The sequence below is a fragment of the Astyanax mexicanus genome, chromosome 25 (genome assembly GCF_023375975.1).
Source record: "Astyanax mexicanus isolate ESR-SI-001 chromosome 25, AstMex3_surface, whole genome shotgun sequence".
NCBI classification, from domain to species: domain Eukaryota; kingdom Metazoa; phylum Chordata; class Actinopteri; order Characiformes; family Acestrorhamphidae; genus Astyanax; species Astyanax mexicanus.
In genome coordinates, this window is record NC_064432.1 from 26,993,263 (window position 1) to 27,115,158 (window position 121,896).

Genomic DNA, 121,896 nt, shown 5'->3' on the forward strand with positions numbered 1-121,896 from the left:
ATTGTTAAAGTGTTTAATCCAGTAACAGTAATGAGAGCATGGTAACGGAGCTGACAGCACTTTCTATATAACACAAATAACAACCAGAGGAACAGGAAACTTCTCTACAATTAAAGGTGAGGCTGTTAAAGCTTATCCATCCATGGAAAATCAATTCCCTGCCCTTTAATTTGTTGTTGTAATGTTAGGGAGGAAATCCATTAATGACCTGGAGAAGATATATTACCTGTTCTACAGGACAAAGACCTGCTCATCACCTCCACCAGGTATCTGCAGTTACCCGGGGAACTGAGGGAACTGAGGAGCTTCATTAGTCTGATTACAGAGCGAGAGTCCGGACACTCTCCTCACTTTAACATCACTTTATTACACAGTTTACACAATAAAACACCGTCCTGCATTCCCAGAGCGGCCAATCAGAGCCCAGGAGCTAAATCACACACATCGACCGGCAGCACTGATAGGATGAAGGACGGGGGAGGAGAGGAACAAACTGCAGCAGATAACTGAATGTAAACACTCCCTTTGCTGCATTTCAACTGTCAATCTATCAATCTATCAATCTATCAATCTGTCTGTCTGTCTGTCTGTCTGTCTGTCTGTCTGTCTGTCTGTCTGTCTGTCTGTCTGTCTGTCTGTCTGTCTGTCTATCTGTCTATCTGTCTATCTGTCTTTTTGTCTGTCTATCTACCTATTTATCTATCTATAATGTAAACACTCCCTTTGCTGCTTTTAGATGCGACATTTCAGCTGCCTATCTATTTATCTTTTCATTTATCTATCTATCCATCAATTTATCTGTCTATCTATCTGTCTGTATACCTATTTATCTATTTACAACGTACACTCCCTTTGCTGCTTTTAGATGTGACACTTAAGCTGTCTATCTGTCTGTCTGTCAATCAGTCAGTGTCTGTCTGTCTGTCCATCTACCTGTCTATCCATCCATTTGTCTATCTGTGATGTAAACACTCCCTTTACAGTTATGCAAATCTGTGTGAAGCTGTGTAAATCTTTGTAAATATGTGTAAAGCTGTGTTAAGCTGTGAAAAGCTGTGCAAAGCTGTGCAAATCTGTGTAAAGCTGTGTGAAGCTGTGTAAGGCCGTGTAAGGCTGTGTAAAGCTGTGTAAAGCTGTGTAAAGCTGTGCAAATCTGTGCAAATCTGTGTAAAGCTGTGTGAAGCTGTGTGAAGCTGTGTGAAGCCGTGTAAGGCTGTGTAAAGCTGTGCAAATCTGTGTAAAGCTGTGTGAAGCTGTGTGAAGCTGTGTACAGCTGTGTACAGCTGTGTACAGCTGTGTAAGGTTGTGTGAAGCTGTGTAAGGCTGTGTGAAGCTGTGTAAAGCTGTGTAAATCTGTGTGAAGCTGTGTAAATCTGTGTGAAGCTGTGTAAATCTGTGTAAATCTGTGTAAATCTGTGTAAATCTGTGTGAAGCTGTGTAAAGCTGTGTAAGGCTGTGTAAATCTGTGTAAATCTGTGTAAAGCTGTGTAAAGCTGTGTAAATCTGTGTGAAGCTGTGTAAATCTGTGTGAAGCTGTGTAAATCTGTGTAAATCTGTGTAAATCTGTGTGAAGCTGTGTAAAGCTGTGTAAGGCTGTGTAAATCTGTGTAAATCTGTGTGAAGCTGTGTAAAGCTGTGTAAATCTGTGTGAAGCTGTGTAAATCTGTGTGAAGCTGTGTAAATCTGTGTAAATCTGTGTAAATCTGTGTGAAGCTGTGTAAATCTGTGTAAATCTGTGTAAAGCTGTGTGAAGCTGTGTGAAGCTGTGTGAAGCCGTGTAAGGCTGTGTAAAGCTGTGCAAATCTGTGTAAAGCTGTGTGAAGCTGTGTGAAGCTGTGTACAGCTGTGTACAGCTGTGTACAGCTGTGTAAGGTTGTGTGAAGCTGTGTAAGGCTGTGTGAAGCTGTGTAAAGCTGTGTAAATCTGTGTGAAGCTGTGTAAATCTGTGTGAAGCTGTGTAAATCTGTGTAAATCTGTGTAAATCTGTGTAAATCTGTGTGAAGCTGTGTAAAGCTGTGTAAGGCTGTGTAAATCTGTGTAAATCTGTGTAAAGCTGTGTAAAGCTGTGTAAATCTGTGTGAAGCTGTGTAAATCTGTGTGAAGCTGTGTAAATCTGTGTAAATCTGTGTAAATCTGTGTGAAGCTGTGTAAAGCTGTGTAAGGCTGTGTAAATCTGTGTAAATCTGTGTGAAGCTGTGTAAAGCTGTGTAAATCTGTGTGAAGCTGTGTAAATCTGTGTGAAGCTGTGTAAATCTGTGTAAATCTGTGTAAATCTGTGTGAAGCTGTGTAAATCTGTGTAAATCTGTGTAAAGCTGTGTAAAGCTGTGTAAGGCTGTGTAAATCTGTGTAAGGCTGTGTGAAGCTGTGTAAAGCTGTATAAAGCTGTGTGAAGCTGTGTAAAGCTGTGTAAAGCTGTGTAAATCTTGTGTAAAGCTATGTAAGTGTAAAGCTGTGTAAAGCTATATAAATCTTGTGTAAAGCTGTGTAAATCTGTGTAAGGCTGTGTGAAGCTGTGTAAAGCTGTGTAAAGCTGTGTAAAGCTGTGTAAAGCTGTGTAAATCTTGTGTAAAGCTGTGTAAAGCTGTGTAAAGCTGTGTAAAGCTGTGTAAATCTTGTGTAAAGCTATGTAAAGCTGTGTAAGGCTGTGTGAAGCTGTGTAAAGCTGTATAAAGCTATATAAATCTTGTGTAAAGCTGTATAAAGCTATATAAATCTTGTGTAAAGCTGTATAAAGCTATAAATCTGTGTAAAGTTGAGGAAGAGGAGAATTCTCGGGAGATTCAGTTCATCTCTACACGACACAACCGATCCAGCAGCTCTATTCCAGCCCTCATTAGGACTCGTCGTATCGAACAGGAAGCAGTTTGTCCTCAGACGACTCAGACAGAGCAGAACCGGAGGACCGACCCGGCGAGGCGGAGTTACAGATGTAATTGGATGGTTTTATATCTGAGGGAAATCGTCTCTCCAGGGCTTTTCTCCTGTGTTTTTTGGGGTGGGGAGGATTTTCATGCTCTTTACTTCAACACAGCAATTTAATTCACCATCCAAAATCATTATCTGAGCCCTTAACCTCAACCAAACCCCCCAAACCCCCCCAAACCCCCCCCAGATTTACAGATCAGCTCAGAACCGCGAACTCCACCGACCAGAACAGCACCAATAATCTGCTCCCTCGATAAAGGTCAGAAACAGAGAGAATAAAGGCCTGTTTAAACTGAAAGATGATGAATAAACGAATGGAAAACTGATTTAAAAATACCTCATTACAAGAACACAGTTACAGAAACTAAACCTCAGATCAGCCTAAACATTACAACCACCTCCTGCTATAATATAACTATATACTGCATTCATTTATTTATCTATTCCTTGTGTACTGTAATGATGCTGCTGGAAACTGTCTGTCTGTCTATCTGTCTGTCTGTGTATCTATCTATCTATCTCTTGTCTGTATCCATTTCTGTCTGTATATCTATATATCAGTCAACCTATTGGTCTGTATATCTGTCTGTCTGTCAATGTATATATATATATATATCAGTTTATCTATCTATCTATTTATCTATCAATGTATCTGTCTGTCTTCTTGTTGATCTGATTGATCTTTTAAGAGCTTTTGAAGTTATTCATTGTTTGAACTGTTGCACCAGACTCTACACTAATATTCAAATATTGAATAAACTGGTATTAGTGTTATTGATTAGTGTGATTGATTAGTGTGATTGATTAGTGTGATAGATTAGTGTGATAGATTAGTGTGATTGATTAGTGTGATTGATTAGTGTGATTGATTAGTGTGATTGATTAGTGTGATTGATTAGTGTGATAGATTAGTGTGATAGATTAGTGTGATAGATTAGTGTGATAGATTAGTGTGATTGATTAGTGTGATTGATTAGTGTGATTGATTAGTGTGATTGATCAGTGTGATTGATTAGTGTGATTGATTAGTGTGATTGTGTGAATATAGAGTAAGCCAGGGGTCACTAATAGGCGGAGCGCGGTTCGGGTTTGGACCAAAATCATTAAACTACTGCTTACCTGCTTTATTGTGGCGCAGTAAAAACTCACTGACCAATCACGTGTGCTGATCACCAAATGCTGTCCTCAGCCAATCAGATCTGTGCAGATGCAGGAGGGCGGAGCCACACAGGAGAAGCAGGAAGTGAGAAGCTGTAGTAGGAGAATAAAGTGTGAAAGGCTAGTTTAGATGGTGCGCACCAGAAAAAGAGTTTAAAATACTACATTTACAAAACATACTAACAGTACTAATGTTTTTAAACAAAGCTCATATTCTGGCCAAGTTCAGCAAACATTTCTCCATATATTGTTCTGTTTAATTTATCATTCATGTAATTGTTATCATGACAGGCTGAATAATATGAGAATTTGTTTTTCAGTCTTTTAGTTGATGATGACATTAATTAAACACTAATATAACTACTATAGGCTTCTTCAGTAAAAAGTATATAATACTGAATCATAACACAAGTTAAAAATGATGACTGTCCAGATCTTAGCCTGAATTCTAATTAAATTCTAAATCCTAAATAAATTCAAAGAACTGGCTGTATTAATTTTTATTTTTAAGGTGGAATGGAATACTGTAACTGTTTATTCTACAGCTTTCAGCTTTATGCCACCTTAAATGACGCAGAAGTTTTGTTCAGGCACCTGTAACTGAAAAAGACCTGCCTGATCTTCAAAACATCCGGCAGGTATTGTTCTGTAGTGGTCAGTACTCACCGAAAGTCTTCAAAAGTCTCCAAAACATGTGAACCGGAACCAGAATTACGGGTTCTCTTTTCGATGGAGTCTCCAAACATCTAAAAAAAAGCTAAAAAAACAAAAAATCTCAAAGTCTTGCTGTCTTACAGTAATAAAGATATCTAACCAAATCTCCATGGCAACAACATGTCTTAACGTTGCCAAGATACCAACAAAAACAACAAAGTTATTGATATATATATATATATACGCATTTAGCAAAAAAAGTGGCAACACTTCACAAAGACCAACTGAAAACTAAAAGAAACCTAACAGGTCTGTGCACACAAGCACAAACAAGCAGCAGGTGATAGCAATCAGTACTCTGGAGGAGATGATTACCAGGAGAACAGCAGTTTCTGATTGGAGGGTTGTGAATTGGTGACCCAGACTGGGTCTGACAAAGTCTGTGACCACAATTTTTAAGTATTTTAAGTATTATAAACATCTATTATTTTCTCATTAAAATCAGTCCTACACACAGTACTGTCCAATTTTCTGTGGTGTTTGGATGCACAGTAATAATTACAACTAATAATTAATAATACAAATATATATATATATAAATTAAATTATTAATGATACATCATTATTAACTGGGATCACTACAAACTTAGGACAGTTAAATAAAAGTAAAATAGTTAACAATGATAAAAAAAAAGTTAAATCTTAACACTTGTCAATTGCAGGGCTGTGCAAAAATCAGAATTTCATAATTGTATTAAATTCTATGAATGAACTTTAATTTTTATTTTAATTATAATTTTAACTGAATCCTACCCTACAGGAAGTGCAATTTAATTTTAATTAAAATTACAGTTAAAGTGGAATTAAATTCACTGCATATCATAGAATTTCATTCTTACCACATATTAATGAAAATATGACACTTTTAACATACATTTTACATTTTAACATTTAAGCAAACATTCTCTTAATGTTGAATAACTAAAAATATCTTTATTTCAAAGTAATCAAATTCCGTAAATGCAATTATCATTTATTAAAGCACTTTACATGGTAACATTGTTGCATCTAATAGTCAACAGTTCCCTACTGTACTCTTGCTTTCTCTCTCAGACTCTGGCTGCTGATGCTAATAGAGAAGCAGCATAACTTACTGTACTCTCTCTCTCTCTCTCTCTGACTCTGGCTGCTGATGCTGATGCTGATGGAGAAACAGCATGACCTACTGTACTCTCTCTCTCTCTCTCTCTCTCTCTCTCTCTTGGACTCCGGCCGCTGATGCTGAAGCAGAATGACCTACATTTCCTGCATGTTTCAGATCTCCTCACGCTCTTCTTCTCCATGTTTGTCTCCTGTAGTTCAGTATTTGTGGAGTCTGAGCTCAGAGCTGGCGTCTCTTTGCAGGTTCTGAACGCTCGGTTAACCGTATCCGAGGCCCCGGTGGCTCGCCTGGCTCGGGTCGGCAGCACCGCGGAGAGGAGTGACGGATCTGTGGCAGATAAAAGCAGGAGGAACTCGGCTTTCTTCATTTATTTATTTATTACATTCAGAACCACGGCAACACCTCTCACTGAACACCAGCGTGAGACGAGTAGAGCTCCTCTACTCTAAACACTACTAAACAATAATATCTTCTGTCATAATGAGCTAAAAATAGAACATTTCCTGATTTAAATGTTAAAAACAGTGTTGCTAGTCTGTTTCTAGGGTATTTTTATGCTCTAAATGTGGGTTGCTATCTTATGTAGGGTAGGTAAGGTGTTACAATATGTTTATTTGGTGTTGCTGTGTTACAGATGTTTGTATCTAAGGTGTTGCTAAGCTGTGGCTAAGCTGTTGATGGGTGTTGCTGTGGTATAGATGTTAGATTCTACAGTGTATCTAGGATGATGATAGCTTCTGATAGGTGTTGCTGTGGTATTGTTTTTAGTTTTTGTGGTGTTGATAGGCTGTTGATAGGTATTGCTGTGGTATAGATGTTAGTTTTTTAAGGTGTTGCAAAGCTGTGGCTAAGCTGTTGATAGGTGTTGCTGTGGTATATCTTTTAGTTTCTAACGTGTTGCCAAGCTGGACATAGGTGTTGCTGTGGTATAGCTGTTAGTTTATAAGATGCTGCTAGGCTGTGGGTAAGCTGTTGATAGGTGGTGTTGTGGTATAGCGGCTATTTTTAAGGTGTTGCTAGACTGTTGCTAGGGGTTGCTGTGGTATTGATGTTAGTTTCTAATGTGTTACTAAGCTGTTGATAGGTGTTGCTGTGGTATAAATGTTCATTTCTAAGATGTTGCTGCTGTTGATAGGTGTTGCTGTGATGTTCTTTTCTAAGGTGTTGCCATGAAAAGCACCCTCTCTCGGCAGTGCGTATGCACTGTCTTCCTGATAAAAGCGCTTTAACTTTACTTAGAAATACGCTCCGAGAGGCGGTGATTTTCCTGGCGGGGGTGCTGAATTCGGCACAACACCAGAATGAAATCGAGGAGTAACGAGGCTATTTTTAAAATGTAAGGAGTAGAAAGTTCAGATAATTGTGTGAAAATTTTAAATAATTACATATCTACATTCATTCTGTTGTTTCTCTCCTTTCCTCTGAGGAAACCCATCGTTCTTTTCCTTCTTTTAAAGACGAGCAGCTCTTCCTGTTTCTGAGAAAGGGAAGAGTTTAATCACAGCATCTGCTCCTGTTATTAACTAAGGATATAAATATCATTAATCAGGAGAGGACGTTCTCCCCCCAACACTTTCCCTTCATTTACCTGCAGAAACGCAGCGATTCTCACGTCCCGGAGAATCAGACGCCCGACAACGTCCCACGTCTAATGACTCTCTGTAGACAGACCATTAAACTCTCACTCACACTCTCACAAACACTCGCGCATACACACTCACACACACACATGTAATTCCACTGATTAAAACGAGTTAATCTACTGCAGCAGACTGGATGTGGATGTGGGAGTGTTCATGCACTACTAATATACAGCTTTACAGAGTGCACTTTATATTACATTTATATTCAGCATCTTTTCACCTTTATTTAAGCATGCATTTATTACAGATTTCCTTTATAATAAAAGAAATCAGCACCTTTTTTGTATCTTTAATCTTTAAACAAAAGTAAAACAAAACCCAAAAGTAAAATGCAAGGTATCTATCCATCCATGCATCCATCGGTTAGTGAACGTACAAATGTGTGCTGCATAACGATTACTTTTTTATAAATAAATTAAACCAATTAAATAGGTTTTTATCAGCCTGAAAAAATAGAATCAAACTGTTTGCGATATAGGTTAAATAAGATATAAAGGTTTAAAGGTGTGTAAGATAGCAATGAGCATCATAACACACCTAATGTACGACATGATTGCAGATAGATTGGGACGAAACACCTCATCTCTTATTTTATTTTTTTTTTTACTTTTTAAAGTGCTGTATTTATTTGGTTTTTCAGGACTATAAAACTCTTTCTGGACTATTTCCGGCTCTTGGAGATCCATCCAGTCGACTGGCTCTGAGTTTATTACTGAGGTTTTTTCTTTAGATAACCCAAAATAACCCATTTTGGCTCCTCTTGTTTAGAAGTCCATTCAATCTCTTCTCAATCATTTCATCTCTCCCCTCGTCTCGTTCCGTCCCCCATCCTTTCTCTTTCTCTTTCCCATTATTTTGTCTTCATCAGGCCCTGCGAGTCTTCCCCCGCGCGATCGATACGCTCAGACCGTAGCTTAGCCACCATAAAAATGATGAACGGATTGAAAACAAAGCCCCGCGGCTCCGTTAATGCCCCCGCTGTTTACGGGCCCTCCCGCCCACGCCGGGGAAACGGCCTGAAGACTTGTTGCCTTTCCTTTTATTTATCCCTCTCTCATTCTTCAGAAAAAAGGCTTTAAACTCGCTCCCCTGCCGACCGTCAGCCGGTACGGGGAGATTCCTCGGTCTGGGCGTTTCAGGAATTAGTCTGAGAAATGATCCGAGACGTCTCGTCCTTCAGTCCGGAGGAGAGATCGACCTTTATGGTGTCAATTGATGTTTCCGGCTCGCGGTCGAGACGAAGCGAAGCGGCATCAGAAAGTGTGGAAATGAAAGAATGAAGTGAAGAGCTGAGCTGTGGGATAGAGTTCAAATAATGGAGTTTGGAATGGACCTTAAATAATCTAAAAAATAAATAAATAAATGGGGAAATGGGGTAAAAAAAAAAAAAAAAAAAAGATCTACTGAGGGATATCTACTGCAAGAACTGGGAAACCCCTCTAATGAGTTTAAACAGCAGCAGATCTTCTGAATATATCTACACTGATGGGCGTGGTGTTCTGGAAATGAGGTGTGTTCAGGTACATTTCTGGAGTTTTATCTTGTTTATCTTGGTAACAGAAAACACAGGAGCTCCACTGACTGAATACAACCTAGACAGACGCCAACAGTCAGACGTTCATCGCTATCTCGGTAACACAGGCGCTGTGCCGAGCCGAGCGTACGCCCCCACTTATTACACACACATGAACACACAGCAGCACAAACCCAACTTTTACATCAACAATAAACAGAATAGTAAATAAAATAACATTGCTGTTCCCGTAAATGAGCTGCTGGAGCTCCTTCACAGCGTCAACCAGCAGCTCAGTTTCCTCTGCTGAGAAGAGTTTGTTGAACACGTCCAGGTAGCTGCACCGTTACAATAGCAATCCACCAAAGACAGAGCTCACCTGATCTACTCTTAAAGAGAATGATGAGCAAGAGACACTCTGATTGTTTTATTATTTCACGTTACGCCCAAAACATTATTAACACACCAATGATCAATTAAGAGAATTAGTACATCCCACTGATCCAGGATCAGTGATGCTGGAGAAAATGAAAACGAAACTTTATGTGAAGCTCTGCTGCTTCAGCTGTTCAGGTGAATGTTAAAAAATAAAGAGATCACTTAAAAATGATGAGTTTCTTTGATTTTACCAAATTATAAACCTCTGGAATATAATCAAGAGGAAGATGGATGATCACAAACCATCAAACCACCAAACTGAACTGCTTGAATTTTTACACCAGGAGTAAAGCAGCATAAAGTTATCCAAAATAAAATTTCAGTCATTTCTCATTTTCTGTAAATAAATGCTCTAAATGAGAATATTTTTATTTGGAATTTGGGAGAAATGTTGTCTGTAGTTTATAGAATAAAACAACAATGTTCATTTTACTCAAACATAAACCTATAAATAGCAAAATCAGAGAAACTCATTCAGAAACGACTGAATTTCCAGATGAAAGATAAACGACAGTCATTATCCAGGTTTTTATCCAGCCGTCAAATTATATTCAAGCACAAAACAATCAGTATGCAAATGAGGCTGAGCTTCCATGAGAAACTCTACATCACATCCATAAAAACTCTCAGAAATACAGATCTGTGTTTACACAGCCGTATTTAATTCTGAGCATCGTCTCTATGCTGCTGTTCTACAGTTTTATAGCTGTAATTTATCCTGTATAAACAAACACTAAACACAACGACTCCAGACCAAGAAAGTCTGAAAATAAGTATAAGAAATAAGTATGGGAAAGTATTAGGAAAGAAAAAGTGTAGAAAACAAAAACAGAAAAAAGAAAGTACTAAAGAAGTATCAAAGTACAAACGAATTAAGAATAAAAAAAGAAAAAGTAAGAAAAAAAGTACAAAAGACAGAAACAGAAAAGAACAGCAAAAAAAGTAAAAAGTATCAAAGTGGGAAAGAAAGATGAAGAAACAAAAAAGAAAGATAGACGGAGAAAAGGACAAAAGAATGTAAAAGAATGGTGTGTAGTGCATAATGTACAGCAAATGGTGTATGGAGTATAGTGTATAGTGTATAGCGTACAGTGTATAGTGCATGGCGTATAGTGTATGGTGTATAGTTTGATGGTAAACAATGCAATTGTGAACAGTGCGATAGTGAACAGTGCGATAGTGAACAGTGCGATGGTGAACAGCGCGATGGTGAACAGATGTTTGATGGTGAAAAGTGCGATGGTGAACAGATGTTTGATGGTGAACAGTGCGATAGTGAACAGCGCGATGGTGAACAGTGAGATAGTGAACAGATGTTTGATGGTGAACAGTGCGATAGTGAACAGCGCGATAGTGAACAGCGCGATAGTGAACAGCGCCAGGGGCGTAGCAGCAAATTCTGGGCCCTGTACACCCTCTATGTTAATGGGCCCCTATCCATGCCAGTAAACAAAGGAAAGTGAGCGAAAAAAAAATCAGGATTTTCATGGGCCCCTCTCCCTACTCGGGCCCTGGGTAGTCAGGTCCACTTTTCCCCCCACTACCACGCCCATGAACAGCGCGATAGTGAACAGATGTTTGATGGTGAACAGTGCGATAGTGAACAGCGCGATAGTGAACAGCGCGATAGTGAACAGCGCGATAGTGAACAGCGCGATAGTGAACAGATGTTTGATGGTGAACAGTGCGATAGTGAACAGTGCGATAGTGAACAGTGCGATAGTGAACAGCGCGATAGTGAACAGCGCGATAGTGAACAGCGCGATAGTGAACAGATGTTTGGTGGTGAGGAGACCTGACTGCAGTAAAGTGTATTTCACTGCTGGTGTTTTAAACGGTCCCGGAGGATCTTCTCTAAACGACGACAGCGTGATCAGAATTCCCACAATCCTCTGGGAAATTACAGCCCGGCTCCAAAACATCCCAACCAATCCAGAGGAGCTCCCTGCAGGCTCCTCCCCCGGGACTTCCTCCTCCACAATCCAATTAGAGGCCGGGTTTCGGGCACGGCGGCGTAATCCCGGGCTTTAGGTTCTGTGTTCGGGAGCGGCGGAGTGAAACGGTGGATAGAGTAGTGGATAAACACGCCTCAGTACGACACTGCCTCTAACACCGTTTATACACGACGCTACAGATGAACCTACCATACGCCCAAATAACACGACGTACGAAAACTCCGTCAAACATTACGATAAATTAGTTTCAGCTGGTTTGGCTGCACTCTTTTTTCCCCAAAATAAGAAGTATCATGGTGTGAGCATCAACTGTGCACCTCTACCTCACTCTACCCACTATTCCTCTCTCTACCTCAATCTACCTCACTTTACCTCACTCTGTCTTGCTTTACAGCTTTATACCAAACCCTGCCTCACTTTACTTTGCTCTACGTCACTGTCCTACAATACCTCGCTCTACTTCGATCTTTACCTCACTCTGAGTCACTCTATGCTCTGCCTCACTTTAATATCATTCTACTTTACTAGTTCTTACTGTGCCTCACTCTACCTCCCTCTATCTTACTTTACCCCAGTCTGCCTCACTCTATTTTTCTCTACCTCACTCTACCTCCCTCTATCTTACTTTACCCCAGTCTGCCTCACTCTATTTTTCTCTACCTCACTCTGCCTCCCTCCATCATACTTTTCCCTTTGTCTGCCTCACTCTACCTCTTTTCATCTTCCTTTAACCCAGTCTGAATCACTCTACTGCTCTTTACCTCACTCTACCCTCCCTGAGTTCCTCTAATTCACTCTACCTTGCTCTATCTTTCTCTGCCTCACTCTACCTCAATCTGAGGCACTCTTACTAATTTTATCTCATTGTTTTATGTTTTATGTTATTCACAACATTAATCTTTACTAGCTCTTCCAATGAGTTTATCATGATATCATATTGCAAAATAAATATATCATTTTTTTTTTCAGATACGAAAGGTAAACAAAATATCTGAATATACGGTTTATCTGGTCTCTGTAGAGATGTGTTTCCAAAATATATATTCACATATTCAGTTAGTATGAATTTAGCATTAATGTGAACATTCAGTTCAGATTTAATGTCCTCATGTCTTTATAAATGTGTCGTCATTTGTAATGTTGCTGAATGCATTCAAACAGTTACTCAAAAAAAAACAAAAAACAAGATAAACCGATATTAAAATGATCAAAGCGCAAAAGAAAGAACCAAGAAGTACGGAAAGAAAAAGAAATAAAGAAAGAAAAAGCAGAAACGACTGTACAAAAAAAAAGTAAGCAAAAAAGGAAAGAATAAAAATAATGTATCTTGAATCTATAAAAGGATAATAAAAAGGATCAAATAAAAAAAAGGAAAATAGAAAAATATTTTAAAGTATGAAAAAATGAAAAAATCTATTTTTCTTTGATTTCAGAAGAAATAATGAACGAGCAGGCGTCCCAACACTTTTGTCCTATAGTTCTGAAGCACGTTTCTGCTCCAGGGGAAAAAAAAACAATAATCAGGAATTATAAATAAATACGTTTCAGTCCAGCTGTTTCTCTCCATATAATGATCATGTGACCTGCAGAGCAGAACGTGGCTGTCGGGGTACCCATGTGTGTTTATAAGGTCTATTTCACGCCGGCCGCAGCAGATGACATCTGGAGAAAACACATCAGAAAGAACAAGAAAAAAACATGAGAAAAGCGTCGCCTGTGGGCAAAACGTACTGTAGATCCTGAACTTCCATTATATACTGATAATCTAAAGACCTGTATACTTATTTTTCTCTTATACGTTCTCCCCTCGGGTCTAAATACGACGTTTCTGGGTCTTTATCCCATAAATCACTGTACATAACAGTTTCCTACCTTTCTTCAGGCTGTTTAAAATAAAAAATGTTCTTTTACTGTACCTTCCAGAATAAATATATATATATATTTATACAGTGCAGAAAATATTATTATTCTTTATCCCTGATTTGATCTGATGATTTTATATGTTTATATGTGATTTTACCCCCTTTAAAAATCTATAATATTTTAACAGAGACAGAATATTGATAAAAAAGGAAAAGAAAGCTTTTAAAAGCATTTATTTCACTAAATAAAGGTTATAATGTCATGTTATTAATGTCATCTTTATAAGATCGATTCTATAAATCATACCCATAATAGATTATAATGCATTTATAAGGCATTATATACATGATTATACAAATTTATAAAAATGTATGACCCTTCATAGCCATGTTTATTATGCGTTAGGAATAGTGATCATAATGTCAAAATTAATAACTGTGTTTATAACATGTTATACATCAAAACCAAGAAACTAAAATTAAAATTACCGGAGGAGCACGGAGTTCAGAGAAAAACAGTAGATAATTCAGCCTGTAATTTTCTCAGAGGACGTCTGAGAAAAACACCTACATGATCGTTCTGGACGGGAATAAAATAACAGAGGATATAAAAAAAAACATTAAATAGAAAAAAGAACATTACCCGAGAACCCCCTGAAAAACTAATCTTGTTGCCCTGGCTGTATGTTTCAGGTCATTGTCATGCTGGAAGACCCATCCACTACCTATTTTTTTTTTTTTTTTTTGTGTTCTGGCCTCTTCTAGCAAACTTCCGAACAAATCGTAATTCATTATGGTAAACTGTGTTACTAATGGCTTTATCGGTGACTTTCTGCTTTCTGTGCTCCCAGCTACCTTGAGATCATTAACAATCTATTCCATCCCTTTGCAGAAGGTGTGTAGGTGTCAGAATGGTATATGTTTATATTTCTCATCCAACCACAATCAGATTCACTCTATCTGGATGGAAAGATTTATCTGGATAGGGGTTTTATTAAAACATCGAGAATCCGAATAAAAACGAGCTGAAATGCAATATTTTTAAAATGTAAGAAGAAGAAAGTTCAGATAATTGTGTAAAAAAATGTTTTAATGAAACGAAACCAAGTATTTGTACTGTTGTCTCTGAAGTGGTTTAACCAGCAAATCTCCTCATGTTTGGGAGTATAAATAAAAAACAATGACATTTCAATTTCGCATTATCTCAGTCTGCCCTGCGTGTCAGCAGTTCGAGCAGTTTGTCAAAAAGAAAAAACTTTAAGACGTTTGAGACGTACGAAAAACAACGTATAATCACAACGGCAGCCGAGGTCACGCAAGTAGGGCAGCCGTGTGCCGTCCGGGGGGGGGGTTAGCATAACTCTAGCTGGCAGAAATTCTACCACTAAAAACGCTGATTTATCTTTATTTAATACGACGTGAATATTTCATGTTGCAAAGCAGGAGTAATTCTGTCTCGCACGAGGTGGTGAAAACACACATTTTCCTTTTTCCTCCAGACGTAGGGAGAAACGAGTGCAATCAAACGTTTCCTCTCTTCTGAAGCCGGTAGACGAGCGTTTCTCCGACGGCGTTACCCTGGAATAATTAATGGAGTTATGATTCTGATAAGCGGGTATTTGTTTGGCTGAAAGGTGATAAGCTCTGAGCGAATCCCGTTATGTGTAAACCTCATTAGAGCTGACTTCATTTTTATAAAAATAGCCTGGAGACCCGGAACGACTCTGTGCAGAAGAAAAAAGAAGAAGAAAAGGCATGAAATATGCATGACCAATCCAACTTCTACTACTAGGTTTTAAGTAAGTTCACTGGTGGGACTGACTTAGGAAACTTTCTGATTCCTGTATTGTTGCTGTTCTTTAATTTAAGATGCAATTATCAGCAACCATAATAATAAAATAAATAAAAAAATAAAATTAACTCAGACAATTTAGCATGAGTTCAGTCTTCCACATATAAAAGTGTAGTGCGCATCAATAAAAAAAAACACTTGAGGTTTGTGCTATTAAGAAGTTAAGTTCTTTGCCATGAGGTGGCACGTTGAATATCCAGTGACAAGTATAAGGAAAAGGAAAGGACGCCATTGTAACAGTTCCTTTGATGTGCTGCATCTTATTCTGTTATTCTGTAATTTGTTGAAGTTAAAACTTCCTAAACATTGCTATTGCTGAGAGTTCTTTGCCATGAGGTGGCATGAAGCAACCCTGGCCACTGTATTCTTATAGCCTAAGCTATAGGACATCTTCGACAAAAATAAAGTTAAATCAACTTTCCCTTTAGTTGTAATTGCTTGGTGTTCTAAGTTATGGTAACTTAATTGTTCATTACCACTCACTTAACTTTTTTAAGGCAACCGGTTTCCTCTATTTTTTTTAAAGTAAATTCAGGTTATCCGGGCTTGCAGTGTGCCTTTTCCGACCAAATTTTACTTTCATTAACTACTAGACACATTCTAAATATGCTTATGCTAATGCTAACGAGATTAGCTGTCCGTCAGGTTCCTCGTGATGTTGAAAATGAGCCTGAAGTTTCTGAATTTGACTCAGATCCTCAGATCTCCTGTACAGCAGATCCAAACAGGCTGTTTATTGGACGGATGACAGCGCTATCAAGGCATGCGAAAGCGTAAGCAGACAGCTTTATTAGCGGCTAGCGCTCCATTTACATATTCAGAGAGCTTCCTCTCTCCGCTGACGAGCAGCTGCTGCATCAACGTCTCAAAGTCTTTGTTCTTAATAAGCTGTCACCCTCATCACCATCACCAGCCGTAAACACCGAGACGGTTAGCATAGCAGCAAACAAACCACAAATCCCATTAAACCCAAATCTAAAGCTCCGTCCTCATTAAAGAAGATGCAGAACGGACAGGTACAGGTGGAGGAAACAGGACGAGGGTAACGTCACTTTCATTATCTCTCAGAGGTTCGAAAGGTGCACTCTGAATACGTAGAAACGTAAAAAGTTCAACATCTGCTGCTCATTATCCTAATTAGAATAGGAAAAGGACATGTTGACAGTTCCTCTGATAGGCTGTCTCTAAACCCGTAATCATGCAATTTGAAGGTAAAACATCCAAACAATTTCTATTTCTAGCATTTCTAACATTGCCTGTTTTAAGATATCCAAGATGTTTCACGACAAGTGTTAAACTTGGACTCAACTTCTTTGGTGAAGCTGGAAAACATCTTTATACAGAGCAACAATTGTGTTTCTCACATCGTCAGAGAGTTCTTTGCCATGAGGTGACATGGTCGTATCCAGTGGCCAGTATGAGACAATGGTAAGGATTTTATATGCTGTATATTACTCTGTAATTCTGTAAAACTTCATAAATATTCTGCAATATTGCCTGTATTAGAGAGTTCTTTGCCATGAGGTGCCATGAGGTAACATTGGACAAAGTGTTATAGCTCTGTTTTAGGGTGTTAAAAACCTTTGCATAGCCTAGGCCATTTTTGTGGAGAGCAACAACCTCAGAGAGTTCTTTGCCATGAGGTGACATATTCAATATCTAGTGGCCACTATAAGAAAATGGTAAGGACGCCACTGTAACAGTTCCTTTGATGTGCTTTATCTTATTCTGTAATTTGAAAATAAAACTTCCCAAACATATTTATTGCTGAGAGTTCTTCGCCATGAGGTGGCATGTTAATTATCCAGTGGTCAGTATGAGACGACTGGTCTCAAAGTCTTGTAAATTTGTTCTTTAGTTGGCAGAAGTGACAAATATGGCAGTAAAAACGTACTACTAATAGTTAAAATTAACTTTAGACTTACTAACATCACGGCAGAACCAGAAACTGGGCCACAGAGAAACAAAGGAATAAAGAAACAACACACACCTCCCTGTGATCAAAGCCTGAGACATGGTGTGTGTGCTGGTGTGTGCTGGTGTGTGTGTGTGCTGGTGTGTGTGTTGTGTAGAAGATATGATGTAAGGTTGCAGGAAATAAGCAGCTCAAAAACAAACACTAGTATATTAATCTGCATTTTGTATATTTATATTCAATAAAATTAATGTTGTAAATTTTAATAAACTAGAAATAAATGGCAAAACTTCACTTGGATGGTTCGTTGTTGATGCTTCACACATGTTGAATTAACATTAAAATAAAATGTTTAATAAATGCAACCAAATTAATAGTTGAATGAAACCCTACACCAACTCTATACCCAATTTTCTCACTTTAACCTTTAAGAGTGTAAAAATGCAAGTTTTAGGCTAAGATTAATGTTAGCACTTGGTTTTAGAGTTGTTTTAGGTTTTAGGTTAATGTTAGCATTCAGTTTTAGGATTGATTTAGGTTTTAGGTTTGAGTTTTAGGTTAATGTTAGTGTTTAGTTTTAGGATTGATTTAGGTTTTAGGGAATCGGAATTTGATATGCTTTAATTTAAGTTACTTGACTTTTACCTTGAAATGTTTAAATGCCTTATTTATAAATTTGAGATGGTGCACTTAACTGTTCTACATATTTTTTAAAATAAAAATTTTAATGGGCACTAAACCCTAAACCTATATATATATATATATATATATAATTATTTTTTCCTAACCATTAAAAAATACATTTAATACAGTAATTTCCACCTCTGCTTCGTCCTCTCAGATTAAACATTCAGTAAAAGTATGATTTTATCAAAAAAGCACAGCCAAATAAAGTATATTTTATGAAATTACACTAAAGAAGACATTAAGCAGGTAAAAATAACTTTTTCACAAGGGATGTCTGATCTTCAGTGCATCACTGATACACAAGTGTCTGACTGTGTATAAAAATATATATAAAATATAACCACACTGCCCACCTGTGGTTAAATCCGGCACTGCAACCGTCAGAAAGCTCCTGAAAAAACAACACATCAAATCACGCACACATCAGAGCCAAGGGCAATGAACTCAATTAATAACGTGATGCAAAAAATCCATTAAAATCGTGCATCAAAAAGCCATTTCTGAGTCACGAGACGTGAAGAGAAAAGCATTAATATTCAATGAAAGGGGGGAACTTTGGTAATCTAATGTCAAAAGCAAGAAAGATGAAATATTATTAGACATTGAGGATAATTTTGTTGCAATGCTTCTAAAATATTGAATATGAAGCGTGTACCTGCATCAGTAGACGTTAAAAGATTGTGTGTTCTTATACTAAAGAATTTCTGAACTCTTCTGAACTCTTAAATCTTTATGAATATGAACTTGTTTTCTTGTTTTGTTTAGTAAATAATTCAATGTTTTTTTTATCATAATTTGGATGAGTTTAGTATTAATCTACAATGAACATTTTTAAAATAATAAAAACACTGAATTTAAGGTGTGTACAAACTCTTGACTTGTACTGTATTTAAAATACTTCTTGTAAAGTTGGGAAACACTGCCATCTGCAGCCCAAAAACTGAGCTGCAAGAAAACACATTTCACGTGTATATATGAAGACTAATATACAAATATATATTTATATTATAAATATATATAAATATATAAATTATATTTTGGGGAAAAAATATGTTGCATTATAGGCTGATGCTGTAATACAACATTTTCATGTACAAAAAAAATATAAATTAATAGGTTCAGCACACAAAACAATAAAAGACACTTTTGCTGAAAAGTTCACTAGCACCCAGCCTTACCCAAATAAACAGTTTTCAGGAGATAAATCTGTGCAGATTAGACACGGTAGTGGTGAGATCTGCTGAATTAGAAGGAAAACATGGCAACACCCCTGTTCCTTACTAGTGTTGCATAATAGGCCTTATAATCCAATGCGCTTTATAGTGCAAAAAATACAGTATATGTATTAATGTGTGTACATCTAGGCATATAATACTGGACACTGGATTTAGACTTGACTTGATTTAGACTCTAAAAAAAAAAAAAAAAACATTGTACATCCTCCTTTTACGTTTCTGTTTCCTTCACCATCTCGAAATTAAAGTTACAATAAGTCAAACAACGATCATGAACAAGTTGGTAGGAATGGGAAACAAATCCATGATATTATATTGACTATTTTAATATATCCTGTTGTAATTTTATAGATGGAAAGACAATGAAAGCCTCTTGACTTAAAACAAAATATCATTGTAAGGCTGTTGGTAGTATCGACTAAAAGTGCTGTATTTGAGACTTTTCTACAAAAATTAGTACTCATTTTCATGTTTCACTAAAACCCAAGTCCATCTCACACTGGATTTCTCTTTTAAGTGAAAAAAAAAAAACGACAAAACAGGAAAAGAGAAAGCTTAAGAACAGCCTATCAAAAAAATAATAATAAACGGACGAAAAAAAACAAGAAGACACAAAGCGTAGTGTGTAAAAGGGTTTATGATTGAGTGGCGTTACATATCACAACATAGAGACGCGAAAAACTTGCTTTCAATGTGGCGTACGCTGCGAATATTACACTGTGAAAATGTGAAGATATGCTAAAAACAGTCATTATGTTTAAACAAGAGAAAAAGGATTTCAGAAAAATCGTATCACCTAATTTTTTTTTTTATCACTTTCATCATCAATGACCCAAAACACTTTCGTACAGAGCAACTCTTAAAATGCGTTTCATTTACCTCACAGGTCAAATATCAGAAAATTAAGTGGAGCTTTCAGATAACTCTGTTTTTATTTTAAATCATCCAAAAAGAAGTTGGACAGTAGTGTTTTTACAACTGATTTAATGAAAGACTAATAGATAAAACTGATAAACTCTATATTAATACTGATTTTACTGTTTTACTGTTGATGTGCAAATGGGGTGGTGAATCCTGCTTTTAGAAACAGCTTTCCAGCTGAGATTTCCTACTTAGATCTTAGAAATTTCGACATTTGATCACAAATGGAACACAGCATTTAAACTAATGATTTGCACAGCAGCCATATTGGACTTTTTAATTCTCTATTTTCCAACTTTCCAAGTAGAAAGTCCAACTTGTAGGAGCGTTCCAGGTCAAATCTTATACCTGGATGAAGGATTTACCACAGCATTTCACTACTGATGTGTGTGGCAGCCATATTGGATTTTTAATTTTTTTTACCTCAGAATTGGTAACCCTCTCTTTTCTAAGTTTCCAAATAGAAAATCCTACTTGTAGGAGCGTTCTGGTTCTGATTTCCCATTTGAAGCTAGGAATTTCCAACATTAAAGTTAAAATGGAACTCAGAATTTGAAATAATCATGTGCAGCCATTTTGGTAAATTGGAACGCATTAGACTTTTGATGTTGGGGCAGCCATATTGGATTTCAGAACTCTGAAATTTCGATCTGTAGGAGCTTTCCAGCTGAAATTTCCTACTTAGAACGTGGAAATTTTGACATTCGAGCTCAAATGGACCCCAACATCTAAACTATTGATATATGCAGCAGCCATATTGGATTTTTGAATTTTGAACTCTATATTAGATTGGCGAGCATCTTGTTTTAGGTGTTCCGAATACGAAATGCAATCTTTTAGGGCACTCCAGTTGACATTTCCTACTCGAAATTTCAAAATCTTGAGATTTGAGTTAAAACGGAAAGCATCTTTACGTAAAAGGATATGAACTTGGGTGTTCTCCACGCTGGTAAAGTTGAAGGAGACGCACCTGAATCAGGTGATCCACTGGTTCAGGTGTTTCTTTGATCTGCAGCATTAAAGGAACTATTAACAACAGTGATTTACAGGCAAACAAATACTGACCGAAGGTAACAGCAGACCACAGCGCCGATTATCAACTCTACAGTGGAAATACGTGACTTAAGGATTGAGTTTTAGATGGAGCACCACCAAAAAGCTCTGGTAGGAAGATCTGAGCTTGAATTTTAAGCATTTTAACCAATTACTACAGCTTTAAAACTCTCATTTTTATCTTTTGTCCATAGATACCTCTTTTCCACTGCAGAGATAAACAGTTTTAAGTGTTCACATCGTACCGTTTAATAGAAAGTGTAAGAAAATATTGATATATATCGAACCAGATTGCGATATTTTGCTTCGCAAAACTGTTTCAATTCTTAAAAATATGATTAATCTCTGAATTTAACAATCGTTAAATTCTGCAGTAGAAAAGGAGAAATTGTGTGGAATGTGATGCACTTGAAGATGTTACCGATGAAGATGCGATCTTCTTAAGATTGTCCTAATCTTAAAGGAGAACTCCGGTGTAAAATTTACTTTTAATGTAGTAAAACATGATAAAAAGTACTTTTACTTTGTTGAATAGCTCACCTCCGCGCTCCTGCAGCTTTCTGAGACCCAGCAATTTTGTGCTTTTTGCCCAGAACTTTTTATCTTTTTTTTGTTGCACCAAAAAAAAAAATCACTTTTTACATCGTTATCTAGACTCAAAGAAGCTCAACACCTCATTGGTAGAATTCGGAGAGCCGTGAGTTAAAAACAAGGCATTAAAAACTTAAAAATGACCAATAAAACGGTAACTAAAAACAATAAACTTAAACATCAGCACTAATCATTAATTCATTCAGTATTTATTTTGATTATTATCAGTGAGGGCTGCCAGAGTGCTGCTAAGGAGTTGCTAGTTGCTTGCTATGGGATACCAGGTGGTTACCAGGATGTTGCCAAGTGGTTGCTACCTGGCTGCCAAGGCACTGCTAGGTGGTTGCTGTGGTACGCAGGGGGGTTTGGTAGGATAATATAGGTTAATATGTGGTTGCTATGATGGTTGCAGGTGATCACAAAGGCTATCTGCTAGCTGGTCGCTGTGGTATTCCAGGTGATTATCATGGCGTTGCTAAATGTTAAAAGTGTTTAAAGTTTAAAAGTTTTTATCTGTTGCTAAAAAGGCATTGCCAGCTGGATGCTATTGCTTTTGTTTCCAAGGTGGTTGCTATGGGGTTACTAAGTGATGCCTAAGGTGTTGCGGAAAGTAACTTTAAAAACTTTAAAAGTTCACAAGAAGCTTATTAAAAAACACTGTTTACATCACATAATGCTACTAGCTTTTAGCTCCAAGCGCCGCCATCCCTGTATTGATCATGACAGACATAGACATATATACATAGACTCCACATAGACTGCCTCCTAGTGTAGCAGCTGTCTATGTCACTGAAAGCTAGCATTTTTAAAGTTATTAATGCCTTGTTTTAAATGTCACAGCTTTCCAGATTCTACCAATGAGGTGTGGAGCTACTTTTTGTCTGGAAAACAATGTAAAAAGTAATTTATTGAAGCAAAGAAGAGTAAAGAGTTTTGGGCAAAAAGCACAAAATTACAGGATCTCAGAAAGCTGCAGGAGAGCGGAGATGAGCTATTTTTAACAAAGGTAAGTACTTATCATCACATTTTACTACACTAAAATCAATTTTACACTGGAATTTTCCTTTAAAAAACAGTACAGCTTAATTACGCAGCCCAAATCTAATCTCACAGTGTGATAAAACAAAAATGTGATAATTAACAGTTAATGTTAAAGCACAGGATATGAGGATATGGTACTATAAAAGTCCTAGTTATAAAAAACCCACCCAAAGAGAATCGAAGCCAAAAAGACACAGAATTACGTATTCCAGATTTACGCCGTTATATTCAGTTCTGTTCTCGACGCAGACAAAGTGAGGAAAAACGTGTAAATCCGACGTAAAATTAGAAAAGTGCCTCAGATGAGCCGAAACGGTCAGTGGTCCAAAACCCATCCGCAGTGTTCAGTTCCGTTATTACTGTTATTAATAATAATGATGATAAAAAATCCTTCATGTTTTGGTCTCTTCGTCCAATCAGAGGTCCTCCAGGATTGGTCTAAAGATACTGAGTGTTTCACTTCCTCTGTGAAGGATATGGAGAAAAAAAGTCCTACAGCATCACATTTCATCCATCCGTCCATCCATCCATCCATCTGTCCATCCGTCTGTAGAACGGTCTAGGCCAGGCTCCTCTGCCGTGGTTTTATTCTTGGGTAAAGCTGTTAAGAAAAGAAACAGGAAAAATCTGTATTTAGTGAACGTATCTGAGTATAATAGATAATTTAATGATACCACTTTAAAATAAGACTACCTTTATAAAGGGTTTAGTTTATTAATGGTCACTAATTAGGGTGTAAATGCCTTAAAAATCATTAATAATCAATTATAACACATACGCATACACGTAGAAAGGGCAACAATGACCTGTTGTTTGCCAAACAGTGAACTATATTACACAGCCATCTATACTGTTGCCCTTTCTAATTATGTGTTATAACTGATTATTAATGAGTTTAAAAGCATTTACAACCTAATTAGTAACCATTAATAAACTAATTGTAAACCATTTATAAACCCTAAAAGTCTTATTTTAAAGTGGTACCAATTTAATAAGGATTATTTATAAGGAAACTGTGTGGTAATATACATAAATATGTGCAGAATAAATCAGAAGTATATATATATATATATATATTAGGGGTGTCACGATCTCGATATTTTATCGAAATCGAATCGAAATGAGGTCATGGTCTCGAGTATCGAAGTCAAAAAGAGGATCGACGATCCCTCCCGCGCGCGCTACGCAAATAGCGCAGCGCGCTACGCAAATGGCGCGGCACCAACACAGCGCATCCTATTCATTTAAATAGAGAGCCGCTGCATGAGCGCAGCCCCGCCCTCTAACGGAGGGGTGGGTGCGCGCAGGTGAGAGCGTGTGAACTCGCTGAAATGCGTGTGTCAGTGTGACTTGAGAACACTGACTATAGATCACAGTGAGGTGGATTAAAAATCTTAAACTTATAATTGACTACACCTGTTGCTTTCCATTGAATTAAAAAAACATCTTTCTCTCAGATAAAGTAAACACAAGTGTGTTTCTGACTAAAATAAAAGCTTTTCAGGAGAGATATAAGTTATGTGTAAATATTTATAAGACAATACCTGACAAAATCTGTTTTAATGACGTTAATAAACATCACTGTGACAGCGCTAGTCACAGTTTCACCACATCACTTATCTAACCAGCCTGTACTGATTTCTGCCCCCCAATAATGCTTTCAATAACCTCTAATAGCCTTTAATAGTCTTCAGTAGCCTTTAAAAGACTTACCTGGCGGCCGTGGTGTGTCCACTAAACTCCGTAGTTATAAACATCCTGAGGTTAGCAGCGCGCAAACTGACCTGTTTATAATGTAATCCGAGCAGTGACTCCGTGTCGGCTGTTCTAACCTGCTGCTGTTAGCTGCTTGGGCTGAAAGATGAACTGTAGTGAGCTGTATTATCCGGTTAGTGGGGTTAAAACCTTTATTTGTTTACAGAAACAGTAAAAACGGACTGGCTGAGCTCTGTAGCCCGTGGCTGGGCTGTACTGAAGTAGTGACTGAGTGAAGAGAGCGGGGCTTGTGCTGCTGCAGCTCCGACTAGTGGTTTGATGAAGAACTGCAGTTTCACCAGCCATCCACACACAGCTCTGATAAACTGCTTGTTTTAATAGTGCACACTGTTGCTACCAAAAAAAGTCACTAGATGGCATTACCATATATATCTTAATAAATAATAATAATAATATTTATAATATTTATAATAATAATAATAATAATAAATATATTATTTAAATTTTATGAGGCATAAAATAACAAGAAAAAAAAACAAGAAAATCGAGAATCGAATCGAATCGTGACCCTCAAATCGAAAATGAAATCGAATCGAGGATTTAGAGAATCGTGACACCCCTAATATATATATATATATAGAGAGAGAGAGAGAGAGAGAGAGACGGACGATATATCTGAAATCTAAAATCTTAAATCTAAAGGTAACAATAAATTTGAATGAAAAAACAGCAAATATATACATATATAAAAATATACATATACAAATATAAATATATACAGTTCAGTATAAACTCCACAGTTCGGTACAAATTGAAAACCTCTGGAATATAATCAAGAGGAAGATGGATGATCACAAACCATCAAACCACCAAACTGAACTGCTTGAATTTTTACACCAGGAGTAAAGCAGCATAAAGTTATCCAAAAGCAGTGTGTAAGACTGGTGGAGGAGAACATGATGCCAAGATACATGAAATTAAATCTGTGATTAGTTAAACTCACCCCGAGCAGGTTCCTGGGGATATACCCCTCCCTGTCGCTCATCCTCGCCCACCACCACTCCACCTCATCTTCATCCTCCCTCCTCACCACCGTCATACAGTCCCCCTCTCTGAACTGCAGCTCGTCCCCCTCCTCCCTCTCATAATCCCACAGAGCGTAAACCACGCCCCTGTTCATGATGCCCATCTTCTCCTGCACGCCTGCACAAAACACACAAACAACACCGTCAAAAATATATTTATCACATATATAAATATATATCAGACGTGTTAGACGTACAAGATAAATCTAAACAAGTTAAATCTAATACTAACATTAAATTTTTAAGACAATTTACAGTAAATTTTACAAGGAAAAGAATATTATATATAAACTGCAAATAAAAATATATACAACATCTGCCAAAGGGGTGTAACGGTACATACAATTCAGGGTTTGATTCACAACTCAGTATAAAACCCAGAGTTCAGTAAAATTTTGGTATGGTAGGTGTAGAGAATAAAAGGCGGGTCACCCAATAGCAGTGTGTAAGACTGGTGGAGGAAAGCATGATGCCAAAATGCATGAAAGCTGTAATTAAAAATCAGGGTAATTCTACAAAATATTGATTTATGAATTTGAAAAAATGAAAATTAATTCCGCATACGGTTTAGAGAGCCATGTCTGTCATCTGCTGGTGTTGATCCACTGTGTTTTATTATCAAGTCTAAAGTCAGTGCAGTTTTGTTTTCCCACAAAATCTTACAGCACTTCATATCTTACAGCTTCCCTCTGCTGATAACAACTTTTATAGAGATGCAGATTTCATTTTCCAGCAGGACTTGGCACACTGCCCACACTGCTTACCAAAAGTACCAATTGGTCTTGTAATACAATAATCTAATTTTCTGAAATACAGATTTTTGGGTTTACACTGGCTTAAAATAGATCACTCTGTGTGTAATACATCTATGTAATATATAAGATAATATATTGAACTAATGGATGAGTACAGTGGGTATACGCACCGTAGAGGAACTGTGAGCACTGGGTGTATCCCTCCTCCATCTCCTCACACTTATCTGCAGCCGTCTGCATGTCGCTGTAGGTGGTGGCGAACACGGCGGCTCCAGACTCCACCAGAAACTTACACACCTGTACGTTATTACAGGAGGCGGCGCAGTGCAGCGGGGTCCTATCATCATAAATAATACATTTAAATCATAAAGAACACATTTAATAACATATATAACGTACACACTGGTCTATTTAACACAATCCTTTCTGAGAAACCGTTCTCCTGAACTCAATACCACATTTTAATGTTCCTAATCTAAAAGAACCCATTGTGATATATTTATCACAAATCCGTTAAAAGCTGTATGAAGTTCTTACAGCACTTTCTCAGATATTTTAACTCATTTTAAGTCTCTAATTGACATATACTGATCCTCCTGGGGGCATCACTACAGGACAGTGAGTGTAAATCAGTGTTTGTTTCTCTGCACTAGGGCTGCAACTAATTCATTCATGAACAATTATGTTGGTAGTCAATTAATCTGACGATTATTTATTCAAATTAGTCAATAAAACGATTATTTTGGTAGTCAAGTTGACTTATCTGATAGTTATTTATTCTGATTAGTACATTGTTCAATCGACTTATCGGAATAAATAATCGTCATATTAGTTATATAATATTTTTTCAATTATTTCGGTAGTTGACTACACTGACGATTATTTACTCCAATTAGTTGATAAAACAACTATTTTGGTAGTCAAGTTGACTAATCTGATAATTATTCTAATTAGTCGATTGAACAATTATTTTGGTAGTCGACTAATCTGAAGATGATTTATTCCGATTAGTCGATGAAACAACTATTTTGGTAGTCGAGTTGACTAATCTGACAATTATTTAATCTGATTAGTTGATTAAACAATTATTTTGATAGTTGACTAACCTGATAATTATTTAATTTCATTAGTCGATTGAACAATTATTTTGGAAGTCGACTAATCTGACAATTATTCGTTTCGATTAGTTTATTAGGCAAATGAAGGCCATTGTGTTTCTGACTGCAGTGCTTTGTGTAGTGTTACTAATTAATGATTAATCGACAATAAACATTGGAGATTATCCTGTCTAATCTTTTTAGCACTAATCTATAATTTTATAAACTGTACTAAATATGAATGTGCAGGTGACAAAAAACATTAATATGATTAATTTAATAACTGAACTCACCAGCCGTCACTATCGGCTGCGTTCACATTGACTCCAAACTGCACCAGGAATTTAACGATCTCTGTGTGACCGGCACAGACAGCGTTGTGTAGAGCTGTGATTCCCTCATCGTTGGGTTGACTTGGGTCTTCAACCTGTGGAAAATGTGATGTATTTTATTTAAAATCAACAGAAATATTAAATCCTAACAATGAAAAACCTTTTGGAGGCTCAATTCAGCCAAGTTTTATAACTTAAACAAATCAGCAGACACCAAATACACCACAAAAAAAATCAGATAAACATTAACAATATAACTTTAAACCTTTACTGTTTACGCTTGTGTTGCACTTATCAGTGTTTACTAAATGCAATTTCCCCACTTACCATGTACTGCACAATCTGTTTACTGTCACTATTATATATAACAATTTAAGAAATGTGAGTCATCAAAGCATTTCACCTTTAGTTGTACTATGTATTAATGCGCAGGTGATAAACTTTAATATGATAAATTTAATAAAAAGTGCACTATACACTAAAAAAAACAAACATATTGTTTTTGAACCTGCAGATTGTGGCTTTTTTATTTGTATTAGTTTTAAATTTAAGATTTTAAAGTTGTATAAAGTTATAAATGTGCATCTCTACTTCCCAAGAGTTACTACAGTAAAATTACAGAAAATAATAAAGTAATCCCACCTCATAGATGATCCTCTGCACCAGATCATACTCCCCCTCCAGAGACGAGTCCAGAAGAAGAGCCAGGGGGTTAAACTTCACCCTCATGCTGTGATCGATTCTCTCAGATCCAACCTTCCTCAGGTTCGTCCTCTTACCCTGAGAAAAGCAGGGCCTTCATTAAAATCTGAGATACACCAGAACTTATAAAAAAAAGTTTAGAAGCAGCAGATTCTTCAGAAACATCTGTATATTTTATTGTTTTTTTATGGAAATCCACAAGAACCTGAAGCTCTCCTGCATCTGGAGGAAAGATCTGCATGAACTACATGATCTGCATTGGAGGAAAATGACGCTTGAATGAAAGTAGCGGAAGGCTCTAAAGGTAGCTTGCTGGATTAGCATTGGTGCCAATAAATTAGCGCCTATAAACGTCGCAAGCGACCACAAATGGACATATAAGAGACAAATGTAGCAGTCTAGGAGGTCAGAATTCGTAGATGTCGGCTTTGGTTTGGTTGGTCTGAAGTCGATTAGGTTAATTAATACTGTTCTTACAAAGGAAAGAGCCTCACGTGAAGTGAAATAATAAGAAACCCCACAGGTACTTACAGGTGGTAGAGGAACCTGTCCTGTGACCTCAGGCGGCTTCATGTTGAAGGTATCTTCTCCCAGAGCCTCCTGCTCTGCACCGCTGGGGTAGGGTGGAGGAGGGTACGGAGGGAACTCCTCCATGTAGCTCTCAGATGGCGGCAGAATCCCGAGCGACGGTTCCTCGGGTGCAGGGGGAGGGGGTGGCGGTAGGAGGGACTCGTCGGGGCGGGGGGCCGGATGCGGAGGCGGTGGAGGGGGGATGAAGTCTTCGCCGTCGATCTTCAGCACGGTCGTAGGTGCTGACGGGGGGTCGACGCGTGGTTGTTCGGGTACCTCAGGTGGAGGCGTTTCCGGGAGGAGGGATTTGGATTGGGGTTCGGACGCCGGTGCGCTCTCCTCCTCCGCAGGACTCGGGGAGTTCACGGTGGTCTCCATCGCCGCCAGCGTGGTCTTCTGGTAGAGGAGCTTCTGGATGTTGGGGCCAGCAGGTCCCTCAGGTTCGGTAATGGAGCTGCGCTTCTTTAAAGGTCTGGGAGCGTTGTAGAGCTTCTTCCGCAGAGCTTCCAGGTCTACGTCGCTCTGGTTGCGGTAGGGGTTGGAAATGAAGGGGAGGAGCTTGGTGGGGCTCAGTGGTCTTGGGATTCGCTCCGTCTCCTGGTTCTCTGGAGCCGGGCTGCCGCTCGTGGCGTGGTCGGGTTCGGTCTCCGAGCCGACTGCCCGATCCAGGTAGGGGTTCTCTATGTGCTGGGATGGGGATTGTTGACCTGCTGGGATCACTGGTTTGCCGTAAACTGCACGGACAGATACAACTATTAATGAATTGAACAATTAGAACAAACAAAAAGTGTAATTTTCCTAAACCCATACATCACCCAATGCCGTGAACGAACTACTCTTCTCCTCCCAGTTTGTAGCATATTTTAAATTTAAAATCAGGAATTTTATTTATTCTTTTAGACTCACCGCTGATGAAGTTGTTGCGGGGCTGGGAGCGGTTGTGCGCCCCCTGCACCATCTGCGGGTAGGGCTTGCCGGGCGTGGGCTGTTTGGTGTACATGGAGTAGATGGAGCTGCCCGCCAGCGTCTGGGGCTTCTGGAAGGAATGACCGGCGGCAGCGTCCTTAGCCCCGGGGGGCTCGGGGGTGAAAGGTCGCACCGTGGCGGCGGGCGGCGCCTCCTGTTTGGAGGGCAGGGGGAGGGTGTTGCTCTGGACGGGGGGCAGGGGTACGCGGGCGTGGGGGGCACCAGGCTGCTGCTGATTGGCCGGTTTGCTCTTGCCGGGGAAGGTTCCGGTGTTGAGGCCGGTCTTGCTGTAGCCGATTTGAGCACCTGAGGGCAGGTTTACCTGTCTGGGTTTGCTCGGAACTGGAGGAGGAATCTTCACTGTGTTTTTAACCGCAGTCTGGAATAAAGCAGAATGTGAGGAACTTTTATTAAATTAAATTTCCCAAGGGGCAACATGACAAATTGGAACATTTTAGAGAGAACTGCCCAATACATATGTAGGGCTGCAACTAATGATTCATTTGGTAGTCGACTAATCTGATGATCATTTTTTTGATTAGTCAGTGATTATTTCTGCATGTCCTCCACCTCTAAATACAACAGAAAAACAGCTAAACATGAGATTTAAAGGCATTTTATTGTTCACATGTAGTTTAAACATGAAGAGTACTGATATTTTGTGAATAATTATATAATCTGTTGTGTTTGGGCTCTTCTGTCCCCATCACTTTGTGTAATGTGGTACTGTTACAAATTAACGATTAGTCAACAATGAAATTTGTAGTTGACAAATTTAAATAATCGACATTATCGATTATATTGACTAATCGTTGGGAGCCCTACATATATAATGTAGGCCAGGGGTCCCCAGCGTTTTAGAAACTGGGAGCTACTTCTTGGGTACCAATTAATGCCAAGGGCTACTAGGTTGATACACACTTGTAAAATTACAAAATTGTTTAATTTAATTTTAATTATATATTATTATTAATAATTAATGATATTCATCTATGTGAAGCCACAGATAAATATCAATGTGCAACACTATTTTAAGTATTATAAAAACTAAGTTTGCTCTAAAAGGTGATCTGCTACCTGGGCGTCCCTCACGAGGTCCTCGCTGCTCTGGTTCTTGCGTAGGGACGCCGCCGGCTGCTCGGTGGGCTCGAACATGGAGACGGGACGCGTCCTCCGGTCCTGCTGACCACGTTTCAGGACTTCTGCGTCATCTGGAGCCGCGGGGGAAGAGGAGACAGGAGGACAGGGATTAGTATTCAGGACACAGTGAGACGCTGCAGCGCGGGGGAAAGGTTACAGCGGCGGTGGTTTACTGGGTGTAATCAAATCCAGGCTGGGTGCAGTGTGTTTAGGGTCACCTTGCTCTGCCAGGGCCTGGCTGGGCATCCGAGGGAGGGTGGAGGAGGAGGTGGAGGAGACGTGGAGGGTGCTGGAATCTGCAGGAACTGAGCTCCTGTCCGACACCTTCCCTGGATGGAGCCCTGGAGGAGGAAGAAGCAGAAGGAGGTTTGATTAATTAGGATTAGATTAGAGAACTGATCAAATTGCTCAATGCGTTTTGTAAAAACGCTGCATGGAATTAACTAGTGGTGTAACGATACATACAACGATAAACCTCCCAGTTCCGTACGTTAAATACTGAAACCAGGGTTCTCTCCTACAGTCATCAGCATTCCTTTACCTGATTAAACTACAAATATTTATTTCTTAAAATAAAAGAGAGACAGATGGCGTGAGCAAAAAGAAAAAGGAAGACAGACAGACGGCACGAGCAAAAGAGAGAGACAGACGGTGCGAATGAAATAGAGAAAGAGAGACAGACAGACGGCTCGAGCGAAAGAGAGAGAGAGCGAGAGAGACAGTACGAGCGCCTAACCCTGAATTCACACTGGAAAGCAACAGGTGAGCATTAGTTTCCTATGGCAGTGCAGCGACGTTTGTGGACATTTTGAATCAACTGCGAACCGAACCGTGACACATACAGTTACACCACTATACTTAACTCTCTCCAAGATATAGTCCCAGGAACTTGAGTAGTGCTGGGCGGTATACCGTTACACAGTGCTAGTGGCGCTAAATGAGGAGCTCCTGCAGCTGTTCCTTATTGTATGAGTGTTTTTTCCCAGTAAAATAGAAAAACAACAGCAAAGGGCAATTACTCACCCAAAAAAAGAGAAATGGAATTGCACAATCAATCCACAGTCAGTTTCTGAATCAGTTTCTCTGATTTTGCTATTTATAGGTTTATATTTGAGTAAAATGAACATTGTTGTTTTATTTTATAAACTACAGACAACATTTCTCCCAAATTCTAAATACAAATAGTTCAGAAATCCATATTTGGTGGAATAATCCTGGTTTTTAATCACAGTTTTTTTCATGCATCTTGGCATCATGTTCTCCTCCACCAGTCTTACACACTGCTTTTGGATAACTTTATGCTGCTTTACTCCTGGTGTAAAAATTCAAGCAGTTCAGTTTGGTGGTTTGATGGTTTGTGAAATGGTTTGTAAAATCAAAGAAACTTCATTTTTTAACGAATAGAGCTGTATTGTGTAATTTTGTGGAACAAAAATACATCATAGAGTAAGGCACAAAACTATATTAAAACCCAGTCTTCAAACTAAAAAATGTAAAAAAAAAAAATATATATATATATATATATATAGTAATGTATATTTTTGGTTTTATCGCCCAGCACTAACAGAGAATTATCTAAATAAAAGCCTACAGAAGGTTTAGTTAAGCAGTCACTGCACTCCAGAAGATAAAATGTGGAGGAAAAGCAGGAAGATATAATAGAATCAGATGGTCAGAAAGCACACAGTAAACTCTGCTTAGCATAAGAGAAGCACAGCGTTTCCAGCTGACCCATTTCTGCACATAAATGTGCAAAAAAACAGATAAATTAAGTGGAATAAAGCTGGAAAACAGCTCAGCTTTGTGAAGACTTGCTTTATTCCACACTCTCACAAACTGAAAAGAGCTAAACATAGAGTTTAATCAAATTAATAATAAAAAAAATCTAATAATTGAATGCATTGTTTATTGTGTATTGTTTTGATGATTTTCTTTAAAAAACTAAGAATTAAGGTTAGTTAAGAGCTTATGAACGATAGATATTATATTTTATATCAGGGTACTCCTTTTTTACTTTATTTTTATTTTATATATATATTTTTTTTTTCCTGAAAAAAAAAAAAAAAAAAAAAAAAAAATCACACTGTTCTCATTTCCCAATACACCCATTATCAAACCATATCTGTTTTATTACTGATTTTTTTTGGCCTTTTACCTTTATACTTAATTTATCTTGTCCTTTTATTTTTTACATACTTTCTTAACTTCTTATTATTGGGGTTTTTTTATTTATATTAGTTCCATCAATTACCTGCTTTTCATAATTTCTGTGTTATTTTAGTCCTCTATTTCTTAATTGTCTTTATATTAACTCTGCTAACCATAGTTTTCTCCCCAGTAATGTAGGTAACTTGCTTCTAAAGTTAGAATGTTAGCTAGCTCTCTGATAATGTTAGCTAGCTCTCCGCTAACCCTAGTTTTCTCCTCTGTAATAGAGCTAACTCACCTCTAATGTTAGTATGTTAGCTAGCTCTCCGCTAATGTTAGCTAGCTCTACGCTAGCCTTAGTTTTCTCCCCAGTAACATTAGCTAGCTCGAGGCTAATGTTAGCTAGCTTTTTGCTACCCTTAGATCTCCCCCAGTTATCGTTAGCTAGCTTTTTGCTAACATTATTTCTCTCCACAGTAAGTCACTGCTAATGTTAGCATGTTTTTTAAACACACCATCTAAAAATGTAATACCTACAGCAAATTTACAGTAAACTTAAGACAATTTAAGACCTTAATTATCCAGATTTTAATATAAGACATTTTACGACTTTATTATTTCAGTGTTTTCTCCAAGTAAACTAACTGGAAGACATAAAAATCAACTACAGGTGTAAAAAAATGCCTTAAGTGTTGCTGAAATATTGAAAACATTTTACAAAATCATATATCACCATTATTAAAACAATTTTTAATTTTGCAATATATATTTATATCGGCTCATTGTTCGGCCCTACTAACACAGCAACAAATGAAATAAAAAACAAGGGAAAAACACAAGTCTAGACAGTTTTAAGTCCCAAAAAATTGGAGAACAATAATGAAAAACGAAGCACAAAGCAAGAGTACACAGCCAGTCAATCAACAACTCAAATCACACGCCAAAACCACACGTCAACAGCAAACAAAACATCTACCAGAAGAAAGAAATCAGCCTGTTTAGGACAAAAAAAAGATCCGTGTACCTTTTCTTTTGGCCCGCAGCTCTTTCAGAGGCTTAAGCAAGAACATTGCTTCTATAAAAAATAAATCAAAAAACGCAAAGAAGAGACAAATCTGAGCACAGAGAAACACTGAATATCCCATCAAACAAAGAGAAAAGAAAGGAAATACAAGCATAAAGAGAGTAGAACAATAAATAAACAATAAAGCCAGGAGTGAAAATCTGAACAGGATAAACTGGGTTAAAAACAGGGCAGGATACGAGACGGCAGCTCTCCGGACAGGACTTTATCCTGATCTGCTGAATCTCTCCTCTCCAACATCCTCTCCTTCTTTCTCACTGAATATCGGCTCATCATGCGGAACAGATTCAACGCAACATCGCGGCAGACTTCAGAAAACCTGTTACATTTAACTGCTGCCTTTCCTTAATCTGACGCAGAAAAATAATAATAATAATAATAATAATAAACCACTATATCAGGGGTACTTAAAGGCACACTAGATAGGATTTCCTTAATTATTGATCTTTTTAAAGCAGTAAAATTACAGCTTGAAACTCACTGCAGCGCTGCATTGAGGTGGAATAGGAGGAATAGCAGTCCTTTCATGTCTGTGCCCGACCTGTAGTTCTGACAGTTTTACAAAGACTACAAAAACACGACCAACGCTCGTGAGAACTGCTGCACCTCTTTCCAGAACTGCGACTTGCTTTCAGACCTGTAGTTCTAACAGTTCTACAAGGACTACAGAAACCCGACCAACGCTCTCGAGAACTGCGCCTCTTTAATAAAGCACGTTTACCGTAAAGACAATAAAAGTCCCACCGATTTAAATGACACACTATCAAAATTAAATCCTTCTCAATAGTTTATCTTTCGTTGGGTACCTCAAGCTGGCTCATCACAATGTGGCTGCCGTGGTTGGGTTCTTTAAATGTACTAAACACAGGCCGACTGTTGATTAGTCAGTGCTGCCCTTTAATAGAAGGAGGACTCCGGCCACAGGCCGCTGCTGAAAGCCTTAGTCAGGGCTTTGCTTTGACAGGAAGCTGCTGCCACCGACCTGCTAATGAATCCCACTGCTCCCAATTCACAGCGTACCTGAGGAGACACTGCCAGCAGCGCTACGCTTCAACCAGGGGTCACGACCACAGAAATATAGTCATAAATATATACATATATCTTTAAATATAACCAGACTTACGTTTCTATTATGTAGCAGAGAAGTTAAAAGTAGAAATTTGAAATTTTAACATTAAACAGTTGGGTTCATCACTGTGGCCCATGGATCACTGGTTCAAATCCTGGGCCATCAGCAGCCAGAGTCAGAGAGAGCACAATTTTTTTTTGGCCACACTGACTCATACAGTCTTACGTTAGCCTCCCATTCTTTTTTTCGGGTTCTAGAACGTATTTTTTTTTAAGGAATTAAGCTCTAAAACTAAAATAACTGGTGTTTTTCTGCGATCCAGCCAGTTTTAGTGGAACCAATGATACATCACCAAATACGTGATCAACAGAGGAAGTTTTACACATCACCTTTCAGTTTGTGCTAAAGAACCTATTATTCTTTATATACATATATATATATATATATATATATATATATATATATATATATATATACAGATTTATTTTTTTCCCAAACCTATTGTAGAAAATCAGTAAAGAAGAAACACTCAATAAAAGAATAAAAGATGGGACACTGCACCACAGCAAACCACACACCCATGGTTAGCTTAGCTACCTTCAGAGCTGAGTGTTACATCAAAGCCATGCTCCAGCCAATCTAAAGGAGATGCAGAAGAAAGCTCCTCCCCTGGATGTGGATGCAGATCATCACTCAAATTCACCATCAATTAGTGAATAAAACCTAATTACTAACTTTTAATATGAGCTTTTTAGAGCCTAGCACCCAGATAACATGTGGGGTTCTGTATATGAAACCCAATAGGGACCAAAAAATATTGGATATTTGAGCTGTACGATCCATAATCCATATTACAAAATCAAATTTTTTAATAAGCAACCAAAAAATATTGAGCCATCTATATGTATATATGGTTTGAGCTCTATTATTAATTTTACAACAAGTGCCAAAAATGTCTCAAACTCTCTTAAACTGTATTCAAATGGCCCCAAATCTCACAATAGCCAAAAACCTCAGCGTATAGCAGATAAACCTCTTTAAATTACCCAACATTTTATAATCGTACCTTATTTTATTCGTTCTTTTTGCAGTTTTACACTGCGTTACTAAATTACCTTTTGTTTTTTATTAATTCATCTTAATTTATCATTTACAAATGTATTTATTATTTTGAATAGGGGTCGGCAATAGGCTGTGAGGTTGTTTAAACTATAATGAACGATAATGAACAATAAAATAAAAAATAAAAAGCTTCTCTTATGAGCTTTTGTTTACATTCCTCCCCCTGTCTCTCTTCGTCGCTCGGCGTGACTTTAGTTTCTGCCCGTTCCTGAGCTGCTTTGAGATCAACTGTTCTGCAACTGGGTTCAACAACCCTCTGGGCTGGAGAGCTACTAGTCTGTAGCAGCACTCCATCCCTTTACACTACATTACACTTCATTTTACAATGCTTCTGTAGATGATAGAGTGTAATATTAAATGTAATTTATAAGTTTTTTACTATCGCAATACAAAATATGTCAACAAATACAGTCCCTGCCCACTCAGAGCCCTGGTCTAGTCTGTTCTCCCCATATAAGCTAGAGCCCCATATAATCATATTATCTGTGAATGCTCTGAGTACAGGTGTACAGGTTACCTGGGCCAGGTTTGCCGTGGGCGAGGGCAGCACTCCTCTCCTGGGTGGGCAGCGTGGCGGTGCCGTCGGGGTAGGTGGGCTTCACCAGCAGGGTCTCGTGTCTCACTTGGCCGCGAGGCATGGTGGATGACTGGATATACGGCCCAACCGCAGCCACCCGAGACGGACCCACCTGCTGCAGGGCCTGACCTTCAGACGGCACCTGCAGACACACAACACAGTTGAGACAGAAGGAACAGGTGAGATATTAATACACGCTATTAACTGCAAAAAGACCACAAATAAGGAAAATAACTATATGAAATAACATGCTTTGTGTAATGAATTATTGCAAAATGTTTAGTATTTTATTAAACTATAAAAAACTAAAATAAAGGACAGGTGCTCTGATTTGTACACCTGCTGAGATTCTCCAACTGCTTTAAAAACGTGCACAAAAAAACTTACAATTAAAAATGAAACAACAAAAACATGAAAGAATAAAAAAGAAATCAAAATCAACCAACAAATAAAAGAAACCTAAAAGTTTACACATTTTTTGTTCCCCCTTTTCCACAAAAAATAAAACAAAAACAACAATCCACTGATAAATCATCATCATGATCTGCGTGGATGAAGCGATTAAAAGTCCAGTGCTGCAGTTTTACCTTAGGATGGGGGTCTTTTGAAGCCTTCTCCTTAACGGGGAAGCCATTCTTAAGAAAAACAAGAAGAAAGAAACTTCAGCACATTAAAAAGAGACGAGTAAAAACTCGACCTAAAGTCTCGTCTTCTGTTCAACACGGGAGACGACCGCCTTCATCCAGACACCAGAGTGAGAGAGAGAGAGTTAGCCTGGTGTAAAAAGCCAGAATTAAAAGTAAAAAATCATACAGAGAGCCCGAGCTCCGGCTGGAACCAGCATGCAGCGTCGCTCCTGCGGCGTCGGTCTTTGGCAGCGACGAAAGAAAGAAAAACGTAATCTCTTTTGAGTTAGTCTGAAAAAGCCAATTCATTAAGATTCCACGCAGAGACGACACTGAAAGAGATTCTCACCGACACAACAAACCCACCTCCACCACAGTTCACCGGTTTTAGCTCACGCAGGAGAAGAAAAGCTTTCCGAAAGACGGAAAAACTAAGAAAAAAAAAAGTGTTTTAGTTTTAATTCGCCACCGAAAGAGAGTGAGGAGTGATGATCAATAAACAAACAAAGGAGATTTCACTTCTTTACAACAATCAAAACAACCAGAACTCTCTAAACCATTCATTTAAAGTGATAAAACATACCAGTCCTGCTTAAAACGTTAAAAAAATATATTTTATTGCTGTTATTTCCACCTCTGTAGCGCCCTCTCAGGTTTAACTGTGCTATAGGAGAGTTTGTGTTCTTTGGTAGGCAGACATCACAATACGCAAATCAGTCAATCAATCAATAATCCCGCCCCCTGCTGATGTCCAATCATCTGCATCACACCGCTATTAGAGGCACACTGCTCAGCCCAATCAGCTCTCCCTTCTGCTCCGCCCCTAAACCCATACATCACCCAGTGCTTTAACCAAATTACTTAAAATTTGAGGGTGGAGTCAGCTAAAATCAGGGGGTTCAGTTACCTTTTAAATTACTTAACGCATGTTAAAAGTGGGAACTTCGCTTTTCCCGCTTTTTGGAGATAAAAATGTATCTGCTTGGAACTTTATGCCCCTACCCTAAACCCATACATCACAATCAGGGGGTTTAGTTACCTTTTAAGTTTAAGAAAATTGACTTTTCTACTTTCTATTATTCAGATTCAAGTGCATATTTAATTTATTAAAAAAACAGAAAGAACGGGGATTACTGATATCCAACCACCAGAACTAGAATTAAAAGTAGTATCAATTCAATTACAAAACAATTAAAAGAAAAACAACTAACAAACAAAGATTTCTGTTCATTCGTAAAATGACTAACAAATCAACTAAGCAGGAGTTTCAGTAATGACGAATGATTTTCCCTAAACAATCAAACAAACCTTATTTCATCATTATTTAGTGCAAAAGTGATTTGTTAATTGAAACTGGACCAGTTAATTAAGTTGAGTAAGTTGAGTTAATTGAGTTAAAGTGCGTCAGGATCGCCCAGTCGATCATTTAGACCAATAGAAAGAAGATTTATATGCATAATAAAAACGGTTTTAATTTGTTAATCACCCAGATAGTGTAGAAACCCAAGTATTAAGGGGAAAACATACGTAAAAAACTCTTACTTTTATCTGTGCAGATTCTAAGACGTTCGGAATCTGGGGCTTATAAAACAAAACAAGCTTAGCTTAGCATCGACTAAAGAGCGCTGCTTTTATAGGGTGTTTTTATACTTGTAGCTTTCTTCTATTAGTTCAAGTAATTCAGACATAAAATTATAAATTGTATTTTAAGACTTGTTAATCAAAATGACAGTAAAAAAGATTATATTTATTTTAGAAGGAGGCAAGTAAAGGTCTTCATAAGGCACAAAAACTTGTTTATTATTCTTTTTTTTTTTTTTTTTTTTTTTTACAGTGGGTGTATCCAAACTTAAACACGTCTCTACTTTATAGTGTGTCTTATTAGCTGGGTTCCATTCTGAAGGCAACATTTTCAGGCAGTATTTTTAGGCTCCCGAGAAAAGGACTGTGCCATTCTGAACGTAGCATTCTTATTTTACCCCGATTCTGAAGGCAGGTTGAGATGTCTCAGACTCAGACTCATTTTACTCCAGAAGACATATGGCTGCTCAAAAATATATATGTTTTTTTTTTTTACTTTTTACTTATTTTTGAATGTATAGACTTTAAATATATTCACACCTAAGATATCTTTTCAAAAATTTAGACTAGAGTGTTTATTAGTTATAAGAAATCGTAATATTATTGATGATTTGAGTTCATTACATGGATTATTAATTATTACTTTAATAAAATACATGGAGAAACAGCATCAGGCGGATTTATTTTATTTTTCTTGATAATCAATAATCACACCTCTAGGATACATGTAGAAACTAAAAACCTGATACTCAGAGCAGCCTATACCTTTCAGTATTTTAATCAGGACACACAAAAAAAACATATATATATACAAAAATGTAAACTTTTTTTTTTTCTAAATAATTAAAAATGGAGTTTAGTGCAAAATAACTACTTATATAAATATAAATAAATATACAAATAAATATAAATACCTAGCTTTAGTTTGAGTAGAGCAGGTGGTTTCACACTTTTGAGTCTTTATTTACTGATATTATTTGGTTTGAAACATCATATAAATATGTTTGAAGCACTAAAGGTAAATAATATTGGTTGGGGAAGGAGATTTTTTACATTTTTAGGTGTTTTTCTCTCAATGGGTTTCTTGTAGATTTAACTTTACCGCACTGGGATGTGATCACTGTTTTTAGAAAGAGTAAGCTCCGCCCTTTCTAACCATATATGGATTATGTTTACGTGTGAAGAGATTCCTGAGTAATTAAGCTGAGAACACAAGGAGAGATTTTGGATGTAAAATCTCAATTTGAAATGCTGCCGTACGAGATTCAGAATGGAGCACAGCTATAGTGTTAATTTGTTGCGGTTTGGAAGCTGCTGAGCACAAATCCAGGTATCCTACGCCACCTGTGACAGGTGAGGAAGTCGGCCATGTTGCAGGTACTCACAGGTAGGTTCTCCTTCTGCTGTAACGCCGCCTTCTTCTTCCACAGCCGATCCCTCAGCTCACTGACTCTCTTATCCATCACCGCCACCTCCTGATTCTTCTTATTCAGGTTCTCCCTCTGCTGCTGCAGCTTAGCGTTCTGCTCCTGGTTCATATTGTTCCTCAGCTGCTCACAAGAGATCACCATCAGTGCACTTTCACTAACAGAGGTCACTACAGGCCAGAGGTCACAGTGAACGCATCACTAATGACTCATCTGTGCTCTATTTACAAAATACTCCAGGTTACTGAACAGGGGATAGAATGATCTCACCCCTGTTCACCATAACGTATACAAATCATTGTGTAGAGAAAACATGAGGATATGGTTGCATTTCAACCCGACCGATCAAGTAGAAAAATGATGCACCCCAAAACTCTTTCTAAAATAAGCATAATAAATACATTGAATAAAGAAATATACCCTATAACTCTACCTGTAGCTCCCTGTAGAGCCGGTCCAGCTCAGCTACAGAGCTCTGGTTGTCGTTTAGAGCGTCCACCTTTCCATTCTTCAGCATCTCCAGCTGCCGGCTCAGCTCCTCCACTTTAGATACGGCCACCACCAGCTCCCTCTGCTTCTGCTGGAACAGATTATTCATCTGCTCGATCTCCTCCACTGCAAAGCAAGTGAAACAGAAAGAGAAAGAGTTTATAGAAACATGGTATGATCCAATCTTCTCAAATATCTCGAGTTCACAAGCGTGGGAACTCGTGCATTGTTTTGTTAGAAGCCACTACTCTCGGACCTACTTCATCGTACAGGACCAGTGTTTTTACAGTTGACATTAATATTAACTTTAGTTTATAAAATGATAAACATATTTATTATTAATTTTAACAAATTTTTGTTGTATTAATCTTATCTTCTTTTGACCTTAATTTTTTTATTAATTAAACCAAGATTTATTATAATTATGATTATTTTTATTATTATTTTATTCTAATTCTATTTTTATTTTTGATCAATTTTTATATTTTATGTACTGTTTTTTTTAATAATTACATAATAATAATTATTTTCTGCTATGTCAATCGATGTATTTGTAAACGCTCGTCTACACTGCCCTCAGTGTATTTCCGAGACAAATTAAAGTTTTATTGATTGACTGACTGATAGTACTGTCATGTTATCATGATAAGATGTGTATTTTTTGACAGCAAGAAAAGTCTGTAAAAACTAAGGCTATATAGCTTTGGTTTATACTCACCCAGTTTCCCGTTGCTGAGACGCTTCTGCTCCACCTGCCCCTTCAGAGCTCGTACTTTCTTCAGCCTGGCCTCCTGCTTCTCCACGTTCTCCCTCAGACGCTGGAGCTTCTCTTGCTCGGAGTCCTGCTGCTGCTGCCTCTGCTCCTGCTGCTTCAGGTACCGCAGCCGCTGCTCCTTCATCACACAGAGAACACACAATACGTTAACTTTTAGGGAGATAGCGAGAGCTTCAATGGTACTAACAATAATAAGGCAAGGCAATTTTTATATATTATTAGTTTTTATAGCAGCTTTCACACACAATGGTCATTCAATGTGCTTTACAAATCCGAAAATACAAAAAGAAGTAAAATTACAAAAAAATAAAAATTTAAATTAAATAATAAAACGAGAATAAAGCATGGGTAAAACATGATTATAATGATGTAAATGAATAATTGTAATTCAACAAAATATTTTAAGAACAATGTTAAAAGAAAACGAAAGAAGAAAAGAAAATACAAGACATTATAATTAAAATAATATACAAGTAATGAAATAAATAACATAAATAGAAACTAGGGATGGAGGAAATGTTTGATTCTGTTCTATTCCAAATCTCGATTTAGACAAATGACAATTAAGGCAATATATTGGACAATTCAAAACCTAATGATTTCAATGTTCTAGTGGAAGTGTATAAAGAGACTTTATCTTAACTGCTTTTACTAAAACTACACTATCTGCTATCTCAATTTTATTTAATTGCACATTTTCTAAACTTTGTTTCAATAAATGTCAAACAAAAAATGCTTATTATTGTTATTCTTGCGGTAATATTATTTTTAAGGGAAATTATTCCAATTTACTTGCACTTTATCAGTTAATCCACCCTGGGAACCCATTTCTGTGTGTATATAATTTCGCATTATTGTGTAATTTTCTATTATATACGTTGCATTATCCTAACCATCACCCTGACAACATTTATCCTGAATTCTGTATTAACAATTTGATTAATCGAAAAGTTTAGTAGAGCACAAAAGTGTAAAAAAGCATATAAAATAACAGGATTTATTGTGAATCATTACAGATACTTTAGTTTAAAATGACCAAGTAGTCATAAAACGAGGAAAAAGAAATTATGAATTCTATTCAGATACTGCATAGTTATACTTGATATTGTGTAATACTGTGTAATATCAAAACAGTGATAAATAGCAGATAAATAGCAGTCTGGATAGTTATTCATTCATTTATTCACTCCTACTCTAAATCTCCATTGAATTGTACACTATTAAAAACCTTAAAATCCAAAATGTGACGAAAAATCAAAAACCGAAAACAACTAAACAATAAAACTTCATATTTTACAGCTCTCTGTTTTACCTTGGAGGCCAGAAGCTGCTGCTGAGCATCGATCTGCTGCTGCTGCCGCGCTGCCATCTCCTGCAGCTCCGCCAACGTCATGTCCATCCGCGGAGCAGCTACCTGCAAAACCAGCAACACCACATTAACCCCTCGTCATCCGCCCGAGCGTACCGTATATACACCTCTCTCACAGAGCTCGGGTTTCACAGCGCCGTTCTCAGGAGACTCAGGGCTCTGTGAAGTTCCTGTAAACAGTCCTGCACTTCCTGTGAGCTCACAGGGCATTCCTTTCCCTGCATCTCCGGCGAGAGCAGCTCCTCTCGCTTCCTTTACCTGAACAGCTCTCTCTCAGCGCGACAGCACAGAGCATATATATATTATATATAATATTCAGCAGCCAAAACCAATATAACTTGAAAACGGCATTTACAGTACAATAAATTAACCTTTAACTTAAACGTGACCTAAAACACTCCAGCAAACAGGAGATTTAATTTATAGGGTAGCTTGTTGTCTGCTGGAATATTAAAGGTTTGACTCACCCCGTTCTCCATCCGTCTATCTGACGGTCCCTTTACACCATTCCTCTTCTGCTCCATCCCTCTGGCATTCCCTGTAAAATAAGCAAAAACCTTCAGTCAAAATAAAAACTAAATATCATTTACTTGCAAGATAAGCAAGACTATGCTGGTAAAAGTTCATCCCCAATTCATCCCCAATGTATCCTTAACTCATTCCCAGATCATGCCCAATTTATCCCCAGATTATCTTTCACTTCTCCCCAGATTACACATCCCCAATTCATCTCCAATTCATCCCTATAAGATCCCCAACTTATCCTCAACCCATCCCCAGAATATCCCCAACTCATCCCCAGATTATCTCGAAATCATCCCCAATTGTTGCCCAATTTACCCCCACTTTATCCCCACCACATGCCTAAATTATCCTCAGATTTCCCCCAACTCATCCCCAACGTATCCCCAACTCATTCCCAATTTATCCCCTATTCATCCTAAACTCATCCTCACCTCATACCCAATTTATCCCCACATTATCCCTAACTCATCCATTCCAAAAGTATTGGCCACTAATTTTTGAACTTCTAATAACACCATGTCATTGGGTTGCAGAACGAACTTTTCGGAAAAAAACGCCAACTAACCCAACTGTTCAGATCTGTAACATCAACTCAACAAAGCAACCACAGCAACAGTGCACCAGCTAACCCTGAGCAGAGCAATAATGCACCCTCCCACATCACAATTACACCGTCCTGAACTCCCAGCCACCAATTTCAGATTGACATTAATTCACTAATGACGTGTCATTTGACCTGATACACTATAATTAGTCCCAAACTGTATTTGGACGACCAACACAGAGCACAAGCCCACAATTACCACAGGAAAAACACTGAGGCTGATTAAACCGGGGCTGAGTTGGAGGGTTCGGGGGGGTTTAGGAGGGGGTGGTTGGTTGGTCTATCTCTGGTTTCAAAAGAAGTATTTATACAGAGGGGATCAGGGGTCAGACGCAGGTTAGGAAAACACAGACTGCTCTAAATTAGCAGCGAGCCTCGACAGAGCAGAACAAAGCGTACAGTGTAGCCCTGAGACCGAGCCTGATCACAGATTTAACACGCTTCTCTGAACAGGAACCTGAAAAAAAAACATTTCATAGAGGAACAGAACGATGTCACAGGGCCAGTAAGCCCAATCACAATGTCTGGATAAAAGCCAAACCCGGCGTTTACATAATGAGAATGAGCTACTTTTAACGATTGCTGCAGTTTAAAGAGGTTAAAGCAGGAATCAGTGCAGAGCTTTTAGGAAAGATCTCATACAGACTCGGAGCTTCAGCCTCTGGCTCAGAGCTTCAGGTTCACCAGATTCCAGACTCTGTAGCTCCAGCTCCAGCTTCAGACTCGGGAGCTTCAGCTTCAGACTCGGAGCTTCAGACTCGGGAGCTCCAGCTTCAGACTCGGGAGCTCCAGCTTCAGACTCGGGAGCTCCAGCTTCAGACTCGGAGCTTCAGACTCGGGAGCTTCAGCTTCAGACTCGGGAGCTCCAGCTTCAGACTCGGGAGCTCCAGCTTCAGACTCGGGAGCTCCAGCTTCAGACTCGGGAGCTCCAGCTTCAGACTCGGGAGCTCCAGCTTCAGACTCGGAGCTTCAGACTCGGGAGCTTCAGCTTCAGACTCGGGAGCTCCAGCTTCAGACTCGGAGCTTCAGACTCGGGAGCTTCAGCTTCAGACTCGGAGCTTCAGACTCGGAGCTTCAGACTCGGGAGCTTCAGCTTCAGACTCGGGAGCTCCAGCTTCAGACTCGGGAGCTCCAGCTTCAGACTCGGGAGCTCCAGCTTCAGACTCGGGAGCTCCAGCTTCAGACTCGGGAGCTCCAGCTTCAGACTCGGGAGCTCCAGCTTCAGACTTTTACTTCTTTTGAGCTTCTTTACACCAGTATAATTAATCCAGTTACAAAAAAGAATGCATTTTCTTTAATTAACATCTACAGACCACCAGGGCCCTATTTAGAATTTTTAAAAGAATTTAGTGATTTTGTCACAGACTTAGCAGTAAGTAATGATAAAGTGATTATAGTTGGAGACTTCAACATTCATTTCGAAAAATTGGATGATCCATTAAAAAAGGCATTCACATCGATTTTAGACTCAGTTGGTATTATTCAAAATATAACAGGACCTACTCATTACTGTAATCATACTCTGGATTTAGTTTTGACCCTGGGTGTGAGCATAGATAACCCGAATATTCGTTCTCAAACCTCCGCAATTTCAGATCATTACCTTATTTCATTTAAATTACATCTTAGTCATAATATACGTACATCCCCTAGCTACTCTGTAAAACGTTCAATTACGCCTTTTACAGCCCAACAATTTACAGATAAGCTTCCAGACTTATCAACTCTAATGTACTCTCCTGTAGACCCAGTAGAACTAGACAAACTAACCGAAGGTTTAGAAAATACCTTTCGCTCTACCTTAGATGTTGTAGCACCCCTTAAACACAAAATAGAGAGACAGAAAAAGCTCGCACCGTGGTACAATGATCAAACTCGTACCTTAAAGCAGTTAGTACGAAATTTAGAGCGTAAATATCGATCAACTAAACTGGAAGTGTTTTACTCTGCGTGGAAAGACAGTCTTGTTAAATATAGAAAAGAACTTAATAAAGCCCGCTCAGCATATCTGGCCTCACAGATCGAGATAAATAAAAATAATCCTAGAGTTCTCTTTAGTGTTATTTCCAAATTAACTAAAAACCAGGCAGGTACTGAACCTCAGATTCCAGCCATTTACACCAGCAACGATTTTATGGACTTCTTCAATAGTAAAATTGAAAACATTCGGGATAAAATTAAACAGATAAATATTACATCCTCTCTGTCATCTGGTCTGGCTGATCTAGAACAAAACTCTGTTACTGAAGTTAGGTTGGAAGTCTTTAACCCACTTCCACAGCTAGAACTAGAGAAAATTATCTCCTCTTCAAACAGCACAACCTGCACACTTGATGCTGTTCCCACAAAATTATTAAAACAGGTACTGCCAGATATAATTAAACCTCTGTTAATGATAGTAAACTCATCGCTCGCCCTGGGTCATGTACCCAAAGCCTTTAAAACAGCTGTAATTAAACCTCTGATCAAGAAACCAAATCTTGATCCTAGTGTACTGTCTAACTATAGACCTATTTCAAACTTACCGTTTATTTCTAAGATTTTAGAAAAAGCTGTAGCCCAACAACTTTGCTCTTACCTGCAAAGAAACCAGATCTATGAAAAATTTCAATCTGGATTTAGGCCTTATCATAGCACTGAGACAGCTTTAGTTAGAATAACAAACGATCTACTTATAGCCGCCGACCAAGGCTGTGTTTCCTTACTCGTACTTCTCGATCTGAGCGCAGCCTTTGATACAATAGATCATACTATCCTTTTAGAAAGACTAGAGGACATGGTCGGTGTAACCGGAACTGCCTTAGCATGGTTTAAATCGTACTTAACCGATCGCTATCAGTTTGTGAGGATAAATGATATGTCTTCCAGTTATACCAAGGTAAGATATGGAATTCCACAAGGCTCTATATTAGGACCGTTATTATTTACATTATATATGCTCCCACTGGGCAAAGTTATTAGAAAACACAATGTGAATTTTCATTGTTATGCGGATGACACGCAGCTCTTCATATCAGCCAAACCTGATGACAGAGTGAGATTAAAGAAAATCGAGGATTGTGTAGAAGATGTAAAATCATGGATGTCGCACAACTTCCTCCTATTAAATAGTGATAAAACAGAAGTTCTCCTATTAGGCCCCAAAGCTGCTAGAAACAAATTATCAGACTTAATGCTAAATCTGGCTGACTTCTCAGCCACCCCTGGTTCAGCAGCTAAAAACCTTGGAGTTATCATAGATTCAGATCTAGCATTCGATAAACACATATCTAATGTTACTAGAACAGCTTTTCTACACCTCCGTAACATCGCCAAGCTAAGAAATGCCCTATCACTGCATGACGCAGAAAAATTAGTACATGCCTTTATTACCTCAAGGCTAGATTATTGTAATGCGCTACTGTCTGGATGTTCCGGCAGTAACTTAAATAAACTTCAGCTAGTTCAAAATGCTGCAGCCAGGGTCCTTACTAAAACTAGAAAATTTGAGCATATTAGTCCAGTACTATCAGCACTGCACTGGCTTCCAGTCAAATTCCGCATAGACTATAAAATTCTCCTGTTAACGTATAAAGCCCTACACGGGCTCGCTCCTGAGTATTTACAAGACCTCATCTCCTGTTATGAACCACCGCGATTACTCAGATCTCAGGGTGCTGGTTTATTAGTAGTGCCTAAAATTCAGAGGAGCTCTGCAGGAGGAAGAGCTTTCTCTTATAAAGCGCCTCAACTCTGGAATAATCTCCCCGAATATGTTCGGGACTCAGACACAGTCTCAATCTTTAAGTCTAGACTGAAAACTTACTTGTTTAGTTTAGCTTTTGGTAATTAATGTTTTTCCCTTTAGATAAGGCTGCAGATTCAGGGGTTCATGGACAGAGGAAATTGTGGTAAACTGAGATGCTCGTGCTGTTGTTCTCCCACTGCACACGGTCACTCAGGTTTGTGGACGGTGGAGTGGGTGGATGCTGGTGTTTCAGGGTGCCTCCATGTCTATGTTACCTTCTGGCTCTCTGCCTTTAGTTAGGCTGTTTTATTCAGTTCTGCCGGAGTCATTTGCCACACTCTGATAATGTTTTAATATTCTCAGTTTTGCATAAATCCAGTCAAAACTAATTCCATCTCTCTGCCTTCCTCCGAGTTACTGACTGCCCACCTGTCTGACCCGATACCGATGTTGGACCCTCAGGCTCTCGCGTCTCCTGTCCGGCCAGACTGATGGAAGTTTCTGAAGTCAGCTCTTCTCCACCACCACCACAGATCAGCTGCTCATCATCCATCTTACTCTCCACTACAGATTACATCCAAGCCATTAGTGGCGCTATTACACTCCTGAGTACATAAAACCTATATGGATGTATAAAAGACTTTTTAAATTTTAATTTAAAAGCCGTTTGACCAGTGGTAGGATGGTCCCCCCTTTAATGTGAGTCTTGGTCCTCCCAAGGTTTCTTCCTCCTCCTGCAGCTCTGAGGGAGTTTTTCCTTGCCTCCGCGCTCACTGGGGGTTCTGTATTCTGTATTTTCTATGTGTAATGTTTTGCCTGATTCTTTGTCCTGTAATCATGTTTCTGTAAAGCTGCTTTGTGCCAACACCTGTTGTAAAAAGCGCTATACAAATAAATTTGATTTGATTTGATTTGATTTGACTCGGAGCTTCAGACTCGGGAGCTTCAGCTTTAGGAGATTCAAGCAAGGAGGCTTTGGCTCTGTGCATCAGGCAAGGGAATTCAGAAACAGATCAGCGCAGATCTTAGGACAAAACTCTTGTACTTCTACTAGGAGCTTCAAGCAAAGATTATTGCAAAGCTGTGTAGATTTAGGAAAAGATCTTCTACTAAAATTAGTTTTAAAATAAGCAGATTGGAGGTAATAATGTTGGGGCAATGACCAGTACAGATCTTAATAAAAGATCTTGTACCCCCTTGTACTAGGAGTTAACAGCAAGTAGGTTCAGACCTCTTTAATCAGTGTAGAAATCTGATCTTGAGGAACAATCTTGTAATGTAATGCATTATAAGATTGAGGAAACAAAATTTAGGCATTAAAGTTGAGTAAACTATCGGTGCAGATCTTAATAAAATACATTTTCCCCCTACTAGACTAGATCAGAGCAGATTTGAGACTTCTTTTCTAAAGATGTGCACTGATCCTGGCTTCATCCTCCGACTGAAACAACTGCAGAACAACAGGATGATCCGGATGATCACACAGCTAAGCTAATACACTGGCACTAATCCCAGTCATTGGTTCTCCAAAGCAATTCCAATCAAGGGCCTGATGATGAACAGAACGAGCATGAGCGCCTCCAAGGTTAAAAAAAAGGGGGAAAAAGAAAAAGCGTTTTAGGAACAGAACCAACAATGCAGATCCTGAATCTATCTGGGCATTCAACCGTGTTCCTGGCAAAGAAAGTTATTGAGAGCTTCCTGCCAAGCTCCTTCAGCCTTGCTCGTTCTCGAGCTCTGTGATCAAAGCAGGGGTGAAACGATTTCTCGAGTAAATCGAGTTACTCGATTAAAAGAATTGAGTGATTATTTTTTTTTGTGCCTCGAGTAATTGTTTATTTTTTCGCCACTTTTATTGTTCAGCGTACTGTATTAGTGTATTACTGTATTATTAGTCTTAGTGATGTAATTAGACCCAAGTAGTCCAAAATGTAAATAAGCAAAAAAAGCCCTTTTTTTAAACCCTTTTTTTTTATTGTTACATGCTCTTTAACCAAGCAAAAAATGTTTTATCCGATCACTCACCTGCGTCGCGGCCGGGCGCTCGGTTGTGTCGAAGGAAGAAGCGAACTTCGGCCCGGTGTGATCCCCAGCGCTGCAACAGCTCCAGCATCTTCTCCCCCTCTCCCACCACTCTCTCTGCACACAAACACACAACCACAGATCAGATCCTGACCCTAACCTCTCACCTGAGGGCTGAGGGACTGCTGACACATCCTGCAGGTACAAGGTGTGGCCAAAACTGCTGACCAGAGGCTTCAGTTAGCATAATACTCTCAATTATAGAGTGACATCGTAGAGTTTAGTTCATATTCATAAAGTAGTTTTAAGAGTTCAGAAATCAATATTTGGTGGAATAACCCTGATGGTTTTTAATCACAGTTTTAATTAATGCATCTTGGCATCATGTTCTCCTCCTTCACATGTATCGGAGGAGGTGTGTGCTGGTCTTCTTAACCCTCCTGGTGTTAGGCCATCACTAGTGATAGGGGGGATATACAGCTGAGTAGCAGCTGATTGGGTGGAAATATTGAAAAATAATTAGAAACAAAAAAAAACTAGAAGGGAAGAGAAAAACATTAAAATGAACTTGCAGATGAAAACGGACGAATTATTAAAAGATTCAAGCACTACAGCCTTGCTCATTTCTGTTTTAAATGACAGAAAATGGTAAAAGCTTTCATCTTCTACTTTTTTAGAATATGCTAAAGGCCTGAAATGCAGAAATGGATAAAGTCAATAGAAATGAAACAAACATGGCAGTTTTTTTAACTTGCATTTTTTATACTGTTGAATACTGTTTAAAATATTAACACTAGAAATGTAGGTCAAAAACTTTAGTTCAGTATTTTAAATGTATAAAAAATCCCCCTACTCCCCTATATCATAAATTCCTGAGGTTGATATGAGCCAGGACAAAAGATCTGAGCATTTTAATGTTCATTTATTTCTCTTCAGACAAAGCCTGACCTAAATCAGCTCAGGATTTGGTGTCAGTGAACTCTCTGCTGCTGCATTAGAGACACAGAGCAGCTCAGTCTGGATTAGGTTTACAGTAAACATTAGTTCTACTCCAGTTTCAGAGCAGCGTACTGTACCTGCTCACTCTCTCAGAGCACTGAATAATGCTAATAATGTTGCAGAACTGCTTCTGCCTGACTGACCGGTGTTCAGCACGGCTCAGCTTCAGGCCTGACTTACAAATCTCCATTGCACCAGAATCAATTATCTAACATTTCACCATATTCATACTGCAAATGCATATGTTTCATAACAATGTATATAGTGAAAATGTCTCAGAAATAGGGGTGAGCGATATGGCTGTAAAATATTTTTGCAATAACTATAATCTTGGCGATATGCAAAATTAATACCAGTAAAAGCAGTAAGGAGTATATGAAGGAGTATAATAATAAAAGTATGCAGAGAACATAGAGAGTAGAGAGTAGGAATAAGGATGTGGTCATAATGTTATGCTTTTATCTGTGTATATAAATGCACCTATTAACACTCTTTACTGTTTTAAAACCTATTCTTTATTCTGAGCCGCCGCCGCTGGGCTGCGTTTACAATTACACGCTCAGGTTCTTCCTGTCAGGAACGTCAGCTGGAGCAATAAATACTCCAGCGGCTTCAAGGCCTTTCCACACACTCCGGCTGAAAAGCTGAAAGAAGCGTAACCATGGAAACGAGCCAAAGCAACATCATCATCTCAGGCACTCGAAGGGTCTGAGGGTACTTGAGGTTTGCGGCTGCGGGAGAAGACAAAGCACCGTGGCTCCAACCACAATTCTCAAACAGGTTTCTATAGAGATGGTTACAGATAAACCGCAGCAGCAATCACAATCCTGCAGCCTGAAGAGCACCTAGACACCGGCTCGATACATTAAATAATCATAATACATTAAATAAAGAGCTCTCCTCAGTTTGTTTAAATAACTACTAAAATATAGAAACATCAAATGTTCATCAGATAACGTGGCCAAACAAGTGAAAAGACCAAATACCGTATTTTTTAAAGAGCATTTTATGCGACAGAAACAGGTGTGTCGCCATGTTTTCCTTCTAATTCAGCAGGTCTGTAAACCTGTAAAGCTAAGCTAAGTAAACAAAACTCTTAATGTGGCTAGCGCCTATTGCAGTGTATAATTCAGTGTCTAAGGAGAGCTCTGTGTCAACTCTAAGTTTCCCTGTGGCTGTGTTTATATTCACACCAGGTCAAAGCCTCATATCAACACATGGGGCATGAACAATGTTTAGAATCATTGATTCTAACCTGCACTCGATTCCTGATCCGATTCACTCAATGAGCAGAAACGATTGCACGCTCAACCCATCATAAGTGTATTGTGACAGCACGATAAGCCTTATCTGGTATAGTATCTGTTCAGCAGTTTTTAAAACATGTTGCTTCTGTCTGTTGTCTATATTTTAACACATTGTGACATATATATATTTATATTGATATTTACCTGAGCCTCTCCACATCTCAGCCAGGTGACAGTCCGCCTCTCCAGGCTCTTTGCAGAGATCCACAACATCCCGGCACACTGTCTCTGGAGTGATGGGCACCTCCGTAAAATGCTGGTCGTTGTTACTGAGGTACACGGTCAAGAACATCTGCCAAAAACAATGAGGAGATAACAGATCAGAATTATTTTTTTAATCTGCTTTTATTGTTGTGATGTGTGTTGTTTTTTGTGTATTTGTGTGATTGTTATAATTATTGTAAATCCAATAAATTGTTTTTTCACAAAAAAAAAAGATCTTAACAAAAGCTCTGTAACTTAAATATGAACCAAAATGCCTCAATATAATGTCCTGTTCATTTTGCTCTTATCTTTCCCCTTTTCTTTTTATTTGCTTCTGCCTTTGGCTGGAACCAGAGCAGCTTGTTCACCATTCAACCGTAGCGAGAGAACTGCTCCTGCAATTTTTACTACCAACAGACTGAGGGTCTAAGATCTGCAGCTTTCTCAGCATCTTCTCTGAGTAAATGATGCAGTCTGTGGGGTTGATGGCAATCTGTCTGGCTGTAAACTTCATTAAGCCATTGGGTTTTCATCCATATGCAGATATAAAACATTTTATTTTCTGTAATAAAAAAAAAAGTTTTGAGACATTCCACTCAGTTTGCTTTGTATCACATTAAAGTGTAACTAAACCCCCAGACTCAAAAAATAAAAAAATAAATAAAATAATGGGAGGAGTAGTTTGGGAGGGGCATTGGGTGATGTATGGGTTTCGGGCCGGGACAGGAGGGAGAGCTGATTGGGCTAAGAAGGTTCCTCTGATAGGGGACGGGAAGCAAATAGATGGACGTCACCAGGGGGGCGGAGTTATAGATTGTCATATCTAAATATTATACTAAAGTGTATATATACTTCACCAAAGCACCTATCCAACATGGAGGAGCACTCTCTTCAGTAAAAGCTGCCAAATGGTCTCAGTAATCGTAAGCCCCTTTTCTGCCCCCATATGGTTCCATCGTAAAGTATTCACCGTGTGGCATTAATACCGAGAATTCAGCATGCTACGAACCTGGCAGATAAAACAGCTCAGGAACAAAATAAGAGGATTTAAATGGATCCGATTTAGATCAGATAATCTAATAATCTACTCTTCACCGTGTGAAGAGTGCTGCACAAAACAAACACACTGCAAATCCTGCTGTTACTGAAGTTACTCATTCATTACTCTGTAGGTTGAAGTACAGATACTACAGTTTAAAATACTTCTGTAGAAGTTGAAAAAGTATCAACTCAAGATTTTTAAACTTTAAGTAAAAGAGTACAAGTACTGGTTTCAAAACTACTTAAAGTATAAAAGTAAGTCGGTAGTTAGGTCAGTAGGTAGATAGGTAAGTAGGTAGGTCAGTAGGTTGGTAGGTCGGTTAATTGATTGATTGATTGACGCACAACGCTTCGGCCATAAATACAAATAAAACACACAACCCTCTGAGAGTGTGGACGACCCCCCTGGCTAGATTAAAGCTGTCCAACACAGCTGGACCTCCGAGCGACAGGATCAGCCTCTTTGAGAGAGCAGAGCGAAAGAGAGAGAGAGAGCGCGAGAGCGTAATTACAGTAGATTGAGGCCATGCAGCGCCATTCACTCAGCACTAAACTTAATGATCCACGAACTGCCCATCCAGGACTCTGAAAGCCTGAGCTGGATGAGTTGGCAGTTTGTGGTGGATGCATGTGACCTTCATCCTGATCCAACTGCATGAAATATCGCCTGAAAAGCCTGCAAGCAAGGAGAGCGATGAAACAACAGAGGAGAAAGAGGCAGAGGAATAAAATACATTCATTTTATGGGCTTCAACTTCAACTGAATGCATTACTGAGTGCATGTCCATAATAACAATCTTCCTTTGATTTTACCTAATGAAGCCATCAAACCAAACTGAACTGCTTGAATTTTTGCACCAGGAGTAAAGCAGAATAAAGTTATCCAAAAGCAGTGTGTAAGACTGGTGGAGGAGAACATGATGCCAAGATGCATGAAAAAACTCTGATTAAAAAACAGGGTTATTCCACCAAATACTGATTTCTGAACTCTTAAAACTTTATAAATATGAACTTGTTTTCTTTGCATTATTTATTATCACTATTTATATATAAGTATTTATATATCACTTAGCAAATAAATCTCTAATTGTCTGCAAATAAATGCTCTAAATTACAATATTTTTATTTGGATTACCCAAACAAAAGCATGATAAACTATGTCTATTAAACTCTTTTAATAGCATCAATTCATTTAGAACAACACTTCCTTTGGTACAAAGCATTAAAGAACTACAGAGATGTTGAGAGACGTGTAAATTAGGGATATATAAACTCTTAACCGGAGTATTCTGGGATTTCTCAGTCTGTGCATAAGTGAAATCAGACTACGGTAGTGGAAATAAGTATCGAATAAGAATACTGCAACTATTGCGACAGACCTCTCCTGATCTCAGCGTGATGCGCTCTATTAAACTCTTTTAATAGCCTTAATTCATTCAGAACAAATAATAACTGAGCAGTTTTCCCACCACGTCTGTTCTTTTCCTTTGGTTACAAAGCATTAAAGAACCACAGAGACGCTGAGAGAAGAGTACAAGCAGTCCTGAGTGAAATGAGGATAAACTGGAGCACCACAATAACAACCTAACTGAGTCACAGTGGCAAACGATGCCTTGTTTTCTATTAAATATGCATGAGCACAACTGGCTGTGAAAAGACCTGACAGCCCCGACTGTTCAACAAGCTCCTTCCCTGCACCCAACAGCCTGCCTGCCTTATGCTTCACAAGTTACTGCTACAAGCACTGCATCACTTTCTAGCAAAGCATCCTCTGTCTCAGAGATAGAGGATGTTCTAAGAGTCGTGCAGGTAGATCAGTCATTTCCACAGGTGTGTGCACCTGCCCGCTATGTCTAGACTGGGCTTCACTGATGAAAGCTCGAGCTGGGACTCTCAGCACGCAGTTCAAAAAGAGGCCACAGATGAGGCCAGCGAGTGTTCCTGGTGTACCTTACTAATGCACACGGCATCATGTGTTTTAAAGGGGACATACTGTACCTGCTCCGAGTTAGAACAAAATTTTACCGTCTCTAAAAACAAGTTCATGAAGTTCTTTACACATAAAGAGAACTTAAAAGCTCTATTCTTAATCGTTTCAGTCCTTTTCACAAAGAGATGTTTAAGGGCTCTGTTACTTTTTTTTTTTTTTGCAAATAAGCAATAAGCGTTTACCACACCTTTTAAGGTTTTAACAAGCTCGTTCATGTTTAACTATAATATAAATACAAAACTCTCATTCGAAAGTATTTGAATGTTCTTACATCTCACTCATCTGCTGACTTGCCACAGACAGTAGGTACAGATCCCTCCCTCAGAAGAAGTCTGCTGGCTAATAATGCTGTGTATTGTCCACTTTCGTTGCATCCCACTTGCCGTGGAATGTTTTAGTACACTTTCTAGATCACAATTAACTTGTCTACACTGTAGACTCTAATGGCTCATGTTATGTAAACATAATAACTAAGCAGTTTGATTTTGTTAAATATTTCTCTGAGCCACAATCCGTAGCCCCGTTTGGCCAATTCATTAGAAACACCATGTGGCTGCAACACAAGCCTTCTAATATTATTATTATTTTAAATTTTTTCCACCAATGAAGCCCTTATTCATTGCTGCTGTTCTATTTTCTCTGCTACTCGCGCTCACTTTCTGCTTCACTCGCTTGCCTTTTTTCCTTCTGTTTGGCGCAAAAGTCGCATGAATTCGGATCTGGCACAAATCACATATGTAATTGATTTCAAAAGCCTTCTAATATTAGCCTATGGTGCAGTACAGTTCCTTGAGTTTGTTTAAAAGAATTCAATATTTCATCACAGTACCAACCTTGTCTCTTTACTCTCTTAAAAAAAAAAACGATTTAACACATCCATTAAATCACCTGTAAACTGTCTAAATTATTAAGAACCAATTTTTCATCTCTATATACTCACATACAGCAACACAAAAATCAGAATTCTTCAATCTAAAAACAACCACTAACGAGCTAATCTGGCCTTGCTGGATTGGTTCCCACCAATCCTGTGGAGCTGTGCTGGGTTCAGAGACGCATAAACACAAAAGGGTCGATTGCAGGAAGAGGCAATGTTTTGAGTCCCTCCCACAGATTAAACAGACAACAGAGATAACGAGACGAGAGAAGAATGCAAAAGGAACACTCGCTGAAGAGCACTGGCCTCAGGCAACCGGACTCGGGAAAAACAGTCACTTTAAGTGGAAAAGAGTCTTGGGGAGGAACTTGTTCAACTCAATTTACGGATAATTATCCTGGGAAATAAAAAGGCTTTCAGAAAGTGTTCCAGTGCTGAAGCGAGGGACAAACAAAACAATATATTAGGACATTCTGCAGGTCTGCTTTCGGGAAGAATTATAGATCGAAAAGCTGTTGTTTATGAGAGTTTAATCTCAGGCCAACACAACAAAAGCAGAGCTTATTACCTTCATTAATGACTTATTCACAATGAATTCACACGATTTCATATTCTATTACACTACATCTATCAGAGAAACATTATATTCTCCCTGTATTGTTACCTGTGTATCCAGTAATTATTGGATACACAGATTAAGACATTAACATGATAACATGCTGGACTGTGCTGAACATCACTATCTGAGTTTTACCTAATACATATATTGATATATCCTATCAATACCATACTTTTTTTTAAAGAATATCATGTATATAATAAAAGAACTTAAAGAACTCTGGCCCAACTGTACATTTGACTACAAATAACAAAATTATACCTGATTAAATGGATGAATTTCAGTACAAGTCAAATATAAAATTCACTGTACTCAGTTTGTAATGGCATTTAAACAGTTTTTTTGATAAAGTATACAAAGTGCTATTTCTAGCAATTGCACAAATAACGACTGATCAAGGCACAATATTGTTAGAATAAAACTGCAAAAACACTTTTTGTAAACCTTCCAGACCAACATCACCAACAAGGATGTTTGTTACAAACAAAGAAACTAAAGCGAACATTGAACAATACATCCATCATGGCGGATATCTGACAGGGCCACTGTATAGTCCGTCACAGTCAATCTCACTTTGCTGTTCTCGTAGAAACTCAATTTGTGTTTGATCAAATCAACACAGAAAGCTGACCTGGCAAGCCTGGAGTGAAAAGAGAGACAGACAGATAGGCAAGGAAGTGAAGCATGAATGTGACATTGCAGCAATGCCCAAATAAAGGTTAGTGCAACACAATAATGCCAATAATGTCAAATCACTGATGGACGCAAAACCAGACGATGGACGTCAATGAAGCTGCGACGGCCTAATCAGCCTTATAGTTTAAGATTAAAATGTTCCAAGAATTCAAAACCAATACAGACAACATAAATAACACACTAAATAACAATAAACTAAGTGCTTAACCTACCTTTGGCCCAGAGTTGAACCGTTGTTATTAAAGCAGGGTGAAGAACACAGTGTGAGGAGGGCAGTGAGGCGTCTAAAACCGAACCCAGCAGAGCCGCAAGCCCTGGGGACTGAACTAAGCAACACAGCCGGGAAAACAGAGGTCATCCACAGGCGGGAGAGCCAAAGTGGCAAAGCACTGCATCCTTGACCACGCCTAAAAGGCATGGCAAGGTTCAGCGAATGAGGGCTCTCAATATTATCCATCAAGAGTGGGCTGTATTAACAAAGTTCCAAAGTAAAATTCACAACGTATCCCCAACTATATAATAACCTAAGCAATATTTGAGACCACGTTTACACCTGGAATTAACTTGTTTCCAAACGATGGTACAATGGTGATCCAATCATTAACGGCGAGCACAAAGTACAAGTGTCAAAAAAAATAAGTGATATTCAACATATATAATATCTAGTGTGGGTTGGCGATATTATTGCGTACAATACAATATGGCACCCCTATTTTGAGATATTACCAAGAATACAGGTATCTCCTCTCAAAAACACCCTGAAATACTTGTGATATTACTTTGGGGCAATATCAATATCCCACCCCTACCCTTAAACTTATGATTGACTAAAGAACACATACAAACTTTGTCAATAGACTTCAAATGCAGAATATATAGGTTATTTTTAAATGTTTAGTTAGTTGTTGGTTTTTACTGACCATAAATTATTCTAAAGACAAACCTAATGTCCAAAACTAACCACAGAGCTTAAGGCTAATCATCCTAAAAACACTGTCCAATCATCCCATAACGACACTCTGTTTACTGAGGCTAATTACTGAAGAGAAGACTTGTGTGCTATAGAGAGTGAAGGATTACAAACAAGCTCTGTCAGCCTGTTTCACTGGAATCAGCCTCGTAAAAAGACAGCATCTCTTATCAGAGTTCAGCAGCAGTCTATACACAATACACTCTCTCTCACACACTGCGCAATAAAAGAACCTTGCTGCTATTGTGTTCAGACACGAACAATCCCTTTTCAGGAGCTCTACCATTCTGCAACTGTAAAAAACTGTGCTTAGACCCCCCCTAAAAAGCCTACAGTGAAATCTGTCACCCGATAAAACACCTATAAATCAGCATAAAGATTTGTTGCGTTGATTGTAGTTGGCTGAACATGGGAAATTTGCCAATTCTTAATGTAATATGAGTGCAGGTGAGGTGTCTGAAGGCTTTATATAAGCCATCCAGGTCAATGACATGATGCTCTGGTTTCAATGGCAACTGTTAAAGGTGGATATATTAGGCAGTATTGTCCCTGGAAGCAGGAAATATGGGCAGCTTAAGGAGCTTAAGATTCTGAGACATCAACAGGCATGAGGTGGTCAACATTAATTAATCGGCATTAATCGGCATTTTACAATTTGTTGACAATGAATTGTATTATTTTATTCATTTTGAACTGTTTGCAATTAAGGCTTTTAAGCGGCATTGACAAACGTAAAAGTAGAAGAAAACAATTATTTTAACCCTTAACTATCAAAAGAAAAAGTGAAAAACAAGCAATCAAAAAGCCAATAACTAATGTGAGAAACAACCATAACCCAGAATTCGTAAATGGGTAATAGGCTAGGTCAAATCTGATCAAAACCACATTTAGAAGTATTATAAAATGCAATTACAATCTAATTTGAACAGATATGTCTTAGTTTGGATGCTTTGGGCATTTAAAATAGGTTAAGATGCGTCTTTTGCGTCAATTACAGCGTAACACAACACAACAAACCTCCTCAAATACTACAGAGTGACAGAAAAGCATTGGGTTAAGGAGGCCACAAAATTAACCAAAGGTTATTTACTGATGCTGACCTCGTTACCACAGAAACCAATGCATATATCTGTGTTCAGACAGGCAAATCCGATCTGATCACTTCCAATTAACAGTCCAGACAGAAATATTTAAAAAAATAATAATTCTCAATATTCTTCAAATATATATATGTGATTTTCGATTACAACTTTGATTTTTCTTTTGTTTCTACATAACTAATAACCGCATAACTGCTTTTTACATGCAAAACAAAGCAAACATAACGTCCTTGCATTTTAGCTTTTTTTAGATTTCCTCTTTAGCTTCTACATGTAAAGATGTACAATCTCCTTACTTATCCATTTTGAAAAACACATTAAAACAGTAATTCTATTAATTAACTCAAGTCCTGAAGTCAAAAGCATTTAAAAGCAAAACACAACTTCTATACTGATGCTTCTATTCAATACAATGCATCTCAGACTGCAGCAGAAGACAGGAAGGCATACCTTTCTCTTCCTCTCTCTCTCTCTCTCTCTCTCTCTCTCTCTCTCTCTTTCCCTTTATCTCTCTCTCAGGAACAACCCTGGCTCTTCTCCAAGCTTTCTCCTCACCTCTCTTCATCTCCCGAAACTCAATAATTCTGCTGTTTATCTCCACCACAGGACATTTCCCTCGCTGCAGTTTCCACCCAGCCTGTTTGGTTATGAATGAGATTGCTGGAGAGTTGAGTCATAAGATAACTTTGTCAGATTAGGTTTCGGTCTTTCCTGACATAATGAACACAATGGTGTGGAAAAACATCAATAAAAGGACAATTTATAATCATTTTATACACATCTACATCGGCAAATTATGCCTATGTGCAAAGACAGACACTGTGCTTTGGTTTAAAAAGAGATAAATTAAGTAAAACTGGTGTTAATTAGCATTAATCATGAGTTTTTCTGGTTTGTTCTTTCTCAGACAAGTCAATCCCAACACAAAAAAGGATATTTAGTGAGACTGATAATTAGAATTATGGACTTTACTACTGCGTCAATTTGATATGTATTGTTTTGTTTGTTTGCTTGTATGTTTGTTTTTTGAGCAGCAGGTTTTAGACACAATTTTAATACAACAAAAATCAGAAACAAGGTAATTCAGACTCAGATTTAAAGGAAGTGGATTTTTTAGGTTTACTAATATGTCTAAAATACTGAAAACAACAAAATACAATATTCACTCTTATGTTCACTAGTTTACTAGTTCGATTTCCAACAGTTCTACGGCTTATGTAATGTTAGCTAACTATTGTTAAGTAGGGTAAGCTATTTTCCAGACACATTTCTGTTCATGTAAAATTTCTATATTATCCACTGCAGGGTTAGACTTTATTTGCTGCCTATAGTACAAGATATTCAGGATAACGTAGTGTTAAGTAGGTTATAACTAGTGTTAAATAGCATTTTTAAGTTTCAATCTTTTTCAGATACGTTTTTTTCACAGCAAAAAGCAGATTTAACTGAGATTTTGCCAAAAAGTTAGGCTTAGCTGCATCATTTTGATCTGTATTGTTTTGTTTGTTGAGCAACAGGTTTAGACACAATTTTAGTACCAATTTTACCAAATTATGTAAAAGTCAGATTTAATGGTAGTGGTAGAATTATGTAGGTTAGAACTAGTACTAAATAGCAGTTTTTAACGAACTTTTAAGAAACATTTCCATTTATGTTGTATTTATATAGTGTTAACTATAATCTACTGTTGGGTTAGATTTTATTTACTGCTATAATACAAGATATTCAGATTAACATAGCGTTTAAATATGTTAGAACTAGTGTTACATAGCATTTTTAAGTTTTTTTTTTTTTCCAGATATACAGTTGGACTTTCAGAATTGCATCATTCTGAGCTGTATTGTTTTGTTTTGTTCTTTGTTTGTTTTTTGGGCAGCAGGTTTAATGACAAATTGAAGTAACAACTTTTACCACAGTCAGATGTAAAGGTAGTGGGTTTTCTAAGGATTACTAGAATGTCTAAAAACAGAAAACAACAAACATAAAATATTTACTTTTTCATTTACTAGTAAGATATAACTTACATTTCCGAATTTCCAGACTTTCCATAAATTTCCAACTGTTTTATGACTTAATATGCAGATAGTTACTGTTGGTATGAATTAACATCAGTTTTAGAATTTTCAAGACACATTTATGTTTATGTTGTATTTTTATAGCGTAAACTATAATCTACTGTAGGGTTAGACTTTATTTGCTGGCTATAGTAAAATATATTCAGGTTAACAAAGTGTTAAATGTGTTCAAATTAGTGTTAAATAACATTTTTTAAGTTTTATTCTTTGTCAGATACGTTTTTCACAACACAACAGCAGATTTAGTGAGGTTTTCACAAAAAAAGTTTGGACTTACCGGCATCATTTTTGAATCGTATCGCATTTAATCCAATTATTGTCCGTTTTATTTGTTTAGTTTTTTTTTTGACTCAGAATAAACACTTGTAGCTAAGCTAAGCTAACTATATTCTTCACACAGTGATCAGTTGGTTAGCGTTAACTAGCGACCGTTAAAGTATTCCACACTTTTTCCAGCGTTTTCTCCTTTTCTCGTCTTTTTCTCACAGAAAAAAACTCTTTTTAGAACTTATCTCCTTTGTTTAGTATCCGGAGGGACCTGTTGCGGGTGGGTCCGCGGTCCGAGGCCTCGGTTTTCCCGGGGGAAAGTTCGGTAGAAGCGGGTCGGAGTATCGGGTTCTCAGGCGGCGCTGTTAGCACGAAGCTAACGCCTCAGGAAAGTTTACCTGCGCGGAGCTCCGTCTCCTCCGTTTCCGAGCAGGATACCTCCTAAAACACACCGAACTTTTCCGAAACGCCTCTGTAATCCAGTCAGGGACACTCTAAACATCCGAGTTTTTGTCCAATTTCCGAGTTTTTCTCCTTAAATCCAGTTTTTCAGGACATTTTTCCCGACCCGTCCGCGACCGCCTCGAATATCCAAACGAGTTACCGAGTCCTCCTCCCAGCCCACAACAGCACAGCGCGACTCGGATCCGCCAGGGAGTCGTTCTAATGAACCGACTCAAACAGATCCGAGTCCCGAGATTTTTTTTTTATTCTTATTATTCTTATGCTTTTATATTTGTATTCTTATGTACTTAGTCCATTTTTATAAATTTTATTCATTTCTTATCATTCTTATAATTTTATTTTACTTTTACTATTATTATTATCTTTTTTGACATTTTATTTGTTTTATTTGATAAATTATTTATTTTTTATGGTCATTTTTTATTTTATTTTCCTATTTATATTTATATAAAATATATATAATAAATTATAATAAATAAAAAGTTCATTTTATTTGGACTCATTTATTTTGACTCGGAAGTACTTTGAAGGCAAAAAATAAAATAGATACAAATAAAAATGAGAATAAAACAATAATAAAACGTGGTTTAATAAACATGATAAGATTCATATAACAAAAAAACAAATCAAATTAAGCTAAAACTAACTTTTACATAGCATATTAAAAAATAAATAAAAAAACAAAATGTAAAAATGTATAATAATAATAATAATAATAATAGTAATAATAATAAAAGGAACTAAACAAAAATAAGTTAAAAAGCAATAATACAAAACTATTAAAACAATAAAATAAATAAAAAGGAAATAGAAGTGTGAAGAACTGAAATAAGAAATAAAAACTAAGAATAAATAAGATTAAGTAAGATGTCTGAAGGTGGTTAGATATTAAACGTAAAAAAAGATTATATATATATATTCATTTATATTAAATGCTTCATTTAAAGCTTTATTTATTTTATTTGTTTCCTTATTATTTCGAATTTCTTTTCATAATGTTTACAATTCCTTTTAAACTGTAAATGCTCGGCTACTTTATATAAGGATCACCATAAATTAAACTGCAGCAAATTCATAAGAGCCAACTGAATCGAACTTCTTTGTTTCGGATCATCTCTGTCTTTACTCTTAAATAAATATAATTTCTTATTATAACAGTACATTAAATACATTCTTAGAATATATTGTAAACTTGTATATTCTACTGGCAAAATATTTTATAATGATGTTTTAACATATATCGATATATAAAATCCAGCAGCATGATTATCAGTACTCTTCACACCTTTGACATTTGCTTAATAAAGTGTGGGAACAAGATGATAATAAGTGGCCACGACTTAAACTGGTAAGAAAAGAGCTGGTGTGATCTTTATCTTTATGTGAGACTTATTTTGTGTAAAGAAATTCACGAACATGTTCTGTATAGAACTGTATAGTTCCTATTAATAATAATAAGCATGTTTGATATTTTTATAAAAACAAACGACAGCCCACCAATATTTGAATATTAAAACATATAAAAAATATTTTAATTCAAACGTTTCTAGTTTTTGGCCAAAAAAACTTAAAACACTCAATTCTTACAATGTTTTAATAATTAAAAGTAAAACAACAGTTGATGTACTTTGTCCTGCGCACTGAATCAGACATGTGATTCACCGAAACTGAATCGGTTCGTGAAAAGTGAATCAAACTTTCCATCAGCAGGACCAGCCCGTTCCTGAGTGACGTGGAGCGGGAGGGGGAGCTCGAGCTGGAATTTCAGCTCCACCCCGCGAGCCACACACACACACACACTATACACACACACACACTATACACACACACACACACTATACACACTACACATACACACACACACTATACACACACACACACACACTATACACACACACACACACTGTACACACTACACGTACACACACACAGATACACACAGTTCTTCGTAACTGATGAACTCTGAGAACTGTATCAGATTAAGTCTGTATTTGTGTTTCTGGGTATTTTAGTTTAGTAAATATTTAGTATATAACAGCTCTGTCTCAAATCGCATTTATTAATTTATTATAGTTAGAAGAAACTGTTTAACACAGACTGAGAGAGTATATCTGAGTAAATAAATATATTTAATCTCAGTTCATTTAATCTAAGTTAAGAAGTGAATTTAATTTGAGAAAATTAGTAAATCTATGAGACTATATTTAATTAAGCTGTATACTGAGTCGACTTAAATACATTTATTTACAATAAGTAAAATAGTCTGAGTCTGATAGATTGTTTGTAAATAAATGAGCATCTCATTACATTTGTAATTAAATATTGAGTAAAAATAGTAGAATTAGTATGCTATGCGAGTAAATGTACGTACAATAGTACAAATTAATTATTTTAAATGGAGTACATTAATAAATTAGTACTTTTTAATAATAAATAATGAGTAATTTTAATAACATTACCGTGTTTACTCAAATTACATTAATCTACTCCCGTAGATCACTGTATTTACTTAAATTTCATTAATCAACTCTACGTGATTTTAAGGCACTATAAACTCCCATAATGCATCAGGATGTATAGGGTTAAATGGCAATAATTAAAAAGCAATATCCTCTCTTGGTCTCGTTATTTCCGCTACAACTGAACAATCTCGCCGCTTTTAGACTCTTTGTCTCGTCATTTCCGCTACAACTGAACAATCTCGCCGCTTTTAGACTCTTTGTCTCGTCATTTCCGCTACAACTGAACAATCTCGCCGCTTTAGACTCTTTGTCTAGTTATTTCCGCTACAACTGAACAATCTCGCCGCTTTAGGCTCTTTGTCTCGTCATTTCCGCTACAACTGAACAATCTCGCCGCTTTAGACTCTTTGTCTAGTTATTTCCGCTACAACTGAACAATCTCGCCGCTTTAGACTCTTTGTCTAGTTATTTCCGCTACAACTGAACAATCTCGCCGCTTTAGACTCTTTGTCTAGTTATTTCCGCTACAACTGAACAATCTCCCCGCTTTAGACTCTTTGTCTAGTTATTTCCGCTACAACTGAACAATCTCGCCGCTTTAGACTCTTGGTCTCGTTATTTCCGCTCCAACTGAACAATCTCGTCACTTTAGACTCTTTGTCTAGTTATTTCCGCTACAACTGAACAATCTCCCCGCTTTAGACTCTTTGTCTAGTTATTTCCGCTACAACTGAACAATCTCGCCGCTTTAGACTCTTTGTCTCGTCATTTCCGCTACAACTGAACAATCTCGCCGCTTTAGACTCTTGGTCTCGTTATTTCCGCTACAACTGAACAATCTCGTCGCTTTAGACTCTTTGTCTAGTTATTTCCGCTACAACTGAACAATCTCGCCGCTTTATGCTCTTTGTCTCGTCATTTCCGCTACAACTGAACAATCTCGCCGCTTTAGACTCTTGGTCTCGTTATTTCCGCTACAACTGAACACTCTCGCCGCTTTAGACTCTTGATCCCGTTTTCTGCGCTACAACGGCGCATTCTCGCAGCTTTAGACTATTTAGCTTTTAGACTCTCCTTAACACAGTGTCCCTATGTAGGTCACACTCCTGAGGGAGTGTCTAAATTCACTCCTGTTTTTACCGCTACTTAGTGAACTAAACAGTGTCTCACTATATAGTGCACACTAATGAGGGCGTGTCCGAATTCACTCCTGTTTTTACCGCTACTTAGCGAACTAAACAGTGTCTCTCTATATAGTGCACACTAATGAGGGAGTGTCTAAATTCACTCCTGTTTTTACTGCTACTTAGTGAACTAAACAGTGTCTCACTATATAGTGCACACTAATGAGGGAGTGTCCGAATTCACTCCTGTTTTTACCGCTACTTAGCGAACTAAACAGTGTCTCTCTATATAGTGCACACTAATGAGGGAGTGTCCGAATTCACTCCTGTTTTTACCGCTATTTAGTGAACTAAACAGTATCTCTCTATATAGTGCACACTAATGAGGGAGTGTCCGAATTCACTCCTGTTTTTATCTCTACTTAGTGAACTAAACAGTGTCTCTATCATTGACAGTATATATTAACTGGACCAAGCCATCCCGCTGATTTCAACGGAGCCAGGTGAGGCCAATCGTGTCACTTCCTGATCGGCGTCTCGTGGGGCGTTAACCGGGAAAGTGAGAGATTGCGCAGGCGCCAGCATGACGCGAATCTTCCGCGTGCCGTGCAAACAACCGTACTGTTTATAGGAGCTGCACAGAACTATTAACTCCACAGTGAGAAAAGCTCAATTCCGTCCTAGAATGGGGCTTTTATTAAATGAACAGCAGATAAAAACTAGAATTACTGATATCCAATATTAGTCCACGGATTTACTGAAGAATATTCATAGTTTGTCTATATAACAAGCATTTAGAAACTCAGTAATAAGAATAATAAATGTGTAATATAAATTACAGTTATATCTATACATTATAATTCTCATAGTCTATCTTATTTCTATTTACTACTATCTTACTATCTACAATGTATTATAACTGATAGTAGTAGTATTATATTTGCATAATAAGAGGTTACTTTGACCCTGCTCTAATTCAATCAGCTCTGTACTTTTAAATTAAGAGGAGCAACTTCTCCAAACATTACAGCACGGTATTTTGGGTCGCTGTCTTTTTACGTCATCGTTAGCATAGTTGTATAAAAATTTTATTTTCTAAAGCCATGAACAGATTATTAATCTTATGGATCAAATTGCAGAAAATCCGTTCTTTGTAGAAAAGAACACGGGTCGTGTCATAATCGAAAACGGCTTGGAAATACATTTATTATTGGTTCAAAGACACCCCGAAATGAATGGAAGTGAATGGATAGCTTTGCTCTAATGGTCCTCTCATTCCTCAGCAGCACACTTCCGGTGGCACGTTTTGGAAGGGAAAAGCTGGGGGCCTGGTCTCTATATATAGTGCACACTAATGAGGGAGTGCCCGAATTCACTCCCGTTTTTATCTCTACTTAGTGAACTAAACAGTGTCTCTCTATATAGTGCACACTAATAAGGGAGTAGGGAGCCTTTTCGGTTAGAGATGTGTTCACACGTGATTGCTTTGCGCATGCGTATTGGGGCTGGAGCAGAGGACGGCACTTGTGTAGTAGCGTGCTGTGCTGCATAGTAGTGGTGGTGTATCTGGATCTGGTTGTGTGTTGTGCTGGTTCTCCTGCTTTCTCCGGTGGTTCCCCGGGTGTTCTCTCCGCGTCCGCGCGCTCTTCTCTCCGCTCAGTATGGATGATCCGGTTAAATCGATGTGTGAACAGCTTATTAAGGCTGTGAACGTGATGATGGACCCGGACTCCTCGCACCAGTATCGCCAGGAGGCCCTGAAGGTACCCGGTGAACTCGGTGCTGTGCCGAGATTTGCTGCTTTGCCAAATCCTGCTACCGTTGTATTTATTTTATTGCTTAAGCTTCAAAAAAAAAAGTCTGGATAACTAGAATTAACATGCTTAAATGTATGTGTAAGATATGTGAACAATTTTTATCAATATAAATATGAGTTAACTGAATGTAATGTAAGTGAAGTGATTAGTGTTTTTTAGCCGCTTATTTTTGTTATTTTATTAATAATTATTACTTTCATTCACACGTGTCCAACAACTTCCTAAAGCTCAGACTTAGGTTTAATTCAGACATATATATAGTAATTAACCAGAAATATTAAGAAAAACACGTTTAAAACACGTTAAAAGATGTTGAAAAAAACGAACCAGCGCATGCGCAGAGACGTAGGGAGCACATATCGACGGGTAGCACAACTCAGCGTGACGCACTCCAGCTAGCTCACTGTGCTAATCTTTATTAATGGAAATTGAGAGTTTTGCTGATTTAAAACTCATTTATTTCAGTTTATCTAGGTTATCTATGTGTGATTTTAATATTATTTATTATATATATTTTAGTTGGTTATGTGCTTAGCTTGTTAGCTTGCTAAGTTCTGATGATGTTCTGCAGCTAGCTGGTTAGCAATCCTTACAGTGCACAGGTTCTGCAGTTTATCTGGTTCTGGTCCAGTGTGTGGTTCTGTTATAATGTTATATAAACACCTGTTTATAAGATTATGATTAGTATTATTATTAAATATTATCTGTGTGTGTAGCTGTGTGTTTAATGGGATGCTATAGCTGTGGGTTAGACACCTGCAGTGTTTAGCATCTTCAGCTGCACGTGTGTGTGTGTGTGTGTGTGTGTTATGATTTTTATTTTAAAAGCTAATTGAAATACATTTCGTGTAAAGTAATAAATTAAATAATGCATTGATTTGTGTAGGGAATCTGAACTAATATATTTAATTTTGAGAACAAATCTGAGTTGAGTAAACATCAAATTGGTGAACTAAATTTGAGAAAATTCTCAAAATGTTCATAGCAAATTTGAGTAAATTAATAAGATTGTAAAATCAAGATTTAGCTGCTGATGCTGCACATAAAACTCTTTGTGCGAATAACGCAAAAGTGTTTATATACTTTACCCAGTAATTCAGAGCTAAGAAACAAATGTTTTAGAATTAAATGTTTTTAGAATTAGTCTATGGAGATAAAACACCACCAGCCAAGTACAATTGAGATAGGTAGGTGTTTAGATGTTTAGAACAGTTCTGTTTACACTCGTTAAAAGCAAAAATTCACCCCGGTGTGGATTTTTACTTTCTAGACCTGGACTACCCACCTCTGTGTGTAACTATAGGGTTTAAATAGGATCTCCGGTGGATTTGGTGTTTTACAGAGACTCTAAGACTAGATCAGGGGGTGAACTGCACTTAGCAGGGTATTATTACACATGTTGTAAAAATGTCTGTTTTAAAACATTTCTGTTATTCGTCTTGCTGCCTTCTGTTGCAGTGCTGTTAGCCAATCAGAGGTGATATATTTGCATGTATGAATAATTATGAGCAAGAGCCGAAATCTTATTGCCTATATCACCTAGTTGTCCAGTTGCTGCACCTGGAGACAGGTGCGTATAGAACAGGTGTGGTGAACGAGAAGGCGGAGCTTATTAAAGATGCATGATCACTGTAATGCTAACAGGCTAACGGCTCATTGTCTCTCTTTTTGTTCTCAGTTCTGTGAGGATTTTAAGGAGAAGTGTCCGTTCTGTGTGCCGTGTGCTCTTCAGCTGGCTGATAAATCCCAGACGCCGGTGGTGAGACACTTCGGTCTGCAGACGCTGGAACACGTGATAAAGTGAGTTCTCCCTCCAGCTCCCCCCGAACCCCTGCAGATACTGTAGATCCTCCTCCTCAGAGCTCTGATTGTTTATTTAAAGTTTTATTTATATTAGCTCTTACACAGCGTCTGTCTGCTTCACACAGGTTCCAGTGGAACAACATGCCTCAACAGGACAAGGTCCATCTGAAGAACTGCTCCATGGAGCTGCTGTCATGCGTGAGTAGAGGAGGAGGATGGTTTGATCTGCTCAGAGAAGCTGATTTGTAGAGATTTCTCACTGATTTTTGTGTTTTTTGTGTTGATTTCAGGGAACCTACCCCATCCTGGAGGAGGAGAGTCATATTAAAGACGCTCTCTCGCGGATCGTGGGGGAGATGATAAAGAGGGAGTGGCCTCAGCAGTGGCCTGATATGCTGACGGAGATGGAAACGCTCACTTCATACGGGGTATGTGGTGGGACTTTTTGTCACCTTAGCGCTGGACGATATGGCCAAAATTTATATTGTAATATATTCCTTAATTTCGGTCGATATGTTATAATTTTGATATCAATATAAATACTTTGAAGGCCTTAGAAAAACTGCTAACAATCCCTGCAATAGAAATCTACCTACTACTGTCTGAAAATTTAATTTAAGTCTTTAAAGCCCCTCTCTCAAAACCTATATAATATATATATCATCGCTGTCCTATGAAAAACACTCCATTTTTGTCTATTTTTAGTTTACTACATAATTTGAACAGACAAACTGTCCCTCACGCTGCGCCAAAATTTCTTTTTGGGCTCCTCTAAAGATTTTCAATAGGGTTTAGATCTGGAGACTGGGCTAGGCCACTCCAGAAGCTTGATTTGATTCTTACTGAGCCACTCCTTGGTTATCCTGGCTTTGTGCTTTTAGTCATTGTCATGTTGGAAGACCCAGCCACGACCCATCTTTAATGCTCTAACTAAGGGATGGAGGTTGGGTTGTTCCCCAAAGTCTTGCAATACATACATGTGCCCAGTCATCCTCTCCTTTCCTTAATACAGTGCAGCATGTAGCATGATGCTTCCACCCTCATGCTTCACAGTAGGGATGGTAGTCATCATTCTGGAATTTAAGAATGTGGAATAAAAAAATCATAAATTAAATACATTGGTAATATTTTTAAATGTATTATTTATATAACAGGAGACACAGACGGAGCTGGTGATGCTGATTCTCCTGCGATTGGCTGAAGATGTGATAACGTTCCAGACTCTGCCCACGCAGCGACGGAGGGACATCCAGCAGACTCTCACGCAGAACATGGGAAACATCTTCACCTTCCTCCTCGCCATCCTGCAGCAGCAGGTGGACGCGTACCGCAGACTGGTGGGTGTGCAGCGGCTCTGACTTTACCTTAATTCAGACAGGATCAGGTTTTGCAAAGTTAACATTAGCGCAAGCTAACTGAGATACTAACGTTAGCGGCAAGCTAGCTGACGTTACTGGGGTTACGAAGAGCTAGCTAACATTAGCGTAGAGCTAGCTAACATTGAGAACAGTGAGACAGCTAACAGTGAGAAGTGGTGGAAGAACTGCAGCAATAAAGTCATTGATAAGATAAAATAATAAATCTGCTACTGGATAGCTAACCAATAAGGGTGTTTTAAAACTTTTGACTGGTAATGTATGTCTGTTCTAAGCATTTTCTTTGTTGGTGTAATAAATAAACCACTAGAGGAGAAATACTCTATATAACATGCTCTGAATTTATGTAAGGATTTTTTGTGCTGTTTAATGACTTTTATTTTGGTATTTGGATTTTCTTCATGTTTGTTCTGTTTTGTTTTTTCTTCAGAAAGTAGTTCCAGGTCAGGATGTAAAGGTGAGTATAGCACTGCTGTGTGTGTGTATGGTTTTTATAATGCAGTATTACTGGTACAGTTACTGTATAGTTCTGTATCTGTTTTAAATGCATCTTAAACCGACTCAATGTCTTTCTTTAAAATGCATCTCAGACTGCTTCCTGTAGTGGTTTAAAATATCAGATTTGTACCTGATTAAATTTGTCTTAGACCAGCTAAATGTCTGTTTTACATTTTTCTCAGATCACCTTCTCAAGTGATTTAAAAGATCAGATTTGTGTCTGTTTTAAATTTGTCTCAGACCAACTTCTGAAGTGTCTCATGTAGTCTCCTGAATTGGTTTAAAAGATCAGATTTGTATTTGTTTTAAATACGTCTCAGACCAATAACTCGGTTTTAAAATATCAGATTTGTCCGTTTTAATTGCGTCTTAGACCAAATTAATGTTGTAAATACGTCTCAGACCACCTCCTAAAGTTATTTTTATCTGTTCCCCTGCAGGCCAGAGCTCACTGTCGGGTTGCCATCACCACGTTAAACACCCTGGCGGGCTACATCGACTGGGTGGCGCTGTTCCACATCACTAATGAGAACTGCCAGCTGCTGGAGATCCTGTGTCTGCTGCTAAGCGAGGCGGAGCTGCAGCTGGAGGCGGCCGAGTGTCTGCTCATCGCCGTCAGCAGGAAGGTCTGATTCTTTTACTGAGGAGTTTATCTTAGTGGTTTTAAATTTATGCACTAATTAATAATTTAGTGAGAAATTAAAGCAGTAAGCGGACGTTTGCTACCTGTTATTTTGCATTTAGCAGATGCAGATAAAATAAACACAGAATTAGAACAGAAGCTCCACCGTGCATGTTTTAAAACTCATTTTACAATTGCACATTCTCACCAAAAAATTACGGACAATTATTTTAACCCTGCTGTTCTGTTCTGGGTTAATTTGACCCATTTTCATGTTTGAAGATCTGGGAAAAATAGTTAAAAGTGTTTTTTTTTTCAGTATGGAAATGGTTCATCTCACATATTTGCAAAACTAAAACTAAATAGCAAAGATATAAAACACAATAGTTTTACATAACAGTGAAACATATGTTGGTCTTTCAAAATGTTTAAAGTAGTGTAACATTATCCCAATAATCCTAATTGAAGCATTACCTGTTAGAGGTAAGAAATGCCACTGCACTAAATATTAATAGAATAATTAGTAATGGAAATAGAAAGGAAATTTTCACACTGCTTTTTAGTTTTTTTTTTGGTTTTAGACATATTTGGGATAATTAAACATGCAGAACACCGTTACTGTTCCTGACAAATGAACATAACAGCAGGGTAAAATATCAAAATAAGCCCTGTGTTTGACGCATAGGGGTTAATGAGGATTATTTGCATGCAGCCATGATGAGCAGCAGTGAGGGATTCTGGGTAATAGTGCTAATGTTCCTAATGTTCTGCAGGGGAAGCTGGAGGAGAGGAAGCCCCTCATGGTTCTGTTTGAAGACGTGGCCATGCACTACATCCTGTCTGCTGCTCAGTGAGTTCCTCCTCCCAGCATCCCGCTATCTTTACACATTCTACAACTGTACAAATATTTATTCTACAGCTCTGAAAAAAGAGAGCACTTAAAATTGATGAGTTTCTTTGATTTTACCAAATTAAAAACCTCTGGAATATAATCAAGAGGAAGATGGATGATCACAAACCATCAAACCACCAAACTGACCTGCTTGAATTTTTACACCAGGAGTAAAGCAGCATAAAGTTATCCAAAAGCAGTGTGTAAGACTGGTGGAGGAGAACATGATGCCAAGACGCATGAAAAAAAACTGTGATTAAAAACCAACCAGGGTTATTCCACCAAATATTGATTATTTCTGAACTCTTAAAACTTTATGAATATGAACTTGTTTTCTTTGCATTATTTGAGGTCTGAAAGTTCTGCATCTTTTTTGTTATTTCAGCCATTTCTCATTTTCTGTAAATAAATGCTCTAAATGAGAATATATTTATTTGTAATTTGGGAGAAATGTTGTCTGTAGTTTATAGAATAAAACAACAATGTTCATTTTACTCAAACATAAACCTATAAATAGCTAAATCAGAGAAATATATATATATATATATATATATAAATATATATATATGCAGTATTGGAGTTATCTTTTCAATCTTTAACCCTTTTTTTGTTGCAGATCTGCAGATGGTGCTAAAACTAATGGTGATCAGTAAGTATATGTGTTTACTGTTAATTTATTCATTTTCCAGCAGGAATTGGCACAATGCCCACACTGCTGCCAAAAGTACCAATCGTTATAGACCACTCTGTGTTTAATACATCTATATAATAAATGAGATGCACTAGTATATTTGTTTTTATATAAAAGTACAGTAAAAACTGTTTACTTTATTAAAAATGAATTATTTCTCATAAAGACCAGCAGGATCAGGACTGGATGAGAAGAAGTATATTTTCCTGAAGAGGCTGTGTCAGGTTCTCTGTGCACTCGGAGGGCAGCTCTGTGCTCTAGTGGTAGGTTTCTGTTTATATTTATAATATACTTTAAGTTGTGTATTAAGTTACGTTCACACAGCAGCTAAAAGTGGCCTAAATTTGATTTTCTGACTGAATTTGATATTTATTTAAGGCTGTTAATCACTTATGTATGTTATGTATGTATATTCTAATTGTATTGATCAGATGTAATGTTATATACTGTGCTTTAGGGTTCGGCTGTAGAAACCAAGGTTCCTGCAAACCTGAATAAATATATGGAAGCTTTCCTTGCCTTCACCACTCATCCCAGCCAGGTAAACCACCCCTATACATACATATAAACACTTTAATATAATATAATATTAATTCTGTGTACTGTACTGTTTTCGAATGCTAAACTCTTTTAAAATTCACCCCCAGTTCCTGAGATCTTCCACGCTGACCACCTGGGCGAGCATCTTCAGACACGAGGTCTTATCTAAGGACCCGACGCTGGTGCAGATGTCCGCTAAATACATGAAGACGACCATGACCAACCTGGTGAAGGTGAGGGTCGATAAAAGATCACTGAATTTAAGATTTTTAAGGACCTGCAGGAACCCTGATTAATGCCAAATCAAAATCTGGATAATTAAGGTCTGAAATTTTCTTAAATTTACTGTAAACTTGATGTAGGTATTAAATTTTCAGACTGTGTTTAATACAGGTGGAAAAGCACATGCTTACATTAGCGGTGAGTTAGCTAACACTACCAGAAAGATAGCTAAGGTTAACGGAGAGCTAGCTAACATATTAACATTAGCAGCTCTATCTAGCTACATTACTGAGAAGAGAACTAAGTTTAGCGGAGGGCTAGCATACATACTAACGTCAGCAGCGTTGTCTAGCTAACATGCTAACATAAACTTAGCAGCGAGTTATGTAAGTTACCGGAGAGATAACTAAGGTTAGCGGCAAGCTAGCTAACATAGTAACATTAGCAACGAGCTACCTAACATGCTTACACAAAAACATTAGCAGCGAGTTAGCTACGTTACCAGAAAGAGAATTAAGGTTTGTGGCAAGCTAGCTAACATTTAAAGAGCTAGATAACATACTAACATTAGCGGCGAGTTAGCTATGATAAGTTATGACTACATTTTTGAGTCTTAAATTATATTTATTGCGGTCTAAAAACAAGTTTTAAAAAGCATTACATTTGATTTTTTAAATAGTGCAAGATCCCTGTTAATATAATAGTAATTATTGTGTTTTTTATAATATTTATCACATTTATCTTCTCAGACTGGATTCCCGTCTAAAAACGATAACCCGTCTTGTGAATACTCCCGCGTGGACTTTGATTGTGACGAGGACTTTATTACCTTCTTCAACGGTAAACAGTTTATTATTTTTTTACTACAATCCACGTCTTAAATGATAAAATCACCTCAGAGGCCTCAGAGGATGTTTATTTAGTTGTTTGAATGTTGTAGAAAAAAAGCAGATCACAGACAAAACTAAGACATTTTAAATAGCAACTTTCTGACTTTAAGAAACACTTTCCTACTTTCTCTGCAGTAGGAAATAAAGTTAAAATTAAACAGTATAAAAGGTTTAAATGTCCAAATAAAGAATAATTCATAATAAAAATAAGTATGTTAATGTGTTTCCTACAGCGTTTAAGGCCCAGCAGGGAGAAGTTGTTCGTCAGGCCTGTAAGATCGCTCCGTTTGAAGCGTTTCAGATCGCCGCAGAATGGTTACAGTACCAGATCAGCGCTCCCATCGATGCTGGAAACGCCCCCGGTGAGTATATTTATTTATTTTTTTATTTTTTTAGTTTCATTAATATCCAGTGTAATATCCACAATCAGCAAACAGACTGTCTGTCTTCGGTGTGAATTCAACTTACATGTGACTTGAGTAGCACTGCTGAGGTACGTTTATTCCCAATGTAGCACTGCTGAGGTACATTTATGACTCATGTAGCACCGCTGAGGTACGTTTGATAATGTAGCACCGCTGAGGTACATTTATGAAAAATGTAGCACCAACGAGGTACATTTATGATTAATGTAGCACCAACGAGGTACATTTATGATTAATGTAGCACTGCTGATGTATGTATGTTTATGACCTAAACGTACCTCAGCGTATATATGACCTAATATACGTTTATGACCTATGTACGTTTCATAGTCGTAAACGTACCTCGGCGGTGCTATGTTAATCGTAAACGTACCTCGGCATGTTACAATTTGAAAAGTGTTTAATAAACCTTTTTTATTATTATTTTGTAATACATTAGCTAATGTTTTAAGAGTTGCTGATTAGTCTTTTAATAAGCGATTAAAGACTAAAATGATCTTTTTAAGCAGGTGTTTGGCTAATGCATCAGGAAAATTGTGTTGTTTGCTATCATTTTGGGCCCGGAAAATATTTTATAATTATATATACAATTATAATTGTATTAATTATTTAATTGGTTATTGTTTACTATTTGTGTAATTCTGTATTGTTAGTATTTACTTTATTTTCTTATGTTAAGAGACTCTCGTATCTGGTGAAGAATAGTTGTATTCGGTTATATATAAAGTAAGAATATAAGGAATAAGACTTCTGTTCTGTTTTCCAGCTAAAGCAGACGGGCTGTGTACGGTGTTGTCGCCCTCGGTGGTCCAATGGGAGGCCATGACCTTCTTTTTGGAGAGTGTGATTGGTCAGCTCTTTAAAGTTCTGGAGAAAGAGGTAAAGCTAGCTTTTGTGCAGGTTCTCCATCATACTTATCTCAAAAACAGCAGCATGTAGTGAAATCTGAATTATCTTGTCTTATTCTGATGAGCAGAAGCTTCCTGTGGAGCAGGGCATGGAGCTCCTACAGGCCGTAATGAAGTACGAGACCCGAGACCCGCTCATACTGTCCTGCATCCTCAGCAGCCTCTCCGCCCTCTTTCCCTTCGTCTTAGATCGACCAGAGTTCCTGCCGCAGGTGTTCTTTAAGGTGAGGCGGTTAGTTAAAAGTAGGTCATGCTGTTTCTGCATCAGCAGCCGGAGTCCGAGAGAGAGAGAGTGTACAGGAGGCCAGTAGTTTCTTTCTGACCAGTGATAAATTTAGAAGTCAGAATGTGTTTTTATGACTGCAAAGTTAATATTTATTTTTTATCTTTAGATGTTTCCCGCCATCACGTTTGAATTGGCTGAAGGAAGTAAGGTAAGATCTGATCTTCTCTAAAGGTTTTCTACCTGTTGAATCTGTATTTGTGTTTTTTTATTTTATTTTTTTTATGCCGTTTAAATGCTTTTAGGCTCCTCGAACCCGATCTGTGAAGAACGTCAGACGACACGCCTGCTCCTCCGTCATCAAAATGTGCAGAATGTACCCGGAGTACATACTAGTACGTATTAAATATACAGCTTTTATTTTTATGTTTAGTAATGGTTGTGTACACTTTATGGAGTGGTTAGGGTTAGGGTTTATTGTGCATGACCGGTCTTCGTATATGTTTGAATGGGAAGAGGCCAAAATAGTGGAAACAGAGTCTGATTATTGTCTAGGAAACATATTTACATCACTGATCAAATCTGATAAAAACCTCATGAAGAGTTTGTAGCGTTAAGCTCTATACTGCAGTTTAGTTTTGACTGCTGCGCCTGCGCTGATCTCCACAATGAAATGGGGATTCACCACTAGCATAATGACCCTCCCTCTATTCTCTGCAAATCAGCAAGCTGATTGGCTTATTGTTTTTGCATATTAGTGATGCATTAAAACTAATAATGTTTTTTGCCCCATTTTTCACCATTGCATAAATTTAACAGACTGTTAAATGACTGAAATAACAAAAAAGATGCAGAACTTTCAGACCTCAAATAATGCAAAGAAAACAAGTTCATATTCATAAAGTTTTAAGAGTTCAGAAATAATCAATATTTGGTGGAATAACCCTAAGTTTTTTTCATGCATCTTGGAATCATGTTCTCCTCCACCAGTCTTACACACTGCTTTTGGATAACTTTATGCTGCTTTACTCCTGGTGCAAAAATTCAAGCAGTTCAGTTTGGTGGTTTGATGGTTTGTTGATGGTTTGATGGCTTGAAAACGTAAGACAGGAAAAAATAAAATAAGAATGCACTATGATAAAAGACAAGTTAATTGAGAAATACCTTAAATGCTGAATTATTTAAAGGGCTAAAAGGGAACTATAGTTTACACTGCCAGTACAGAATAAAGACTGCGTATTAATGGGATATCATTCATTAATTTATTAATTTTTAATGTTTATTTTTTATTTTTAGCCGTACTTTGACATGCTCTACACCCAAGTGAAGGATCTGTTTGTGAATGAGATGCTGCTGACGCAGATGGAGAAGTGTGCGATGGTGGAGGCTCTGGTTCTGCTCAGTAATCAGTTTAAGGACTATGAGAAGCAGAGGGTGTTTTTGGAGGAGCTCATGGCTCCGGTCTCGGCCCGCTGGCTCTCCGAGGAACTGCACAGGTACTGAGTTAAAACTGGAGAGAAAACGAAACTAAAATGTGGAACTCATATTATTATTATTATATAGATGTATTAAACACAGAGTGATCTATTTTAAGTGTTTATTTCATTTATTGTTGATTTATTATTAAGCTTACAGCCAGTAAAAACCCAAAAATCAGTGTTATCAATATTATATTACAAGATTAAGTGGTACTTTTGGTTAGCAGTGTGGGCAGGGTGTCAAATCCTGCTGGAAAATGAAATCTGCATCTCTATAAAAGTTGTTTTCAGCAGAGGGAAGCTGTAAGATATGAAGTGCTGTAAGATTTTGTGGGAAAATAAAACTGCACTGACTTTAGACTTGATAATAAAACACAGTGGATCAACACCAGCAGATGACAGACATGACTCTTCAATAATGTTTAATACAGTTGATTTAGAAATTACTTTGGTATTATTTATCATTTTTACTTTTATTAACTTTAATACAAAAATATTTAAAACAGTATTTGTTCCTGTACTGTGATTTTTGGCAGGTCGTTATATAAGATGTAAAAAATGTTGTTGTTTGTGTTTGTTGCAGTATATTGTGGGATCCTGTTAGTTTCTTGTCGTTCGTTGGCGCGGACCGAGTCGTCACAGATCCCAGTGATGAAGATCTGATGGGACTCAACAGATCCAGGGTAAATATTAAATAGATCTATAGTTTTATAACTTTAAAAACAACTCAAGTCTGTTTTAACATTAAACTAACTGGTTTTTGGGCTCTCTTGTTTCACTGCAGCTGAAAGAAGTCACAATGTTCGAGGAAGCACTGCATGAGCGTTTGCTTTAAATGATTTGGTCCTTTTACCTTTTTACTTTTACTTAAAAGTACTTACTTTTAAGTTATTGTTTTTCCACTTCCAGTAGCCAAATATTTTTGTTTGGCAAATATTTAGTGCATCCCAAGTTAATGGCTATATTTTTAACTTTAGATTTTGTTTAAATCTGTTTTTAACTTGAATCAAATTTTTTTTTTCTCTTACAGCTTAAAGAAATCCTAATGTTAGAGGAAGCACTGCATGCTGACCTTAAATAATAGAAATCCTAAAAGCCATTTTTGGCACATTCCTGGTCTATAGCTGTATTCATAACTTTAAAATTAGCTTAATTCTGTTTTTAACTTTAATTTAATTCTTTCTTTGTCTTACAGCTAAAAGAAAGGCTAGTGTTAGAGGAAGCACTGCATGATTAACCTAAATAATTATTTAGTCATTTTTGGTTGCTACATTTGGAATATTTCTAGTTTATTGCTATAATTATAACTTTAAAATCAACTGAAGCCTGTTTTAACTTAAGTATTTTTTTTTTTATTACTGTTCTTTAATTTTTTTTTTTTTTTCTACTTTCAGTAGCCAAATGTTTTGGGTTGCCAAATATTCAGTGCATTTCTAGTTTATAGCTGTATTTATAACTTTAAAATCAACTCAAGTCTACTTAAAATTACTTAGTTTTAAGTAATTGTTTTTCTACTTCCGGTTGCCCAGTGTTTTGGGTTGCCAAATATTGAGTGCATTTCTAGTCTGGGTGTTCTGGTTGATGACCAACTCTCCTTCACGCACCATGTGGCCTCGGTTGCTCGGTCCTGCCGCTTTGCGCTCTATAACATCCGAAAAATTAGACCGTTCTTGACGCAACAGGCCACCCAACTCCTGGTGCAAGCGGTCGTCATCTCACACCTCGACTACTGCAATGCCCTGCTAACTGGCCTCCCGGCCTGTGTAGTAAAACCACTCCAGATGATCCAGAACGCAGCAGCACGTCTGGTCTTCAACCAGCCAAAACGGGCACATGTCACCCCGCTGCTCATTGAGCTCCACTGGCTACCAGTTGATGCATCAAATTCAAAGCTCTTACAATCGCCTACAAGCTGATACAGAACAGCTCCTTCCTACCTGCACTCACTCCTGAAGGCTTACACTACCTCCCGGCCGCTGCGCTCCTCCAATGAACGTCGCCTTGCTTTGCCAAACAAACATTCACACAAAGCAATCCAGACTGTTCTCATACAGAGTTCCCCAATGGTGGAACAAACTACCTTCTACTACCAGATCAGGAGAATCTCTCACTATCTTTAATAAACTCCTGAAGACAGAGCTCTTCAAAGAGCTCTTACTCTCCTAACACCTCTAACTAACTACCTTCTACTACCAGATCAGGAGAATCTCTCACTATCTTTAATAAACTCCTGAAGACAGAGCTCTTCAAAGAGCTCTTACTCTCCTAACACCTCTAACTAACTACCTTCTACTACCAGATCAGGAGAATCTCTCACTATCTTTAATAAACTCCTGAAGACTGAGCTCTTCAAAGAGCTCTTACTCTCCTAACACCTCTAACTAACTACCTTCTACTACCAGATCAGGAGAATCTCTCACTATCTTTAATAAACTCCTGAAGACAGAGCTCTTCAAAGAGCACTTACTCTCCTAACACCTCTAACAAACTACCTTCTACTACCAGATCAGGAGAATCTCTCACTATCTTTAATAAACTCCTGAAGACAGAGCTCTTCAAAGAGCACTTACTCTCCTAACACCTCTAACACACTAACTACTTCTAACCTCATTTCCTTCTTCCTCTCCTTCACTCCTCTATCCTATTATTCCCCTTTGACCTCCTTTTATCCCTATCCAAAGATGTTTTACCTTTAAACTTATTTTACATTGTACTTGACTATTGTAAGTCGCTTTGGACAAAAGCGTCTGCCAAATGTAATGTAATGTAATGTAATGTAATGTAATGTAATGTAATGGTAATAGTAGTCTGTAGCTGTATTTCTGGTTGTGAAAGAGTCCGGATCTGCTGGCCTGTGTTGTAAGTGCTGTGTTCTGGCCGGTTTCTCTTGTACGTATGTGAATGCGTATGAATGAAGCCGTGGTTGAGTATTTAAATGCCTCTCGGACGGTTTGGAGCTCCGGTTTCAGAGCCCTGATCCTCTCCTGTTTGCTTGCAGATCAGTTTTTGCGTGTACACCATCCTCGGAGTGGTGAAGCGAGCGCGCTGGCCCGATGATTTAGAGGAGGCCAAAGCTGGAGGCTTTGTGGTGGGCTACACTTCCACTGGAGCCCCCATCTACAGGAACCCCTGCAAAGACCCGGTGCTCGCCCTGCTGCCAAACCTACTCGCCTTCATGAGGTGAGCAGGTTTGAGGTGGCTAGTGCCTTCAGTAATCTCACACTGGCAGCCCAACTGCCCTCACGGATTGTAGTGATGATGGAAATGGTGATAATCAGTTATCTACTGATGGTTTTGGTGGATAATTGATGATTAAGAGAGATTAAGAGTGGTCGAATGGGAAAAAATGAAAAATATATATATATATGTACGCTGTTTTAATGATGAAAAAACAAAACATAAAACTGAAAATTGTAGAGCATTAGTACTTCAAACTAAAAAACATCAACTATAAGGCTCCATAATATTGGAAGGTATTACTGATATTTGCATTTCTTTGCTTTTTTTTCTTCTCCTCTTTCTCTCTTTTTCCGTAGTAGATTTGTCCTTAAAACTGAACAGTGTTATTTTTTTATATTTTATATTTTGTATTAAGCAGCAAAACCAAGATCAGTTACTGTCCACTCTATTACGCTGCGTTCACATAGCAGGTAAAAGTGGCACAAATCTGATTTTCTGTGTAAATCCGATATTTATTTAATCTTTTTAATGTGACTCATATGAGTTCTGTCTGAATGGTTCTCAGTTTGTAAGTGGTGCGCATGTGCGACAGAGCCGTGCTTCACGTTAAGTTTCGCTTTTAATCCAGAATAATAAATCAGAATCTCAACTAATGTACTCTTATGCAAAAATAGCACTTTTTTAAGAATCATATATCCCTGATGCCTTATCTCTATCAAGAAGTGAATAGCTCTGTCTAAATTAGTGTTCTCTTAATTCATGTTTGGAGATGATTGGAGAAAGATCATTTTTGGGGAGTTGTATCTTTGCTGTTTTGCCTCACTTATGCTGCAAATCGAGTTGTAAGTGTTTTTTATTTATTGGGCAGTATGTTTGGCTTGCTCTTATGTTAATCAGATATGTATCAGATTTCAGTACCACATATGGAAGTCGCCCAAATCGGAATTGAAATGGTCAGATTTACTGTGTTTTTTGCTGTTTACGCCACTACATAAACACATTTCCACATTTACCTGCTGTGTGATTCTTCTTTATCTTTTCAAACTTTTAGATAAAATAAAACGTCAGAGACAGAAGATCTGAAACCGTTTCTGCTCAGTTTACAGTGTTGTACGCTGATCATCCTCTAGTTCTTTAACTAACCTCCAGTGGATGGATGCACACTCTACCGCTCCTCGATTGTTTAGTTTAACTTTTGCATTTGTTAAACAGTTACAGCAAAGTGTCCCACATGATCAGTGGAGCTCATAATGCTCATAATGATTTTATATTTCAGTCATTTCTTTGAAAGGCTTTGTTTGATCTCATCAAGTTGTCGTTCCAGGACTCTAAACAGCTTGTTCCTTCCGGAGAACGTGGCTCGACTCAGTGAGACCTTTAGTCGGGCGTATGAGGTCCTGGACGTGGAGAAGAATCTAATTTTGTGTGAGTTTAATGATCTTTATTTTAAAACAATACTTATTATTGGATTTTACATATTATTTCAATGCGTGAATTATAATAAATGGACTAAAGAGTAAAAAACATTCACAATTTCGATATTAACCCTTTTAGACCCAAGTTATGTTCCCGTAATGGGTAAAAAAAGCTGTTTTGTGCCTGTAAAGCACACAAAAGAAGAATCTGCTCATATAAAGTCCAGTTTAATCCAAATTCTATTTAATATTGACCTTATGTCACAAACCATCAAACCATTCCTACACAGCAAAGTAAACATGATTAGTGTTTAAGTGTCTAATTCACATAAAATTAGCAAAAATTAGTTCTTATTACTTTGCCTGAGCTGCCTTTTTTTCAGTTAAGTGGGCGGGGCTTAGTTACTGTCTAATTGGCTTGTAAACCAGTTCATTGGCTGGTTCATGCTCTAAACTGATAGACAGCAGTGAGTATTAATTAGTTTTATTTGAAACACAACATTAAAAAAGGAAATACGTGATGTCCGTTGTAGTGGACGCAGGGTTTGAAGACGTCTGGCTGACCCACATGGAAACAGAGAAGAGAATTAGAGTTAATCTAACGGGAGAAACTTCAGTAATAAAGTTATTGGTTTAAAAGCTGATATTGTAGTGCATATTTTGACGTATTTATGATTTTTATCATGTTTTTTCCACAGCAATTTCTCAGCCTACCGTGGACGTGTACGACACTCCGGTGTACAAAAGCTCAGTGGAGCGTCTGCAGGGCTTCTTCTGCGCTCTGTATGATAACAGGTGAGCCTGGATTACGCTTTAAGAGCTGCAGAGCATCTTTAAAAATTAGAATATCATTTATTAAAGTCTTTTTTTTTTTTTTACGGCTTTTGATTTTTCAAAAAAAAAAAAAAAAACTCAAAGGTCCTTAAGATTTTTTATTATTCCAAATAAAGGTCAAATTTAGTTTAGTTTAAGAAAAATGATTTAGTTAAGAAAACTGGAAGAGACTGAAATATATACGACAGTCATTTTTACTGTATTCATTTTATTTTACGAGAAAGTGAACATACAGCAAAACTACGAACAGTCCTGTCTACGTCGTGATTACCTGAATCCACTCTGACAATTTTAAGAAAATCAGAGAAAGTCAAACATTTTTTGACTTTCCCAATTTTCTTTAAATTCGCAAACTGGATTCAGGTAATCACGACGTAGACAGGACTGTTCGTAGTTTTGCTGTATGTCCTTCCAAAGCTGAGTCTTGGACAATAGAGTTTTGCAGACAAGCCAGATAAGAAAATAATGCATTTTTTTTTGGTTTGTTTGTTTTTTTATGTCAAACAGTGAAATAAATAAACATTAAATAAGATCACTCTGTTTTTAACACATCTATATAATATACAAGTTTCATATTTTCATAATTACTGAAATAAAGTAACTTTTAAATGTATATATATTTTGCACTAGGATTTTACTCAACAGCAGTGACTAATTCATCTGTTTTCTCACATTTTTCTTTTTCTTGTTTGCTCTTGTAGTTATCATATCATAGGGCATTCTGGGACGGCGTTGCAGCAGGATTTCTACACTATTGATGGTCTTGCGGAAAAGTTAGTGAGCTCAACCCTCGTCCACCTGGAACACGTTCCTTACCATCGACTCCGCCCCCTACTCCATATCCTTTATAACATATAACCGAACATATAAAATGTGCTTTTTAATGCCTTTTAAAAGCTTTTTTAGGACTGGATAGTGAATCGTAAATATCAAAATATTATACTTAATACTAATTAATACAAATCAAACCTTCTACAAGGTTTACTATTTATTTGCAGTTAAATTCTTGTAAAGAACTTGCTTGTGTTGCTTGTAGAAAAATCTTAGTTTTATTTCTGTATTGACAAATTTTAAGCCAGAATATGCGATAAATATGCTAATGTTTCTCTAAATTAATGTAATTACAGAATCCCAAAGGGAATTAATACAATGGGTGATCTCCATAATAACAGTCTTCTAAAATATTTTGTATAAGTTTTAGAAGATAAAAATACCCAGAAAGTTTTGGAAAAGTCATGGAAATTTACCAATATTTGTGTTTCCACTTATCGACAAAAAAAATAAATAAATTTTGACTATAGTTGTAGTTGATTGTTGGTTTTATTGTCCATGTCTTTTAAAAAGTGTATAATCATAAATCATAAAAAGTCATAATAGTCAAAGGTCAAACTCTATTGGTTAAAAAGTGTATGAACCCTGTTGTTCATATTGTTCAGAACGTTTTTTCCTTAATGTTATTTTTTGTTAACGGATGTTCATGAAGCCTCTGGTGACGTCCTGTCCTCCAGAGTACTACGCCGGTGTGATCTGTCCTGTACTGGGCGTCCTGTTTACTCACCTGCTTCAGGTAAACCTCTCCTGTCTTCTGTTCTGTTTTACTGTAGTGCTTAAAAGTGATTCTAAATCCTTTAGAATTTTCAGTATTTTGTATATTTCTGCATGAATACGATATAAAACATCATCAGATTTTTACACTACAGTCCTAAAATTAGATAAAGACGATCCAGTTAAACAAACGAGACAAAAATATTAAACTTGTTCATTTAATTATTGAGGAAAATGATCTAATATCACATATTGGTGATTTAAAGCTGAAAATATGTGAAAATACGTAAAGCTGTAGGATTTGAAGAGTTAATTAAAGGTGAAATTCTTGAGTCTTGTTGAAATCCAGTATTAAAGTGCTGTAAGACTTTCAGTAAAGCAGAATATTTCTCTTACAGAGACTGATCTCCCGGTGGCAGGTCATCAACCAAAGAACCGCTGAATTGTGAGTGATCTCTACCTCTAATTTTTGATTATTATGATTTATAATGATTAATTTAGGTGGCTTTTCCGATTTGCAGTGTTTTTAACCCCTTTTCCATTGTGGTTATTAAATGCAATTTTCGCTTATTTTGATATACCTTCTGTTTAGCTTAGAATATAAAAAAAAACACTGTACCCTAGGGGTTAATGCCTCATGTGAAAATAGATATTTGGACCCCAAAAATTGATGCATTTTAAAGTTAAACAAGTGCTGGATGTTAATCTACACAGATTTCTCTCCTGAAAACTGTTTATTTGGGTGAGTAAAGCACTTCCGTTTATTTACAGTAAGATTAGATTCACAAATTTCTCCAGCACTAAGGCTGGAGCATTAGCATTAGCGTCTAACCGAAAATAGCAGTTAGCATGCTAATGCTAATGCTGTGCCAGCAGTGCTAGCCCGGGTTAGGAAAAAAGTTAAAGTTAAGTCTAAAGCACTCGAATCCCGGTCATGCAGCTTGCCATCAGCTGCCAGAGCTCTGAGAGAGCACAGTTGTCCTTGCTGTTTCTCTCTGGGTGGGTACAGTACAGTAGATGGCGCTCTCTCTTTCCCCTCATCACTCCTAGGGTGATGTGGATCAGCACAAGGCTGCGTCTGTGAGCTGATGTATCAGAACCGAGTCGCTGCGCTTTCCTCCAAGCGTTAGCGCTGTGATGCTTCTCAGCAAAAAGGTTAAAAAAGGGCGGAGTCTGACTTCACATGTGTCGGAGGAGGCGTGTGCTAGTCTTCTTTACCCTCCTGGTGTTGAAGATAGGGGGTGGGGGAGTTGGGTAATTGGTCGCGTAAAATAGGAAGAAAATGGGAATAAAATTAGAAATAAAGTTGTTTTTTTTAAATATATAGTGGTCCAGAGGATGAAGATGAGTGCAGTGAGGAGAGTCAGGTGACTCAGGAGATGCTGGAGGATCAGCTGGTGCGATTGGCTACCAGAGAGGTCATGGATCTGCTCTGTGAGTTACCCCTACATTTCCTCATTAATTATTTTATCAAACTTTTTAAGCATTTTTAAAGCTGTTTCCTCATCTATTATTTCTGCAGACGTGTCGTGCATATCAAGAAAGTGTCCAGAAGCAGCTGGAAACAAGGAGGATGCAGATGGCAAGTTCACGTTCTAGAAGTTCTACCAGTTCTATCAGTTAAAATAGCTTTTAGGGAAATTTTATCAACATCATTACTACAGAGAATCACTGACAAGAAGGTGCAACACAAGCAAATGTGTGACTCAATTCGTGAGCCATTCGCTGAATCCCTACGTCATTAAGCCCCTCCCACCCAACACTTCTTTTCATATCACCACAGTTACCAAAGCGGTTATGCCCTGCAGCGGAAAGTTTTTAGATTTTAAAGATTTTTTATAATTTTTTGAATAGAATAGGTTCAAGGTTAAGTGGTATACTAATGTGTGCATCTTTTTATTTATTTATTATTATTATTTTATTTTATTTTTTTAGGAGATGAGGAGATGATGGCCACGGATTCTTCTCATCTTAATGCGCCCCAGACCTCAGATGAGCTCACAGAACTTGGCAAATGTATTCTAAAAAACGAGGTAAAATCCTTTGTTTTATTTCTACTTTTCTACAGTTTTTATGTTATACAGAATGTCTCATTGTTATTTATCTCTAATGGTTTCAGGACATGTACATGACTCTCCTGACCCTGTCCTTCCACTCCCTGTCCTGGAGGGACACCGCTAACTGTCAACGGGTGGCTTCTCAGTTCTGCTGGGCTTTGCTAAGACAGGTAATTTCTCAGGGGGTTCTGGGTAATTTTCTCTTTTATGGGGGTTTTTATCCTCTGTGATTTTATTCCTGTCCAGAACGATCATGTAGGTGTTTTTCTCAGACGTCCTCTGAGAAAATTACAGGCCATAATTATACTTTGGGCGCGGCACAACAGCGAGTGAAAATGGAGGAGCTACTGAACGCTGTGACGTCATGTGACCAAGAAAAACTAAAGCCTAAAATCTCACTGATCCTCCTGTTTTTTATAATTGCAGTCCGGATGCAGGAGTTTTATCACTAAAGAGTAGAAGAGTGAAATATTTTACACAGAAGGATTTTATTTTAATTATATTGTGATATGAATAGTGATTTTGTGATCTGTGTGTTGTGCAGGTAATTTGGAGGAGTCTGGTACCGGAGGCGGTGACGTGGGTCTACGTCAGCGTGCTGAAAGCTCTGCAGATGCACGGTCAGCATGACGGCTGTAATGCTGCGCTAACCCAGCTAGCCTTGCTCATCTACGACGCTCTGGTGAGACTATAACTCTGATTAACGTTAGATATTATTGTAGACGTGAGTTCTAATCACAGGTCATGCTACTGTGCCATCAGCTGAGTCAGAGAGGAAGCTGTTGTTAAAAATATATCTTATGTTCAGAGAATAGTGCAAGAGTCACTCTTAGCTGGTATAGTATAGTATAGTGTAGTATAGGTAATATATAGAGTAGTATCAGGAGTTTAAGGAGTGTAGGGATTGAATTTGTTTAGGGTATTATTATTATTATTATTATTATTATTATTATTATTATTATTAGTAGGATTGTAGTATTTTTTTGTGATCTTCACAGCGGCCTCGATACGCAGAGCTGCGCACCGTCATGAACCAGATTCCCAACATCCACCCGGAGCAGATGGAGCAGTTTGACCAGAGGACTCTGAACCCTACACTGCAGAAGATCGGAGAAAAGAAGAGGAAAGACCAGTTTAAGAAGCTCATTGCTGGAACTGTGGGGGTAAGAGACAGTTGTGTAACTTGTGTAAAAAACAAGGTATAGCATGTTTCTTTCATTTTCGTATCCAATTAGATTAGTGGAATCAGAAGGGGTGGGGTATAAACACAACGCAATACAACACAACACAAAATCAGAACCACTTCTGACACCAATCTTTAAATCTATAAACTCTGGTGCTGATACATGGTTGCTAGGATGTTGGTAAGGTGTTGATATCGTATCCATAGTGGTTCCTAGGTGGCTCCTACGATGTTGGGTACTGGTTGCAAAGGTGTCCATGCTGGTTGCAGTGGTGTTACTATAAGACAACTACAAATGTCCTATATGATCAGTGAAGTGAAGTTTCACCAGCACCGAGACTGGAGCAGGATTAGCATTAGCTGCTAACCGCAGCGCTAGCTGTTTCACTGTTCAAAGGCAAGTACATCGAACTGTAGTGTTAAAACAAACTACGTGGGACGAAGCGCTAGCTGCTAGCACACCAGCTCACTGAAACACTCAAGATTCCTCAGTGTAGCGCTATCAGACGGTGTTTACTGGCGCTAAGCACTGGTGCTAACCGCGCTGTTAAAAATACTGGAAAACTAAGCTTACTGTTAATAAACGGAGGAGCTTTATTCACCCAAATAAACGTTTTTTAGGAGAGAAATCTCTGTAGATTAACATCCATGTTTGGCGCATCATATGTATGAAAATAGACCATTAAATGTTAATTAATAATTTATTAACATTTCTTTTTCTCTATAGAAACCCCTGGGGCAGCAGTTTAAGAAGGAGGTCCACTTCCGGAACCTTCCATCACTGTTTAAGAAGGTGAAACCTTCAAAAGACATTGTGGCCAATAGTGAAAATTCTGGATTAGTGAGTCTGTTCACACCTGAACACGAAGAAAACTAATTAAAAAAAAACACTGACACTCACCTGTTACAGATCAGCATCTCCTCTCACTGATGTCTTTTTTTTTGTTTGTTTTTGTTTTTTATTTAAATTTTCGGATTTGTTAAATTGTTAAAGCAGGGTTCTACAGTGGATGTGTTTTTCTACATTGTGCCATTTTTAAAAAATGAAAATAAAGAAGCCAAACGACTGAAAAGGAGCTATAAAGCGTATCTAAAGTGGGTCGTGGATTTTGTCTTGTGTTATAGACTGAATGAAGCCCCAGCACTACATTCCATCTCCCACCGTTAACTTGGTGGATATAACGAAACTTATTATTTTTTATTTTTTTTTGTTCAACGTCAGCTTGAGATAAAAACACTAATCGGTATGAATTTTGTGTACAGAAGACAGTATGTAGAAAGTGTCGTGCTATTTTGCTGTTTTTAATAAACGTACACTGAGTGGTCATCTAAGAATCTGGTGGATGTTTTGACTTATTTAAATTCATTTTATGTATCTTTTAGCTTTAGAGCGCACATTCATATACCAAGAGTATACATCACTTTTCCCATTTTCTTGTGCTATACATGTTTTATACATTTTTTGCTCGTTATATACCTTCTGCTTTGGTTATACTACATTACAATGGTGTGTGAAAAAAGTGTTTTCTTTTTTGCATGTTTTTCCCTCTCAAATATATAAATATTAGTCAAAGACAACTCAAGTAAACACTAAATGCAGTTTTTAAATGAAGGTTTGTATTAATAATGGAGAAAATAACCCAAAATCTACATGTTCCTTTGTAAAAAATAGAAATAGAAATAATAGAATAAAATAATATATAAAAATAATAATAAATAAAAAAGAAAATAAATCAACATTTAATATGTATATGTAAAACAGAAAATTCTAAAATAGCATAAAAAAACGAATTGATACATAAAAACTAAAACTATAAAATAAGTAAAATAATAGTAAAAGTAAAGTAAAATGTTAAGAGTGATAAGAAATGGTAAAATGAATAATAGAACTAAAGAACAAGAATGAAAATATAAAACAGAATAAAAAATTAAATAATAAAAAAAAATGACTTCATTAAAATATTTTACATTTATTCTAACCACCATACGAGAGCCTGTTTGTATCTTTGAACTGGAGACAAAAAAAAAGAAATCATGAAAGGGCAAACACTTTTTCACACCACTGTATATATTATTTAGATTAAGGATCCTTATGTTTAGGTTATATACAGTTTTATACAGCTTTTCTGTTATGGTAAGATTGTACTGAGATGTGTTGTTTTTAGAGGCAGCCTGAGAAAGTTTCACATCATTATTTTTACTGATGAAGTAACTGACCACACTGATGACCTCACACAGATATAAGATGTTTTATTTAGATTTAATATAAGCTTGAACATATGAGATCTTCTTTTATCAGAGAAGAAAATAAGATTTATTGCTTTAAAATTAGAAAATTTATCTTGCTAAGATTTAGTTTTTTTGTAGTGTTGCCATAAAACTTAAAAAAAATGTGGTCTATCTAAACATGCAGTATTTCTTTTGAATTAAATATTGTACTTTTTAAAATATTAAGCATTTCTGAGATTTCTGAGTTGTTTTTGATTAGTGTCGATTAGTGTCTAGTTCTCACATAACTCAACATGTTGCATGGACTAAAAGCTAAACTTAAGGGCAATCTGCACCCTGCCCTATTTTTTATTCTGTGGATACTGTGGTTATAATGCAATGCAGAAGCAGCTTCCTGTCAGTGTGTACACAACTATAGAAAAACAGTAGTAGGTAGTTGAGCTCAGTTGCTGCAGAAAGTTAATATAGAGGATAATTTGTAAAGATGACCTCCCACCATATCTCGGTAAACATGCACTATTATTTTTATTTTATTTTTTAGTAATAACTGCCAGACTGTGAAAACAGAGAGAAGTACATGGGACGGGTGGTATGCAGCAATTTACTTTAAAAACTATTTTTACCTGTCCAAGTAACATTTTCCTAATGGCTAATCAAAGCAAATTCATCCATGTCTAAACATATTTATGATCCACGTTAGTGATTTGCCAGTTTATAAAACCATGCAAACCATTCCAAAATATTAGCCTGAATTAGTCAAATTGAAAAGCAAACACTACCATATAAAAATGTAAATACAATAAGTGCCAAAATTTAAATACAAAACTACTATTGCATTACATTTCACTGCACTTAACCAAATTTATTTCTTTCAAGGAAATGTAATAAAATGCAGAAAAAAAATCAAATCGTGTTGTTTGAAAAGTTGACCAGTCTGGATTTGAACTGACCAATGAGAATCTGCTGAGGCGTGGTCTGAACTTAAAAAGTAATATTTTTATTTTGTTCAACTTAAAAATGCTAGGGTTTAAATAATGCAAAAAAAATGTTTTTTTTTAAGTAATCTTTACTCAAACTGCTGTTTGCACAGAAACAAATTACAGGTTAACAGTGCAGAGAAAGCAAGACCAATCCAGCAGCTGATGGTAAGCTGCATGACAGGGATTTGAACCGGCGAACTCCAGATTATAGCGACAGCACCGCTTTAGACTGCTGGACCATTTAGTGCCCTACACATACAGTATTTATTCAGTGCTCATTAATGGGTATTTAAATGTAGATTAAAGAATCAGCAGTAGATTAGATCTGCAAAATCTAAAATTAAATTAAGCCTTCTTCTGATTTTTCAGCTTCTACAGCCGTTTTTATTGGTGTTTTTTTCTTTGTAAATCTGTTTACAGACTAAAACACACAACAGGGGGTCTACCATCACTCTCAGACTCAACAGACAGAGGCTCATCTTCAGGAGGTTCCCCAAACTGTATCGCCACACTTCAGTATACATGTACAGACTGAGAAAAAACAAATATACTGTTGTTGTGATGGTAGCATAAGCTAACAGAGTGAGGTCTGGTTTCTTGGTTCTTTTAGAGCTGTTATCATTGGGTGATGTTCTACAGACCACTATCCACGAGGTTACGTTCACACATACCAGCAGAAACACACTGAGGATGAGTAAAATGGGTTGACCAAATAATTCACACAGGAAAAAACAAATAAATGCGATGACGTACTGGATGAAGGAGCAGGGAGTGAAGAACACATGAGCGGAAAACGATGGATATCTCGGAACCAGAACGCTCTCCAACACCATCATCTGCTGGAGGAGAACACCACAGATGCTTAACGCTCCCCACGAAGACACCACAGTTCTGCATGTGGTGTTTGAGTTCCAGGAGCAGTTGTCTTGCTTGGTTATGATGTATGGGTTTAGAAGAAGCTCCAGCAGGTCGTTGAGGAGAACGATGATGACGAAGTCTGGGATTTGTTTATGAAGACGGTATAAAACAACCAGAGCCCAAAGCAGAGCTGCTGCACCGGCGCTCTCAGCGCAGATGAGGAAGATGGACAGTCTGATGGAGAAGTCTGATCTTTCACCAGGAGGAGGAGCAAGATGAGGATTATAGAATGGACAGTCTTGTATCAGGACACAGGCCATGGTAAGATCACTCAGTCGTACTCTGTTGGAGAACCTAGAACGAAAAACGTTAAATCAGGTTCCTGAGTTTATGTAGAAATAATCTGAATTTGGAATTCTCATTTCAACTACTCTCATTTTTCAACTTTTTTTTTCTTATTATGAAGTACATTTGAAATCATTATTTTGACATAAAAATTTATTGTTTTGAGTTATTTTTTTTAGATCAAGACACTATCAAGATTTGAGAGTCATTATTAACATTAATTAAAACGTTGAGTCAGGTTAAATAAACTGAGTTTGTAATACTCTAAATTCTTGAAATCATAATGTAAGCATAATGAATTCAATAGAAGCACATTTCAGCCACTTAAAATAAAAAATACAGCAAAATAAAAATACAGCGTTTTTTTTATTATTATTAAATATTATTAAATAGGTAGGTAGGCAGGTAATTAATTATTTTGAGATACTGTCTCAACAGTTTGAGATACTAATTTAGCATTTTGAGACAGTAAGAGATACTATCTTATTTTCTGAGATACTATCTCTAGTAAGTCATTCTTTTGAAATACTCATTATTATTAGTTCATTATTTTATTTCATTTTTTAGATATTATCCCTTTTTTGAGATAGCAATTCATTATTGTAAGATAGTAGGCCATTATTTTGATGTTATCTTTTTTTATTTTTTTATTTAACTTTTTAATGTATTTTTTTATTTAGTTTAACCAGGTAAATCATTAAGAACAGAATATCTTAATATTTTGAGATAGCAAGTAATTCCTTTGAGATACTAATTCATTATTTTAAGATAGTAAATCATTATTTTGAGATAGTAAGCCATTGTTATGAGATACTATCTTATTATTTTGATACTTAGTCGTTTTTTGGAATACTATCTTATTATTTTGTGATAGTAAGTCCTTATTTTAAGATGCTAAATCATTTTTGGAGATACTATTTCACTATTTTGAGATAGTGAGGCATTATTTTGAGATAGTAAGTCAGTCTAGTATCTCAACATAATGAGGTAGCAGTTTACTTAATAATAATAATTAAAAGAATGTGCTTTGAAAAATGTTTTTTGGATGACAGGAATGGGCTTCCATAGGTTTTTGTTATGTTATTATTTCCGATTGTTTTCCTTTTCTAGACCTTTATAGACCATTACAATGGATTTCGTGTATTTGGATTTTAATGTTTTGTTACATACAACAATAATTGAGATCTGTTGTCCATCAGAATTGATTATGAACCAGCCAATTAAAAAAAATTACAAGCCAAAGAAACAGTAGCTTAGCGCTAGGATTGGTTATAGTTTAAAAATGATTGATACTGATACAATACTTTGAATTCAACACTGATACCAAAAATATACTTTTTTTGATACGATACGAAAACAAGGAGCATTTTGTTTGTAGCACTTTATTAGGAACAAAAACAACAGCACTACTTGTAAGAATTTACTGATTAATTATTAACTTTAGCATATTTTAAAAAAAATATTTCTTATCATTTCTTGATATATAGTCATATCCTAGAAATCCAAAACTTCAATAATTCAGTAAACGTATATAAAAGATTAGAAACATTAATGTCTGCTCTTACCAAAGATGTGGCCGTTTGCACTGCTGATCTGAAAGAGACTGAATTTTTTTTGTTTTTCTCAGGACAGAAAAAGCCCACAGAAGTTGTGGGTTATTGTGTAGTTGTTTCCTGTCCTTGTTTGGCACTGTTGGTGTAACCCTGGTTTTTAATAGCAGAAGTAAATGGTGCTTTCACGAAATGCCTTTCTAGGAAAACACCTCTTTCATGTTACATTGGTTAATGCTGAAAGTAAAAAGTATCTACAGGGTTCCCACGGGTCCTTAAAAAGTCCTAAAATGTTAAGGTTAAAATCTGGGTAATTAAGGTCTTAAATTGTCTTAAATTTACTGTAAATTTTCTGTATGTATTAGATTTTCACATGTGCGTTTAATGTTGGTGGGAAAAAAACAGTGGCCCATCATAAACATCATTACTGGGGAGAGAACTAAGGTTAGCAGAGAGCTAGCTAACATTAGTGGCAAGTTCGCTTACATACTAAATATATCGGCGAGTTGGCTAACATACTAACTTTAGCTAACTAAAGTGAGCTAGCTAGCATTACAAGGGGGGTCTTAAAAAGGTCCTCAAAACATTAAATTTGACTTTTAAAATGGTACAAGAGCCCTGATCTAACTAAGCTTCTAAAGAAAAACCAAGGTTAGCAGAGAGCTAGCATACTAGTAATGATAAAAGTTGGCTAATATACTAAATTTATCAGCAAGCTAGCTAACATACTAACTTTAGCTAGCTAAAGCGAGCTAGCTATCGTTACCAGGCATAGAAGTAAGGTTAGTGGAAAGCTAGCTAACACTAGCAGCAGGGCCCGCTCTGCATACGCAGACAACGCAGCCAGCGTTAGGCCTCAACCATTTTGCAGTTGCAGGGAGCCAAATTGACTGAGAATGAAATGTGTTGAAATTATGACATTATTAAATTTAAAACCCAATGTGAATTATTTATGATACGCTCATCTTTTTTGTCTTTAAACATTGCATGGGGCACCTACTCTACTACTTAAAAGCGGCACGTTATTATTTTTGTGCATAATATACTGCCCCCACCCCTATTGCCTGAAATGGCACGGCTCGGTTTGCTCTGTTGGTTGTTGCCAGATGTGACATTTTCCAGTCAAATAAATAATCAAAAAATGCATGGAGGCACTAAATCTTGCGCATGTTTAACCATTTTTAAAGTGTATGTGGCCATTCTATACAAAAACTTGTCCAGTGCAATATTTGTGTAAGTTAAAAACTTAAAATAAAATAAACAAATAGGATGAAAAATCGTAACTTATCTGGCAACCTTAGTCCTAACTAAAGTAGCAACGCTACTTGAGTTTGGCAGGAGACAAGTTCACCGCGCGAAGTTGCTACTAAATGGTAATTCAACTATGAAGCGACGGTTTGAGTCTGGAGCTGAGAAGAAGAAAAAGAAGCAGAAAGATGAGGCCCATGCATCCCTTTCTGGTGAGTAACTTCGATGATAAAGGTTTAAATAGTTTTGATTACTTCATGTTCAGTGGTGTTGCCTGAGCTAGTTACGTTGGCTTTGCTGATTTGGTAGCTTTAAACGCTTAACTAGAAACTAATCTGGGTATTGCAAGGCACGTGGCACGTTTGCAAATAGTAGTAGTGTAGTTTGAAGATTTTTAGTGACTTTAATAAAAAATTAATAAACAGAGTAGCCTACCTATTGACTAATGCCGTCAGTGCACTATCCAAATGGTCTGTATGACAGCAGGATCAGACAGCTCTATAGATTTTGACAGGCTGATATAAATACACCACGAATATAAACGATAATTTCATAACCTTTAAGGCTGGCTTGTGTAAATGACGTGTCCACTGCTTAAAATAGACATGCATCGTTTCATTTATTATTTATACATTATAAATAGTACTCTTGTGCTGTTCTTCACTGTTATTGGCCTTACTTATAACGTTGTAAATATTCACAGTTACATGTGTAATTTTAATAAATAGTAACATTTTGCGTAAACCTTTTGTGTTTGTGTGTGTGTGTGTGTTTTTTTTTTTTTTTTTTTTGGGAGGGGGGGGGGGGGCCCTCCCTGACCAGTTATGCTTAGGGCCTCCAAAACCTTAGCAGCGGCCCTGACTAGCAGCAAGTTAGCTAACATAGTAACATTAGCAGCAAGCTAACTAATGTTCCCAGGGATATAACTAATGTTAGCGAGTAAGCTAACATACTAACATACTAAAAAAGCTGAAAGTTAGCTAATGTTACCAGGGAGAGAACTAAAGAAATTATGATGACATGTTTGGGGCTTAAATTATATTTATTTGGGTCTTAAAAAGGTCTTAGAAAAAACATTAAATTTGACTTTTAAATGGTGCAAGAACCCAGATCTAACTAAGCTTCTATATCTGTTTAGAAGAAAATTAGCAGCTCTGTATATGTCTTGTAGTCCTTCTGAGCTCCAAATCATCTCCATCTGTCAAATGTGTTGCCTACATTAATTTGTATTTTAAGGAAACTGTAGTTTTTTTTAATTGGGTAGCATCCAATGATCCAGTGTTTCTACTGCAGCTATATTCAGCTATTTTACACAAGACAGAAAATGAATATATAATATTAAATCTGCTATATATATGGAAAAACACATTAATGTGTTGTTCGAGTGAAAATGGTTTAGGATTGAGGGATGAGACCACTACAATGTAGAAACTGTCTTATGGTTAATATTAAAAATGTTAATTATATATACTGATATATTATTTTGAGCTGGTGGAAGATCTTTAAAGGTGCATTATGTAGGACCTGAGAGTGAGTGTGTGAAATGGCTACAGCAGTCCAATTTCAAAACACCACAGAGAGTAGTCTGCTCCGCCCACCCCTCCCCAGACACAAAACTTATTTGGGTTGCCAAATTCAGCAGGCTGAATCTACACAACGTTAAGAGTACGATCGAAAGGAGAGGAGAAATACAGCAATTCTAAACCCTTATACAACCCGTATCTAGAGTTATATTGACTGTATGTTACACGAGGGAGAGCTAAAGTGCAGTGCAGTGCAGAAAGGGTTGTTTAAGCTCTTATTAGAAATATTAAACTGCACAGCTAGTCTAAAATATAAAATATTCAGCATGGACTTTTTACTATTAAGAAATACACTGGAGAGACAGTATTTGGAATTTCTATTATAAAGAGCTGAGTCGTAATTAAAGAGGAAGTAAAATTTAATGTACATTAATGGTAATATAGGACTAGTCAGAATGGAGAAATACTTAGTAATAATAATAAAACTGATCTCTAAATCTAACCTTTTCACCAGTCAGAATTACAGTAGAGTTTTAGTATTCTTAGTATTTAGTATTAAGTAACTATAGTTTTACTAGTATAAATGTAATGACTACAACTACAATATAAATATAATATAACAGTGGGCGGAGTCAGAGGCTAAATCACAAATATATTTCCACTCTGGGAAGGACAACTCAAATAAGAATATACTTTATTCTTTATGAGTTAGCATAAAAAATACAGTATAATACTTTATTTATATACGTACTGTTTCTTTAATTATCAGGGTTGCACCCAGGTTGCCAAATATGGGCACAGGATGCAGACTGCAGTATCACTCATGACTTCAGTGGTCTATCTGTGTCTTTATCAGATCAGCAGAGCATCGACTACATCTCCGGTAAGAACTCAGATTTAATATTAAACTCAGTTATAAACATGAGAATTTCACATTACACAGATATATCAGATAATCAGACAGAGATATCCTCATTAACATATAAGAATTACACTAATTTCAGCATTTTAATCAAGATTATGTATTTTTTTTGTACAATTTAAGATAAAAAAAAGAGTTAGAAAAAGTAAAGTAGCCCAAGGAAAGGTTTGATCACATCAAGTTTTTAGAGCTCTTAGATCATTTTCAGTAGGTAATACTTAATTATTATGTTTTTTACACACATCGTATAGTCCTTTTCACACCAGAGACACGCGCATTATGAGGGACAGCATCTCTAATGTAGTTTAGACTATTAATATTATACATTTAGACTATGTGCAGTTTTTATTCTCTATAATATAATTTTACATTTCATTAAAAGACGAAAACTAACTCTTTCACCAGTATACTGATTATATCATAATAATGCAGTTAGCTTTGTTTTAAAACAATGAACTTTTAATAAAGATTAGTTTGGGAAATTGTTGTTTTAATCAATATAACTAATACGATTAATATATTTTATAATTTTAAGATTATAATTGTTATAATTTCATTATTTTAGAAACAAAATCACATTTGTTCTATTTATTCGCTACAATAAAGCTTATTTATTTATAAAGAGAATTACAGTCATCTAATAATCTTGACTAAACAAATTATTATACATTATATATATATATGATCTCAGCGCAGCTGATACTGCGAAAATCTTTAAACAGTTTTAGTCCTGACATTTTTCATTTCTCTAAAATTATATAAATAGTGTAAAAATTCTATTTTTAATTTTGTTTTATTTAGCTAGTTTAGTTTGTTTCTGAAGAAGAGACGTTATTTATTTTATAACACACTGCGCAGTGCTGTGAATTTAAATCCGTCTCTATTACTTATTTATACTTGAAATTAAATGTTTACAATTAAATATAAATAAAACATTTGTGTATCATTCATTCATTTGATTTTGATTCTATTGAGAAACATTTCATGATTTCGTTTTTCGTTTTTTAATATAATATGAGAAAACAAATAACAGCTTCTATTTTCATTTTTTTATTTGATGATCCAAACAATATTGATATGGAAACGAATCAGAAGCCAAACTTGATTTAAACAAACAGACAGTCATCTTTAATCCGTTAAAGGTTTATTTACAGTATTTATAATTTACATTATTTTTGTTCCTTTGGTTTCAAATAAAATTAAATTAAAATTAAATACATTTCCTTCACCCGACTCGGCCCGAGGGAAGTGATGAGAAATTCAAGAAAATGTTAAAAAAAAAATGTCTGCTTTTTAAATTTTTATTTTATATAAAGCTATGGTGTGATAATCGCATTATGGCAAATTAACAAATCAAACTGTGTTTTAAAAAAGTTGCACAAGTTAGAATCATGCAGCCACGTGTCCGCACGCATTATGCTCTTGACTTGCAGCGCTGTGTGTAGCTGTTCTTAAATAAACATTTTTCTAAAATAATAGGTCTATGCTTCTTCAGTGTTGCAATGTTAATTAACATCATTCTGAACAGATTTTGCTCATGTATCAGCCTGAACATGATTTAAAAAAAAAAAAAACATTTTTAACACTGTACTCACAAAAAATGTGGGGTTTAAATTGGGTTTGGGCTAAAGATGAGAGTTTATGGGTCAGGATCTAGACACTGTACTATTCACCTGAAAGTCTAGAGCATTAATAATTAGCAGGTTCTAAATGTAGATAACTGATGGTAATTACAGCAGCCCTGTAACAGCTTATCAGAGGAAAATACTCCTTTCCCTCCCTCATTGCTCCGCTCTTAAACCAGCCTAAGCAATTAAAATTACATTTACCTCAAAATACTACAACCTTAATCTTGGAATATTCTGACTTAAATCTCGTATTATAAGCTAACTGTTTTTATTTGGGCCACTCTCAAAGTAAAATAAAAACTTTACTTCGAGAATAAAGTCGTAATTTTATGAGATTAAAAACGTGATATTACAAGAAAAACATTGTGGTATTTTGAGGCAATTTTTCACCGTCTACTGAGGAGAATTCTTTGCCAAGCAAAACTCTACATTATGACATTAAAGTACCATTTTAAGTTGAAGTATATTTGTAGTTTATAAACGTATAAATGTATTTTGTGTGGTCTATACCTAAATATTGCCTTGTCTGTAAAGGCTAAGAGTAATCCATATGTTACAGTGCTTGTACAATGTTAATAGTTAAATAACATGGCGGTAGATGTCATGTGGTTATAGCATAGAGGATGATGTGCTACTAGCCTAAATTATGAAATATTTGATAATATCATTTATCGGCCCAAGGCTATGTGTATTCAGTGATAGGATTTTGTCTGCTGGTAATTTAAATATCCAGTATTAGTATATAACAGTCTATGTAACCTACAGTACTGGTTTTCCTCTTTAATATTAGATGTATATGGATGATATGAAGGGTTTCTTTAATCTGCTGCTCATATCATTTACGACCTTCAGCGAAATCTCCTCGAAAAAGTTTCTCCATATATCCAGAAGCAGGATGAGAAAGGCCATCACTCACAAAGAAAGACTTTTTATTGCTATTATTGCATATATTTGAATTTTGGGAACCCGCCCTAAACTGTCATTATGAGCCCGACCCGACTCGACCCATAAACTGTCTGTTTTCGGGCTGTTTAAATGAGGGGAAATCTGTTCAGAATGATGTTAATTAACACTGAAACATAGAAGCATAGAACTATTATTTACTAAAAATGTTTTTTTAAGAACAGCTGCACACAGCGCTGCAAGTCAAACAGACGTGCGGCCAGAGCCGCGTGATTATAACATTCTAACTGCTGCACCTTTCTTTAAACAGTTTAACTTGTAACTTACAAGGTTGTAATAGTTTTGAATGTTTTAATGTAGTTTAATTTGATTTTGTTTTCACATTTTCTCCTCCAGTCCAGTTAGTTTTAGTTAGTTTTTATAGTGGGCTTGCTAGTTTTTATTAGTTTTTACACATCACATCAGAGAGCTCAATCTGAGAAACACATAAACAAACTCAAAAACTCAATAAACTTTACAGATTTCACTAATTTTCACTACAGACTACGTGGTTTTATCTCCCTCACGCTCATATTGTAATCCTGTACAGAATTCTGCAGCTTCTTCAGGGTTTTCTGTGGTTATTTGGCGGCTAGACAGTGCCGCGCGCTGCTGTGCCGAATCCGACCGCCCGCTGTAAAACTGCTGTAGTGAAAACAGCGCTTATAAATAAATTAACAAACAGGAAAATGAAGGTATTCAGTCTGTAATTTGAGTTCGTTTTAGTTTATTTTATAAACACACAATACAGTTCTAGTTAGTTAATTTTTTTCTTTTAATTACTGTTTTTATTAGTTTCAGTTAACAAAAATGTTTTTTCACTTTTAGTTTTCGTTATTTCGTTCATTTTCGTTAATGATAATATTTAGTTACTAAGCTATATTGTGATTATCACGCCAGAGCTTTATATAAAATAAAAATATAATTAAAAAACAGGTGCCAACATCTCAGACTATTTTCTGGAGCCCAAACTCGGGCCTCGGGTCGGGTTCAGGCAGAGAATCTAAGCTCTACTGGGCAGTGCTGTGAAGTGTGTTGTAAATAATTAAATCTGTCTCAATATATCCAGAATCAAGATGAGAAAGTCTTTTTATGGGTATTTCTGCAGTGAATTCTGGGAAAACAGGTTGTGACATTAAGAAATTGGCTCGGTAAATTCCTTCACACTGTAAGACAAACGACGCACGATGAAGCTAAAATTCAGCCCGATCATAATATTCAGTCGCATCCGTCCAGATCAGGCTTAAAATCGGGCTAAAGTGTCAGTGTGGCTTTGCATCAGTTTGCTGATGTTTCTCTTTATAATGTACTATCAGTCGTCTCAGATTTCAGTCAAATCTTTGAAAAAATATCCAGATACATGTAGACTTGGAAAGAGGGATCAGTGTTAAAGAAGCTGGGTCTGTTTTAGATTTGTACGTTAATAAATGTTCTTTCTGTTCTTCCAGCTGCTGTTTTCTACTGAATCTGGAGCAGTTTGTGTTTCTGCTGCTGGTGAAAAGCTTCAGTAAGTGATTTAAATCCTGTTAGATTTTCTGCAGAGAAAGATCTTATTATTTCTACATTATTTCTACATAATAATAAAAACCTGACTCATCGATTTCTCTTTATTTTCTACAACAGAGCACAGCAGAGAAATCTCACCATGGATTATGATCGTTTCTACTACAACACCAGAGGGGCCATCTTCTTTATCTTTGCTGAGTGTTCTGGTTGGGCAGCTCTGGTTTGGGCTCTGGTTGTTTTACACCGTCATCGTAAAAACAACGGTCGAATTCCAGCTTTAGTCACCATCGTTCTCCTCAACAACGTGCTGGAGCTTCTTCTAAACCCATACATCATAACAAAACTCATCCAAGATAACTTCCCCTGTTATTTCCACACCACCCCATGCAGAACACTGTCCTCTTTATGGGGAACATCAGTGGTCAGTGGTGTTCTCCTCCAGCAGATGATGGTGTTGGAGAGCGTTCTGGTTCTGAGATATCCATCATGTTCTGCTCATGTGTTCTTCACTTCCTGCTCCATCATCCTCTACATCATCACCTTTATTTGTATTTTTTTGTGTGTATATTTTTATCTATACCCGTTACTGATTCTGACTGTGATTCCACTGGTATCTATTAACGTGATCCCATGGATAGTGGTCTGTAGAAAACCACCCAATGAACACAGCTCCAACAGAACCAAGAAACCAGACCTCACTCTGTTAGCTTTTACCACAAACACACTGATCATATATTTAATTTCTCTCTTTCTGGGCATTTTTACAGGTTTTTGGTATATATATAGAGATAGAGATAGAGATAGAGATATATTCTTTGTCCTGCTGATGATGAGTTTCTGTCTGTTGAGTCTGAGAGTGGTGGTTGATCCTCTGCTGTGTGTTTTAGTCTGTAAACAGAAACCTGCTGTAGAAACTGAACAATCAGAGGAAACTGAAGAATCCTGAAACTGTTCCTCAAATCAGATCAGCAGGATCAGGGCAGAGAAAAGGAGAAAGAGAGATGTTCTTGTGTTCTAATTTCTGTTTTTATCTATTTGTAATTTTTTTTATGAAATGCAAGTTTTTTTGTTTTTGTAATGTATGTTCTTTAATAATCACATCAAATGAATCCTTATTAAAGCCTATTATTGTATTTTACTTCCCACTGTAATTTAGATTTGTATTTATCACTCTGAAAATGTTTTTTATGATTTCTACTCAGAAATGCATCAGTTACTGTTATGCTTATTTGTAATGTTTTCTGCACAACAGATAATAATTAAATAAAAAGAAAAGAAAAGTTTGAAATCTTTCATCTTTAAAGCTCAACAGTTTGACCCTGACTTGAACTCTGAAAAATGATTTCTGGTGACTATACAAAACTTTTTGAAGCGAATCTAATGAGCATAAAAGTTTTGTATGGAATTTTTTCTGAGAGTCAATCCGCATTATGCAACACATCGGATGCATAATTCATAAATGATGTGTGAATCCCAATTTTGATAAAAAAAAATAAAACACACACACACAGGGTCGAGCTTTATACAGTGACACGCCCTCTCATTGTATTGGGGTGTAACTGTGTCTCACTGTACCATTGGATTCTCCGAATCAACTCAATCAACTCAATTTTGCAAGTTGAAAATGTGTTTAATTTAGGCTAGGCCTCAAGTCTAGGATAGGATTAATCACCTATAAGTGTTTTAGTTTGATAGGAAAAGCATAAATCACATTTTAATCAGTTTTATCGCACAAGTTTCGCCACTTGCTCCTGCCTTGAACAAATAAGAGTAAATGATGAGGGTCAAAAATCACCAAAAGTTAAATCTACATGGGAAACGACACAATGGGGTGAAGGTAGAACACTTCAGCTTTACAGTCAACCACTCCTCACTCAATTTGAGGGAAAAATGGACATTTTATTGCTAAATATGCACATTTTGTTTCTCGGCTCTCACGCAACAACACACTTTGGGTACATTGGACTGGAACTTTCTCAGCTTGCGAACAGGGTACAGGGATGAACCTTACAAGTTTGGACAGAACTCATCTCAGGCTTTACAGAAATATCATTTCACATATCACATTTTACAGGGGTTGGCAGACTGAACAATTAACCAGAATATCTTTTTCTGAATCTGGCCAAAATGGGCTGATTTGGCCTTAAAATCCTCAGCTTCTCTTCATTTTATAGGAATGATTCCTACAGTTTTGAAAAGATCATTGCAAAAACACTCAATATGTGCAGATATCTTTAGGAATGAAGGTTTTACAAGGGTTGGAACCTGGTCAAAATGGGCTGATTTGGCCTTTAAATTCTCAGCTTCCGAGCATTTCATAGGGATGATTTCTACAGATTTGGAGATATCTTTAGGAATAAAGATTTAAAATGGGTTGGAAAATGACCAGCTTTAGCTGGAATGTTTTTTTTTTTTTACCTGGCCAAAATGGGCTAACTTGGCATTAAAATTCTCAGCTTGTGAGCATTTCACAGGGATGCTTCCTACAGATTTGGAAAGAACTAATCCTAATCTCTACACTAGATTTGTGAGGATAATGGGCTAATTTGGCCGTAAAAAATAATAAATTAAATAAATAAATAAAAGGAAAGGAAAAGTTTGAAATCTTTCGTCTATAAAGCTCTTTGTCTTTTCTCAAACCCTTCAAACAGAGAGAGTCACAGTGTGGTAATCAGGTGGTTTGAGCAGTTTCCCTCTTGGTGGTCGGTTGTTTCAGCGAACAACTTTAAAAAAACGTGTGAAAAACAAGACGCACAGCTACCGGTGGTTTCAACAAAACACACATATGATTTGCACACAGTGTTCAAATCATACTAAAAAAAATTCCCCAAAATTAAATTATTTTAATATCCTCCAAAGATCCTCCAAAGATAAGGCCATTCCAGACAATCAAACGCCTTCTCACCATGATATATTTTAAGTGTAAAGCTGTAAAATTTAATTTCTATATAAGAGCAGGAACCTGACTCATCGTTTTCACTATAGCTTCTCGAACAGAACACAACAGACAGACCTTAGTATGATGTTTTGAAAATCACATCAAATGAAACCACATTTAATCCTATTAATGTTAACTTTTAACTTGACCAATATTAGGAATTTCCTAAATTGTTTTGGTAGAAGTTTTTTGTATGTATTTTACAGAAATAACCTCATTTCCTTCTTCCCCTCCTTCACTCCTCTATACTATTATCTCCCTTTGACCTCCTTTAGGCCCTGTCTAAAGATGTTTTTAACTCTATTACTTTTGTATTTCACTATTGTAAGTTGCTTTGGACAAAAGCGTCTGCCAAATGTAATGAAATGTAAAGAAATAGCTCCCGCTGTAATTTAGATTTTTATTTGTTATCGCATCTGTAAAATGCTTTTTAAGATTTAAATTCAGAAATGCATCAGTTAATGTTTCTGGCACAACTGAAAAAAATAAATTAAAAAGAAAAGAAAAGTTTGAAATCTTTCGTCTATAAAGCTCTTTGTCTTTTCTCAAACCCTTCAAACAGAGAGAGTCACAGTGTGGTAATCAGGTGGTTTGAGCTCATTGTGGCAGCAGTTTTCCTCTCGGTGGTCGGCTGTTTCAGTAAACAACTTTAGAAAAAGCTACCGGTGGTTTCAGCTCGATCCTGTAGCTGCTTTACTTTATTTTCTGTTGCTTTAGAAACAATTACAGCACATTAAATATGATTAAAAGCTTCAGTAAGTTTTTAAAACCTGATATATATATAAACAGGAACCTGAGTCTTTAATTTCACTATAGCTTCTCAAACAGAACACAACAGACAGATCTTAGTTATGGTTCGTGAAGTATTTCCCTATACAGATATTGTAAAATAATATTTTACAGTCATGAAATAATGCAAAAGTATTCATACTCCTTAACCTTTTTGCGCATTTTGTCTCCTTACAACCACAAATTTCATGTATTTTATTTAGATTTTAAGTGATAGAAAATCACAATGTAGCACATCATTGTAAATTGGAATGAAATGGATAAATACAGGGTCCTCAAAATTGGCTAACCGAGAGTAAGTTTAACCTGTTAGCCAATCGTAGCGCAGCTGGCATAAAACTACCAGCCAATCAGCTGGTGACTCTTTGGCTCGCAGCTTTTAGACACTTTGGCTTTTTTTCTGCGCTACATTTGCGCAGTCTCGGCGCTTTAGACTGTTTGTTTCTATTTTTCCGCTGGAACTGAACACTGTCTCACCATAAAAGTTCTCAAGAAAAACGATATAAAATGTGTAAAAAAGTGCTTTATATAAAGGTTAATATTTCTTTGTATTTGTAATAATAATTACTAAGAATTAAAAAATAATAATTAATAATAGTTAATGAGAGTAAAGTTTTAAGCATTAGTTCCTCCACAATCTTGTATATTTTCTTGGTTTGGATAAATTGGAGTTTGTATCGCTGTATCTCAACTCTGTCTAAATCAGGAATGCCCAAATTTATGGTGTGAATTTTAAGAAAATCGGAGAAAGTCAAAAATTTAGTCCAAAAAACCTTAAGGGTTTTTTACCCTTACGTTATTTTTGGACGAATTTTTTGACTTTAATTTTTTTCTTTAATTCACACACTAGATTCAGGTAATCATGACGTAGACAGAAATGTTCTTAGTTTTTCTGTATGTCCTTCCAAAGCCGAGTTTTGGACAAATGAATTTAGCTTTTTACTCTCAGTAACTTATCAGTATTATAACAGTGACTTTCTTCTCTTCATTTTCTTAATCAGGATATTTTCCCCCAGAAAAATAAAGAATAATAAAGTTAGGTAATGTTCCTAAAATGTTTAATTTTATTCATGTGTTAAATGCAATAATTTCTCAGTTTTCTTGTTCTCTTCCTACTTTTGTTTTTCCCGAGGGTTCCCGAGATACTGCACAATCACAATTAAACTTAACAAAAATATTCCCTTTTAATGCTTCCTTTCTGTTTTTTGATGTGGTTGTTTCCAGGCATATGAAAGAAATGTTATTATATTAGCTTTACCACAGACAGATGTAATAAGAAAAAAAGGGGAAATCTTAATAATACTTTAATCAGTCAATTAATCAATGAAAACAATCGTTACCTATAAGGCAGAAAAACACGTTGTTATCACAGAGATTTGAACTCATATTCACTTGTTCAGCAGCACTGTTATGATTAGTCCACAGGTTTATCCTCCTGCACCACTGTAGTACATTGAGGAATGTTCTCAATTATTTCTGTCTATGTATAAATATATTTATTTTTTGTCTGTTTTTCCTCTAAAAGCAGCGTTTCCTACTATTTTTATTACATTTTATTATTTTTATTGTATTTGTTAATTTTATACACATAGAGAACCAGTAATACAAAAAGAAATTTAGACTCTTTGTTTCGTTTTTTTTGCGCTACAATTGCGCAGGCTCGCCACTTTAGACTCGTTGTCTTTTTTTTCGGAGACAAAGAAGACACGTTTAAACTCTTTGTCCCGTTTTAGCGCTACAACTGCGCACGCTAGCTGCTTTTAGACTCTTTTTGTTTCCTTTTCTGCGCTACATCTGCGCAGTCTCGCCGCTTTAGACTCTTTGTTTCGTTTTTCCGCTGGAACTGAACACTGTCTCGCCATAAAAGTCCTCAAGGAAAACAATATAAAATGTGTAAAAAAAAGTGCTTTTATATTAAGGTTAATATTTCTCTTTTTTTGTAGTCGTAATTTGGTAATTGAGGGTAAAGTTAAAATATATTGTTTCTCTGTGTTTAAAGCATTAGTTCCTCAACAATCTTGTATATTTTCTTGGTTTGGATATATTGAAATTTGTATCGCTGTATCTCAGCTTCTGTGGGATGTACAGCAAAACTAAGAGCAGCTCTGTCTAAATCAGGAATGCCCAAATTTATGGTGTGAATTTGAAGAAAATTGAAGAAAGTCAAAAATTTCGTCCAAAAAAACCTTAAGGGATACCCCTTACGTTATTTTTGGACGAATTTTTTGACTTTCTCCGATTTTCTCTAAATTCACACACTAGATTCAGGTAATCATGACGTAGACAGAACTGTTCTTAGTTTTGCTGTATGTCCTTCCAAAGCCAAATTTTAGTCAACTGAATTTTGCTTTTTACAGATGAGCCAGATAAGTAAAAAAAAATTCAATAATTTCTTAATTTTCTTGCTCTCTTCCTACTTTTGTTTTCCCCCAGGGTTCATTCTTCAGAACTGCACAATCACAATTAAAGTTAACAAAAATAAACTCATGATTTTCCCTTTTTAATGCTTCCTTTCTGTTTTTTGGTGTGTGTTTCCAGGCATATGAAAGAAATGTTGTTATATTAGCTTTACCACAGACAGATGTAATAAGAAAAAGGGGAAATATTAATAATACTTTAATCAGTCGATTAATCAATAAAAACAATTGTTACTTGTATTGCATAAAACATGTTGTTAGCAGGGAGATTTGATCTCACTTTACCATGGTCAGCAGCACTATCCAAGTTGGAACTACAGGTTTATCCCCCTGCACCACTGTAGCACATTACTAAATGATGTAATTAATTTCTATATTCTTTTAATTTCCTTGCAAATAGTCTATTTATTCCTCTAAAAGCGGCGTTTCCTACTATTTTTATTACATTTGATTATTTTTATTGTATTTGTTGATTTTATAAACACAGAGAACCAGTAATACAAAAAGAAATTTAAACTGTTTGTTTCGTTTTTTTGAGCTTCAACTGCGCAGTCTCGCAGCGTTAGACTCTTTGTTTTGTTTATAGCGTTACAACTGCGCACTCTAGCTGCTTTTAGACCATTTGTTTACTTTTCTGCGCTACAACTGCGCATTCTCGCCGCTTTAGACTCTTTGCTTCGTTTTTTGTGCTTCAACTGCGCAATCTCGCTGCTTTAGACTCTTTGTTTCCTTTTCTGCGCTACAACTGCGCATTCTCGCAGCTTTAGACTCTTTGTTTCTTTTTTTTGAGCTTCAACTGCGCAGTCTCGCTGCTTTACACTCTTTGTTTCGTTTTCTGCGCTACAACTGCGCAGTCTCGCTGCTTTAAACTCTTTGACTTGGTTTCTTCGCTACAACTAAACGCTGTCTCACCATAAAAGGCTGAAAGAAAACGGTATTAAATGTATAAAAAGTGCTTTTATATGAAGATTAATATTTGTCTGTGTTTGTAATAATTTAGTAATTGAGATTAAAGTTAAAATATATTGTTACTCAGCGTTTAAAGCATTAAATTTTAACTATAATTCCTCCACAGGTCAGATTTCGTGCTCGGAAATACGGAAGAGCTTAAACAGCGGTTTCCCTCACATTAACAATAATAATACAATAAATACAGTTTATTATACCGTTTATTAGACCTTTTTATATCTGTGTCTCGTTAAATCAGTCTTATAAACTCAGTACTGTCTAATTTAATAAATTGTCTGAATTTTCATGCTGTTTAGATGTGAAAAATACTGTAAAATACAATGTTATCGACTAGTATTGCTAACGATGCTAACCTGAGGGATAAAGTAGGACATATTTAGATTCGCCATAAAACACCAGTAAATGATCCACACTGTAAAATTTCTAATTTAATCCCTTGTGGGGAAAATTGTTATACTTAAATTTTGCTAAAATAAGGTTGTACCTAAGTTATGTTATTTTGGAACCACTAATTTGTACTTAATTACTGCTTATTTATAATTAAAATTAAATACATTTGCACTAAATTCAGTACACTAGTAGTCATATGTTATTTTCACCACTATTTAATATAATTTAAATATATATATATATTGTGAGTTGTACAACTGACAATTAGAAACATATTAAACTTGTGATTTAAGTGTAGATTTAACATCACATTCATTTTGAGGAATCTACATAACATACATTTATTAAAAGTATAGTTTTATCATAAAAAAACAGTTTTACAAAAAAACACTAAGTATATATTTTATTAAATCGATCAGCAGTACAAAATTAGCACAGCTAAAAAAAATACTGAAATACTGATTAACTATCTAAACATGTAAATATTAGGAGAAAAAGTATACTTTAATTACTCCCCATATAGTTCTATTATTACTATTATTATACATAAAAACACATTTTTTTACAAGTTTTTTTGAAGGCAATCAATCATTTTTCTTTCTCCAATAAGATTTTTTTTATCACTAATCATCGTTTAAGTGATTATTAAGATTATTTGGCTTATTTTAGGAATATTGATCTTAGTCTTATTTTATTTATAATTTTCACTTTATTTTAAGCAATTTGACTCAAAATAAACACAAAAGGTCTTATTTCTAGTTATTCTGGTTCTAGTGATTGATTTGTGTTACTTCACTCATTTTGATAAATACTTTGCGATTGATCTTATATTGATATGAAATATGAATAAGAAAATAATGCTTACTCTGTTGTTTTTTATATTTATCGGCTCAATATAAGTATTTATTTATCAGTTTACACACATTTCCTGTCTAGTTTTTGACAGTGGATTTTTTTTTTTTTTTTTGGGGGGGGGGGGGGTAAATCAGCAAATAGAGCGCAGCATAAGATCATTCATTATTATTAGATTCATTATTGTTATTATTTTAACTTTAATTTGAACCCAGTTGTTGGATTAATAATCAATATTTGAACACTAAACATATATACATATATTTATATCTATAGGTGGTGAATGAATGAATGAACTGTGGGTTTGGTGAACAGGACTGACTGGACCAAAACATTTCAGGAGCAACAATCAGGTAATTGATGTATTTTTATTATTTTTATTTTATTTAACCTTTAATTTAAGCAGTTAATTAATTAAGAACATCTTCTTATTTACAACAACAGCCTGATAAATAGCAGAAACGACCTGAGAGAAAAGTACATCAGAAACAGAGGAGGATAAAACATTTAAACTGTAAGATTTATATGTTATATGATCATTTATTTTGTGTTTAAATGATTAATTTCCATCATTTTAACATCCTTTAATGTAAAACATAAATATATATAGTGAATAAATTTAGAGGAAGATTATTAAATGTTTGCTTGTTTATTAGTGTCATTATTTCCTATTAACTGTAGAATAGGAAATGTGAATATAAATAAAAATGGCTACTCAAAGTGTTTCCTGTTTCTATTTTAGTCAAAAAATTACCCAATGAGAATATTTTTCTGTCTTATTTTTCCTTTAAATATTATTTAAAAAAAATAAGTACAGTTGTGGTCAAAAGTTTACATACACTTGTAAAAAAACATAATGTTATGGCTGTCTTGAGTTTTCAATAAGTTCTACAACTCTTATTTTTCTGTGATAGAGTGATCGGAACACATACATGTTTGTCACAAAAAACAGTCATAAAATTTGGTTCTTTCATAAATTTATTATGGGTCTGCTGAAAATGTCACCAAATCTGCTGGGTCAAAAATATACATACAGCAACATTAGTATTTGGTTACATGTCCCTTGGCCATTTTCACGGCAACTAGGCGCTTTTGGTAGCCATCCACAAGCTCCTGGCAAGCTTCAGGTCGAATGTTTGACCACTCTTCTTGACAGAATTGGTGCAGTTCAGCTAAATGTGATGGTTTTCTTGCATGAACCCGTTTCTTTAGCACTGTCCACATGTTCTCAATGGGGTTTAAGTCAGGACTTTGGGAAGGCCATTCTAAAACCTTAATTCTAGCCTGGTTTAGCCATTCCTTTACCACTTTTGATGTGTGTTTTGGGTCATTGTCTTGTTGGAACACCCAACTGCGCCCAAGACCCAACCTTCGGGCTGATGGTTTTAAGTTTTCCTGCAGAATTTGGAGGTAATCCTCCTTCTTCATTATCCCATTTACTTTCTGCAAAGAACCAGTTCCACTGGCAGCAAAACATCCCCAGAGCATAATACTACCACCACCATGCTTGACAGTAGGCATGGTGTTCCTGGGATTAAAGGCCTCACCTTTTCTCCTCCAAACATATTGCTGGGTGTTGTGGCCAAACAGCTCAATTTTTCCTCCAGAAGGTTTTATCTTTGTCCATGTGATCAGCAGCAAACTTCAGCCGAGTCTTAAGGTGCCTTTTCTGGAGCAAGGGCTTCTTTCTTGCACGGCAGCCTCTCAGTCCATGGCGATGTAAAACACGCTTGACTGTGGAGACTGACACCTGTGTTCCATCAGCTTCCAAATCCTTGCAGACCTGCTTCTTGGTGATTCTTGGTTGACTCTTGACCATCCTGACCAATCTCCTCTCGGCAGCATGTGATAGCTTGCGTTTTCTTCCTGATCGTGGCAGTGACACAACTGTTCCATGCACTTTATACTTGCGTATAATTGTCTGCACAGTTGCTCTTGGGACCTGTAGCTGCTTTGAAATGGCTCCAAGTGACTTCCCTGACTTGTTCAAGTCAATAATTCGCTTTTTCAGATCCACACTGAGTTCCTTTGACTTTCCCATTGTAGCTTTTGTAGCTGAGTCTAATCACTGGGTCAAATGAGCCCTATTTAAATGGGCTCATGAGAAGTCAACAGCTGTAGTCAATCAGAATCACTTACAAGAAGTGAAGAGGCCATGACATGAAGCTAATTTGATTGACACAACTCGCTACATCACCAAAATTGACAAATTTTGTTGCTGTATGTATATTTTTGACCCAGCAGATTTGGTGACATTTTCAGCAGACCCATAATAAATTTATGAAAGAACCAAATTTTATGACTGTTTTTTGTGACAAACATGTATGTGTTCCGATCACTCTATCACAGAAAAATAAGAGTTGTAGAACTTATTGAAAACTCAAGACAGCCATAACATTATGTTTTTTTACAAGTGTATGTAAACTTTTGACCACAACTGTATTTATTTAATATAATATACTAGAGTTTCAATACTGTGTCTGTTGGAAAAATCTATATATAGCGGTGTATATTATATTTATATATATATATTTATTGTGATATTACAACAAAAAACAAATCACAAAAAAAGACTTTTCACCAGAGAAGTCAGTAATGCAGTTACTCCGACATGGTATAATATTAATATTAATGCTCTCTGTGTATGTGCAATATATGAGTAAAAATATAAATATTTGGCATATATAGATGTATTTACATTAATGTGGAAGTTTTTAATTTTCTATTGTATTTGAGCTCTATAAACAGGATTGTCTTGGTCTCTTTAAAGATGTGCATCCTGGTGATAAATGCACACGAACAGATGCAGCACTAGGTGGAGCTAAATGTTCAGTAGTGTGTAGTTTAATGATCCACAAAGAAAAATATATACAGCTCTGTATAAAAAAAAAACAAGAGATCTCTTCAGTTTCTGAATCAGTTTCTCTGATTGTGCTATTTATAGGTTTATGTTTGAGTAAAATGAACATTGTTGTTTTATTCTATAAACTACAGACAACATTTCTCCCAAATTACAAATAAAAATATTCTCATTTAGAGCATTTATTTACAGAAAATGAGAAATGGCTGAAATAACAAAAAAGATGCAGAGCTTTCAGACCTCAAATAATGCAAAGAAAACAAGTTCATATTCATAAAGTTTTAAGAGTTCAGAAATAATCAATATTTGGTGGAATAACCCTGGTTTTTAATCACAGTTTTAATTTCATGCATCTTGGCATCATGTTCTCCTCCACCAGTCTTACACACTGCTTTTGGATAACTTTATGCTGCTTTACTCCTGGTGCAGAAATTCAGGCAGTTCAGTTTGGTTTGATGGCTTGTGATCCTCATCAAAGAAACTCATCATTTACAGAAGTTACAGAAATCCTAATTCCCCTAATTTTCAGGTGTAACTTTAAGACCCTCAGAACAGAGTTAACTACAAGAGGAACTGGTGAAATCCTCTAGTGAAGAATTGAGGAAACCCTTCAAGCTCCTGATACAGATATATATAGAGTTATAGCAGTGTAGCCCTAAAGTTCAGCAACCTAACTGCTGCTGCTGATTACCTAGTAACTTTAGGGAGTATTTTATTGTGTGTTTTCAGGAAGGGGGCGGGTGCTGCAGCAATGAATTATTATTGTCCATTTCTTAATTCATAACTCTGTGATGATGAGCTAAAAATAGCTTTTATTAGCTTTTCTTTTTTATTCCACCTTAACTTGTGCAGCCTCTGTCCTCTGTTGCACCGTTTAAGGTGGAATGGGAAAGTTAGCTAACCTACCCTTCCAACCAGACAAGACCTAACAAGAATTAGACGGGAAAACTGAGAGGTGGAGCTGAGGGGTGAAATGGGATTGGGTCTTAGTATCTCAGCAGAGAAACAAACTGAGATCTAACCTGAGAAATTTATTTCTAAATTATTGATTGATTGATCTGCATATTGTGATTATTGTGATCATAATTTACCATTCATTTACATATTTCACTCTCGCTTATCTAGATTTAAAATTTTACTCGTAAAAAACTATAAAATAGGTTTTCTTGTCTGATTACAAGTTTATGCAAATGTAATTCTGACTAATAAAAGCTATAGTTTTAAATATGTTATTATTATTTGTTTTTATTATTTTTTATTGTTGTCAGTCAGAGCTAAAAAGAAAATCATATATTTGTAAAATAATATTAGAGATATTAAACTGCACAGCTAGTCTAAAATATAAAATATTCAGCATGGACTTTTTACTATTAAGAAATACACTGGAGAGACAGTATTTGGAATTTCTATTATAAAGAGCTGAGTCGTAATTAAAGAGGAAGTAAAATTTAATGTACATTAATGGTAATATAGGACTAGTCAGAATGGAGAAATACTTAGTAATAATAATAAAACTGATCTCTAAATCTAACCTTTTCACCAGTCAGAATTACAGTAGAGTTTTAGTATTATTAGTATTAAGTATTAAGTAACTATAGTTTTACTAGTATAAATGTAATGACTACAACTACAATATAAATATAATATAACAGTGGGCGGAGTCAGAGGCTAAATCACAAATATATTTCCACTCTGGGAAGGACAACTCAAATAAGAATATACTTTATTCTTTATGAGTTAGCATAAAAAATACAGTATAATACTTTATTTATATACGTACTGTTTCTTTAATTATCAGGGTTGCACCCAGGTTGCCAAATATGGGCACAGGATGCAGACTGCAGTATCACTCATGACTTCAGTGGTCTATCTGTGTCTTTATCAGATCAGCAGAGCATCGACTACATCTCCGGTAAGAACTCAGATTTAATATTAAACTCAATTATAAACATGAGAATTTCACATTACAAAGATATATCAGATAATCAGACAGAGATATCCTCATTAACATATAAGAATTACACTATTTTCAGCATTTTAAGATTATTTAAAAGATTAGTCTTTTATTTTTTTTATTTTTTGTACAATTTAAGATGAAAAAGTTAGAAAAAGTAAAGTAGCCCATTAAAAAGTTTGATCACATCAAGTTTTTAGAGCTCTTAGATCATTTTCAGTAGGTAATACTTAATTATTGTGTTTACGGCTTTTTTACACACATCGTATAGTCCTTTTCACACCAGAGACACGCGCATTATGAGGGACAGCATCTCTAATGTAGTTTAGACTATTAATATTATACATTTAGACTATGTGCAGTTTACCAGTTTCACCAGTTAGAATTACAGTAGAGATATCTGTATTTACAGTTTTTAGCAATATAAAGTAATTATAGATATCTGTAACTGGAGTTTTTACTAGTAAAAATGTAATTAAAGACGAGACAGAGTAAAATTTCATGTAAAATAATGGAAAAATAAATAGATCTGTCACAACAGATATTTCTTTCACCAGTATACTGATTATATCATAATAATGCAGTTAGCTTTGTTTTAAAACAATGAACTTTTAATAAAGATTAGTTTGGGAAATTGTTGTTTTAATCAATATAACTAATACGATCAATTTGCTCATTAAAAGTAGTGATTGTATGTTTAAATGCTGGTTAGCGTAACCTGACTAGAACTAAAAACGTTTGAGCTGTTTGGTAATTGATGGAAACGTGGATGAAATAGAGTTGCAGACCTGCTGAATTGTTGTTTTAAAAATTCATTTTATTTTTCTAATAAGTCTGAAGCTCTATAGTTAAATATTGCCTTGTCTGTAAAGGCTAAGACTATACCATAGATTACAGTGCTTGTTAATGTTAATGTTTAAATAGCATGCTGGTAGATGTCATGTGGATGATGTGCTACTAGCCTAAATTATCGAAATATTTGATAATATTGTTTATCGGCTATGTGTATTCAGTGATAGGATTTTGTCTGCTGGTTAATTAAATATCCAGTATCAGTATATAACAGTCTATGTAACCTACAGTACTGGTTTTCCTCTTTAATATTAGATGTATATGGATGATATGAAGGTTTCTTTAATCTGCTGCTCATATCATTTACGACCTTCAGCGAAATCTCCTCGAAAAAGTTTCTCCATATATCCAGAAGCAGGATGAGAAAGGCCATCACTCACAAAGAAAGACTTTTTATTGGTATTATTGCATATATTTGAATTTTGGGAACCCGCCCTAAACTGTCATTATGAGCCCGACCCGACTCGACCAATAAACTGTCTGTTTTCGGGCTGTTTAAATGAGGGAAATCTGTTCAGAATGATGTTAATTAACACTGAAACAGAAGCATAGAACTATTATTTACTAAAAATGTTTTTTTAAGAACAGCTGCACACAGCGCTGCAAGTCAAACAGACGTGCGGCCAGAGCCGCGTGATTATAACATTCTAACTGCTGCACCTTTCTGTAAACAGTTTAACTTGTAACTTACAAGGTTGTAATAGTTTTGAATGTTTTAATATAGTTTAATTTGATTTTGTTTTCACATTTTCTCCTCCAGTCCAGTTAGTTTTAGTTAGTTTTTATAGTGGGGTTTGCTAGTTTTTATTAGTTTTTACACATCACATCAGAGAGCTCAATCTGAGAAACACATAAACAAACTCAAAAACTCAATAAACTTTACAGATTTCACTAATTTTCACTACAGACTACGTGCTTTTATCTCCCTCACGCTCATATTGTAATCCCGTACAGAATTCTGCAGCTTCTTCAGGGTTTTCTGTGGTTATTTGGCGGCTAGACAGTGCCGCGCGCTGCTGTGCCGAATCCGACCGCCCGCTGTAAAACTGCTGTAGTGAAAACAGCGCTTATAAATAAATTAAAAAACAGGAAAATGAAGGTATTCAATCTGAAATTTGAGTTCGTTGTAGTTTATTTTATAAACACACAATACAGTTCTAGTTAGTTATTTTTTTTCTTTTAATTACTGTTTTTATTAGTTTCAGTTAACAAAAACGTTTTTTCACTTTTAGTTTTCGTTATTTCGTTCATTTCCGTTAATGATAATATTTAGTTACTAAGCTATATTGTGATGATCACGCCAGAGCTTTATATAAAATAAAAATATAATTCAAAAACAGGTGCCAACATCTCAGACTATTTTCTGGAGCCCAAACTCGGGCCTCGGGTTCAATCTTAGCTCTACTGGGCAGTGCTGTGAAGTGCGTTGTAAATAATTCAATCTGTCTCAATATATCCAGAATCAAGATGAGAAAGTCTTTTTATGGGTATTTCTGCAGTGAATTCTGGGAAAACAGGTTGTGACATTAAGAAATTGGCTCGGTAAATTCCTTCACACTGTAAGACAAACGACGCACGATGAAGCTAAAATTCAGCCCGATCATAATATTCAGTCGCATCCGTCCAGATCAGGCTTAAAATCGGGCTAAAGTGTCAGTGTGGCTTTGCATCAGTTTGCTGATGTTTCTCTTTATAATGTACTATCAGTCGTCTCAGATTTCAGTCAAATCTTTGAAAAAATATCCAGATACATGTAGACTTGAAAAGAGGGATCAGTGTTTAAGAAGCTGGGTCTGTTTTAGATTTGTACGTTTATAAATGTTCTTTCTGTTCTTCCAGCTGCTGTTTTCTACTGAATCTGGAGCAGTTTGTGTTTCTGCAGCTGGTGAAAAGCTTCAGTAAGTGATTTAAATCCTGTTAGATTTTCTGCAGAGAAAGATCTTATTATTTCTACATTATTTCTACATAATAATAAAAACCTGACTCATCGATTTCTCTTTATTTTCTCCAACAGAGCACAGCAGAGAAATCTCACCATGGATTATGATCGTTTCTACTACAACACCAGACTGGCCATCTTCTTTATCTTTGCTGAGTGTTCTGGTTGGGCAGCTCTGGTTTGGGCTCTGGTTGTTTTACACCATCATCGTAAAAACAACGGCCGAATTCCAGCTTTAGTCACCATCGTTCTCCTCAACAACGTGCTGGAGCTTCTTCTAAACCCATACATCATAACAAAACTCATTCAAGATAACGTCCCCTGTGACTACACCACCCCATGCAGAATACTGCTCTATTTATGGGGAACATCAGTGATCTGTGGTGTTCTCCTCCAGCAGATGATGGTGTTGGAGAGCGTTCTGACTCTGAGATATCCATCATGTTCTGATCATGTGTTCTTCACTTCCTGTTTCATCATCCTCTACATCCTCGCCTTTATTTGTATTTTTTTGTGTGTATTTTATCTATACCCGTTACTGCTTCTGACTGTGATTCCGCTGGTATCTATTAACATGATCTCATGGATAGTGGTCTGTAGAAAACCACCCAATGAACACAGCTCCAACAGAACCAAGAAACCAGACCTCACTCTGTTAGCTTTTACCACAAACACACTGATCATATATTTAATTTCTCTCTTTCTGGGCATTTTTACAGGTTTTTGGGGATATATATTCTTTGTCCTGCTGAAGATGAGTCTCTGTGTGTTGAGTCTGAGACTGATGGTTGATCCTCTGCTGTGTGTTTTAGTCTGTAAACAGAAAAAAACTGTAGAAACTGAACAACCAGAGGAAACTGAAGAATCCTGAAACTGTTCATCAAATCAGATCAGCAGGATCAGGGCAGAGAAATAGATAAAGAAAGATGTTCTTTCACAACGTTCAGTGTGTTTTAATTTCACAGTCCGTTTTAGCCTAAAATCTAAAAAAAAGTTTCTGCAATGTAATTCTGATTAATAAAACGTATATCATTTTAAATATATTATTATTATTATTATTATTATTATTATTATTATTATTGTTATTCTATTTATTTATTTATTGTTATTACTATTATTTTCAGTCAAACCTAAAACTTTTCATAAGTATATTTTTGAATATACAGTTATTAGCACTATAAGTAATTATAGATATATAATTATAGATATATAATATACAATATCTGTAAATGGTGTTACACCTGAATAAAAAACAATGAATGTTTCAAGACAAATTGAGGTCATTTTCATATCTATATATATTTTACAAACCCCCATCTTGTATATAAAAGTTTTTATTACTCGAATTCATTGTTTACTTATATAGAAAACAACTGCAGAACATCTTATGAAACAAACAGTAAAAAAAAAAAACAACAAAAAGAAGAAAAATATGCAGTGAAAGCTTTATGAACCCAGACATTTTTTTTGGCTTTATTTACAGATTTTTGTGCAAACCTTTTTTGCTTTCTCCTTTTAAAAAATAACTAATAAACCTTTGACTGTATTTTAAACTTAACTCAATTAAAGAAATATTTTCTAGATTAGTTTTAACATATTTTTACTGAAATTACCACTGTAATTTAGATTTCTATTTTTATCTATTTGAAAATGCTTTTTTAATGAAATGCATCAACTAGGTTTAAAGTTTTTCCTTATAAAAACACATATTACTGTATTTATCTTTCAACTTTATCAAAATTAGAATTTGCTTTATTTTTTAAGTTTGTATGTATTTTACAGAAATAGTTAAATGGGGGTAGAAATTCTCACTGTAATTTAGATTTTTATATTTGTTTTCGTTCTGAAAATGCTTTTTATGATTTCTACTCAGAAATTCATCAGTGTAATGTGTAATGCATTAAAGTGTAACTAAACCCCCTGAGGAGTAGTGGGGGAGGGGGGGCACTGGGTGATGTATGGGTTTAGGGGCGGGGCATGAGGGAGAGCGGATTGAGATGAGATGAAACACAGAAGGTTGTATGTTGTCAGCAGGGGGGCGGGATTATTGATTGATTGATTGATTGATTAATTGACTGATTGATTGATTTGCATATTGTCTGTGTACCAAAGTACACAGTTGAATGAAAGTTACCGTTCATTTACATTTCACTATCACTTATCTAGACTTAAAATTTTACTCGTAAAAACTTTGATTTTTTTTATTTTCTTGTCTGATTAATTTAATATATGCAATGCAATTCTGACTAATAAAAGCTATAGTTTTAAAAATGTTATTATTTATTTATTTTTAGTATTTTTTTATTATTACTATTATTGTCAATCAAAACAAAAAAAAGGGATCATAAACTGTAAATACCCAAATTGCACATTACAGCTAGTCTAAAATATTTAATATATTAAAGATATCTTGAATTAGCATTTGCACTAGACCTAATTAATTTAATTTTTAATATTTTAAATTACAGAACTGTACGGTATCTAACATTTTTACTCTTGAACGAAAATGTAAATTTTACTATGTTTTTAGTGTGCAAGTCTCTGAAGTTCTCATACATTTCAACATCTACCCTCCTAAACTGTGCATTGTGGAAGTGGTTTTCAGGCGCTGCAGTAGAAGCTTCCTGTCAGTGGTCATGTGATTTAGAAATTAAAGTATAAATAATGTGTGAAGGCACATCAACTGGGTGTTGGGTGGTTTCATTTAGCCACAGTAGATGTTTAGCTGTTTTTTTCTCAGCTTGTAATTTTATTCTGTCACAGCTTTTAGATTGTACACTCCAGCAACAGTATCATCTATTAAACATATACAACATATATTAGAGCCATAAGATAATATACTGAGATAATTAAATAATGCAAAAGTAGCATTTGAACATCTCAAGCAGCACTGTTTAATCCATCATCCAAAAACCAATTAACCTAAAAAAGTATTTTACAACTGTTTCTACAAACCTACCAAGACACACGGCCATGAACCGCCCAAATTTATGGTGTGAATTTGAAGAAAATCGAAGAAAGTCAAAAATTTTGTCCAAAAAAACTTAAGGGATACCTACCCCCTTACGTTATTTTTGGACAAATTTTTTGACTTTCTCTGATTTTCTTTAAATTCACACACTAGATTCAGGTAATCATGACATAGACATGACTGTTCTTAGTTTTGCTGTATGTCCTTCCAAAGCCGAGTTTTGGACAACTGAATTTTGCTTTTTACAGATGAGCCAGATAAGTAAAAAAAAAATGCAATAATTTCTCAGTTTTCTTGCTCTCTTCCTACTTTTGTTTCCCCCCAG

At 36.5% G+C, this 121,896-nt stretch overlaps 3 protein-coding genes across 8 annotated transcripts; 2 read left to right on the forward strand and 1 right to left on the reverse strand.

Annotated features, from left to right (window-relative positions):
• Positions 1–19,619: 19,619 nt before the first annotated feature.
• On the reverse strand, positions 19,620–62,886 carry tp53bp2a (tumor protein p53 binding protein, 2a). Of its 5 annotated transcripts, none has more exons than XM_049472187.1 (21): positions 62,658–62,886; positions 52,565–52,712; positions 50,118–50,231; positions 43,704–43,774; positions 43,180–43,281; positions 41,811–41,985; positions 41,037–41,218; positions 40,562–40,726; positions 39,138–39,176; positions 37,557–37,604; positions 36,910–37,111; positions 34,142–34,192; positions 31,188–31,310; positions 30,907–31,040; positions 29,770–30,208; positions 28,825–29,597; positions 28,234–28,371; positions 27,553–27,686; positions 26,333–26,499; positions 25,326–25,525; positions 19,620–23,207 (listed from the first exon to the last, which is right to left on the reverse strand). In XM_049472187.1, exons 2-21 carry the CDS (start codon positions 52,710–52,712, stop codon positions 23,166–23,168), a joined length of 3,447 nt encoding a protein of 1,148 aa, XP_049328144.1. In that variant the 5' UTR covers positions 62,658–62,886; the 3' UTR covers positions 19,620–23,165. The 5 variants fall into 5 exon arrangements, with proteins under 5 accessions (XP_049328144.1, XP_049328143.1, XP_049328145.1 ...); XM_049472186.1 differs by having other exon boundaries at positions 62,270–62,886; XM_049472188.1 differs by lacking the exon at positions 39,138–39,176 and having other exon boundaries at positions 62,270–62,886.
• A 4,829-nt stretch (positions 62,887–67,715) lies between these two features.
• LOC103026856 (exportin-5) lies at positions 67,716–90,236 on the forward strand. Its single transcript, XM_049472404.1, has 33 exons — positions 67,716–68,073; positions 69,806–69,927; positions 70,056–70,128; positions 70,221–70,358; positions 71,085–71,267; positions 71,737–71,763; positions 72,245–72,430; positions 73,200–73,276; positions 73,935–73,967; positions 74,176–74,272; positions 74,467–74,550; positions 74,657–74,782; positions 75,521–75,611; positions 75,895–76,023; positions 76,853–76,965; positions 77,063–77,218; positions 77,387–77,428; positions 77,523–77,612; positions 78,514–78,713; positions 79,279–79,378; positions 81,694–81,875; positions 83,200–83,300; positions 83,989–84,085; positions 84,826–84,961; positions 85,593–85,691; positions 86,068–86,114; positions 86,997–87,103; positions 87,192–87,251; positions 87,605–87,702; positions 87,789–87,896; positions 88,271–88,408; positions 88,725–88,889; positions 89,637–90,236. Exons 1-33 carry the CDS (start codon positions 67,972–67,974, stop codon positions 89,784–89,786), a joined length of 3,657 nt encoding a protein of 1,218 aa, XP_049328361.1. The 5' UTR covers positions 67,716–67,971; the 3' UTR covers positions 89,787–90,236.
• An 8,176-nt stretch (positions 90,237–98,412) lies between these two features.
• On the forward strand, positions 98,413–119,643 carry LOC111188285 (uncharacterized). 2 transcript variants are annotated; one of them, XM_049472405.1, is made up of 5 exons: positions 109,643–109,718; positions 111,272–111,348; positions 115,654–115,767; positions 118,501–118,559; positions 118,676–119,643. In XM_049472405.1, exons 3-5 carry the CDS (start codon positions 115,687–115,689, stop codon positions 119,469–119,471), a joined length of 936 nt encoding a protein of 311 aa, XP_049328362.1. In that variant the 5' UTR covers positions 109,643–109,718; positions 111,272–111,348; positions 115,654–115,686; the 3' UTR covers positions 119,472–119,643. The 2 variants fall into 2 exon arrangements, with proteins under 2 accessions (XP_049328363.1, XP_049328362.1); XM_049472406.1 differs by lacking the exons at positions 109,643–109,718; positions 111,272–111,348; positions 115,654–115,767 and adding an exon at positions 98,413–98,525.
• The last annotated feature ends 2,253 nt before the right edge of the window (positions 119,644–121,896 follow it).

Excerpts from the sequence above, each read along its gene's own strand:
- tp53bp2a (XM_049472186.1), bottom strand. The coding sequence starts at position 62,296 with ATGCGATACGATTCAAAAATGATGCCG. Across the intron at positions 37,605-39,137 it reads TAGAATCTGCACAGATAAAA|AATGGCTTCCCCGTTAAGGA; the intron begins GTAAGAGTTTTT and ends GTTTTTCTTAAG. Across the intron at positions 30,209-30,906 it reads ACCTCGTGAGGGACGCCCAG|ACTGCGGTTAAAAACACAGT; the intron begins GTAGCAGATCAC and ends GCTTTATTCCAG.
- LOC103026856 (XM_049472404.1), top strand. The coding sequence starts at position 67,972 with ATGGATGATCCGGTTAAATCGATGTGTGAACAGCTTATTAAGGCTGTG. Across the intron at positions 69,928-70,055 it reads ACGCTGGAACACGTGATAAA|GTTCCAGTGGAACAACATGC; the intron begins GTGAGTTCTCCC and ends TGCTTCACACAG. Across the intron at positions 87,897-88,270 it reads GCTGGGCTTTGCTAAGACAG|GTAATTTGGAGGAGTCTGGT; the intron begins GTAATTTCTCAG and ends TGTGTTGTGCAG.
- LOC111188285 (XM_049472406.1), top strand. The coding sequence starts at position 98,445 with ATGCAGACTGCAGTATCACTCATGACTTCAGTGGTCTATCTGTGTCTT. Across the intron at positions 98,526-118,500 it reads GAGCATCGACTACATCTCCG|CTGCTGTTTTCTACTGAATC; the intron begins GTAAGAACTCAG and ends CTGTTCTTCCAG. Across the intron at positions 118,560-118,675 it reads GCAGCTGGTGAAAAGCTTCA|AGCACAGCAGAGAAATCTCA; the intron begins GTAAGTGATTTA and ends TTTCTCCAACAG.